At 39.6% G+C, this 144,179-nt stretch overlaps 8 protein-coding genes across 9 annotated transcripts in view; 6 read left to right on the forward strand and 2 right to left on the reverse strand.

Moving 5' to 3' along the window:
* Positions 1-4,413: 4,413 nt before the first annotated feature.
* On the reverse strand, positions 4,414-18,244 carry rnf150 (ring finger protein 150). Its single transcript, XM_022770087.1, has 7 exons — positions 17,719-18,244; positions 9,912-10,162; positions 8,795-8,866; positions 8,522-8,604; positions 8,181-8,277; positions 7,821-8,031; positions 4,414-5,447 (listed from the first exon to the last, which is right to left on the reverse strand). Exons 1-7 carry the CDS (start codon positions 18,170-18,172, stop codon positions 5,329-5,331), a joined length of 1,287 nt encoding a protein of 428 aa, XP_022625808.1. The 5' UTR covers positions 18,173-18,244; the 3' UTR covers positions 4,414-5,328.
* Positions 18,245-22,429: 4,185 nt separating this feature from the next.
* Positions 22,430-29,833, forward strand: LOC111240105 (aminoacyl tRNA synthase complex-interacting multifunctional protein 1-like). Its single transcript, XM_022770080.1, has 4 exons — positions 22,430-22,802; positions 25,284-25,492; positions 27,182-27,350; positions 28,595-29,833. Exons 1-4 carry the CDS (start codon positions 22,430-22,432, stop codon positions 28,759-28,761), a joined length of 918 nt encoding a protein of 305 aa, XP_022625801.1. The 3' UTR covers positions 28,762-29,833.
* Positions 29,834-32,162: 2,329 nt separating this feature from the next.
* On the forward strand, positions 32,163-57,499 carry tbc1d9 (TBC1 domain family member 9). The gene is made up of 21 exons (XM_022770084.1): positions 32,163-32,826; positions 39,726-39,836; positions 42,064-42,182; positions 42,910-43,138; positions 44,278-44,539; positions 45,163-45,370; positions 46,647-46,853; positions 47,018-47,182; positions 47,618-47,768; positions 50,087-50,301; positions 50,404-50,521; positions 50,752-51,037; positions 51,218-51,347; positions 51,731-51,829; positions 52,127-52,195; positions 52,515-52,755; positions 52,960-53,025; positions 53,366-53,452; positions 54,748-54,816; positions 55,311-55,414; positions 55,516-57,499. Exons 1-21 carry the CDS (start codon positions 32,706-32,708, stop codon positions 56,326-56,328), a joined length of 3,870 nt encoding a protein of 1,289 aa, XP_022625805.1. The 5' UTR covers positions 32,163-32,705; the 3' UTR covers positions 56,329-57,499.
* Positions 57,500-61,246: 3,747 nt separating this feature from the next.
* Positions 61,247-64,215, forward strand: LOC111240106 (mitochondrial uncoupling protein 2-like). Of its 2 annotated transcripts, none has more exons than XM_022770082.1 (7): positions 61,247-61,399; positions 61,595-61,731; positions 62,000-62,198; positions 62,484-62,681; positions 62,809-62,910; positions 63,329-63,509; positions 63,663-64,215. In XM_022770082.1, exons 2-7 carry the CDS (start codon positions 61,606-61,608, stop codon positions 63,775-63,777), a joined length of 921 nt encoding a protein of 306 aa, XP_022625803.1. In that variant the 5' UTR covers positions 61,247-61,399; positions 61,595-61,605; the 3' UTR covers positions 63,778-64,215. The 2 variants fall into 2 exon arrangements, with proteins under 2 accessions (XP_022625803.1, XP_022625802.1); XM_022770081.1 differs by having other exon boundaries at positions 61,248-61,399; positions 61,598-61,731.
* An 821-nt stretch (positions 64,216-65,036) lies between these two features.
* Positions 65,037-71,427, reverse strand: elmod2 (ELMO domain containing 2). Its single transcript, XM_022770083.1, has 9 exons — positions 71,305-71,427; positions 69,769-69,916; positions 69,648-69,676; positions 68,273-68,370; positions 68,039-68,168; positions 66,596-66,729; positions 65,598-65,666; positions 65,349-65,482; positions 65,037-65,221 (listed from the first exon to the last, which is right to left on the reverse strand). Exons 2-9 carry the CDS (start codon positions 69,911-69,913, stop codon positions 65,064-65,066), a joined length of 897 nt encoding a protein of 298 aa, XP_022625804.1. The 5' UTR covers positions 69,914-69,916; positions 71,305-71,427; the 3' UTR covers positions 65,037-65,063.
* A 6,387-nt stretch (positions 71,428-77,814) lies between these two features.
* On the forward strand, positions 77,815-80,561 carry gprin3 (GPRIN family member 3). Its single transcript, XM_022770110.1, has 2 exons — positions 77,815-78,052; positions 78,089-80,561. The coding sequence occupies exons 1-2, from the start codon at positions 77,815-77,817 to the stop codon at positions 80,035-80,037; spliced, it is 2,187 nt and encodes a 728-aa protein (XP_022625831.1). The 3' UTR covers positions 80,038-80,561.
* A 10,537-nt stretch (positions 80,562-91,098) lies between these two features.
* Positions 91,099-110,619, forward strand: LOC111240124 (ovochymase-2-like). Its single transcript, XM_022770111.1, has 25 exons — positions 91,099-91,249; positions 93,649-93,779; positions 94,749-94,842; positions 95,586-95,726; positions 95,985-96,082; positions 97,507-97,633; positions 98,393-98,611; positions 98,879-99,094; positions 100,820-100,960; positions 101,853-102,098; positions 102,311-102,496; positions 104,072-104,201; positions 104,434-104,520; positions 105,111-105,388; positions 105,680-105,843; positions 106,013-106,196; positions 106,301-106,519; positions 107,077-107,211; positions 107,350-107,571; positions 107,732-107,914; positions 108,177-108,289; positions 108,381-108,475; positions 109,024-109,313; positions 109,543-109,703; positions 110,258-110,619. Exons 1-25 carry the CDS (start codon positions 91,099-91,101, stop codon positions 110,453-110,455), a joined length of 4,209 nt encoding a protein of 1,402 aa, XP_022625832.1. The 3' UTR covers positions 110,456-110,619.
* Positions 110,620-111,405: 786 nt separating this feature from the next.
* fam13a (family with sequence similarity 13 member A) overlaps positions 111,406-144,179 on the forward strand; it is a 53,387-nt gene continuing 20,613 nt past the window's right edge. The window contains exons 1-13 of the mRNA XM_022770112.1: positions 111,406-111,579; positions 116,232-116,427; positions 118,955-119,164; positions 121,120-121,297; positions 123,955-124,102; positions 125,883-125,966; positions 126,796-126,882; positions 131,070-131,317; positions 133,027-133,153; positions 137,423-137,499; positions 137,595-137,636; positions 143,259-143,300; positions 143,478-143,672. Of these exons, the coding sequence (XP_022625833.1) occupies positions 111,553-111,579; positions 116,232-116,427; positions 118,955-119,164; positions 121,120-121,297; positions 123,955-124,102; positions 125,883-125,966; positions 126,796-126,882; positions 131,070-131,317; positions 133,027-133,153; positions 137,423-137,499; positions 137,595-137,636; positions 143,259-143,300; positions 143,478-143,672 (1,661 nt within the window). The 5' untranslated portion in view covers positions 111,406-111,552. The remainder of the gene's footprint in view (positions 111,580-116,231; positions 116,428-118,954; positions 119,165-121,119; positions 121,298-123,954; positions 124,103-125,882; positions 125,967-126,795; positions 126,883-131,069; positions 131,318-133,026; positions 133,154-137,422; positions 137,500-137,594; positions 137,637-143,258; positions 143,301-143,477; positions 143,673-144,179) is intronic.

Genomic DNA, 144,179 nt, shown 5'->3' on the forward strand with positions numbered 1-144,179 from the left:
AGATCAAAAACAATACTGTACAATAATATTACAGTACATGTCAATGTTTCGTGTGGAAAACATTTGAGGATCGTAAAATATTTTTGCACAGATAGAATCAGGAGACTTAGAGCTTTCAAAAACATTTATCATTTGTAAAGATTGTGTGAAGATTGAGTCCAGTGCAGACTAAAAACACACCTATATAGCACTACCAAGACCAAACCATGGGACAGTGTATTTTAAAAAGGTTAAAACTGAAGGGGGGTCCACTGGCCCACTTATGTGCAGAATGAACATTTTTGTGCTACTCCACACTCAACACAACAAAAAAACCTTAAAGAAACATGAGTTCACCCCTCTCCTCCTGTGAAATCTGAAGGGACATGAGACACCACTTTTTGCCATTTTGTCAAAGATGTTCCAAGGCACATAAAAATGTCAGTCATCAGTAAAACTCTAGCAATCCTAGATCACCTTACAACCAGAATTAAGAACACATTGACTACACAAATAAAACAGTGACTTAAAAAACAACAAAGATGTAATCGCTGAATAGCCTTTGATTGGATTTGATTGACAAAGAATATACAGTATGTACTTGCACTCATTCGTTTGGCAGTTGTAATCTAGATTTAAAAGCCTAACCACACACGAGGAGCACACTTACTTCAGGTAAACACCATATATATATCTGTTGCATTGCTTATCTTTATGTATGTTACAATCTGTGTGGTCCCTGTAAAATAAACAAACAAACAAAAAAAAAAAAATTGCTCATAAAGTAGTAAAGCTCAGACCTGTATATCAGTGTGTATGATGCATATTGCCAGATCTCTATATAGTTGATGGGGGAATTGTTTCTTTTACCCAGACTACACTGGTGACTTTATTCTGGTATTTCACAGATGCAATCAGTAAAATGCATACAGTATACCACATTTTCATTACCAGTGTTCTTATGTAGAAAAACATACTTTTTATTGAGTAAATATAAAACAAAACAGGTTTACCAAAGTTGGAAAAACCTGATTCAAATTTATTATAAGTCACAGACATTCCTACACGTGCATCATGGTACAAGAAAATGACAGACATCACTGATCCTACTTACAGTTGTTTTTATATTTCAAAATAGCAATGCTGTTATTTCTGCTGGGTAACTGGGTATAGTGTACAATATATTGGCATCCCCACCCCCCAACACACAAACATAATAGTACAGATAAAAGATCATAACATTATACATAAAGCAACAGCTGACTCATGTGCCATGTTTAATACTGTAGCCCTCTTCTTAAAAGCTCTACATAAAAAAGCCGCTCCTCATTCACTGGAGGGATAAAGTGCAATACACAAGGAGAAGAAAAGTGACAAGAACAAAAACAAAACAAAACAAAAACAGAATAAAAATCTATTGACTACCTATAGTAAAATAATTTTGGGTAATGCTGAATTTTGCAGGTCCATAATGTCTGAATATTTTTCTAATATTTAGAAATAAATAAAAAAATAAGACATTTCCTGGAAGGAACTATATAATTTAGTACTAGTTATAGGTACAATTTAGACTGTGTTTAATTCGTTCATTAATCAATCCCAATTAATTGTAAAATTTGTCTACAAGCAGGCATACAATTCAATTGTCCATTTTAGGCTAACTCTGTTGATGAATGAGCACTGCCTCTGTCAGATAATACATTACATAAATAGAAAATAAAATTTACAGTTAAGGAGACTGAAGTCTCCAGTAATATATGAATAATGTATACATTTAAATGGAGGTTTTCTTTTGAGGATATTTCTGTTTTCCCGAAAATTTGTAGAAATGATAAAGTTCTTTCCAGGAAACTTGTTCAAAATGATTAGGAAATTATGGAACACATAAAATAAAGTCTTATGAAATGTTGCAGGTGCAATTAGGGAGAACAATCTTCTTTTCTTTCAAGTGCATTGAATATTATTATATGGAGTACACTCAAGTCTTTTTTCTTAAAACTCTGTTAATTCAACTTATTCCTAAGAGAGAGTTGTTATTGAAACACTGTAAACTGACAAAACTGAGAGAACCTTATAGCTCAACCACATCATTTTTAGGGTGGTCTGTAAAAAGAAGGCCTTAATCCACCTTCAGACAAACTCGTTTCATTAGGCAGTACAGCCAGAACTGAGCGATCTGGCACTGAAAACGAGTGTGCTTTGCTTTACCTTGTTGCTTGGCCGACCAAACAAATGATCAGATTGAGACAATGCTTGTTATGTTTGCGTGTAAATGTGAGAAGAAGTCAAGGTGACAGAAGAAAGAGCCATGAATTTGTAGCGTGAGAGGGAGAGAACAAGCAAGAGAGACGGGGAGAGCAGCAGGTATTGATGCTGTTGGGTGCTTGTAGGTTGTCTTATGTATTGTGCTATCTCATCATCATGTGAGCTGATGTAACATGCAGAGGCTTAAAAGGTCCAGATTAGGCTGGCTGAGACTTAAGCATCTGCATCTGTACTGAGCTGGTAAGAATCTCACTCTTTCTTTACCTTCATATCCACAAAAAAAGATGTACAGCTCGAGATAAACCAGGCTTTTTATCAAACGGATGACTACAGTACCACTGCATTGTTTAGAAGTATACAAAAATCTACATTCATCAATTCTTTCATAATGCTACCACACATTTCAGGCATGTTGAAATTGTAGGTTACATGTTGAACTGGTCAGTTTGTGCTAGTAACTGAATATAAAGTGAGGTAATCTGAAACCTGTCTCGCTTTTTCCTGTGTGTGTGTATCTGTGCAGCTAGAGCTAAGAACATACAGTCTCAAAAAACAGAAATAAAAAATTACAATGCACCCCTCTTAATACCAAAGCTTTCTTGAAAAACAGAAACATTTGCCCACATATCCACTGATGTTTCAATGATTAACCCAAACACAGGGAGTGTGTGTTACATAACAGAGTCCCAGGTGGCTCCCGGACATAATGAAAATAGTGACAGGAGGAGAAAACCACCAGTTCAATTCCACTGGCTCCATCGACTGAGTCAGTGTGTGTGCGCGTCTTTAGTGTGCAAGTCTACAAGAATGTGAGAGGAAACAGGTCCAACCGAGTCTTAGATTCTGCTGATCGTGTTCAGCGTGACATTATTGGAAAAGTATTGACAAGACTATTGACAGGACAATAACAGAACAATGAGAGCAGAAGAATTATTTCTTCAGTAGACTGAATCTTAATTAACAGTCAGCATCACCTTGGGAGTCTGAAGCTGTGTCCCAATGCCATACTACACACTAACTGTACATGGTATGTACTGCATGCTTATCAATATAATACAGTTTGTAGTAAGCAAGAAATTAAGATACTTTATAAATCTATAACAAGAACTGGTGCAATTCATATCCTGATAGTCATCATACAGTGACAAAGATTTCCACTGCCAATTAAACTCCACAAAGAAAAAACAAAACATCTTTCTACCCATTTAGTACTTATTTTTTGGTTTTCCAAGACTTTTTTGAAGTTGTTTCATCACCACTCACAAACCACTGTTTTCAGCTGTGAGTAGGCCTCTCAGTTCTTTTGTGCAATCAATGAGGGAAAACAGGGTCCATCAAGACACTCAAAATCAAGTGGTTTTTAGTCTGCAATATGACTTTCATACTTGACACTGTTACTTTTCCAGTGTAAACACACTACATACTAAAACCTGCTTAGAACTATAGTATGAAATTGGGACAGAACTTTAGAGTAGGTCAACACCGAGTTTTTTTTAAACTCAGAAAATGCAGAACAGCTTTACTAAATGAGTGCGTGTATGTGTGTGTCATTTTCCAAAATCTGCCATCTTGTTATAAACGTAGTCCAAAGAAAACTTTTTAACTGTCCATAATTGTAAACATTTTCCATGCTGTGAGCTTTTCGTGCAATAAAAAAAAAAAAAAACCCATGCTTGGAGCACCAAATCCCTCAAATGAATACCCTGACCATTTCAAATGAAAACATTTCCCCTTTTCTTACCAAGCAGAGCATGTGTCCTCATGTTATTTCTTCAGTTTCATGTCATGAACAGATTTAGTGCCATTCGAGCTTGACTGACAGCCAAGGGAATCAGCGTGAACAACAGCAATGTTTAAAATACTACTGATAAACTTGGCACAAAGACTTGCTGACATGTTTATATTGGCTGGCTTGACAAGAGGCGGAATTTTGTCCACAGTATGTACACACTGCCAGAATTTGGTAGTGACAGCAGCTATAGCCAGCTGTACTTACCAGCAGTGTGAACACTCACACTCCCTTCCTCACAGACGGGGGGGGGGGGGGGGGGGGGGGGGGGGGGGGGGGGGGGGGGGCAACATCATGTGTCGTGATAACTTGTAAATCAGCAGCAGCAGTATCAGTAGGGCAGTGGGTGACATCACTTCGAACTGCTTTTGGCAAGCTATGATTGTCAAATGTGTGGAGAGAAGTATCTACCTTGTGTTTGGTTATTTCCTCTCAACAGGAATATTCAGTTGGTAAGATAGTATTCAAAAATGAAGGTCTCCACACAATAGTAACAGTAACACTTAGAAATTACAGCATAATGTGTGCATACATGTTTCAACTCCTTAATGCCAGAGGGCTGCATGAACTTAATGACCTATGCTTCAAGTTTTCAGGGGATAATAACACGTTACCAAAGTCTGAAGTTGAAAAATTGCTGGTGGGTATTCACACCAACTGTTAGGGACTCCTAAGAAATTGCTGACATAGGCTCTATACATCCTGTGTATCCATCACATCAGTAAAACTTACTTCTGGAATACGTTGGCAGTGATCTCATACCACGAAATCAAACAATCTGCACATATTTTTTATATAATTAAAGCTGCAATCAGGTGTTGAAGAGGCCCCGATGCTCCTGTGCTCATATTGTGTCCAGCGGCAGGTTTAGGTTGCCAGAGTGAGGAAAACATTATTTAGCCTTCTCAGTACAGTGAAGGCCACTAACATCTCAGTTACTGTGTGTGTATTTCAGATGCTAAGTTTAAGAATGTGAAAAAAATTACGTGGACAGGGACCGGACCACCACAATATGAGAGCTGTGTTCACCAACAAAATGGTGAAGTGTGACTGCAAGAAAACGAGCAAGCGACATGTCCACAGACACGGGGACAAGTCTGTTTTTCAGGTAGTACAGACAGAACAGGGTGTTTTGTGCTGCTATGGGTTGTATTGCTCATTTGCCCATCTTCTATGAGGTCATTTCCTCCAGGGGACGAAGACGTAGCGAATTTCTGGGAGTCCCCCAATCACTCTGTCCTGTTCTCATCCTCCTTTTCCTGGTGATTCAAGCTTTTTCTTCAGTTCTGACTGGCTCAGGATTTGGCCCCGTCACATTCCTGCTCTGTGGACAGGTCTATTTCAGACATGCCTACCTCCACGCCCATGATAATAGAAGTGTCTGAATCACTGCTGAGCGGAGGCTGGTGCTCACCTGAGGGGGGAGAGAGGGAGGCGATTCATTATTTGACGGATCATTGTGGGATGCAGTCACACCAATACCTCCGGGCAGGGACGAATGAAGTCCAGTGAGGAAGGTTAACTCTTAGTGCCATTGTCACTTAAAGGACAGGATGACTATTTGTTCATTAAAAATTGCTGGTTGCTGTAATCGTTCCTCCTGTCTACGCTACTGCACCGTATGTGACAATGGTTCACAGTGTTATTCTGTGCAAATGTATTCTGAAGTTAATCTGAAGCTAAGTAGTTCCCTGTTTGTACTACATTTCTCTGTTGCAGCTCAACAAGTCTGGAAAAAACAAAAGAGCAAACTTTTGAAAATACCCATCTGACTTAAAGCGAGTGTGAGGTGGTTATCTATAGCCCATGTATTACCTGCAGTAGATTCGGATCAGCTCGCTGCAAGTTTAGAGAAGCAGCCGGGAGCCACTTTTAAAAAAATGCCCACAGAAAAAAAACAAGATCAGTTTAAGTGTTCACTTCATTCTTTTAATATTTTAACCGCTTTATCTTGCCGTCAAACAGCCCATTCCTTTGGAACTACATTTTTTCAACCGTTGAACTACTGTAGTCCCACGCACAGTTGCACCTACACTTAGCTCTGTCACACTCAAACAGCTGATCTGCGGAGTAATACAGTATGTGAGGTAGATAGATAGATAGCTGGATAGATGGATAGATGGATGGATGGATGGATGGATGGATGGATGAATGGATGGATAGACGGATAGACGGACAGACAGACAGACAGACAGACATGTACTGAGTGTGCGTTGTAGTCAAAGTCCCAGACAATCTGAGTGTGACAGAATGATAGCTGCAGTACCATTAATGGCAGTGCTCATTATTCAGGGAAAAGATGTAACAGAAGCTGCTCTCCACCACTGCCTGACAGATCAGCTCATGCTTTCTGCCTGTCGGTGACATTGTCTCTGTCAGCTCATTAGTGTGCGACAAAACGACAAATCACGTCTAATTTACATTCTAATTAGTCGTGAGGAGAACACCAACATGTGGTGAGCTGATCTACAGCTTGTCAAGCGCACAAAAAACATAGCTCTTTGCTCCAGCAGCTTCAGAGTGCCTTGGAGGAGAGTCCCTTTAAGGGAAATTGGAAAGTACATGATATAAGGACATTTTTTTCATGTTCAGTGTTTATCTCAACAAATACTAGACTTATCTTTTGCCTCTAAGTAGAACCAACATATAAAACAGGAATCCATTCCTGTGCTCTGGAAGCAGTATGGAGCACAACGTTCACATAATGCTGAAGCTAAAACCTAATACTCATAGGTGTCTCTATTTTTTTTTTGTCCACCCCTTTTTTATCAATGAGGGTAGGCTAAATAACATAAATTCCTCTCTGTATAATGTAACACAGTTCAACAGCACCAAAAACTAAAGCCTCTGTGGTGATGATTAAGTTGAATCAACACCTCTTTAACACAGTTTCAGTAAAAACTGAACAGATACATTTTAAACCATCATGTAGGAGAAATCTGAAACACAGCTACTTATATTACTAATATACTTCATAACAAATAATAACATTTACAGAAACTCAAAACTCTATATCCCTGTTCTGGGGATATGAGGCCAAACACCAAACACATGTATAAGCATATGCATATACTCATACACATGAACACATAAAGTGGTGATAGCTAGCAGGTGTTTAGCAGTCATTAGTTAAAGCAATAACCGTTAGTCATTTGCACAAGGTGCTAGAATGTACAACTTCAACAAACACGGTATTTGAGTGTATGTGGGTTAGGTTGTGACTTTGTGGAAAGGGAACACTGTTGTTTTCCTCCTGCATCACCCAAGAGGATATAAATTGGGGAACACTGACCAGGTGGCTGCTGGCCTAGTTCAAGCCTCAGAACAGGAAGCAGTAAATAACAGCACTGACACGCTGTTTCCTAATTCCCATCAACTGATGAATATGTTTATGTGTGAATTAACATTGAACCAACTGCCCAGTTTAAGATCCCTCCACAGAGGTGGAAGAAGTATTCAGATCCTTTACTTGAGTAGAAGTACCAATACCATAGTGAAGATATTATATTATAAGTTAAAAAAAAAATTGTAGAATTTCTTTTTCGAAATATTGGATAATTTTACCTCTTTGAGCCTTGAGTAGTTTTTTTTTTAAATGAAACCATCTGAGTAGTTTAAAGGGGAAATCTCTCTTTGGTGAAACTGCTAACAACTCAGACACCTCAAACATGACAAGGGGCTCCAACTACTTTTTTGTAAGCACTCATAATCCACTAGTTGAATTTTGCAGGAACTATAAACACTCTAATGTACAAGTACCTTTAAATGTCACTTGTATTGTACTTACTGCTGGCTATGATGTGGCTCTCCCCGGCCTGATGCACCATCTCTGAATCAGGATAGAGTTGCTGCAGACCCACCTCTGTCCCTGCTGGGTCCAGCACTACAGAGCTCTCGTTGACTGTGATTTCACTTGCCCCACTGATGGGGTTGGTGGGTGGACCGCCGACAGACATCTCATAGTCGGGAGGATTCTCATCTGAGCAGTCAGCGTTGAGCTGGACAGGCCAAAGATATGTTTAGAGTTGCTCTCATGCATAATGATGTGTCTTCTTCACTTTCATATTTTGCACTTTAAAGTTAGATTAGCTTTAATAGGAGGAATGAGAACAGTGAAAAGATCCAAATAAGTTGAAACGGAACTTACTGGGACTCCTAAGGCTTTGAGGATGTTCATTTTACACATGGGACACGTGCGGTGGTCTTGTAGCCATGGGTCTACACAGTGTTTATGGAAGACATGCCTGACAAAATAAAGTGGCAACACACAAATGATTAATTCAACCACAAATGATTGTTAAAAAGGCGGTGCACAGTAAACGGAGTATTAAACAGGATACAGAGATACCGGCAGTTATGGAACATGATATTTTTTGATGGCCAAAGGTATTTTTATTAAGTTGGAGTAACAAGTAAGCCTAAATCTAACAGACAAATGGAGATTCCTAATTTTTAACTTATGTACAACATTGATCAAACAAACCTTACCTGCATGGTAATATCCTTACAACATCATTAGGCTTATAACCTTCAATACAAACTGCACAGTTGTCAAAGTCAGACTCAGTCTCCTAAAGCACAGAACAAAAAGGCACAGAAATGGAAAGTGATGTAAAATGACAGACCAGCGAATTCTCAAATATATATGCATACCAAATAAAATAAGTACAGTATAATTCATTGATATTGCCCTCCATGTGGATAATCACATTTAAAACATGCTTTCAAGTGTCTGTTTGCTGTGTGGGGAACATCATTTACCTTGTCTCCTTTCTTAATGGTGCGTACTTGAAGCTTGCTGATGGCTTTTTTGGCAGCATCTCCAAGACGTCTCTGTAAGACATAAAAGAAAAAATCGTATTTATTACTGACAAGATGAGTAGGTTTTTTAATTTTAATGCAATGTGGCTTTAATAATAAGACACAATAATATTATATATAAATAAATAAAAGTATCCATCTTCTGATTGTATTTTCTGAATGCTGACAGCCAACTGTCAGACAAAATGCCTGAAAATGTTTTGCGGAGACACTGATTTCCTGGAGAGTAACTGATGATTTAAGGTAGTGCATACAGTGTTTCCCATGAATTTCAAGAAGAAACAGCAATAAGCTCAGGAGATATTTGTGCTGGTGGAATGTGTTTAAGGAGCATTTTCCAGACTTTGACATGGATGTGGTCATAACATCTGTTTCAGATCATACTCTCCAGTTCTTTTGCATAAAACAAAATGAGGGTAATAAAAATACAAAGACAATATGGAAATATTGACAGGACGGAAAAACCTAGAAGATGGCGACAGACTCACAGAACTGACAGGCAAGTGGTGTCAGTAATAGAGTCTTACAATAGTTAGATATCACACACATCATGACATAACTGTTCAAAGTCTGTTTTACCTTACTGGGCTGCCTTGGAAATAGATTGAAAGCAGATTTGTTCAGTATGGCTGAATTCTTTGTACAACATAAATCAACATAATTTAAAGTGAAAAAGCAAACAGTGGTTGTCATGGCCCCGGCTCCTATCACAACAGGCACGTTGATGTACCGTCATTACAGGCGTCACAAGAACGTCAGAGACGGCCATTCATAATAAAGAGATGGCAAAAGCAAGTATTTGCACTGTCAGCTCAAAGGGCCAGAAAGCTGAGCGGGTTGATGGTTCACTGGTTTGTCACATCTCTGTTCGGCCAGCTGTCAGGCTAATTCTGGCCTCTCCTTACGGCCTTGCAGGTCTCACACCAGATGACAAAAGGCACAGACCATTGTTAAGGGCGAGACCAAAGCACAGATGCACCGTGAGTATCCATTTTAGGCAGATACACACCATCTCACAGAGTTATACTTTGATTTAACAAAGAACACAGTCTGGTACCTGGTTGCGGTCTCGTGCATTTGCGTAGCGGAACCTCTGGATGTAGTAGAAGACGAGCCAAGCGAGGGAGATGATCATGAGCACGATGAAGGAGATGGAGACAAACACTACCGATGTTCTGCTCACGTACTTCTGCAGGTTGCGGGTTCCAATAGTGATGTGCAACATGACCACGATGTTCTGCTCCAGCAAGGCCACAATCTCACGACCTTTAGGCTCTGGGATCATGATGGCCACAACATCACCTGTACCTGCACACGCACACCACAAAATATGAAATGAAATTAAAACATAATAAAGGAATATAGTTGTTGATATGTTTATTCTTTCCATGGTTTATATCCTGATAGTGTCCAGAATATTATATATGTGTGTATATATATATATATATATATATATATATATACAAATATTTTATAGAAAATATAATGAAACAGTTGAGTGAGTAAAATGGAAAAAATAAATGAATGCAAGTTTGTATTGTATTGTATATATCTGAAATGATTAGATCGTCAGCATGAAATCAATAAAAAGCTGTTTTGATAAATAATTGTGTAAGTCATCTTCTCTATGTGAGGATTATTAGTGAACTGAATATCTTTGGGTTTTGGATGGTTAGTCAGACAAAACAAGACATTTAAAGACATCACCATGGACTTGATGCAACATATTTTCTTATTACTTACTTGTTACTCCAACCCTTCTTACAATACATTACATTATATATCGCAATAACGATACTACTTCTTACTATCTGGCATCAAAAGTAACCAAAAGCTAATTATCTTTTCCTTACTACTGCCAAAAATACCATTAATTGATGCAGCCTTGCTTCCTGTACAATTACAGCAATCTGCAAATGCAAATGCGTTCAGGAATCTGCTCTACTTTTACAAGTAAGTAGCCTGAGGTCAAAATCCTGGTATATAAGTAACTGCAATTAAAGCACAGCAGGTGTGAAAACTCAGGTGCTAGTTCAGACTCAGGTGAACAGCACTGAGGAAACGTGTGTAGGTTGCCGGGAGCTTAGACAGGACACAACTAAAGCCTCACTCTCAGTGTCAGAGGCTTCCTGCCAGCAACCATCTGTTGCTCTGCTTGATGTGCACAATAAAGGAGTTTGTACTACAGAGTCACCAAGCATCTGCACCTGAAAGATGTCCATGTTTTATAGTATAAGATTGAGAATTTTCCTCCTCTCGGCTACTGCCTCTCCTCAGCTCAGTGACAGATAAGCTTTGCCTCTGGGGCTTACAGAAATCCAGCTCTTGATACAAACACTACTACTTTCTATTTCACTTTTGAAGAAGTTTAAAAAATCCTTTTACACTGTGGCACAATACTCAGTAACACATGATATGTTTACCAGTGAGCTTAAGAAAGTAAACCCATAACAAGTAATACCTGAGGATGTTTTTTCCCCAAGTAAAAATGTATATTTAAAACCAAAGTTTCAGGGGCTTTTAAAACTCTCAAAAAGTGGTAGCAGTCTCTAAAATCCAGTATCAGACAGGCTCTACTTTATGATGTTTATTTAAAGTCATATATGATGAGGGAATGACACATGGGACATGAAACTTAAATATGCCAACAGTTTTTAGACGCAATAAGGAAATAACAAGGCTGTACTCTCATCTGTACAGGCAATGGTTGATGATTCCCAGAATGGCATCAACAGCCTGAGCACTGTTACATCATATTCCCTCTGCTGCCTGTTTATGGCTGCGGCTGCTTGGAGTCAGGGTGGCTCCCTGCGGTGCTTTGCTCCCGCTATCAACCGCCATAAAGAGTGGCTTTATTCAACCTGCCATCAACCAACAGCAGCTCCTGTACAGCCTGTCAGACACACAGTGCTGTGACAAATCCTCATGCACTGCACAGAGCTATTTTAACATCATAGACTGGGGTAATTCTGTCAGAGGTAGCCTACTAACACTGACAGAAAAGATGGTGTTTTCCAGAGGAGTTAAAGGCTTTGAATCAGACAGATATGGTACATTTTCAGAGTGTAGTTGCAATGCATTATTGCCGTCAGGCTCATAAATCCCTTTATATAACAGGTCTGTTGTAAAATCTGCACAGCTGCTGTTTTATACGACCAAAGTCTAAAGCCAGACCAAAATTATGTCTTTTAAACTGTTTCATTTTCATGCATATTCAAGAATCAGCACAGACAAAGTTTTCTGGCTAAAAATGGAAAAGATTTTAATTCTTCAAGAAATGGGATCCAAGCATAAGATGTTTTTTTAATTTTTTTTTTTTTTTTTTTTTTTTTTTTTTAAATAATACCTCAATACAGCAAGTATTTTGAGACAAAAGCAGCCCTTTAAACAATTAAACACCTCAATTAGCGGTAGCAATGCATTGTGGGTTAGGTAGAATTGGGTAAAAAAGCTCTTGTGTACCGTCTTCTGCAACAACAAAAAAAATAACCCCCAAAAAAACAGATCCCTACGCACAAACAGTTATCCATTTAGCAGTATTTCCATGTTAGAGCCTTTAAGACAAACCCTGCTACAAACAGTGAGAAAACAAAAGCTTGTGTTTGGACAGCAAACAGATGGTAATACACTGCTGAACACAACATCTATTTGGACCCTCAGGCCATCAGCTGTCATATGTCGTCATTCCAGTTCTGGCCTATGTTTGTAATTAAATTGTTGCATCCAGACTCCAAATTGCCCATGTATGTCCAGCCTCGGCTTCACAGCCAACAGAAATAAGGAAAGGTACAATGAGGTATGTAAGATTTCCCTAAGCCTTGACTCTTATCTCCTTCTGTTCACAGTGACGCAGTCACAGTGGACAAAAATAGCTGCTTCTAAAACAGGAGGGCAATGTCAGAGACTGAGGCTGATCTTGTGAAGAGATTCATGTCCTCCAGACCCACTAGGCCAAAATGTGGAGGCAAGGAGGAATAAATACTGAGCGGGGTAATTTAGTAGACAACAGCCTGTTCAATCTCAAGTGTCAGTCAGTTTCACTGTCTGTCACACTGTGGCACAGATTACCAAAGAATTAACTGGTAACCACATTATTAACAACTGTACCTGACAGCTACACAAAGCCGACTACACTGTGGTTTAATCATGGGAGTTTTAAAGCTACAGAGTATTTCATTAAAGGAACAGTTTGGGAAATATGCTTAATTGCTTTCTTGTCGAGAGTTAGATAAGCAGCTTGATACCACTCTTATGTCAGTAAGTAAATACAAAGATGAAGCAATCAGCAAAATATCTTAGAATAAAGAATGGAAAGAGGGGTAAACAGCTAGCCTGTGGTAACAAAACTCATCCACCAGCACCTCTAAAGCTCACTGATTAACACGTTACATTTCATTTGATTAAACCACACAAAAAGTTAAGTGGGGGTTGTGTGCTGGATTTTCTCTTGGCACTGAACAGTTACTGCTCTATGGCTATGAAAGTGCAGTGCATAGATCCCCTCAAAACAGCAACATTTTACACTTTAGTTTCTGTGTGGATTAAACAAACTAACAAGAATTGCTGATGGATGATGTATTTTTGTTTTTCCTTTAGACATAGCCAGGCTAGCCGTTTCCCCGTTTCTAGTCTGTATGCTAAGCTACTCTAACTGGCTGCTGTATATGATATGAGAGTGGAATCTATCTTCTTGGAGTTTTGACAGGAAGAGGGGTTTTGCTGTTTAAAGCTTCATCGAGACCAACAGGGTGATTGGATAAACCCACACACTTTAAGAACTGAAAAACCCAAATTTATCTGAGCTGGCTTTATGGAAACACGAGTTTGACACCGCTCGGCCAAGGGAAGGAAGGATTAAATAAAGACAGGCCATGAGAGGTTTCTGACTCTGGCAACTGTGGATTTTACAGTCCAGCTGTGTTGCTTCTGGAAAGTGAATGCTCCCCTCACATTCAATCTACACATTGAGACATGTTCCTTTGTCACTGCACTCTCTGTTACCTGCCTCCTATTTACTAGCTTTGTCATCACAGCTCTCCTGGCTGCCTTCTCTGTCTCTTTAACTGTCTCAGTTTATATTTATGTCATGGCTCGAAGCTGGGACGGTCTGGTGTCTTTGATCTTTTGCTGCAGGTAAACCAGGGCTCCTCTCTGAAGCCTTTGTTTGCTGCTTCAAGAGCAGAGGAATAGAGGAGGATTATTGGTCAAATACTGTAGATCCCCTGCACAGGCACATTGGCAGACCATTTACTCAAGTAAAAATAGCATTACATTAATGGAAAAATATTAAATCTTATATAACAGACCTGCATAAAAAAATGCTTAGGAAAACTACAGGCGTATTAACAGCAAGCTGCACCTAAACTTGCATTAGCTGATGATTTTTTTTAGCCACACGGGGGAAGTCCATCAGGGAATGAACACAACAGTGACATACAGTGTTACCACTTTATATAGCTGTTGTGCCAAACAAGTTAGCACACAGTTGCCTATTGAAACATCCAGCCGACACAGGGCAACGTTAGAATTCAGCTGAAGTCATGTTTTGGACAACCTTATGTATGAAAATCCATCATTCACTCTCCTTTTGGATCAGTGTTCATCTCCACCAACTCCTGAGAAGCTGCTTTAGCTGCTAAATGTTCCAGTATTTTTACCAGCTAGTCACTAACTTTGTCAAGCCTGCTGTTGATTCTGTTTTGTTAATTAACGTAAATTGGGTTTTAAAGAACTTGTCTGCTGTAAACAGCTGCCTGGTTGGTGTAAGCTGCAGGAGCAACAACAGAGTCTGGTGATGATAAGTGAGTTTGTCACTACGATCAGCACCTCTCGCATTACACACAGTCATTCGATGAATTGTTGAAATAAAAACATTTACTAGTACAGCTGTAAGTATCCACTGTATGAAGAGAGTAAGTCGAATTGTAGCTTGTCCACGTGATGCTACCAGGACCAGGACATGTGGCCTCCAGCCCATCCACACCTGTTCTTGACCTGTCATGTTACAAGGTAAATATTTCCATTCACCTACATCACATGAGAGATGACAGAACACTATCTTTAAAAAAAAATGTTAGGTTAATGTTTGATCTGAAGTGTCAGGCAAGTTACTGAATTTGAGTGACAGCTTTAGAGGCTCTGAATAGGATTTTAAATCTACGTATCTTGACAAGTGACACTATTGTACAAAAGAACCCTTTCAGTTAAAAATGACTCAACTATTATGTCTCCAGGTGTTGTATACTTTTTGTTTGAACATCTGTTTTTGTAAAGATCCTTTTGTCCAATAGACTTCATGCATTGTGCTGTTGTCCGCCACAGGTGTGTTGGTGAGGTCAGCCACACCTTTATGAAAACTAGCAACAGCAACAGAGAGCACATTTCCAATGGAAATAAAAGTCAAGTGGAAAAGCGGGCACTGCTTATAACTACTGCAGAAGGTCTAAGTGTCAACTTTTATTCTCAAAAAATAACAAAAAGTGTGCTTACAATAGAAATAAGAGGTGAAACATGACAGGTTAAACTTTAAACTAAGAAAGTATTTTATACTGTAACTGCTTAGCAGGCTCGAAAGAAAAAGGTTTGTTCCAAATAGGAGAGCTGTGGAGTTACTTTTTTCCTACTTTAACAGACAAAGCACTTTACAATTTGTCTCTCTCACACACACACACACACACACACACACACACACACACACACACACACACACACACACACACACACACACAGTGGCAGAGCTGTCATGCAAGTTGCTGGCAATATGAAAAGGCAGAACACCTTACACAGCGGAACAGGTATTCAAGCTCCTGTGTCAGTGAGTACCTGCGCTGATGAAGAGCATATGAACAAAAAAAATGATTATCTGAGCTCCAGGCTCAATAAGAAACCCACAAATATCAATAAGGCATCACATCATCACATAGAAACACCTTCAACATCTTGTAGCAGAGCCGTGGATGTGTACACTGTACATCCCTCTAGCTACACGGGCACTACAATTCATTTGAAGAGGAATCTCCACTGTGATTTATGCAATCTCTGAACAGCCTATTTATGAGCCCTCTAGTTAAACTACACCCCGTCTTTGTCTATGGCCGATTTTACGTACGATTTCTAGAGCACATCAAAACATGACCATGCTTTTACATAGTTGTCATAAACATCTAGCAAGCAAAATACTCAACCTGGTGCTATTTAAACAGTCAAGTGTTTGTCCAATTATCTATGCATCAGCCTGCCCTGCCTCCAGCAAACAAGCAAAGCGACTTTCCTTGGAAGAACCTGAAGTTGAAACTCGTGTCTGTGTTTTCAAGGTATTTTGCATTGGATTATCTCCAAAGGTTTGTTGGGTGTGTTGTTTACATAGTGATTATTTACTCATTTCAGTTCTGAAAACAGGTTTTGTTGTTGTTCTTCCTCTTAAGCTTTGTCTTGAGGAGTCATTTACCTGTGAGTCTTCAGCCCGTGCTTATCTGCAAAACTTTAAATTGTGTGTTTACATGTTGATTACAGTGGTTCCTTTCTTCAAGCATAAATTCAGTAAAGAAAACTTGTGTGCAGACTTTTGGTTTTACTCACACTATACTATCTGGGCTACTTGGCACATATAACAAGCATTTACCTTGTGTGTTTTGATTAGAGACAACACCTCTATCATTTCAAAGAATCATATACTGAAAAACCATTACCCCTTTAAATTTAAATTATAATGTTCATGCTCTTTAATCATTAAAGTAATATGTTCTCACCTTCTTCAGCAACTGCAAACACTTCGAAATAATCACAATAATAATAAGACATCAGGACATGTATCAACAGTCACAGAATAACAGCTAAACCCCACCAGTGAACACTAAACACATGGTGAGACTGCAATGAAATGAAAACATTTTCTTATTTTTCGCTTACTGGGAAGATTGACATTGTGCATAACTGTCAGCATTTGTGAGTCAAATTTATTCACACAAATTCTGAATGAGTGTATAATGTACAAAGTGTTTATTCCACTGTGTTATTAGAGGTAATATTTTGGGTCATCAAACAGATGCAGTGAAGGCATGGGAAAGATGTCTGTTGATTGATGTGTAGTTTTAAGTAATTATTAGAAAATGCATATACACAGTATATACACAAGGATACATTATCTAATGCATCCATGTGTGTATACTATAGGGCTGGATGACAAACTTCAGTATGTTTGTTGTACCAACCAATGTGTGTCTGAAGCAACAAGTATCCAACAGTGTCAAGTAACAGAAGCTGAAGGAGACCATTTGTGGTCAAAACATTCTCACGCCCATGCACATTAAAAGAAGAATATGGAATGAGGTAACAGTGTACAGGTATTGTTTTAATACTAATACTACAGATAATTGTTGGATGGGTATGGATGTGCATGTATGTGTACCTGAACTTTAAAAGACTTTATCCAACCCTAGTTGTACATAATTACATAGCCTATATAGGTTTCATCTACAGCCACACTTCAACAAAGATCTGCAACCAATCATAAAACCAATTAGCAGATGCACCAGATCTATCCAGTGGATATTAGTAATCTGCTTGGGGAGCCAGTTTGTTTTCTGCTTTACCAATAAACAAACTGATTATTCAGCTGATTACAGGGATGCAGAACAATGAAAACCATTCATCTGGGCCAGAGGTGTCCAACTCACTGATTGATGACATTAGTACTCTAAGGCCTCTATGTCACGACTGGACAACTGTAGTGAGGTGAATGTTCTGCTTGCAAGAATGAACACAGCCAGTGAACTATTTTGAGAGAGACTTGGAATAAAAATAGATAAGAATAATAAAAATAATAATGATAGACTCAACTTGAAGGTTGACAGGTTGTTTCTTACCTGGATGGGGCATTGTTATGGTGTCGTTGGCACTGCTTGAGCCCACATTGTATATGACAACTGCAGAGGCGTTGAGATTTGCAACGTTACGGATTTTCTCTCTGTATGTACAATTTCCCGCAGCCACTAACGCCACCCAGGCGATGTTGTGAGAGACAGGAGGGAACCTGACGTGGGGGTCGCACACCTGTCTGTCCTGCGGGAGGGACGGCACCAGAACCAGACCTCTGGCTTCCTTCTTGGGCGAGTGCTCTCCGTACCGACCGCACTCGGTTTTCTCTGTCTTGACCTCCGAAGTGACGGGGTCCAGGTAGGTGATGTTGACAAAAGCTGTGTACCATTCCTCCTTCTCTGCGACCGTGAAGTCCAGGCACAGCAAGTGGACGAAGCAAAACGACAGCAGCCACGTCGAGAGAGCCAGACTGCGGCAAGCTCGGATGAGGGACGGTGCCATTGTGCGGCTGGCTGGGGATGAATGACGAGCTCCGGGCGTCCTCCTCACTGGGAAAGCTCGCAGCACGTCCCTCCTTTAAAAGGAGCTGCACGTTACAAATGCATTAATCTTTGTGAAAAGCCAGGGCCAGACACCAGAACCTCATAGATGAGGCGCCAAAAGAGTTCGTGAGCTACGTGCACAGAAGTCCACTACACGCCACTACCTGCAGGAAAAGACGACACCGTGTGTTGTTGTCCACCGTCAGCTGTTTCCCGTGCTCGCTAAGGATTGGCTCCACGCTCATTGACACGTGACCGGGGCGTGGACAAGGTGCCTCTGTCGCCCTGTGGCATGTGGACAAACTAAAACAGTCATAAATCATATAAACCACTGGCACAGAAATACAAACACGATGAAAATAAATTATAGCACGTGCTAGATGCCATAAAACTGTCTGCTGGATGTTTGTCAGAGACCAGACATAGCAAACATTCGGGGGCTTAGCCCCAGCTTCAGTCTATATTAAGGGGACATGCTCCCCCAGGGGAAAACATGATAGTTGCCCAGGAAAAAATCATCCTGAGCCTGCATCATTTTTTTTATCTAATTGTTCTCTGTCTCCATCATTCTGAAACCACAACACAACTAATTTTGACAATGACTAATATTTACTACTGCCACAAAAAAAAGGGGCAAAATTGTCTGATGTTACTATTTTGTATTTACATGACCCTGGGAATGAATTTGGCATAAACAGCATCACAAATCTTGAAACCTATTTTTGTTACACTATGCTGGAGTAGAATTCACAGATTTAATGTTTAGATGACAAACCTACATTTAAATCCAGACAATAATAGTATGTGCTGTTCTTTCTGACCAGACATGGATCCACAACAAGGCCAACTAAATGTCTTCACTACTCTGAACTGGATATTAGGCCAACAGAACATTTACACTAATTATATTAAATTTCTTTAAGGAATAGCATCATAGCATAAACAACATAAACATGTACTGTAATATTATCATACAGTATTTTATTTGATCTACTCCTGATCTCTCATTTCCTCCTCTTTTCTTCTTCTTTCACTCTCAACTCCACTCATATATCCCTGGAAATATCCCTCCACTCAAAGAAAATATGAAACAAAAAGTTTTAATAACTTAATTAATTTAATTTCTGATCATAAAATGAAGATTTTAAAATTTGAAATGCATCTTATTCTCTTACATCTGCTCCACCTCTGCTCTCCTTTCTTCCTCTTTTCTTCAATCCTGTCTTATCAAAAACATTTTCATCTCCTGTCTATGCAGGTAGATTTGTCTCCATGATATTTGTGTGAACAGATTGACAATCATTGAGTAAATGTGTAATCTGTAAATATAAAACACCTTTCACAAATACAATTTTGCATAAATAAACTCACAAAAATATCTTGCAAATATAAGACAGATCTGCAAATAAACAAATTCCTATTCCTAATAAATCTGGCCAGGGGATGGGTGTACATATGGGACCTGGTGGGCGTGGTAGTTTATGTCTTGCCCCACATGTGTATGAGGTTTGGTCCCCCTGGTGGTCTTCCTTCATATTGCAATTTGAATTTTAAAAATTCAAACTTGAATAATTCCACCCCACAAGTGCGTGTCCATAGCTCAGTCAGTGGGCTAAATTTTTGCTGGATCCACAGCCACTCCACTGCCATTTATGTGTCCCAGAAACTTGTCTGACGATCTCATTAAGTGGCATTTCTTGGGGCTCAGTTGGTTGTGAAATCTGAGTCGCTGGAAAACAATCTCCAACCTCTTCAAAGCCTCCTCTTCAGTTGCAGCAAACACAAGCAGATCATCAAGGCAGCGCAACAAACAGCTCAAGTTTAGATGACCAAATATACTGAGCATCAGACAGAAATGGTCTCTCACCTGTGAGCCGAATGCGGTGCACGAAACCTTTTGCTTCACCTCAGTCCAGTGCATGTTCGGAGAAATTGTCACTGTACTTTTCAAGCAGCTCAACCAACTTCTCCTTCCCCTCTTGGCCAGTGTAGCACTGGTAAATATTAATGTCAGCCAGCCCAACCTGTTGTAGTGGCTGTTTGAGATCTGTTGGCTTGGTGTTATTTTCTCTCCTGTTTGGCTTTTTCAGGCTGGCTTGTACCCTGAAAAACCTCAAAATCCTCCACACCTAGACAGGGAGAAACATCTGCCAGCTTGCTGTTTTTCTTCAGGGTGATGGGCCTGTCTGACATGTAGATGGACTGCTTCTCAGAGTTATCCTTACAACTGCTTTAGCCTTGCCCATTAACTTTGACATTATTTCAGAATGCTAATCAGTGGTGTGGCGTGTTTCCTAAAGAACACTTCCATTAACTCTTCCCACTCATAGACGGTGTTCTTGTCAGACCCATCTCCTCTGATGACTGGAGGCTCTCTCAAATCTGACTGTAGGACTAACTTTGCACCAGTCAAGTTGAGGTACGTTTCACTGGGTAACTGGCTTACATTGCTCTGAGCTTGTGTGCACCTAACATCCCTTTCTTCGTATTCACCTCTTAACTGGTCTCTTATAGTCTGGCCCACTTGCTGAGCAATGTGGGTTTTCAGATTATTTAAAGCTGGGTCAGATGTGGCTGAGAGACCTGAAAGTGCATCTCTCTGACTAGGACCAGAAGCTGCATGACCAAGTATGCAAGTGGAACTGAAAGCTGGTATCTACATTATTTGCAGCTCAAACAGGAATACAAGGTAATTCACCAATAAATTTCCCCCTTCCAACAGCAAAATTAAAAGCTAAGACCTCGACCACCTTGTCCTCATCCATTTATCCCTTATGTCATTTTTAAACTGCACACAATAAAAAGCACTGAAATAGCTATACCCTCAAAACAGGAAATAAAAAAATGACTAAACAAAAAAAAAAGTTCATTGACGTGAATATGTGATATGTGGCAACCTCTGGTGACTAAGCTGATGTTGATCCACAGCTCCAGGAACAATGATGAACCAGTCTGAAGCAGTGTGGATCAGGGTCAAGGCACCACTGTAGCTGGCCCAGTCTGGTGCTCCATCTTGCCATGAACTCTGCGTTGTGTCCATGTATGTCAAAAGATGCAAGGAGGACAACTGTTGTCTTGCCAGCCAGGGGGACGATTTATTCTTGCAGGCTGTGTAACACAACAAATCAGTACAGCAACTTCTCATGACCAGGCTTCGACATGCATACCTCTCCTCAGTGCAGCCTGATGCCAACTGAGCGCGCACAGAGGGCAGCTCATACCACTACATTTACTACTTTCTCTTATATCAGCAAAATACATCACATTTGATCAAAGTTACAGTTTACGATATTCCGCAAAAAAATATCCTCTCACTCACCAGCGGCAATTTTAAAATATGTTAGAAAAATATTAACATACATTAAAATATACACTATATTATCACTAAATTGTCAATATAAATCAAATTTCCAAAATATAATAACAAAGGGGGATGTCACATACCTGTGTGTAACACAATAATATCAGTACAGCCACTTCTCATGACCACGTTTCTTCATGCACACCTTTAAAAGGAGAGAGCGGCGAACCGCATGAGAAACTATCTCCGAACACCATTAGCCTAGCTTGAGAAACTAGCATGCTACAAAAAAATTGCTGTACATAATAAAACTACATAAACACACTTAAACAGCCGATATAACAACAGGGAACAATGTTTGTGACCTATACACAATGAAATTCATGTCTGTTTTTATATATTAGATATTGACAGGGGCACTCGTATACTCTTACCTCTCCTCAGCGAAGCTTGATGCCAACAAACGCGAACGACGCGAATCGACAGGAAGTGACACGGTCAAAATGTCAAAGGTCACACAACAAAAATACAATTAACAAAATAAAAGCTCCCAAAAATAAATACACATAAAAAGAAATATATACAAGTACAAGGAAAATAATAAATTCTGCACAGAAATGGGTTTTTGATTAACTATAAACCTATGATATAAATACATGGGTTGCAATTATAATCATCATTACTATTATTATTGTTGTTGTTGTTGTTGTTGTTGTTGTTGTTGTTGTTGTTGTTGTTATATAAGAACCAACAGCTGATATGTATTCAATGAATTGTTATTGTTGTAATATTCTTTTCCTGTGGGGGGCAGTAATATGCCTTGTAGCATTTAAACAGCCAAAAACCAAAGAAGAAAAGGAAAACGAGGAGGACAGAAATCAATGCAGTATGCAATCTCCAAACACTGCTGAGAGAATGGGTCGTAGTGAGGAGCTCAGTGACTTTCAGCGGGGCACTGTTGTCGGATGCCACCTGTGTAAAAAGTCGGTGCGTGAGATATCCGCGCTGTTGAACCTGCCTCGCTCCACTGTGAGCTCCGTGATTCTGAAGTGGAAACGCGGAGGGATAACGACGGCTCTGCCCCGGAGCGGCCGACCGCACAAGCTCAAAGAGGAGGACCGCCAAATGCTGGAGAGAGTCGCGCTGGAGAAGTGTTTGCCCTCGGTGGAAGCTCTCACCACCGAGTTTCAAACTGCCTCTGGGGCCAGTGTGAGCTCCAGGACTGTCCGCCGGGAGCTCCATGAGATGGGTTTCCGCGGCCGAGTGTCCACATACAATAAGCCTAAAGGTACGTTCAGGAGGTGTGGGAAGGAGAGGTTCAGCAGTCACGTACGTGTGTGAGGGTGTCCGCGTACTTTTGGCCATATACCAATGTTACACATATATGTGAATGCTGAACGCTGACACTCCCTCCCTCCATTTCCTCGTGTGAAACTTTCTTCTGCATTTTGGGACCTGGCTGCAAGGATTTACTCCCTTTCAGCCTCAAGAGCCTTGGTGAGGTTTAGAGCTGATCCAGTTCTTCTCAGCTGAAACTCAAAAGTCAAACCAAACTTCTTCAAATCACAATATGCATTAAGGGAGACTATCAAAGTAGATTTTCATTTCATGGTCAATTTGTATTAATGTTTACTGGCTGGGCTGCAAGGACAGATTCCTGAGGGTTTCCAGGTAAAGAATGTGTTGTTGGGCCCTAACTGACCCCCACAGACACCCACAAACCAACTAGTAGCCTTCTGAAGAGCTGAAATGTCCAGTTGATTAATTAGTTATTAATTAATAGGTAATTTAGACTGCTGGTCTGACAAATCAAGTAATTTTAATATGTTAATATGTTGTTTTTCACTATTTTCCCATATTTTATTTACTGAACAATCACTGAAGATGTTGGCTGCAGCCTTACAGTACTTCTATGATGGAATTATAATACTGCCTTTCCCCAGCTTTTCTGTTTGTTAATTACTCGTCCCACACAGAAAAATGGAAGTAATTTGATAAAAACGTGCTTTACATCAATTGAGTTCAGAATAAATTTAAACAATTCAGGTCTTAAAATTATATTTTGCTGCTCTACAACACCAGTTAAACAAGATGAAGAATGGATGACCTGTCACAGTTCTCATAGTAAACCACTAGGCCTACTAGAGCCAGGCTCCAAATAATAATTTCTAGTGTTTTAATTCTAGTTATGTGATCATGTTGAACTTGCTTCGTAATATAGGCCTCAGAACATTAGCAGTTGTATTTTGTACTTTAATGGTGCTAATTCCTCAACAAATCTAACATGCAATGAACTTGGGACTTTTGGGCAATTACCCACTTTGCCTGTCTGGTAGCTCTGAACCCAGGGCACTGGTTTGAGAGGACCTGTACTGGTTGTTGTGTGTCATTTTTTTCTTCTCTACACAGCTACCTCATGATACGAGGATATAATATGTTTGGTTTTCCAAAGCTGCAATTTCTCCTTGTTTGCAAACAAGCGGTTTTGATCTGAAGTGTGACGCAACTTGTTCACATTCTTAATTTCAACGAAAAACTCACTGCACTTACAGCAACACCAGATTTTCTGTAGTTGGAGAAAAGAGGTTAAGTAGAGGGAGGACAAACTTTTCTTTCAATCCTTGCTTTCCATTACATCTACAGTACCTCAGAAATCTCAGTCTCATGCCAAAACCATGCACATTAATATACTGCCGCCACTCTCTTGGAAGGTTTTCCACAGGATTTTGGAGGCTAGCTTCAGGGATTTGCTCCCATTCAGCCACAAAAGCTGTAGTGAGGTCCAACATTGATTTTTGGGTGATAAGTCCTGGCTCACATTCTGCATTCCAGTTCACCACTAATGTGTAGGATGGGGTCTTGGCTCTCTGCAGACCAGTCAAGCTCTTCCGCACCAGACTAAGAAGACCGTTTGTTTGTGCATGGAGGCACTGTCACATTGAAACAGGAAAGGGACATCCCTAAAATGTTTACACAAAGTTGAAAGCACACTTTTATCTAAAATTTCATTGTACTGTATGCTGCAGATTATGCTGCATTTGTGAATCAGTCTGACTGAAATATCTAAAAAACAAGTTCTAAGGATTGCCATGAAATTTTGTACAGACATTCATGGTGCCCAGAGGATTAATCCTACGACTGTGGTGGCATCATCAACAGGTTCACCACTGTGGTTTTAAGTGAAATATCTCAACAGTAAAACACTCAAATTTCTCTCAGGATTAGTAGTGATACCTTCTCCTTTAGCTCCAGCGTCTTGGCAAATTAATGATTTTTTCCAATAATTTTCTTTATGAGCAAATTCAGTCTCAACAGTACTTAGTGTTTAGACCTAATTAACTATTGTTAGCATGATAGCATGCTAATCTAAGATGAACATGGTAAACATCACACATGCAAAACATCAAAATGTTAGCATTATCAATGAGAGCATGTTTGCATGCTGATGTTAGCATGTTAACAAGTGCAGCCTCACAGAGGTGCTAGCGTGGTTCAAGACTCTGTCTTGTTTTTATAATTCCCCTGGAAGATATGAGTTAGTTGAAATATTCTCAGTGCCATTTCCTACAATACACATTTTTTTCAGTAACATGAAAGTTTACAGATCCCTGTTGTCAGCAAAACTGTCTGACTTTCTGTGCTGAGAAAACAACAGACTCACATTCCATGGAGGAAAATGATTGCAAACAAACACTATAGCACAATATAAGTGATTTAGTGTGTTTATGTTCCCAACTGATTTGACGGTTATTTGTCTTTTTTATGCCAGGAGGGGAAAAGGTGGAAAAGAAGCAGACTTCCTCCAGCCAAGAGGATCCTAAAGTGGACGTGTCACGTCTGGATTTACGTGTTGGACGTATCATCACAGCCATGCAGCTTCCAGAGACTGATAGCCTGTACATGGAGCACGTGGATGTGGGAGAGGCTTCTCACAGGACAGTGGTCAGTGAACTGGCTAAGCACATACCAGTGGACCAGGTACATTATTATACCATTGTATAATTTGTGAAGTGGGATTAAAGATATAATTATAACGGCTTCAACTAACTATTATTTTAACTTGGGGAGTCCACATATTTATTTGACCATGTACCAACATTACACCTAGTGTGTATGTGAGTTCTGAACATTGACACCCCCCCCTCCCTCCATTTGCTCTTACGAAAGGTTTTCCACATGATTTTGAAAGCTGGCTGCAGGGATTTGCTTCCATCTAGCCGCAAGAGCTTTGGTGAGGTCAGTCACCGATTTTAAGTGATGAGGCCTGGCTTGCAGTCAGTGTTCCAGTCCGTCCCAAATGTGTTGGATGGGATTGGGGTCAGGGCTCTGTGCAGGCAGGCTCTTTGTGCACAGGGAATTGTCATGTTGAAGCAGGAAAGGGCCTTCCCTAAACTGTTGCCTCAAAGCTGGAAGCACACTATTGTGTAAAATGTCATGGTATAGTGTAGCAGTAATATTTCCCTTCATTTCAACTATGTGCTGAGCCCAAACAATGAAAAAAAATGTGGACAGATAGTGTATCATTTAAATGGAAACATATGTCTGTCGAAGTCATGTATGCAAAACATTGTCCATCTTTGCCAAAAAAGCATTTGGCATTTAAAATAGGGAACCTGTCCACACACAAAGACAAATATTAGACATTGGTGGGCTTCATTGGTGGTGTTGCAGTGATGGAATTTTATAGCACAGCTTTATTAAGTGCTTTCTAACTGCAGCTGGAAAGACAACGCATGCTGCCTTTTCACTGGTTTATTAATCCACACACCTTTTTGCACTTTTGGTCTGAGCTTGCCTTACATGCTTTGGGATACTTCGTTTTTTTCAGCATATAATGGCATTTATCATTATATTCTGTAACATTAAGTTTCTCCTGTCTAAAGTTTGCACAATAGTGTATTTGAAACTTCTCAGCAACAGTTTTGGGTCAGCCCTTTCCTGTTTCAACATGCACAAAGCAAGGTCCATAAAAAGAACTCGGCTTGTACAGAGTTTTGATTTACAGAGCCAATAGATATAAAATGTAATTCTGCTTTGACTGTCATATTTATAGTTTTGTCAAGCAAATAGAAGTGAAATATTTGAGGAAAATACTCTATTATATGAGAATAAATATTAGGCATTATTAGGAAATAATACATAATAAGATAAAGTATTACATAAAATAGTGTTACACTGTTAAGACAAGTGTCTACAATGCACGTACAGTAAGATATTACCTAGGTCAAGTGGTGTGTTTTGTAAATACTGATTAAAAAACATTCATATACTATCAACAACATGAGTGATTTTAGATTTATACAGCAAATGCATATAATAACAGAAGGATGTGAAGGATCTCCTTGCATCTGACAGCCATCGTCTCGGGAAATGCTGAATTTCTTCTTCTGAGTTTTGGGCAGAAACTGCCACCAATCTTTATAAATTTTGGTCAGCCACAGAGGTCTCCAGGCACAAGAGGCACACAAACCATAAATCCCCAGACACAGTAATCATGTATTAAGACATTAGAATTAGAACTAATGTTTATATTGGATTGGTCCTGAAACAAAATAGACCACATCAATCGAAGGTGTCTTTTTTTAATGTTAACTGGGCATAAATTTGGTTTTATTCTCCATTGTGTAAGACATGTGGGCTGTACGTAATCTTCTGTCTCCCATGCAGATGCAGAACCGCATGGCAGTCCTGCTGTGTAACCAGAAGCCAGCCAAGATGAGAGGGGTGGTGTCCCAGGCTATGGTCATGTGTGCTAGCTCACCAGACAAAGTCGAAATCCTTGATCCTCCAGTTGGAGCACTACCAGGGGACAGAGTAACTTTTCAGGGCTGCCCAGGTACCATTATCCGATTACTGTACCCCCATAAACACATAAGTCATTATCTTAAATGTTACGATCATTCTCAACCAAACAGACAATAGAGATACAGTACATGCTCACCAGAGAGTGACTTGTTGATGACTTGTCACTGTGTTGAGCCTCCTGAAAGAGTTTTCCACAAAATGCTGTCTTAAGGAAATGAAGAACCTTCTTGCTGCTAGAGACAACAGTGGTGTTAAGCATTCATTCCTCTGAAGACACCGAACATGATACTTTCTCAGAACGTCATGAGAGAAACACGGTGAGTCAGAAACGGTGGTCCTACAACACACCATGAGACACCTGATTTAGGCCTTCAGTGACCAAAGACAGACTGCATCCAAATGCTAACTGTGTCGGAAAATTGAGTGTCAAAATCCCACAAAGTGCCTGCTGCTACAACCCACAAGCCGACCCATCAAATTATGACGTGAAATGGGACGAGGTACACTGGTGTGCTAGTTTAATCAAGCTCACTTTGCAAAACGGATATTATATGTAGCTCTCTTTCCCCCCTGGATGCATGGAGGTGTCAGCTTGTTTATTGCTTTGCTATATTTTCAGAACATGAGAGTGGTGAGTATGGATGCCTCTGCTCATGTCTTCTTCTATTTACATTGTAGCACCACAGTTCATCAGGCATTTATCGCACATCTGCCTCAATGTTTATATCGTACTGTCTGACACAGAGACTTTATGAGACCCATCCCATACTTGCACTGTTTATGGACACCTTTAATTCCAGTTGAGGGAAATCTTAGTGGTACAGCATCCACAGTTTTAGACAGTAGTGTCCTTCCAACTTTGTGGCAATCGTTTAGGAGAGGTTCCTTCCTCTTTCAACATGACATTCCCCCCATGCACATAGAAATGATTTTCCTCAACTCAATCAAACACCTTTGAGATGAATTCAGATGCACACTGTGAGCAGGCCTCATCGCCAAACCCCACTGCTGGCCTCACTGGTTTTCTCGTGGCTGAATGGGAGTAAAACCCTGCAGCCAGTTTCCATAATCTTGTGGAAGCCTTTTTAAACGGGTGGAGGCTATTACAGGAGCACATGACAACCCATGGTTTCAAGTATGTTCTGCAAGGGCATTACACGGCACTAAAAAAATATATATAGAAGAGTCCCGAAATCATAAATCCTGCATGTGTGATGGTGTAGTAGAGAAGAGAAGAATTTCCTCTAATGTATCAAAATAACTTCTCAATTGCAGGTGAACCAGATAAAGAGTTGAACCCCAAAAAGAAGATTTGGGAGCAGATTCAGCCAGACCTTCGCACGGATGCCCAGTGTGTTGCAACTTACAAGGGAGCTGCCTTTGAAGTCGTCGGCAAGGGAGTTTGCAAATCCCAAACCTTGAGCGACAGTGAAATCAAATAAACTAACAGCACTGCTCGAAATAGCTCGGAGCAAATCCCTGCAGCCAAAATGTTGTGGAAAGCCTTCCCAGAAGCATTGGAGGTTGTTGTAGCAACACAGTAATGCCAATGATTGTGGAATTAGATGTTCGACAATCACATGGGTGTTATATTCGAGTGTCCACTGTGATACTTTTGTAGTGAAAGCCAAGGTAAATGATTGTGAGGAGTATGTTTCCCTCTGTTGGACAGATATGAGCATTACGGTTACATTTTTTTTAAATTATGAAAATGTGTAGTTTTGAATTTTACCAACGGGGGGCACTACAGTACCCATGATAATGCACAGTATGTGTGTGGGGATTTGTTGAAGTGAGACATGAGGACATGCAGCACATAGTCATACCGAGCGTGGTAAGAAGAAACGGGGAAATTCCTCAGCAGAATCCCATTTAGTTGGGAAGTATCTGCTAAGATATAGAAGCTTTCCCCTGACGCCAAAGTGGCTGTTTCCACTGAACTGCAAAAATCCCACTGAAGAAGGGGACAGTTGTAGTTAGTTTTGAAAGTAATGAGCTCAGAAGGACTTAATTCACTTCTTGTATAAGGTCAGTTGTTTGTTCTGCTGGAAATGAGTCGGCGTGTTCTGTATCAGTACATAGCCTGTGGAAAGTTTGTTTGACGGATGTGTCCTACCTAATACAGTGTTATACCAGAGATCCAGACAGTGTTCTCTTCACGGATCCTGCTTTTGTTTCCCAGGAAACTGAATACAGACACTTCTGAATCTGAGATTTGGATGTAAAAATTTATATTAATTTACTGTTTCTTCACCCAGTAACTTTTGAAACCATCCTGCTATTTCATATTGTTACTCTGTTCTTTAGATGTTGTAACAGGTTAGTTAAACTTTAACTTTTATATATCCTACTTCATGGAACACGGTTCTGTTTCTTCTGCTTCCACCATGATTTATGATAAGCCTGCTTATCCCCTAAGAGAAAATGGGGAAATGTCTTTTGAAGAGCAAAAATAAACCAACATATTTTGGTTTTAAAAGAAGCTCTCTTTGTGTTTTTTTTCCCCCCTCGGGAGGAGAGAGAAAACCAACTCCATAAAATGCGCAAAAAAAGAAAAACACAAACACACAAAGTTTTTCTTCCCGTATTTTAAAGGAAGAACTGAGTACATGCACATAAAGAATGGGGATGTGATTCAGGAACTAAGAAGTGGAACAGACTGTACGAGACTTGATGTTACTGTTAATTGTTTGACAGGACTGGAGGGCTGTAAGGGAATGGTATCACCCTTTCATATACAATGAATACCATTCATTGTCACTGAAGAAGCTATAAATCTTGTGTCCTAGAAGCCAGAGGAGCCGAGGAGTAATGGCTGTATGGCTTCTTAATGTTTCTTCATTAATCCTTTTGGTCATTATGTATTACACTAGACATGACATTTTCCTTTGTTTCTAATGGTTGTAATAAGGAAACTAAAGTTGTTTTTGTAAGCAGTAGAAAGAAAGATGGAGGCATTTTTCATCTCAAGCTGATGTGTGTGTGTTGACTAACACCCCAGGCTGACATTAGTAAAATCGCTTGAATATAAAAAGATAATTAAGTGGTGATATTAATGTCATGTCACCTGCCCACCTACCCACCCATTCACTTTCATTACAATATACTCATGTACAAAACCCATAGACGAAACCATACTGTAAAGGGTAGTCACTAATTTCTGTCCCTGCATCTGCAATAACAACTGAGGTGGAGGAGTCAATCCTGTAAATGTGCAGCCTGTCATGTCGGTGCGGTTTCCCGGAGGGGAAAGTTGTTAAACAACCACCTGAAGCTTCGTTTCAGCTGAGCTGAGTCAAACTATGAATAAAGTGCTGCACCCCCTTGTTCTGCATCCTGTTTTTGAAAGACCACAAAGGGCAGGAAACCCAGCAAAACTCACAGATGTGTGTGTCATAATTTGTTTCATTTGTGTGATATTTAATAGTCATATGTTTGTCACCACCTAATCTCATATATTATAAGTTTTCTCATCTAATAATAAAATGATATATGTATATTTTTTGATGGCTGTCAAGGATAGATTACCAACTAGGCAAAGTGGAACAGGTTAAAGGGCCACTGGTTATCTGTCAGTTACTGTGTTGATTAATTATAAATTTGTTTGATAATATGCATCACTTAATCACAATTAAAAACTGAAATGTTAAGGACCGTAAGATGGCTCCTACACTTGTGGAGGCCTTTTTAACAGCAGACATTTTGACTCGTCATGGCAGGAAAAGCATAGGTGTTACCAATAACATTAACGATGGCTCTGTTCTATTCAAGTGTGCCAGTGAGCTAGCATGCACAATACCAAGAACCTGAATTTAAAGCAGCTAACTGGAATTCAGCCATCGTTTATTTCGTTATTCACACCTGTGCTATACTCTTGTGAAATGTGAGAGTATCATCTATGAAAAAGACCAATCTAATACCTTTTTATACTTTAAGTGATTTTATGCTTAGATGGTGCATGTCCTTAGCTCCTCAATATCCAGTTTCCCACTGAGAGGTTTTGGAAAAATCATTAATACATTAATACAGTTAATACATCTTACTTCTTACATATCCTGTAAAATATTTAAACCCCTTTATTGATTCATGGCTGCATCATCAAAACTCAGCCTGACATACTGTATTTTGTATCTTTGGAGTAGGAGTGGGCAAAATTGATAAAGTCCCATATATAAAAATCATAGCCTATAAAAATTCAATGCCGACTATTGACCATCTCTACAGTGGAAGCTCTAGGGTTTCCACTAGAATTTAAAATAAAGCAGTGGACTGAATATGGCTGCACAGCATAAATTTGCATTGATTGTCCTGTTACAGATTTATGTTAAATTTTCACAAACTGACTGATGTACTACACCAGGGATTCCAGCATAGGAATGGGTGAAAAGACTTGGGAAAATGTGTGTATGTGGGAGTCAATAGCGGCCCTCGGCTCATTTTTGTCCCATGGCCAGCTGCAGCAACTTAATCTGGCCCTGATGTGATTTGAAAGACTAGAATAGAAATATATGTATACACCTGAACATGCACCTGAATGTTTCCATCACGCCATGTTTACAGACACCACCATAATGTGGGTGGGCGTTATCGGCGGCTCATCAACAAAAAGTCCGGCCATGTTTGTGAACTAGACGCATCCTAACTTACTATAAAAGACGAGATTAATGTTAAAATAAAATAAAAAAAAATGTTAACTAATTCATTCATTATTTCCTCGCATGTCTCCGCCTCCTGCTCGTTGACGTCTCGCGATGGCCAGCCAGTGACGCTCGGCAGCGGAGGAGGAGGAGGAGGAGGAGAGGACCGCAGCGTTATTGTTGGCTTAACATCAGAGGTACCGTCTTTGTGCTTCACTACGCGGAGGGATTTCGCACCCAGGAGACCCTAGAGACTATTTACTGTTCATTTTGATAATAACGCGATCTGCTCCGTGAAGAAACAACACGAACGTGGACAATGGCTGGATCGCACCTGCAGCGGAGCATGGACAACAAAGGCTGATCCCAGCACTGCGCTGCGCTGTGCGGCAGCAAACCCCGAGCCTGGCTGCCCACGAAACCTCGAAGAAATTGATTTTATGTAAAAACCTGTGCTGCACACAAGGGGGCTGGTGCTGCAAGACAGGGTTTGCGTGCAGGAGAATTTGCTGTTTGGACCTCTTAACCGATCCGTTGCTGGCAGGTTTAATTATAGCAACACTTGCATGCGCGTCTTACTTCCAGTAGACGATATTTTTAAGTGTCGAGACATCGCTCAGGAGAATATCAGGCCCACATCAGTGTTTAGGTAATTTAATAATCCTTTCTGAACACAACCACACCAGTTTGATGGTCGCCGACAGCAGTCCTGTGTGTTCAATGTCCCCTTAAAAAAAAACAGGAGAATTATGTGGGTCAGTCCCGAAGATGTGTTACTGGCGGGCGCATTATGGATCACCGAGAGAGCAAATCCATATTTCATCCTGCAGAAACGGAAGGGCCACGGGGATGGAGGCGGAGGACTGGCCGGTGAGTCCTGTGTTCATACTGTAACGGATCAATTCAGTTCACATCTGATCGAAAGGTGATGATCGGTTGCACTGTGACAGTTGATAGATGATTCAGTGTCAGCACAAGATGTCAGGTGAAGTGTGTGCTGATAATGTGAGGAGGGTCACATGACCAATCAGCTGTCACGGGTGGTCTTTCACCTGAATATGTCTGTTAGTACAGAGGGCTTTCCTTTACAAATTGATTTACAGTCTGCTGAAATAAAAGGGGCTCAACCTTTGACCAAGTGTGTTGACATCAAACAAAACCACTTAGGAGGCAAAGTGCAGCAAAATTCCTCCAGAAATTTAGGTCATATGGTTAAAAAAATTGTCTGAGGCTATTCCTGCCTGCAAGGGAAATTAGATTTCAGCCATTACAACAATACAAACATTAGCAACTGTTGTTTCAGTTGTGCAGCTGTGGAGCCTGTGAATCTATCTGACCACCAACCAGCGACATTGGCTGTTTGCTTGTTCATGCTGAATCATTCTCCTTCTTCCTTCTCTCTCTCCTCCTCCCTCTTGCTTATTGCATCCAAAATGGGTCAAACAGCAGCAGGAAGAGGAGGAGGAGGGACAGGTTTTGAAAATGACTGGCCAGGATTCACAGTTGCATGCTGTCCTGTGTTTTGGGGGGGTTTTTTCTCTCAGAATTGTGAAATTTGGTTCATTCTTTGACCTGAATTCAGCTGGTTGCAGTTCATCACAAAGTCTGGCACTTTGTCAAGTTTAACAGATGAGAAGGTTAGATAAAGGAGTGTCACTTATAGTTTGGTACATGTAAATGTAAGTCGACAAGATTGTTGGGGTCCTTATTATTACGTTTATAAATGAAACAGCCATGGCCTGATTACCGTCCTTGGGTGGTCTGCAAAAATGAACTGCTGGGCCCCTATATACTCTCCATTACTCCCCCTATCTCTACATATTGTACAGTAAGCCCATGGTGGCAACAAATTCACTGTGTGGTAATTTGTTTACACACAAATACATTTTGAAAAATGCTTCATATAAGATCGGTATCAGTTTAAATAGTAAAGGCTTTACTTGAACTATCACAGATCAATTGCAACACAGTTACTCTGCGGCTTTCGGCTGGTTGTCGTCGGAAGTTGCTCATCCAGCCTTAGTTATAGCCATTCTTGTTGACATGTTTTAGCCTACATGCAGATATCAGAAATTATAGCAGTGAAAAATTATGTCTCTATCATTAATCGATCAGTGTTGAACAGCTCAGTTTCTGTTCCCTGCTGATCATTTCTCACTTTCTATCAGTCAGTGTCACTGCTCATTGAGCGTTAACTTTAACAAGAGTAAAATCTCTGCCTCAGGAGACCAGTTTGACTCAGGAGTGGGTGGATCACAGCAGTCTTCCAATTTCATGCCTCAATATAGACAGACTGTACAAGACGATATAGTGCAGTGGTTCCCAACCTTTTTTGCTTGTGACCCCATAATACAAAGCAATGCTTATTTGTAAACCCTCATCATAGGCTGCATGTCATGTGTCAACTATTCTCCTGTGTGTGAAGAGTGATTTTCCTCCTTCCTGAGTCCTGGATAAAACTATTAAGTATTTCACAAGATAAAGCAAAAATAATTTTAGAAAAAACAAAACAAAAACATCCTTTTGTGTTTCAGAATCTTATTTTCTATTGTTTTTCACCCCTGTAATTATCTGGCAACCCCATACATTCATCTCTCTACTTATTTTCCCAAAACACAATTGAGAAACCATTTGTTGACAAAATAACCAGGTGGGAATATCGGATTTCTGAATAGTCCAGTGAACTAAAACCCAAACCTACTCTGACTGATAAAGACATAAAATAAACATTAAGTTTTTGGTCAATTTCAGATTCGACATACAACATGTTGGTCATTTGACCCTCTTTGATATGAATAATTAACAATTAGACCAGCAGATGCCTTTTCTCAGCCCGTGGCGTGTTCTTGCTATGGCAACACAAAGTGTGCTAAGTGGTGCTAGGGGATGATGTCATTGTTATGTAAATGCTGATCTTGCTGACTTGTAATGTGTGCCAGTTGGCACTCAGCACCCATTGACACTGGCACTGTCCACAAGCAGTTCTTCCAGCACCAAGACAGAGTGTCTTACAGAGCTTCATACATAGCTGCATATCGTCAGCTGCGTGTCTGCCATCGGGAAAACATCAGTACAATGGCTGCATGAGCAGAGGTGGACAGAGTAGAATTTATAGAAATGCTTACAGAGAGAAACTGTCAAGTGAGGAAAGGCTGAAGGATCCGATGTGCCGCTCTTTGGTTTCTCAACAAATCATGAATGAAGGCTGGTTGGCCATCCATCCCTAGTTCCTCCAAAACCTCCATGTCAAACAGGATATCCTCTGTAGAGTTATATCAGTTTATTATTAACTCCAGTCAAATCATCTATCTTTATAAACTTTATAGAGGGCTTTATACTTTAACTTGCTTACTGCTGTAGTTTTCCTTTAAGACTCAAAGACCTGTAAGACAACATAAATAGAAGTTAGATGAATGAATGTCATTAACATTGCTCGTATCAGTTAAGACTATTATACAGTCAAAACATAGTTGCAAGTAGTATGCAACTGTCAGCGGTTCCCAATCAAAGGACCAGGATCCTCTAAGGGGTTGCAAAGGGAGTCACAAAATTTTTTACAAGATACGAATTAAGAAAAATAAATAAATGATTTTTTTTCTTTAATCTTTGCTTGGATCATTTTAACCTCTGTATGATTCCAAAACCAGTAAAAATGAAACATTTGAAGAAGGGACTTCACATCACATTGGTCAGACTGCCCTGCAACTCAGACATAGGCACCCTGTGGCGAGGGGTCCGGAGTTGACGGTGCATCAGAGGCCACAAAGATTGAAAGAACCACTGAACGATGCATAAAAATACTGGTTTACCTAACAGCTGGCAACTAGCAAATACAGGTGTGCAAGATGGGATGTTCCTGCTCAGCTGTGTGTTCAATGCCATTTGCATGAAGCCTTAATCCTGATAGGTTCACAGTTTCTAACAGTCACTCACAGTCTTATCTTATAACCGAGTGTTATACACTGCAGGCACACAACTGGAGGGACATATATCTTATGTCATCAATGTCTTTCAGAGAGGAAGCAAAATGGAAAAATGCACAACAAAACCTGTTTTCATCAGACGATATAAATAAACTCAGAATCAGGCCATCGTGTCATGCAGCTTGACACATTGGTGCTTGTAGCATGAAATTACACAAAGATTTGAGTCAGAGTACAGCACACTATTTCACAATCTATATGCTAATTACTGTTTGTCTGGAAGTGTATCATGTCAAACAGATAGCAACCCTGTTCTTTGTAGGCCAGACAGTTATCTGGCACTTTATGACCAGTGTTTTATGTCACTCAGATGTACACCTAGAAATGGTGGAAAAGCAGCGAAAAACATATACGCGGAATCAGTGAAACGTGATGATGGTGATGATCCAGGCTTGTCTCAGGTTTCTGTTATCTGATACAGTATTGATTTTAAGTCTGAGGGAGATTTTCTTTTGTGTGCTCAATGCAAACATCCTACACCGGCAACCCTCCCCCTAAGCTGTTTTTCTTTTGGCACAGAGAGGATATAAACAATAGAAAACAAGTAGCTTTTTTTTCTCAAGCTGTTGGTTTGGCTTCCTATTCTTCCACTGAGTGAAAAACACCAATGTTTCAGAGGAGGTGATTTGTTCTGCTCTAACAAAAGGGAGCTCTGCTTGTGTCCCTGTTTCTGAGCAGAGAGGCATCACATGATTTTATAGCTCTTGCTCTGTTTAGGAGGAGATTGCTCACTTTGAGGAGTTTTCCAGCCACCCAGAAATGATAATAATAAACGGAACAAGTACCGTTACAGCTGTGTGTTGTCTTGGTTTTGTAGGTTGTGCACCCACACACTCAGCATGTGGAAGGAAATTATCTGTGTAAAAGCAGAGGTGTGAGTTGGAAGAAGCAGTCACATGGCCTTTGGTTTGACAAGCTGATGCTGCACAGGCATGTGATGTTAGGGGTTGTATGTTATGTTATATAAAGAACAAAGTTCACCTTCACTCCAGTGTTAGTGTCGCATATTAAAAGACAAATAAAAATGTTGTCAAAACACTATAAAAACAACTGAATATACAAAGACATGAACAAAAACTGTCTTTTTCTTCTGTCTGTTTTGGATTTCACTCGTATCAGTCTGAGAGGGGGGAAAGGGTGGGATGTTAAGTGGTCTTGCACCTTCACTGATCTCCTTCCTTGACATAACCCCCGAGTTTCCTGCGTCAAACCTCAACTCCCACGTCGAGGTCCGACTAAGGTCAAAACTAGTTGATTTTCAGGAATTTTTACCACAACACTGCAAGAAAAAACAGTGGATTCTCACATTTGCTGTATCACTTATGTTCCTCATCGCTACGTTTTGTGGGTAAAATGCTAACAGGGTAACACGTTACAGCCTTCCTTGAGGTCAATGTGTGAGCAACTGTTGCACTTTTTGGTTAGGGACTGTTTTTTAACCTTGAGATTTTCTTTTGTCAAAGAGGAAGTTGTCTTCCCACACTCAACAGTTGTTTGTTTGTCTCACAAAGGGACTAAACCAAACTGTCAGGCTGCATTACCTCATTAGTTTCAGAGTTATTAAACCTCTAATAAGCTACAGCTGATCACCTTTTTAAATTGACTTCTTCAGCCCTGTTGAAAAGGTTGAAGTGGTTTACAAGTATAAGTGAATATTTTTGAAGCTTATTCATGATTGCATAGTAGTCCCCATGACATTCTTCTGACACAACAGGAAGACAATAACATTTGGCCCAGGAACCACCATCTAACTATGTCAATATTACTGACATCTGTCAGATCTGCCAGTTAATTATGGCTTCAAGCTTTAAAGCACTGAGAGATACTGATAAGGAGGAAAATAAGAAGGAAAATGGAAGATATATCGGTGAAGGAAGAGAGGGATTGACATGAGGAAATAGAGTAGAAGGCAGCCAAGGACTCTTAACTGTAGTCCGAATGATGGAAGGGCAGTGAGTCAAAGTAACACAGATGTACTTCTCGTATTATTTCTGTCTTTCCTCAGACTAAGAAACAAGAAAACTGTTCAATTTCCCTCGCTTGTCTTGTCTTCTCTCTCTCTCTCCCCCCGCCTCCCCCTCATCTCTCTCTCTCTCTGTGTGACTCATACTGTGTTTGCCCTGATGAGCTGCTGAACAAAAATAACCTGTCTCTCATGGCAGTTGAACGTATTACTCCTCTGAACAAGGGGAGAATATTCACATCTACCAACAGTCGCACAATTGCTTGGAAAAATAGTATCAAAATTGCTATATTGCCGACGGCATAGTCATTAATAAAGGGTTCTTGCTATAACCCACCAAATCTGCAATTGTAATGGTTAATAACACAGTGTGCGTGTAGCCTGTTGAATGTTTTTCCTTTCCCATACAACATTTGCAGAGTTTATAATTATTATGATTATTATTCATTTTAAAACTTGCATTATTTAGATGCATATTTTTACTTGCTAGCCAATTTACGCTTTGTGGGGACATGAGAGAGATGTTAACGAGAGAATCATCAAAAGCAGAGCAGCAGAGGTCAAGATATCCTGACTTTTAATTTTGTAGTATGGGCCAGTCACCAAAAACAGTGGATCCTACATTTCCCGTGATGCAGACAGTAGCACCCACTTCTTTAAACTCTACTCCTCTGGTTTGTAAGGAAGGCTTTCGTTAAAAAAAATAAACAAAAAAAAAAACATGGTTTCTGAGCCCAAGCTGAGATAACTCCAATGGCATCTCCTGGATTATTTTCTCAGACTAGACACAGCTCCTACAGATCTACAGAAGACATTATACAAGTGTTTTCTCATGCTGAGTGGTTTGCTCCCCCTTTCTTTGAGGGGGAGTTCCCCTTTAAAGAGCATTAGAAGTTCAAAAGACAAAGCTGGAGCAGGGTAAATACAAAACAAAGACATTTTGTACAACTTTGCAAAGCAAATAGGTTCATACTAAAGGGTTACAGCTGATCTTTAAAGTATTAAGTGATTTACTCACCATGAATAAGTCCATTAGTTACAACTCAAACGCTTTATGCAGGGTGACTTATTTATTCGAAAGCGTTACTGGTCTGAAACATAAAGCTGCAATGTATCTGGTGCCGATGCATGACAAACTAGTTTTTCTATTGCGTTACATATGGCCTCATTCATTGTAGCCGATGCAAACAACCGTCATTTTCTATACTGAGAAACGCTGACATCTCTTAAACCTTTAGATGCATCATTACATTAGCCCATTCATCCTTGTTTTTCTGGTGACTTTTATCGTTTATCACCTTCTCAGCCTGTTTTAGTTTCATGCTGGTGGTTGTCTGTCTACGTTTATTGTGCGGCTTAAAATGTCAAAATCACATTTTGTTATCAAGTCCACAAATACAACACTACCACAGTAGCAATCTAACCCGGAGTCATGTATATTGTATGCAGCTCATGCCTAACAGGTCTAACCAATAAACAAATGCATTTAATGTAAAGCACTGACATTCAAGTCTCAGGATGTTTTTCATACACTCAAATCTTAAACCACAAGACCTCATGTGTTTCCCCTTCGCTTAGGCACAACAAAACCATCTGAAAGTTAATGCCCTTCATTTGTCATGCCTCTCACATGGTCGTTGTCTGTAAGGGCTGTTGTTTCACAGCTGAACGAATGTATAAGTTTAATGTGTTGTTTTTGGACCAACACAATGAGATCTCTTTGTATCCATTTGTGGAAAGACTGTCTGAAGACTGAAGTTTACTGGTGTGTTTCCTATTGTTTGCTTCTCAGAATTTAATAATAGTTTTCTTGGTTCTTATAGGGTTGCTGGTTGGGACCTTGGATGTCGTCCTGGATTCAAGTGCTCGAATGGCTCCATATAGGATCCTCTACCAGACACCTGACTCTTTAGTTTACTGGATCATTGCTCATGGTATGTGAATTTTAACTCCTGGATCAAAAGTGCAGGTATTTGGAGGAAACAAAGCCACTAACCTCAGGTGTACTTGAATTTAAATGGTTGATTTACACCACTTTAGGTTTTAGATTTTAGATTTTATCAGCTCATAATACCTCTGTAATTGTACCCCCTGCACATCCCTCCCCCCAGTCTCCACACAACACATGATGTTCTAACATCCTGCCTTTTCCCATGTTAGCTGCTGAATGCCAAGCATTACATCATGCCCCGGTGGTTTTAAAGAGCAGGATTACGGGAACGGGTGCCGAAAGCGCTGCTCAAACATGAGTGGATGTGATGTTTCAGCTAATCACTTGATGAAGTTTCAGTACGATTTCTTGTCATCTGCTGGTGTTTACCTTTACTTGTTGTCTCCAGTTTTTATGTGTAAGAGTGCTTCGTACAGTCTGTGGCAGTAAATCATGCAAATTAGCAGGTACACTCTAAACTGATTGGAAGCTGCGCTCTTTTTTTTACCATCACTTGTATTGTGCCATTCATATGAAATTATCCCATCTATTTATTAGGAAAAGCTGTGACACTCCCAACCATTATTTCCATTATCGATTAATCAGACATACAGTCCAAGACCTCAGAGGTATTCAGTTTACTATCAAAGAAAACCAGTCAATTATCACATTCGAGAGGCTGGAATCATTCAGTCTGGGGCATATCTGCTTACAAAAAACAACCCAATTCACATTCCCTGATTATGAGAATTGTTGCTGATTCATTTCAGTCTGACTTATCAGTAAATCGACTAATTTCAGCTCTATCCAAAACATTTAGGTGAAAAATAACTAAGCAGGTGCTCTGCATTAGGTCATCCTGAAAATAGAATAACAGTTCAGATCTGCTGCTTCAACTGCAGACTAAAAAGAGAGGAATCTGAGGCACATTTGAAGACATAAATAAATTAAAAAGCCATTATTGGAGGCCTGTTTCTTGTTCTTTTCTGCCGTTGTACTGCTTCAATCTTGTCTGTGTTACATTTTGGTATGAACTCCTACACATTTACAGTGGTACACTAGAGTATTTTTTGCAAAGAAATGAAACAGTATGAGGCTTTATAAGATTCTGGTATTAGAAAGGGAAGGTTCAAACTGCTGTAATTTAATTGAATGAAGAACCAACTCTAATGAAACACAAGAAAATATGAATTTGTTTTAGGGAATATGTGTAACCATGAATTTAATTCAGCACTCCCCTAGTAAATGCACAAATAAAAAAGAGTAATATTTGTGTTCCCTATCTGAAATGGAGGCCTGCTAAAGACTAGCCTGGCTTTGAAATGGCATTGGCTCCCCTCTTCGCCTCTCTCCCCACCCCTCCCGGTTCTTAATTCTGCAACCCAGAGATAGCAGGAGAGTGAAGCAGTCTGGCAGACGTGGCTAATGCAGTGTATGTACACTCACTGAAGGGCTGTTTGCAGCACTGTTGAGGGATAATGGTCCACAATGGCAGCCATTATGGCAATGAATTTCTCCTATGGCCACAAAAAAATCTATTTTAGCCCTACTGACAGTAGCAAGATGGTCATCGTAGATTTGCTGTGCAAACATAAAACAGAAGATATGCATTTCATTTTACTCTTTGTTCTTGACATACGACTTGAAGTGATCCTTTTGTCATCATTAGCTTGAACCTTGGTGCTGTCCTGCAGCTAAAGAGGAACTCCCAGCTCACTCTGTTGTTCTGCTATAAGGTTGCAACTAATTCTGCCAATGATTCTCTCGCTTAATTGATCATTTATCTGGCCTTCACATGTCAGAAAATAGGGAAATCTGCCGTCTTCATATTGCTTATTTTCTCTGATCAAAAGCTTAAATTCCAAAGATATTCAATTTGCTATCATAGAAAACAAATACCAATAAATATTCACCTTTTGAGAAGCTGAAACCAGTGACTTGTTGGCATTTATTTGCTTAAAAAATGACTTAAACGAAAAATCAATCATCAAAATTGTTGCTGATCAGTTTTCTGTCTGTCTACTAATTGACTAATTGTTTCAGGTTTAATCTGCTTGTCACAATTCAAGGGTTTTAATATAACAATATTTGAATATTCCATTTGTTGTTGCATTAAGTGACTTGTGGTGTCATGGCACAATAGTCATCGTTTCTGAAACATTAGACCTCCGTGCTCCTACTGTGAACTCACTGCCTGAGTGCTCTGACTTCCCCTCCTCCCTCCTCTGCAGGAACCTCCCGGAAAGAGATCACAGAGCACTGGGAGTGGCTGGAGCATAACCTGCTGCAGACACTCTCCATCTTTGAGAACGAGAACGATATTACCACCTTTGTCAAAGGAAAGGTCCAGGTAACTAAAACTTTAATGTTTGGACTTCAAGTTCTCCAAGTAATTATTGTACAAAAAACAAACTGAAGGCAGATCAACTATCTTCCCTCTGTACTGAGAGCTTCTAACAAATTTAATTTAACAGAGTCACATTTCAATCCAACAGACATCTATGTCCATTATTGCCAGGTAAACACACAGAGGAGAACAAGTATTATACAGTAAATAAACATAAATACATCATCCATCACCCAGGCAGATGATTAATAGTCAGTCAGCTTGTTGCCCAGTCGTATAAAAGTTTCAGTGGTATGCTTTAGCTTAGCTTTTAGCTGAGTTTAATGTGTGCCATAACATCCTCCAGCAAGCATTTATGAGAGGATGGTGGTCTTTTTTTTTTTTTTGTGAAGACAATAGTTTGTCAAGCAAGCAGTGCAGAGAAGGCCACAGCTGCAGCTTGGATCTTTAATTTCTGGACCACACTGAAAATGGCCTTCAGAGGGTCAGGTTTAAGAACTGTTCCACATATATTAAACATCGGCATCCAAAAACCCTCGAGCAGCTGATCTGTATCTTTAAACAATTCAGATCTACTCCTGTTTTGCCAAATAACTGCTGGTTTATCAGAGCATATGAAGTACTCTAAACTGTACGAGCCCATGCCTGATCTGATGCTTCTTACTTAACAATCCCTATTTTTCACGTCTCCGCTCATTACGTCATTCTTTTGCTTTGCATCTCGCTGCAGGGCATCATCGCAGAGTACAACAAGAACCACGATGTCAAAGAGGATGACGACACAGACAAGTTCAAAGAGGCCAGCGCCAAGTTTCGTAAGCTGTTTGGGATGCCAGAGGAGGAGAAGCTGGTCAACTATTATTCCTGCAGCTACTGGAAGGGCAAGGTGCCCCGGCAGGGATGGCTCTACCTCAGCATCAACCACCTCTGCTTCTACTCCTACTTACTGGGAAAAGAAGGTTGGATGTTGACCATTTTTATATCCACAGGAAACATTTTATATGTCTATCCTTATCTTTATACATTACCTATGCTGATATTTGCTTTTATTAATATTTCCAATGCAAATGGGTGGTTTCATACAATAATTGCACAGGAAATGATATATAAGATAGGTTAGATCTTATAAGCACATACAGTGTATATGGTTGATTGTTTGGTATTTTCCCCCCAGTATTTTATTTATCACTCCTATCAGGCATTAAGGTAAAGGATCTGCAGGCATTCATCATATTTCTCAAGTTTATCGGGATTTGAACCTTAACTTTAACTTGAAAATTGTCTTGCAGCCACGTAAAACTGACAAACTTATGAGTTTTGAGCACAAACTTGAACTTAAAACAAAATACATTAAACATTTATCAATCCTAAATCTCATTACTCAAACCCACGTAAACCAATGTACAAAGAACCATGACAACAAACCTGCTGCCAACATTTTCATTATCTCTTTGGCAATCCTGCCACTAGGATAAGATTAAAAGTTAAAATATGAAGATTATCAGGCACAGAGCCACAGAGCCGCCACCAACCAGCACTGATTTTGTGTCTGAGAAATATTTTTTAAATAATAAAATTCAGGTATGAAGTCACAAAATATTAGATTATGCTTCTCAAGCAGAACTCCTCTTAGTCTGTCTTGCCCAAATATTGTCATCTATAGGTCTGCTTGTCTCTTCTTTCTTTCGGATCATTAGTTTAATTCTTGGATTTTGAGTTTCTGTTGTATATTGTCATATTAGTTTGTTGTTTTGTCTGTATGCCTATATTAATAATTACTTCAAATAGATTGAAAAGTTGACTGTCCTCCAAGTGTTTATTAAAGGGATATCTGTAGAAAACTGTATGTACTCAAGACTATGATTATATATTATAGTCCAGTAGTCCATTACACCTCTCTTTACTGTATCCCTGAGCCGCATATCAGAACCAGAGGGCCTAAACTGCATCGTACACCATCCATATTCTTGTATGCTTCTTAAGGTGAAGCCTTTTGCAAGTCTTCAGCCATATCCTGAGGGCTATCTGAGTGCATTGATCTTCTCTTTTTAATGTATACTGATATATCAATCTTAATGTCTCTCTCTTTCTCTATCAGCCAAACTGGTGGTGCGTTGGGCAGATATGACCCAGCTGGAGAAGAGCGCCACCCTCCTGCTGCCTGATGTGATTAAGGTGAGCACCCGCACCAACGAGCACGTCTTCTCTGTCTTCCTCAACATCAACGAGACGTTCAAACTGGCCGAGCAGCTGGCCAACATCGCCATGCGTCAGCTCCTGGACAACAAAGGCTTCGAACAGGACCGCTCACTGCCCAAGCTCAAGAAGAAGTCACCCAAGAAAGTGTCGGCACTCAAGAGGTAAGGACGGACTGATGCAGAGCAGGAACACTTATGTTCATCAATAATAAATGCAGTTTATACATGTTTACGACATTTATTGATTGAACATTAATGTGTTATGGTTGGTAAAGTAGTTGGTTATCCAGATTCTTCAGGACGGAGGGTAATAATCTAAAACTGTGTTGCATAAGTTGTATAACACCTATGTGTGAGGAAATAAAAGGGTGTTGTATTTTTGAACTCTAGTAGATGTCTGTGAGATCTCAATGACCTCAAGCATGTAAGCATGACTTTATTTCACTGCAGGTTTTTTTTATACTCATCAATTTGCTGCTTTGGGATGTTTTTTCTCTTGTAAGGCTTCATTATATCTACACAGACAATGAAATGTCTGTGTAGATTCATCCAAATTGTATAACATCAGGAAATGAAACTACTGTGTCTACTGAACTGTAATTTAACTGTACTGGTCAGGTCTTACATTGCAGTAAAGTAATGTAAATTCATTTTTGAGATATCACCTTTTTGCCTTCTAACCATTATAACGATGTTAATGCATCTATGACTGCGACTATTTCAGCCTCGAGCTGTGACGTTATATATTTACAAAAGTCATCTAATAGGACTCTGCGTCCTTTTAGGGATCTGGATGCAAGAGCGAAGAGTGAACGTTACCGGGCACTCTTCCGTCTGCCCAAAGATGAAAAACTGGACGGACACACAGACTGCACCTTGTGGACCCCCTTTAACAAGATGCACATCCTGGGACAGATGTTTGTTTCCACCAACTACATCTGCTTCACCAGCAAGGAAGAGACGCTGTGTAGTCTCATCATCCCCCTGCGTGAGGTGAGTCAGCCTTTTTAAATATGTCTCTTTGTTTATTGGCATTTTGCTTTTGGAAAAAGTATTTTACTTGCAGCACTGTTATCAAAACAGCAGTCAGTCACTAGTAGCTGAAGTAAATCATGAAGACGTGAATGTGTTTGATAGTGTTGTGTGGTAGGGGGTTGACACTGCCTATCTGCTCTAGAAAGAGAGACACACACCCATAAACACACACAATGCAGCATTGCCTGTCATGCTGCATCACATTCATCCATTTTTGGTTGCTTTGTGTTGCGCCAGCTATTTGAAAATTCATTGCGAAGTTCCTCCTCAATTCTCGTTTTTAAATTAAATAGTTTCATATTAGAGATTTTCTAAATCATGTTGAACCGTTAAAACTTAAAAGTCAGTACCACTTTCTGATAAGACACCATTTATATAAAGGCTTTTTAAGTGGTAATTAATGACTTTAGGTCAATAAATCCTTTAATAATTCTTTACAGATAAGTTATAAGATATACCAACAAATTCTGGGTTGCCCGGTAGTGGAAAGTCCTCCTCCAGAAGGTAAGTTTTCAAAAGGTCTTCCTAATGAATAAGATTGCTAAAAAGAGAAAAGGACAAAAGTGTCATGGTGGAGGAAGATTTTCCACAACCTGGCAACACAAATGTTGTTCTTAATAATGGCTTAAACTGATTTATAAAGCATTTGTAAATGAGTAATAAAGCCAATAATTTCAGGTTATAAACCCTTTTATAAATGGGCTCTTACAGTATTAGAAAATGGTACAGTAATGTTATTGCTATTATAAACTGTAATGTGAGAATAGTAAAAAGATTAGTAGGAAACATCAGCAGTGCCATCTGATCACATTTGTATATGCACAGGTACATGGACAGTGTTTCAGTTAGCAATATTCATCCAGTTTAGCATGAGTTAAATAATAACCAAATATGCTAACCTAGCCAACATTATTTTATCATTTGGTCTAGTATTATTATGTTTTGTAACTTCAGGCACATTATGTTAATTTTGTGAAGGAATTGAGTCATTTCATTAAGTGTCAGGGGAAAAGTGTGGCTCGCACACCATATTAGTTTCCTCTTTTATTTAGTTATTTGTCAATCTTCACTTAGTGAGTATGATATTGGAACTTATAAACAGCAACAACAACCAACACCTATTATACAGTCCTATTATCTTATTACAGACACATTCGGTTTCCATGGTTATGGCTGCTTGTCATTGTTTATTTCATGGCGAATGAGATTGTGAATGTTCCCTGACGTCTTCCAGGTGACCATTGTGGAGAAAGCAGACAGCTCCAACGTGCTGCCCAGCCCACTCTCCATCAGTACCAAGAACCGCATGACCTTTCTATTTGCAAACCTGAAGGACAGAGACTTCCTTGTGCAGAGGATCTCTGACTTTCTGCAGCAGACCACCTCCAAGATCTGCCTGGAGAGGGAACTTACTGGCAGCCTTAACAGCTCAGATGATGAGGTAGGAAAGGAAACCTACATTTTATTGTTTATTATTTTATATCTAATATATGTAGTTTTGTATATTATACATAAATATATATATATATATATATATACGTATATATATATATAGACTATATCAGTTTCAGTCAGAAATAACTTGATGCCATGTGTCCCCTCCAGGTGTACTCCCAGCAAGGATCCCTGCTTTCCAGCAGCCCACAGCACAGTCTGGGTTCAGAGGGTGAGCGAACATTTAACCTCAATGACAGCAGTGTGCCCACAGCTACACAAGCCCTCATGACCATGTACCGCCGGCGTTCGCCTGAGGAGTTCAACCCCAAGCTGGTGAGTTCAATTACACTTTGTCAAATACAATCAAAAGCATTTAATTTTGTTAAGTATGGCACAGCCGGAGTAATGCCTTATCTAATACTACTCTGTTCTGATAATAGATTCTGTTTCCGTTAAAGCTATTCCTAGTCTTGGATAATGAATTATTAAGATGGACTTTTTTTTCTTGACCTTGAATTGCTGTTAGCAGCAACTTGGAAAGATGTATTTTTCTGTAAGACTTAAAGACTTAACCCTGTACCTCTTGTAATCCTCAATTCAATGGGACTTTGACTCTGTATTATAGAATATTACAGTATTCATGCTTTGTGGAGTGTGCAAAAATGAAATATTGAAACTGCATGTCAGTGATTTAAGTCCAAACTGCTGGTTACTGTAATTGTACTTGAGTTACAGCCTCTCATGAAATTTTTTCCCCCCTTTGCTCAGGCGAAGGAGTTCATGAAGGAGCAGGCGTGGAAGAACCACTTTACCGAGTACGGACAGGGAGTGTGTATGTACCGCACTGAGAAGACGAAGGAGCTGGTCCTCAAGGGGATTCCTGAGAGCATGAGAGGGGAGCTCTGGCTGCTTTTCTCTGGTGAGGAAATGTTCAGGGAGGGGAGGCCTCTAACAAACATGGGCTCAGCACACTCTGAGCATACAGTACTGCATTTGATTCAGTGATGCATTGTACCGAGTGAGACCACACCCTGCTTTCTGCCGCTTACACTTGATCACATGATACAAATTTTCTGCAGGTGTAATTTATCTACAGATGTCCTGTTGACAAATGTGCGATGCACGAACAACCAGTGTGCAACTGGAATACTCAGAAATATAGCTCAGAAATGTGTAGTTACATGTATTATTTCCTCCAATATAAGCTCTTCTTGTGTAGGACTGTATAAAACACATGATAAAGACATATTCACCACTTTATTAATGGCACAGTGTTGCTAACGATTTGGATTATTCAAGAGTGAAATTGTTTTTCAAACGCTGGCTTGAGTCTAGGTCGCCCTCAGGCAAGATCTGCAAATGGCTCTTGTCAGATTCAACTATTTTTAGACTTCTGAGGTCCCACAGTATGCAGTATTTCACAAGAAAATGCAAGAAATTAGAGAAGAGTCCGAAAAAAAAAACCTTCTTACACCTACAATCATCTGTGCCTGCCTCATATTTTAGTGACTCTTTTAGAGGGTGACAGCACCCAGGTTAGGAGCCAAGAGAAGATTTCAAGACGGTACCCCAAAGATCTATACGATGCAGTTTATTTGCAATGTAATTTTATTATAGTTATTATACTTAACTTCAAACATTAATATACAGGGTGTCTATGCACAAAGTTTTTGAAAACAACTACAAAAGGTTGTGTTCAGTCAGTTATATCAGGGCACATTTCCATGTGCACAATAATGTCACAAGTGTAAATGCTCAGAGAAAATCTGGGCATGCTCTAACATAAACAGAGAAGTCTGTAATGATCCTGCTGACATGACAGAATTTATTTTGATTATCCAGAAGAAATGAGGTTTGAAGATTTTCATGAAGCAAAAGTAAATGAACTCACTTGGTCCTCTGTGTGAATCAGCTCATGCTAATATATGTACATATAAATGCATCATGTTCCATCACTGCTTGAACATTAGCTGAATGGAAAATGTATGTCAACTATTCAAAGCACCGGTGGCTTTCACTCTGTTACAACATGCTACATATTCAGGTATGCACAGGCTCCACACTTCCCCGTTTACAAGCACAGTCATGTGTTACGCACCAGCAGCAGCTTTTACTCATCCTCACCTGAGCAGAGCCGGGTTACAAGCAGCTCCTCCCGCTCTCCTGTGACCCACGTCTGGCTCTCTCTGCTTGTTGTCATAGCTGCATTGTGTTGACACACTCACCTGCGTCTTCTGAAAACGAGGCCATCTCTAATAGGAAATATATTTACAAAGCAATTTACGACTTTCAGGTGTTGCCTAATTGGTGTCTCCTGTCAGCGCAAAGGGTGTAAAAACTAGTTTGGTGAGCTTCTGTACTGGAGCGTGCTCCAATAAGCACGTGTACTATATGTGTGTGGATAACTGTGCTCAGTAAAACCTGGAGCAGAGACTAATGTAAAAAGGTCAGCTGCAGGTTGTTACTCTGCAGAGCCTCTGATAACCTGCTAAACCTGCACACAGACCTCTAAGGCATTTGAAAACCAAATACCAGTGTAATTCAAGTTACAGCCCATTTACTACTGTCTATGGTATGTTTACAGTTATTTTGCTTTTTTTTTTTTACCTTTGTAACACTTATTATTTTAAGATACAAACTTAATAGTTTTAAAGTAAGCTCAAAGTCAGAGCTCCGATGAATGGATTTAGAAGACATTAATGTGACAATAAGGATTGTAAAGGCAACTGTTTAGGGAGGTGGAGTGTCTACACTGACTCATACATTTCAAAATACACAGTAAAATAATAATAAAACTAAAAGTTAGATCGAATCAGTTTAAGGTTTTGTGTTTGAATTGATTGGTTTCGTATTTTATCACACCGTGAAACAAGCATCCATTCAAGGCAGAAAACAAACCATTAAGAAATGTGCAACTTAACTGACGTGAGATACAGAAACTATTGTATCACAGTTTAGATGCTATGATGGTTATGTAACCTTTTGGAATATGCCATAAAGTGTTTATTGCCTTTTTGTTTGTTCTTGTACTTCAGCTGCTGTGACACTTGAATTTCCTTTTGCCTGAGAACAATAAAGTTTATCTTATCTTATACTTGGTGGTTTAAATATTCAATCAAACCTTTGCCTGTAATGGACCTCATCACAGACATTGTTACCATAGATTTTGTGGGTTTTGGAGGAGATTTTACGCAGAATCTACTTTCAACCTTTTAATTCTCATGTGTTTTTTCACAGGGGCAATCAACGAGATGGCCACTCACCCTGGATACTACGAAGACCTGGTGGAGAAGTCGATGGGCAAGTACAACCTGGCAACAGAGGAGATCGAGAGGGACCTGCACCGCTCTCTGCCCGAGCACCCGGCCTTTCAGAATGAGATGGGCATCGCTGCTCTCCGCAGGGTCCTTACCGCCTATGCATTCAGAAATCCCAACATTGGATACTGTCAGGTACACGCTCCGTTGTTTGCGTTTCCACATGAGCTGGCAGAAACCTGCCAGCGCTTGACAATACTTGATATTTTTGTTCTTCTCTTTACCTCAACTCCACAGGCCATGAACATTGTGACATCTGTGCTGCTGCTCTACGCCAAAGAAGAGGAGGCTTTTTGGCTGCTCGTGGCGCTCTGTGAGAGGATGCTCCCCGACTACTACAACACTCGAGTTGTCGGTCAGTATTTGCGTTTTCTTCTGTATTCATGTGCGTTTGTTTGATTCACATTCAAATGTATGGTTCTGTTACATTTAAATACATGTATTTGTCTTTTGTGTAGTGTTTTCGCTTTTATAGTATTTATTTTCATAACGCCCTCTTTATGCTGCCTTCTTGGCCCAGGGTGGTCCTGGAAAAAAAAAAGTTTTATTCTCACTGAGACATTAACATCTACCCCTCTTCCCCAGGAGCCCTAGTCGATCAGGGCGTGTTCGAGGAACTCGCGCGGGAGTACGTCCCACAGCTGTACGACTGCATGCAGGACCTCGGGGTCATCTCCACAATTTCTCTCTCCTGGTTCCTCACCCTCTTCCTGTCTGTCATGCCGTTCGAGAGTGCAGTGGTGGTGGTGGACTGCTTCTTCTATGATGGCATCAAGGTCATCTTTCAGTTGGCGCTCTCTGTGCTGCACGCCAACATCCACCAGCTGCTGGGCTGCAAGGACGACGGCGAAGCTATGACCGTACTGGGCAGGTAAGGAGAGGCAGAGGGCGCTTTATTTGGTTTGTCAAGTCTAGGATATTCCTCCTGTAACTTAACACCCTAAAACTATTTCACCATTTATGAGATCATTTCTTCCGCGATCTCAACAGATGTTTTGATAATTTTGGTACTATACTGCCTCTTCTCTGGCTAATTGTTTGTGTGCTGCAGGTACTTGGACAGTGTGACCAATAAAGACAGCACTTTACCTCCCATCCCCCACCTGCACTCCTTACTAACAGACAATGGAGAGCCGCATCCAGAGGTTGACATCTTCAAACTGGTCCGCAGCTCCTACGAGGTATTTAACACTGATGCTGTACAAATGTCATATTTAGTTCAACATGTTAGTTGGAATTGTTAAAGACAGTTTTATGATTATGAGTGTGTGACTCTTTGTTTGTTTCTTCATTCATCTGTTCATTTGTTGAACATTTGTTTCTCAAGGAAGCTGTGATGTTAGAGCTTTGGATGAAGTGCAGTATGGTTTCAGTTTATATGATTTGAACTTGAATTTAATTTAATTTAACTTGTATCTCATTGACAAACCCAGCTGTCTCAGAGCCTCACAATCGTACTGTTGTCTCCAGCCGTCCTCATTATTTCCACTTTGTTAACGGTCTTTCAGTTACAGCAGAGTTAGACTGATCCATGTCTCCGTTTCTACTTCTCCTTTCACGTCAGAAATTTGGCTCGATCCGTGCAGATGTGATTGAACAGATGCGTTTCAAACAGAGACTGAGGGTCATCCAAACCATCGAAGATACAACTAAACGCAACGTGGTAAGGACGTATAAATGTATAAATACTGGAATTAGTCAGTCAGTCAGTCAGTCAGTCAGTCAGTTTCAGTTGCATTTTCTGGAATACTCTTGCTCAACTCTGTCGTGCAAATAGCAGAACAGTAAACAGGCAACACGCCAACTCTGTAAGTCTCTTAGTTCTGCAGGTCAAATTAGATTTGAACTTAGAAGCAAAAAGAACCACATTCAGGTCATTATTGGTTACTCTGCTCTTTACACTTAATGTTATTTTCTAATGTCTTGTATTTTTACTTCATGTAATTCTATTTTGTCACAGGTCAGAACTATTGTAACAGAGACCGCCTTCAGTATTGATGAGCTGGAGGAGCTCTACGTGCTCTTCAAGGTGAGGTATAGTTCACATATTTATGTTGTGGGACTAAAAGAACCTTTTCACCTTTTTGTGTTCGTCCATCTGGCACAGTGTTCATAATGATTCAGATTAGTCAAGAGTGAAATTGTTTTCCAGACACACTGTCAAAGCCTCTTTTGTACTTCACAAACATGACAGAATGTGACTATGCTAATAGTTGTTGTTTACTAGTCAAGCCCCATTGATCTTTTAATTCAAACTCAGCAAGAAGCAGCTTGTGTTCTTTTATAGCTCTTTTTTTCATTTTCACATTCAGTCTCATTCAGTTTTAACCCTCTCCTCCTCTCTGCAGGCGGAGCACCTGACCAGCTGCTACTGGGGCGGCAGCAGCAACCCCACAGAGCGTCATGACCCCAGCCTGCCCTACCTGGAGCAGTACCGCATCGACATGGAGCAGTTTAAGGGTCTGTTCAACCTGCTGTTCCCCTGGGCCAACGGAGCCCACTCAGACCCTCTGGCCGTGCGCTTCTTCCGTCTCCTTGACCAAAACGGAGATGCCCTCATCAACTTCAGGGAGTTCATCAGCGGCCTGGGTAAGTCCACAAAGATTGTGTGTGTGTGTGTGTGTGTGTGTGTGTCCTTGGGAATGTTCTTTGGAAGTAATGGCTCATAACGTACTGACTGTACAGTTGACAAATGGGTGTTTTACACTGTGATGACTTTAATTTAAGATGATGAATCACATTTGGAAACAGTTCAGATATGTTCAGTCTCTAAAGCTTGTTGTTATGTTGTAGGCGTTTTGTGTCACGGGGACCTAACCGAGAAGCTGAAGCTCCTCTACAAGATGCACGTTTTACCCGGTGAGTGCGCATCGATGCAGTTCAGTGACCTTGGAGGGTCATCTTTAGGGAACCACAGAAAGTGTTTCGTTTCAGTGGGGCAGGATTATTAGCTGAACAGAAAAGAGGTGACTCAATGGAAAGTTTCGGTGAGAGAGAAAATGCTACGCTTTGTGCTCCTTGTCTCACGTCACTGGGTAAATAACTTTCTCAGGTCTCCCTTTGTCAGCATGTTTTTTATGAGAGAACTGACAAAAATTAAAACCTTCAACTATTCACTGTGTCAGGTCTTAACCTCAGGTCTTTGGTAATTGTTCACATTATGTTTTTATAATCCGAGGTGAATATTCTTTTCTCCTAGAAATCACTCATGAACAGGAGGAGCCTGACTCTGCCTTTGAAGCCACTCAGTACTTCTTTGAGGAAATTATTTCAGAAACGTCAGTCGGTAAGGACCTAAGATAAACTTCTTTTTTTCCCCTTTTGTTGTGGTGATCAAATTTGTATTAACATCCTTTTCATATACACACTGTGGAGGTGAAGCACAATTATGTAATAAAACCATATACCCGAATTCTTCAACCCCTCTACTTGTCATGGCGACATTTCATAACCATCGTACCCCACACACACACACACACACACACACACACACACACACACACACACACACACACACACACACACACACACACACACACAACACACACACACACACATACACACACACACACCCCATCCAATAACCTGATCCTAGTTTACAGATAGATAGATACATACATGTGAGTAACAAATCTAAAAAAAAAAAAAAAAAAGGTGGAGGGGGTTCGTGACAAATTATCACATAAATTATTTTGCAGAAAAGATTTCACCTCATTAACAACAGAAGTCTGCATACATTTGACATCAACTACTGTATTTTATTTAGGTCATTCTCAGGAGTAGAATATCACAATTACATCTCACACTGCACAGTTTCAATATGTTTGAGGGAACTCATCCTTGGTTTTCTCATCACACACTGTTTTTATTCTCTACTCTTACTTGACCACTGCCACATGTCCACTTGTTTGTTAGCGCAGTTTTTGCCTGTGTGGAAGGCAAACGTTGACATTCACAGTGTAGAGGACTTGAGATTGTCCTGACAAGGTTTGCATGACTGTAATCTGTTGTTGTGGTTGTGGGCACGATATGTGATTTGCAGGGGGAAAGTGTGGTTGTATTAACCTTGAAACCACAGACATTGCATGCAGCCTGTATTGTGCGCACTGACAGTCATGAAAGCACAAGCACAATAACAACACAAGTTAAATTATGTATGTGAGGCAGGGGCCTGCAGGAGGATCCTGTGTTGAATATGCAGAGGAGAGAGAAACGGCTTCAAACGCCCTTGTTGATCTGACAGCTGCTGTTTTAGATAATTAAACCTGTGCAGTGATCAAATGTGATCCCAGAGACAGAGTGGTAGTTTTCCTATGCATGTATTTCATTAACATTAGGAGGGACTGATGATAGTTTGATATATTACGTTGGGCGGTAAACCATAGAATTGGAACAGGAGCCTGTGTATAGTGTATGATCAAAAACCTTAAGTATGTATGAAGTATGTAATTTGTGTATATATGCAGTATAATCTGCTTTTCTTCATGATATAGAAATTTATAATCGAAACAATCTTTTTACAGAAAATGTGCATATTGATTGAACAGATGTTGATCTCGGTCACCCTCCGTCTTCCCTTAGGTCATGACTCAAAGTGCAGAAGTGAGAAGGATGATGGTTTTGTCAGAGTTACATTTAAGACTGAAAAAGGTAAGAAACAAAAAGTATGTACAGCTCTACAATACAATAGACGATACAGTCCTGCTCACTTAAGATGAGCAACTAGATATTTAAGCTAATTGATAAATGCTGACTGAACATAACTGAATGTAGCTGTATGCTCTTATCATCCATCAAAGTATACAGTATATGTATACAGTATATTCCCATTATAGTATTAATAATGATAATGATAATAATGATAATAATATTATGCTATCATCTTATAGCAAAGTACTTATTTTGAAAAACAGGCCAAGATTTCTATTCACCATTGAAAAGGAAAAAAAATATGTTTCAGTCTTAGAATTATTTGTATGACATTTATATAATTATATTATATAATAGATCATTTCTTTAATTGCTGCCAAGACACAGGCAGACACTGGTGGCACTGTTATGCTGTTTTTATATAAAAAAAAAAAATAGAACATCATTTAACCTTGTGACTAAAATACATAACACATTCTTTTTACATATTACAGTGAAGAAACTGAACACTCCTGATTACCGCCATTACCTGAAACTGTGGAACCAGGAGACCAAACCCAAACTGGAAAACACAAAAGACCTCCCCAGGCTGAATCAGGTGAGATCTCACCCTCTCTACTGAATCGAACATACAGTATGTGTCTAAGAAACTCAGTGTTCAAGAGAAGAGTATACCTGACGTTATCCTCTTTCCTTCAGAGCCAGTTCATCGAGCTTTGTAAGACCCTCTACAGCATGTTCAGTGAGGATGTTGCAGAACAGGAGCTCTATCATGCCACAGCCACAGTCACCAGTTTGCTGCTGGAAATGGGAGAGGTCGGAAAGCTCTTCTCATCCTCCTCTAGTAGGAAGGACCACAACATGGAGGGTAAATCAGAGCCAAGCATTTGTATGAGAGACACCACAGATCCCAAAAGCACCCAGGAGTCTGGGTCTGATGACGTGTTCCAGCAGGGGGACCAGGGAGACGCTTTTGTCCATGCAGGTCTGGAGAACAAGCCGAGCCCCTGTGAGGAGGGGAAAGGGGACGAAGGGAACGAGCAGCTGCCACCTATGCAAGACATCAAGCTGGAGGACTCGTCCCCCAAAGACACTGGCACATCCTCTGCCATGCTCATCTCGGATGATGAAACCAAAGATGACACGTCAATGTCATCTTACTCGGTGCTCAGCGCGGGCTCCCATGAGCTGGATGAAAAGCTGCAGTGTGAGGACATTGCAGACGACACGGTGCTTGTGCGCAGTGAGAACGGTGGCAACGGTGAAAGAAATAACCAGCCTCATGGCGGTGGTCCCCTCGACAGAGGGCTGCCTCACAGCACTAGCATTGACAAAGACTGGGCCATCACGTTTGAGCAGTTCCTGGCCTCTGTGCTCACCGAGCAGGCTCTGGTGCATTATTTTGAGAAGCCAGTGGAGGTAGCAGCTCGTATAACTAATGCCAAGAATGTGCGTAAAGTTGGGCGCCCCCTGCTTTCAACAAGTGACTATGAGATCTCATTATCTGGCTGAAGTCTCACAGGAGATTTCACACAAAGACTTTTGCTGTTTTAAAAGGGAAACATGATTATCAGTCGGTGGTATAAAAATGTCTCGGTGAGTTTTAGAGAATGAAGGTAAAAGTAAAATGTATGTGTATGATAGTTGAATGAATGTGACCAAAAATTGCTCTTAGCAATGTATTTTACCAGATGTGAAAGACTTTTATTATAACAATCACTAGATTCTGTCCAGCTAAGAGGGAACAGGACGTTGATATTAAGGTTTGCTCAGATGAAATCAGTGTGTACATGTAGTAGCTGTACTTTATAAGACATTATGCATAGGTGTTATCTATGTAATCTCTAGTACTCTTAGGCTATGTAGCTGTAAATGTCCACAGATACAGTCCAGGTCTAAACTGGGATGTTGATAGTCTACAGTACGTACGATCACCTAACATTATATCTGGTCAAACTATTGCTCCCTTACTTTATGATTCCATTTGCTGCTAATCAAGACTTTTTTTTCTCTCATTTTAATGACAGTATGGAAAAATACAAAACAAAGCTGTGAAAATTCAATCATAGAGTGAATTTTCATGTGTTATCGTGTAAGCTCTCTTCAGCTCCACATCACTTTAATGCAATGTGTCACTTTGGTAGAAACTGTTCTCTTTTTCACACACGTACCTACGACTTCCTGGATATTCACTTCCCAAAATAATGTTCGCTATAATTGCTCTAGTTTATTTTCTAATAATTATAACGATGATGGAAACAGCACAAAAAATGACACGACCACAATTTTGTCAAAAATCCCATAGGAAGGTATGTGTTCTAAGTGAAGATGATTACACTAAGAAAATGCTGTTGAATGAAGAGGCTGCACTTTTCTTTATGTTTACAATAATGTGATCCACTAACATGTGTTCGCTTGCCTTTTGCCTAACGACTGTCGTCTTCACTCCTAACTAAAATGTTCCCCCTTTTCCTTTTTTCTTTTTTTTTTTTAAAAACATGTTTTTACCGTTTTGCTCTGTAAATTTTTTTTTTTTTTTTTTTTTTTACTTTGCTGTTTACAAATTTTTGTGAATATGTTTTATTTTAAATATGTCCAGGTGTTATCACTCTGGACTCTGATGCATTGTGTATCACTCCATCTAATTAAATTTACAGTTTGATTGATTCAATGCTGCACAGTCCATTGCCTCAGGCCTTATTTATTGACCTTATCAGATTCAGTGCCACTATAAACAAGGGCGGAGCAGAGCGTTGCTGCCATCTGGTGGAAAATCATTTAGGCTACCAATCCCCATTTCTTAAAGACATGCGTTTTAGCCACAATGAAATATGATTTTACAGAAACTAGCATAATCATTTGTACTTTTTCGGCTAGTTTTAAACTGTCTGTTATTTAATTAAAACTAAATCACAGTTTGTATTTTATGCTTATTGTTTAGATTTAGATTCTAGCCTGAGAATTAATCAAATATACCTGGATTCACAGCTTTTGGAGGTAGAGCTTAGCTGTCTAGTGTGAATCTAGTATGTTTACTCAAGTACTGTACTCAGATACAATTTTGACATACTTGTACTTGACTATTTCTACCTCATGTTACTTTATAATTATAATCCACTGCATTTCAGAGGGAAATATTGTACTTTTTTTCTCAAATACATGTATTTGACATTTAAATTAGTAGTTACATTTCAGATTAAGATTTTATATGAAACACATGAACAAACAGCTTATGAAATACAACTACTGTACAGTAGTTTAACATTTCTCCACATCTATCTGCTTGCTTATATGTTAGAATATTGGCGGCAAAAATTTAAAAATATTACACTGACAAAGGCCATTCTGCTGCATAAGTATTTAAGCTTTTGACACTTTTTAGATGACATTTTGCTGATAATACCTCAGCTCTTAGATAAGATTTTGAATTATTACGTCTTAAGTAAAGGATCTGATTACTTCTTTCTACTTCTTCCTTGGAGACAACTGTATTTAACCTCAGTTGGTTACAAAGCCTCTGTTTCTCCCTCTCTGTGAACCAAACACACTGGGGTTGTGGCTCAGGTTGACCAATCACAGCTCAGTGAGCTCATTCACAACTGGACTCTCAGCAGATTAAACAGAGGCATCCCCTCTCAGATGCATGGAAAACTAGCAATGATTAATCAGTCAGGAACAATGTGAGTTAAACAAGGATTTATTAAATATTACTCACATCTCTCATCTCACACCCTGCTTTCCAGAAATCCTCATCTTTCAGCTCAAATCAAAGAGTCTGTTGTTCGTAATGAAGCTCTTGTCAGTTTTGATCATGACATTATCTCATAACAACATGACAATATTAAGAAAATGTCACTCATCTAATTTTTACTCAATTGACTGATGTGGCTCCATGATAACACTAATGCTGCTTCCTGCTGAGTCATGTAGGTCCTGCCACCGTGGTAAACTGCCTGGCGTATCCTGGCATCTTTGTCCTTGCCTATCTCTTTGTAGACACATTATAATAGTTATACACTGAACAAAAATTTAATGCAACACTTTTGTTTTTGCTCCCATTTTTCATGAGATGAACTCAAAGATCTAAAACATTTTCTATATCCACAAAATAACCATTTCTCTCAAATATTGTTCACAAATCTGTCTAAATCTGTGATGTGATAGTGAGCACTTCTCCTTTGCAGAGATAATCCATCCCACCTCACAGGTGTGGCATATCAAGATGCTGATTATTGCACAGGTGTGCCTTAGGCTGGCCACAATAAAAGGCCACTCTAAAAATGTTCAGTTTTATCACACAGCACAATGCCACAGATGTCGCAAGTTTTGAGGGAGCGTGCAATTGGCATGCTGACAGCAGGAATGTCCACCAGAGCTGTTGCCCGTGAATTGAATGTTCATTTCTCTACCATAAGCCGTCTCCAAAGGCGTTTCAGAGAATTTGGCAGTACATCCAACCGGCCTCACAACCGCAGACCACGTGTAACCACACCAGCCCAGGACCTCCACATCCAGCATGTTCACCTCCAAGATCGTCTGAGACCAGCCACTCGGACAGCTGCTGCAACAATCGGTTTGCATAACCAATGTCTTTCTGCACAAACTGGCAGAAACCGTCTCAGGGAAGCTCATCTGCATGCTCGTCGTCCTCATCGGGGTCTCGACCTGACTGGCACGTTGGAGAGGTTTTCTCTTCACGGATGAATCCCGGTTTTCACTGTTCAGGCTGGCTTTATTGTGGCCAGCCTAAGGCACACCTGTGCAATACTCATGCTGTCTAATCAGCATCTTGGTATGCCACACCTGTCTCTGCAAAGGAGAAGTGCTCACTATCACAGATTTAGACAGATTTGTGAATAATATTTGAGAGAAATGGTTATTTTGTGGATATAGAAAATGTTTTAGATCTTTGAGTTCATCTCATGAAAAATGGGAGCAAAAACAAAAGTGTTGCATTTATATTTTTGTTCAGTGTAATCATAGTAATAATCATAATAATAATAATAATAATAGCCGAAACATCCCTCTCATGCCATAGAATCCTCCAACAAAGTAAATAATAAGCAGTAATACATTTATGAGAATATTAGTATATAATTAAATATAAATGAAAATAAATCATGGGACACTGAGGAGCTCTGGAGCTACTTCATTGGTGCTTTAATTTTGTCTAGCACAAAATCCATTTTGTTTATTATTGTCATTAAAAAATGAGAGCTATATAGACAGATAACAAGATACACCTAGATAAACTAATTCAGTCTAAATAACAACTGCAATAAATCCTACCTTCACACAGGTTATACTGAGAGGTGTTTCTAATATTTAAAAAATCCACATTGCTTGTATCAAACAGACAACTACTAGAAGTGACTGCCAGTACAATTCAACAGCACCACAAACGGTTGAATCTGTTACAGTCGAATCAAAATTTTCAAAATATTTCGGGACTGTTGCATTACACTACATTAGTTTTAGCTAGGTACCTTACAAAGTGTATTTAGGAATGAGGGCAAATTTCCACGTTACATTTCTTCTTCTCTTTTTCTTCTTCCCAAAGTAAAATTTTCCCATAATCCCCGCAAAGTATAACATTAGATTTAGGGCAAGATATTATGAAATAGGCACCAGAACAGCCAAACTGCTGAGAGGCCAAACATGGTGTGATGCAAAGTTCTTATCTGCTCCATAATGACCTTTGGTCACCAGCTCACGTCACAACTCTCCCACCTTTATTCCCCCCGCAAATCTGTTTGCACTTTCACAAACATGCAAAAAGTGTCTGACTGTGACCACTCATTAGAAACCATAAATGGACAATAGTATATAACTGGGATTATATGAACATATGGGCACTTACTGCATGATACAACAACTCTACTGCAAAAGTGAAAGGGCAATGTGAGGTTTGGCTGTAAAGTCTGACATAACAGACTGTCAGCTCCAAACACTTTCCCCGTCATTCACACACCTGTTCTGTCATTGGCTCAGAGCAAATGCAAGCCTCCCATTCATCTGACTGATAGTGTTTTATCATGACTGTTGTCAAGCGCAGACACTTGGTCTAATCAAGTAAATAATTACTTAATATTAAGTCAGTGGCAGACGGAAAAATGTGCTGATATTTCTAAAGTCTGCTTAATGTACTGAATGTGAATGTGAATATTGATATAGTGTTGATTATATTTGAAGACAAGAAAATGACGTTTAGAAATATTAATAATAGTTTATAGAAACTTGGAAATATTCCACAATTTGGATGAAAAGATACTGAAGTTAGAGTCACAGAAAGGGGAAGTAAAACAGTTGTTTTTGTGAAAGGTGCCTGCACTGTGGGGTAAATTGAACATTGACTTTCTGACAGTCAGTGGACTTTGGTTTGACCCCGGCGCACAGGAGTATATAGTAACGCCTCTCTGTGGATGTCATAAAGAAGCCAGCCGGAAAATATATAAATACAGAGCAAAGGATGCTTCTTTCCTTTTTGTGAAGTGGGGCCCTTTATGGATTATAATCTGGTCTATCAAATACCGCCCGGTAACAAACAACCAAGGATCAAAAGGAACCTTAAATTTTAGAAAGTGTAAGTATCTGTTACATTTTTATCATTAATCTCCTCTTTCACTGTTGACTCATAAACCGTATCTTTATTCACTGACACTGCAGTTTAAAAAATGAAGGATTGGTATGCGCGGTTAAAGTTTATAGTGTGGTTTTCTACAAGAGAGTCTGACACTGATTTGACTTTCCACGTGTCCCTGTGTGTGTCTGTAACCAGCAGCAGTAACCATGGTTGGATTTAAACCTTCAGATGTTCCCCCTCCGCTGGGGGTGAAGATGGCGAGTGCTGGAGCAGCAGCATGTATAGCTGACATTATCACATTTCCACTGGACACAGCCAAAGTCAGACTACAGGTATCTGTTCAGTAATACTCACAAATAAAAAAAGCAACCATTCATCTTTGGTATTTATCTACTCCAGTTTTGCTATAAACTACTTAGGAACACAGTGTGATGCTGGCTACTATAGACTGACCAGCTTGACTTTCAGCTTTGTCCACCTAGACACCCCTAAATCAATTCTGCTCATTGACACTTGCATAGCTACACGTTGCACCATTTAGGTTATCTACTTTTCTTCTGGAAAGCTGGTTTTAGCCTTGAGTACAATGTGTGACCCCAGATCCAGGGAGAGCAGAAAGCAGTGGAAGGCATCCGTTACAGAGGGGTGTTTGGGACAATCACCACCATGATCCGAACAGAAGGGCCCAAGTCTTTGTACAACGGGCTGGTAGCCGGTCTGCAGAGACAAGTGTGCTTCGCCTCCATCAGAATCGGCCTCTATGACAATGTCAAAAACTTCTACACAGGTGGAAAAGACAGTAAGTGATTACAGTACTTTTAAAGTACATGCAAGGTCCTTTATGATATACTGTAACATGTAATCAACATTCTATTGTTGTAAACAATTTTATATATTGTTGGGTCATTTAATACATCTTCATTGTATAATCTGATCATATGTTGTACATATAAAATCTTGATACAAAAAGTAACTGGCAGTTAAATCTGTGAAAGTAAAGTGCATCAAAATTGTACTTAATTACAGAACTTGAGTAAACACACTTACAGTCTACCAATGGTTGTTCCTGTCTATTCTTCTCCAGACGCGGGTGTATTGGTTCGTATCCTGGCCGGCTGCACCACAGGTGCCATGGCAGTGTCCTTTGCACAACCCACTGATGTAGTCAAGGTTCGATTCCAAGCCCAGATGAACCTGAACGGTGTGGCTCGTCGCTACAACGGCACCATGCAGGCCTACAAACACATCTTCCAAAATGAGGGCTTACGTGGACTCTGGAAAGGTGTCATTTAGAAAGCATGCTTCAAAATGTGTTGCTCTTTTTTGGTTCTAACCGGTCATGAAAATGAGACCCAGAGTTCCCTTGTGACTGATTAGTAAAGTATCAATGTCTTTTCTGGCTTCTTTAGGCACGCTGCCCAACATCACAAGAAATGCACTGGTCAACTGCACAGAGCTGGTGACATACGATCTGATCAAGGAGGCCATCCTTAAACATAACCTGTTGTCAGGTCAGAAAGAGCACTCATGCATGGGTCTGAGCTGCAGTAACACACACACACACACACACACACACACACACACACACACACACACACACACACACACACACACACACACACACACACACACCATCGCCAGAGAGACAGCTCATTGGGCAGAAATACACACACCCTCTCACCCCTTCAGCTACTCCACAGCTGATAACAGTACACATGCTGGTACAGAACATCATGTATTTTCCCTCCAGAGTGCTGTAAATATAGTAGTTAATAAGACATTTATCTCTATTATTTATATTGCCCCTTTCACATGATTACATAATGTGCTGACACCAATTTTTATACTGTTCAGCTAAGAACAAAAGAGCATTGGTTGTTGTCTTTTTTCACTTGTTTGGTTAACAATCTTTTCCAACTCTCTCCACAGACAATCTGCCGTGCCACTTTGTATCTGCGTTTGGCGCCGGCTTTGTTACCACAGTGATTGCTTCCCCAGTGGATGTGGTGAAGACCAGGTACATGAACTCACCACCAGGCCAGTACAAGAGCGCTATCAACTGTGCCTGGACCATGTTGACAAAAGAGGGGCCAACAGCTTTCTACAAGGGGTAAGCTCTCTCTGTCTGACCCCAGCACTCACTTGTTTGTTTAAGGAGTATCTGTAGTTGAGGTCAATCCATAAAGACAAATAGAGCTATTTAAGCAACACCTTCGTTTTTCCCCACAAGCCTCTAACCTCTTGTCTTTTTTTTTTGTTGTAGATTTGTACCCTCATTTCTGAGGTTGGGATCATGGAATGTTGTGATGTTTGTCTCATTCGAGCAAATCAAGAGGGCCATGATGGTCACAAAGAAGAGGATCGAGGCCCCAAACTGAGTTTAGTGTTTCGAAGTTTGACTGAAAAAACATTGGATGAAGAAACCTAACGAATATCAATTCTCATTTTAGCTTTATTCAACAACCTTCTTGTCCTGTGGTGTCAAAGAAGACGGTCCTTTGCTGGAAACGGAGTATTGGACTATCTACTCTATTGAACTTGTGTATAAAAAGACATAAAGTTCTCCTTTTATATTTATAATTTACCATAATGAGCCCATTCCACATTGTGGGAGTGAACGATATGAAAACAAGCTGGTAATAACCTCCTTTGGGAAGTTGAGTTTGCACTTTAAGACCTGTACATCTAAATCTGCCAGTTCTACATTTCAGGCAGCTTAAACCTGTACACCTTTATATTCAAAATAATACTGGTGCTACAATAAAATGTAAAACATGTTTATGTAAATCCTAAATATATTTGCCGTGTTTTACAGACACTGTGTTTGCTTCTTTAACTTGCCCTTTGACACATGGACACCAAACACATTTCAAAACATCAAAATGTGTATTTATTAACTTCGAGCAAGATGTGTTAATCATTACATAACTTCCTCAAAAGCAAATCACAGAATAAAAATAGCAGGTAATGAAAATGCAACATCAGTCTTCAGACATACAAATTTATGAAAAGAGAGGCAAAACAACTATTTTGAGTTCCACATCATTATCATTACATAATACAGATGGCATTAATGGAATCATTTGGGACATTATACCATGCACAACTTTTAAGATGAGAACACCACAATGGAATTCATTCCATACATTGAGTTTTAGTCATGGTCTGTGGACATAAATATCAAATTCCTGAGCAGGACAAGTGTGAAAACAAATACAAACAAGACAAAATAAAAAGTGGTGGTTCATCACCATTTTTCAATAACTGTCTGTAAACTGCAACAATTTGGCTGCTTGCTTACTGAAAGTGCTTCAATGCTCACAAAAGATAGAGCTATTATTATCACTACAGTCCTCTGCAGCAGCTCTCATTTCCCCTTTATGAAGGACAATCAACCACTGGAATGGTCATTTCTGAGGTATAGGGTGGTCAGATTTGTGCTCTACTTTAAAACAATTTAGTATGACTAAAACAAGAGCAGAACACGACTGATGAATCACAAAACCAAACATAAGAGAATTAATTTGTTTGAATGTTTGAGGAATATTTTTAATTTTCAGCTGTTATGCTGAACCTTCGTGGCTTCCTATGCCTGATCAAACAATGTCAGGGGCTGTGGAGAATTCAGGGGGTCGTGTTAATCCTTTATCATCCTTTATTTATGTTAGTTTTTAGAACGGACAGTCAATGTGAGGGACACATCAGGGTCCTGTAGATGTGTCTGGACTATATTATGGAATTTTTCTCTGTACTGATTGAACTGCATGATGCTCTCTGGTTCCTCTGCCACCCAGAACTTATCAAATTCATACGCCAGGTAACCTAGAAGAGAAGACACATGCATTTAAAACATAATTTCAGTCTCTTAGGAAATGTTGGTTTGTATTTGTATAATAATAATAATGAATCAGAGGTGGATATAATAAAGACTGATGTTGGATCTACTCACAGTACAGCTGATGAAAGTGCTGGAGCTCAGGAGTGCTCTGGACTGCATTGTAGAGATGTGGTTTCAAAGCACCACTCTTCAGGAGGCTGTAGGCCATCTCTGTCAAGTTGATCCCAACTATGGCATATGAATACCTAGACAGGTAGTACTCAGAATTAGTAGAAAGTCGATGCTAGTGATTTCAAAAAGATTAAACTCAAACAACACCAATGGAAAATACAGTGATGCTCATATATGAATGTCTCTTACCCCAGTTTAGGATGGTTTGCATGTGACAACACCTGACGAGCCTCTTCTGTGTAGTTTTCACTGAAGAAACTGCAGACAGCAAACAGTATGGTATAACTATTACTCACTGTGGATGAGACCGTATTAACCAGTAAACATGTACTCACTGGTGATAATCGCAAACATTTACAAAGAAAGATCTACTAGTTTTTATAAGGATATCATTGTTGAGGTGTCATTTTATTAAGTACAACCTTTGTTGACTAAATCATGTTCATCCGTTCTTTTGTCAGAGTTTAATGAGAGCAAACATGTCTGACACAATTATCACCTGTTATTTTATGTATGTAGTCTACCTGTACCCTACATACTCATCACTGTTTTTCCATAGTCATAGCTATGACCACTTTTTTAGTATTATTCAAAAGTAGTTATCTGTAATGAAAAGTGAAAAGTTTTGGAAAATGACAGAAAGTTACAATATAGGCTACATGTGAGGTGAAAGGCAAGACGTAAACACAAATGCAAGACTCCACAGATAAATTATTGACAAGGATCTGTGACGCTTCACGTATGTGTCCTGTTTAATGTCCAGTTTAATTTTTAGACACTGATCGTAAAAGGTTTGAAAATGCAGCTTTTTTCCAGTAAGAGGAAGAAGAGTTTCTTTTTTTTCTCATCAATGAGCCTGTGAAATAGCGATAAGTAACCTTTGCTGCAATTTCACTGGGCTGTAAGTATGTAAGTAAGGTGCAAGTATGTACAGGTCCAGTTGACTGTGGATTCTCTTGCAATTTCAGGATTGTGTTTTCAGGCTCCTAATGGCACACAGCTGGGGAATAAGATTGGCTTGCTTGGTCAGATTTGTTTATGTGTGCTGTCTCACTCTTTAATGGTATAGTTTTCGAGCTGCTTCCCATCTGAGATCAGAGTAAAAGCCTTTTGTAATGGACAGTACAGATATGAACTATGCTTTCTTATTTTACTGTATGTCTCATTATCATTTATTGGGTACTCACACAAGGTTGATTAGTCCCAGCAAGCCCATCCCTCTGAAGTCAGTCTTGGGGTCATCCCCTTGGAATCCAATATCGCCCCACTGTTTGGTTATCCTCGATTCCAGTTTGACTGTTGGCATCAACAGGTCCCACAGCTGACGGCACAAATATTTTTAGTGTCACACATTTTGATTGTATTGAAAAACAGGCACAATGATTCAAAATGTGATTTTGTGCACTACATTTGGGATTCATAATCAATACTTTCAATACTGTCATGTCTTTTCTATTTTATTGTGCTGGTGAACCAAAATCAAGTTAATACATTTCTCAAATTTCACAAAAATTATAAACCTGATTTTAGTAATCATGTAGCCCCCAAGACTCACAAAGGATTGACCAAAAGAACAAAGGCACAGACATAAACTAAGCAAACACTTTATTAGGAACACCATACTAATACAGGGTAGTTCACCCCTTTGTTCTCAGACCAACCTCAGTTCTTCGTGGCATGGATTCCACGAGATGTTGGAAACTTTGAGATTCTGCTCCATGTTGACGTGACTGCATCACTTCATTTCCGCAGATATGTCAACTGCACGTTCATGCTACCAATCTCCTTTTCTACCACATCCCAAAGGTGTTCTACTGGATTCAGGATTTGGTGACTGGGGAGGCCAGGAGATGTTAAACTGTGGCCACAGAGGGATGCACGTGGTCAGCACTACACTCAGATAGGCTGTGGCATTCAGACCATGATTGACGGGTATTAAGGGGCCCAAAGCGCTAAAAAAAACATTCCCTACACCATTACACTACCACCACCAGCCAGACTGTTGACACAAGGCAGGTTGGGTTCATGGATTCATGCTGCTGATGACATATGTCTGTGCATTTGTTCTTTTGGTCATCTGTGTGCCTCAGCAGAAATTTGTGTTCATGGCCAACAAGAGTGGAACCTGATGTCGTCTTCTGCTGTTGTAGCCCATCCACCTCATGCTTTTCTGCTTACCACAGTTGTATAAAAAAAAAGTGGTTATCCGAGTTACTGTAGCCATTCTATCACCTTTAAACGGTCTGGCTTTCTGTCTGTAGAACTGCTGCTCAATGGATGTTTCTTGTTTTTGGCACCATTCCAAGTTAACCCTAGAAACTGTTGCATGTGAAACCCCCAGGCGATCAGTAGTTTCATAAATAATCAAACCATGCTCAAATCATGCCAAATCAAAATCACTGATATCACATTTTTTCCCCCATTCTGGTGTTTAATGATGACGCCACATGATGGTCTGATAGGATTGCATGAATAAGCAGGTGTACAGGTGTTTGGTGAGTGTATGTATACCTTGGACATATGTATCCTTATTTGTTTTGGGGAATAGCATCAATGTAGCTAAAACATAAACAGCAACTGCTTTATTCTTTTTCTAATGTATGGATCCAAAAGCAGGAACACATACGTACCTTCAAAAGCATGGCCTCATGTTCTGCGTTCTCCGAGCTGAAGACTTCCTTCCTCAAGTCTTCCACAGTTATATACAGACTGCTGTATCCTGTTATTTGTAGCAGACAGACGTGCAGGCTCTCCTTGAACCTTGAAAAGTAGGGAGACTGGGCTGAATACACTGAACTGAATATGATTACAATGAAAGAGCTGCAGGTGTCAAATTCAAACTAGCAGATATGATGTACCCTTACAGGGGATCTTTCTGGGGCTTGACATTCTTCTCTTTCATAATTTGATCCACACGTTGTTCTAATTTATCCTTGCTGGTTTCCAAAGCTCCTCTTAAAATCTACAGGGGAAGAAAGCACAGGAGAGTGAGGAGGTAGCCGCAGAGAAATAATGATACCAGACAGAAAACTGGCACAGTGGCTGCTATATAATCTATGCTGTCAACCACAGTGAAAAAATGTTTCTCAATGTCAAGCTCAGTGACAATGAAAAACATGACCAAGCACTTCAGTTTCCACACTGAACTGGACTGTTGATTAGAAAATGCTTACCTAGCTGTAACCATAAATTACAAGTGGAGTCAATTCATCTAAGCTTGGCAAGTGTAGTGAAAGATAAAGACTGATTAAGATCACAGGATATGTCTTTACTGGGCTTCACACATTCAACTGCCTAAAAGATAATGAAGAGGTCAGTAGCACAGCAAATGGTGTCTCCTTTAGACTTCTCTGTGAGCCCACAAAGTTTGAAAATTACCTCCAATTAATCAGGCTTCCACCTCCAAAGTCTGACCCTCTTAACATAGTTAAGGCCCTGAGATCCACCCAACAAAGACTGCTGGCCGTCTTACGGTCTTTTTTCATTGCAGCCATCATAGCGAGACTGTGGTGAAAGAAAAGACTCTGGTGTGTGTTTTCAGAACTCATGACTATTTCCCATTTTGATCAAACAACCTGTGTTATCACTTACTACATTATTTATACTGAATATGATATTTCTTTATTCATTTAACTACAAAGTGTCTTGAGAAACATCATCTCCTTTATAAGAGAGACCTGCCAAAATGGCAACAATAATAAGTTTCACATAATTACATAAGAACACACATCATTAATTTACAACAATCACATTTAACACAACAAAATAAGACCCAAGGGACATGTGAGAGATAAAACTTGACTATTTAAAACAATAACATTCATCATGCAACATTTTTAATGTGATGTTTGAGTGTCTGATATGAAGGCAGCATTTCCAGACAGAGTTTATCTTGTAATTTTATCCAATCCCAGCATGCACAATAAGAAATTGTAGTTATGACTGTGTTGCCTCTTTTGGGGATTTATGCTTGTGCTTGATTGTGTGTCTATATGTTGCAGCCTAGAACTATATTTTACTTCATTTATGTAATCTGTTCCATTCTTTTTTCTTGCATTGTAAGAGCAATGTACTTCTGTACATATGCAACTCACAATTATTTCCATTACCAATAAATATATCAAATTATTTTGAAAGCTATTCTTAAAACACAACCACTGAAGTCTAAAAACTAAACCTAAAAGGTAAGTAAATTATGTACCAAAAAACTGACAGCTAACAATGGTAACATTTTCTTACCTTGTTCTTAGATGACCGAATGGAGTATTCTACAATAGGACACAGGAGGGAGATGAATATAATTGAAAAACATGAATACTAGGTAGCAAAAGTAGACCAGATTTAGGTTGATTTAATTCACCTGCTTTTGTTGTCCTTGTTGCCCCTTGCTTGTATCCAGAGCATATTCTCTGTAGTTCACATTTCCCTGTCACCTGTCTGACGAGCCACTTCAGCCAGTATCTCAGAAAGGATGTGTAGACGTACTGCCAGATATACCCAAACATTTTCTGAAACACAAAAAATTAAGACATCAAACACTGGAAGGAATCCAAGAAAACAAATCTGACAGTCCAATAAGCAATCTAATACATATTTTAACATTTGTCTGGTAAGTCACTTTGTTAACATGCTTGAAATGGGTGAATAACTAAGACAGCCTCACTGATAAATGGTCCTACATCAGAGGTACATGGCACATGGAAATGGCCAGCCAAGCAATGGATCAGAGACTACTCAGCAGTATAAAGTATAAGTTAATACCTGACCAAAACTAATGAATATTTCTGAATATTCTGCTTACATACTGGTTACTGGTTGAACATCCATGTAAAACGCTGTTACAAATACTTACAGACAGTGGAACAAGCACTTTGCAAAGTGTACCACTTTGTAGAAATACTCTGTAGATGTAAAAGTCCTGGTGTCAAATTTTAAATAATTAATCAAACTTAAAAAATCCAAATAGGCTTTATTAGTAAAACCATATTCAGACACAGTATTGTCAGTACCATTATCCAATGTATTTAAAGAATCCAAAGTACTCATTATTTGTGTATGAACACATAGAATTTAATTAACGCCTAAAAAACCTGAAACTTGTAGGTATCATAAAAGTAGACTTTATTTAAGAGAAGCTGGGCACTTGGTAATTTACATTTCTCAGTGAGTTATTTATTTACTGCAAATGTAGGACTGTATATCTAGATGCTATAGTAACTATGCTGTTGAATCATACAGTGGAGTAAAAACAAAGAAAAACTACACTTTCCTCTTAAATGTAATGGAACAGAAATACAAAGTACGTTCTGGTGTCTCTAAACTTTATTTAGGTGCAGTGCTTGAGTAAATGTACTTCTACACTTTCCACCACTGTCACCATTATGAATAAGACCGATACTAGTCTGTCTGTGTTATAAAGACAATGGCCACAGTTTGGAGCAGTTGAGACTATTATAATACAGTTGGTCACCATTAAAATACAAACACAAAGCCTACTCTAAGAGAGCATAATGTTAACGTATAAAAGGAGAAAGCTAGCGATCATTCAGACAGCCAAAACAATAGCATTGTTACAGCTAGCATTAACGCTAATGCTAACTTCAGACAAACGTAACCATTCAGTTTACAAAGATTTGGTGAGTTTCGTGGAGCCTTAGGAAGCAATTTAACCACAACATATTACTGAAAGCTACTAGCTGGTCACCCCTGGTTTTAATAAACTATTCCAGGTAACTAGCTTCAAAACTCCGAGCTGACAGTTAACCGGTTCAAACAACAGGTTGTCATTGTATCCGTCTAACTGTTAGCTAGCCACATTACGTTAACCTAGATTAGGTTACGTCGAAAGTATCGGTGTGCTTTATGGAATTTAGCGAGAATATTAAGTTAATCTTACCGTACTGTCGCAGAGACAATACTGCCAGACAAAGATAAACCCAAACTTAGCTTCACTTTGAAGCTACAAGCCGTGTGTGGAGATTAGCAACGTTTCTCTTGACAACAGTCTGGCTCTGATGCGTTCATGGTCACACCGGACAAATAGCAGTTACAATCCTAGCATTTTCTTGCATCGGAATGACATGTATCCCTACATTTAAAAATTGGATGTGGATTGCTGATAGTTTTTTGATGAGTGGGGAGTTTACAATTTCTGCCAAAATGTTGACATTGCTTACTTCGAGAAACTTGGGTTGAATTTATTGTGACCGCAGAATGACATGACGTCTTTGAACTGAGCACACGACAGCGATTTCAAAGACAGTATGTTTTGAACGCTTTTACTGCGCCATCTACTGTCTACCCAACGTACAGCAGTCTGTACACGTCTGCACAAAAGGAGGCCAATCTAGCCCTCAAACTATAATGCTGAAATCCCCAACAAAATGTGAAATTTTCTCTTTTATAGTTTGCATCAAAACCCTTTTACAAATCTAATTCTTGTAAAGAGGTAAGTCCCAATAAAGAGATACCACAACATCTAATAATAATCAATGATTTGTATCTCAAACACAAATGAGTGGCTGTCTAACAGAAAGGGTGTACTGATAAGTATGAAACACGTCACTGCTAATATGTGTGGTTAACCTGTCAATTACATTTCATGTCTTGTAATTCAACACAAAGCATATATTTGTGTATAAGAGCTATAATATATATAACATTATCTGCTGTAACCCTCACTGTAACCCTTAGCCCTCACTAACTGATAGAAAAAGGTAATATGTCACCAGATACAAGTTAGTATATTTATAGAGCACAATTGAAAATAACAAATGTTGACCAAAAGGCTTTAGTGATAGATGAAATTGTGAGATTATTTTATTGATGATAACAATCAAATAAAAACTCGACATAATTAAGAGGATATAAGTAAATTGATAAAAACAAAGAATATCTGGATAAAATCATAAACAACAACAGCATTGCACAGAACAAAACACAAATAAGAAACAGTATGACCAGTCAGGTATTCTTGATGATGGCTTAAAGGCTAAAGAAACTAGATGGCTCTTTATGGGCTTTAAAGACTTCAGTGGAGGGGGGACTCTAACAGTGTGTGGCAACCTATTCCACAATTTAGGGCCAACAAGAGAAAATGCTCAGTCAGCCCTGGATTTTAACTGGGGGTGTGGAATGGAAAGCAGTGATTGGTCAGCAGAGGTGAGGGGTATGGTGGGATAGGAGATGAGCAGTTCAGACTTGTAACCTGGTACTTGGCCATGGGCAGATACAGTTTTTCTTCTTGGTACCAGTGAGGAGTCTCACTGCTGCAGTTTGAACCAGCTATAGGCAATATAAGTCTGTCTGACTGAAGATGGAATTGATGAGGCCAGGGGAAATAAAAACATGACTTATAGTTTCCAAAATCCCCAACAGACCTCCATCTGGGCACAGCACCTGTACAACTATGTTGGTGCCCCCTTGAACAAAGCTGAAAAAACTGGCTCACGGTTGAACCTAATTGCTGACTCCTGGTATATGGCATGCTTCACAGCTGCAGATGTATACACACAGCTTATGGTTCACAAAATGTGTAGGCTTATATTAAGCATTAGCTAGATAGATCCAAATTGTGAACCCACTGACTCATCCTGACTTAAGTACTCATTACAGAAAAACTGAAACTGACAGTATCTTTGTATAAAGTGATTATTGTCTGTGGATCAGATTGATTTCAGCTAACTGAACTGGGACCAGCAAAGTCTTTGCTTTTCCCAAATGAACCACAAGATGATGCCAGATCCACAATATGACTGCGTGTGCATTAGATTAAACTGAATTCAAAATCTATTTTTAAAACAGACAAATCATATTATGACACTTATACTTGGCATTAGGTTTCCAATATTCCATAGATACCATTAAATTAACTTATACTTTCTGTGTTACTGCGTCTGGCCACAGTTTAAAATGGTGGCGACAGACCACCTATCTTTATTATTAAATAATATTTATTTTCTCCCACCGTGTCCTTACCACCTTTCCAAACTGGCAACCAGCCACCACCCTGAAGCACAAGTCTGGCGTATCAGCACATGAGCAATGCATGCAGCCCATGTGGAGCTGCTCACCAGTGGTGCACTCGCCTGTAATTAAGTCGCAGTCTTCTTTCTCACCTAATCAGTCCCTCTGGGCTTTTTAAGGCAGGAGGTTTATCCCATACAGTGACTGCATTCCAAGAGGAGCTCCTGTCTCAGAACCAGGCTATATTTGAAAACTGAGTCCCCAAAGTAACCACTGAGATTATAATAACAGTGAGAGATTATTTTAGAATGAGCTAGGAAATAGACTATAAAGCTGATATTACTGAAGACCCTGAATGTTGTGTTGTTGTCTCTCTTCCAGCTTTTCTACCTATAGAGGTCGAGAGTCCATGGGGTGGCCAGAGTTGGTAAGGGCTGATAGGACCATCACACCACCACATTTTTAAGAGAAAACCAAAGCAAGGATCCTTGTTGTCACTACCTAAAGTGACCAATACAAGCTTTTTTCTGATCCTGCACCCTTGTCCGCTCGATGTCATCATGTCAGCTCCTTCCAAAATGCTTATGAGTTTTACAAAAATGATATGACTGTTGTCTGAGGTTAGGTTTAGATACAAACATGATAGGATAATATGGTGTAGGCTGAAAAGCCATGCCCAGAATTACATACTTTCTTGAGATTGTGGCTCGTTGGCCACTGTTTCCAGAACAGTTTGTGTCAGTAAATCAAGGCTTTTTGGGTTCTTAAGCAAGGCAAACAAACCAATCATCACAGTGTGTGCACGTCTGTGAGCTTCAGTCACTTCAAACTGAGCGATTGCTTCCCCTCAGATTGTTTTTTTTTTTTTTTTATCATTTCTGGGGCAGAACTTCATGAGTAAAAAACAAAGATTAGAGAATAGTCTGAAATATAAACAGAATACTTTTTGCAGAGTATGATTTTTTTTTCATATTATCTCCTTTTTCATCATGTGATCCCTCAGATTTATCTTGTAGCCCCTTGGGCATCTCTTCACCTCCAGTTTTGGAGCCACTTATCCACCTATGCCACTGCTCATACAAAGAAAATGCACGTTGTCTGCAGTGGTAAAGCAGAAAGTGCATATTAACGATTCACCGAAACGTATTGTGCCATTTTATCTGTTTTGAAAAATAAATGACATTACATTAGATTCCCCACTGCAACCTTTTTGTCCACATAACACATTTTTATAACAACTTTTTTGACGCTCTAAAGGGAGAATTCAAAATCTGTTAATTATAAAGATCATTTATTCAGCAGACCTCTTCAAACCACAGAGGAACATCTCTTCATATTCAGATTCCAGATTCATGTGATAAAAGTAACTGATCCTATTTGGAAACATGATGTACCTTAATACAGCCCTGTAAACAGACACAACACACAGGGACACAGGCTTGGGTCTGCTCATAAATCCATCCCTGAAAAAATGCCATAGCAAAATAAACTATCCATCTTCTTGGAATATTGGTTTTCCTCTAGTAGTCAAAGACCATTTGACTAGGATTTAAAAGTAATCAATTTCAAGTGCAAGTGACCCTCCTGTAGCTGCCTGCGGCTGATACAGCACCTCCTCCATTCTCATCCTCTCAGCGATTCATCCATTCATCTGGTTCACTCTGCTGCACCACGTTGCCTGTGCTGCCTGGACCAGTTCAGCCTGGGATGGCACGCACCATGAGAGGTCCATTTTGTGCAAAAGGTTCACTTTTTCAAAGCATGAGGCAGCGCTGATAAAGAGCCGGGGGACAGCATCCATCGGTCGGACAGCGATGACTCATTGCGCACGTTCAGTCACTCAGGGTGCTTGAATTTTGCGCTTTGCTGTGGAGGATCGATACCTCCAAGACCCATATTGTGGTGGAAGGCGTGGCTTGGTGTCACCGACACAGGGCTGATTTTCCATATTCATTCCCAGGATTTAGCCTCATCTCACTGACACGGACGCGCCAACGGCACCCCACGGTACGGGACATAAAGCGTCTCTCAAGGTAAGCCTCCCTCCTCTTTTCACCAGACGGTGCTTTCCTTCGTGTCAGATGTTGAATTCGTTCGCAAGGTCAAAGCAAATCAGCAAACATCAGTGGCCTCTGAGATGCTGGGGTGGGACAGGACTGCAAATGCAGGCTATGACACATGACAAAGATTTTAATTGGTCGTGTGCATCAGTTTAATGTATGTTATCTTTGCCGTTTTGCATCAATTCAAATTCTGCATGCACTCCTCTTGTTATTTTCTAAAACTGCTGCAGGGGTAAAAGCCCCAGACACCAGGGTGGTTTAATTGTATAATATCTAAATATGGTCAGGGCATGCTATCCATAAATATTTGCACTTTGATAACAGACAGGCAGACGCATAGAGGGAGAGCACACACAAATGGGCAACCCCTGTCCATGACTGGTAACAGTAACCTACTATTGTTCAAGTCTCTTCCAAAAACTATGCTTTGAGGTGACCAAGTACAGTAAGATATTGATTTCTGTCGTTTAAATTGGTGATAGGAAGGACTTATTTTTTGAGTAATGCAGACATAAGTGTGACCTGATTAGTATAAAATCAATTATGCTTGTTGTTTCCCTCCTAAAGAGAAGCAATGTGGAGACTTGTCGTGAGAAAGGGAATTAACCCAAAGGACGAGGCTGAGTTTAACATTAGTTTCACTGAGATGAACTGCACATTATGCCGAATGGATTATCATCAATACTGTCACTGCAATGGACATGGCCAACTCTCCGGGGACCACTAAACTATACACTGATGTCTCTGCTTCCTCTTCATACGTGTAGGCTGTTATGTGTAATGAAAAGTCTCGCTCACGGAACAATTCATTTTGTCTGACTCCAAAGGATCAGATATTTCAGACGTCTGCTGAGTGCTGGCACATTACTTGCCGAATTGGCCCAGATGCTTTAACACATTTAGGAGACAGACTGAGATGGAGTCATTCATCAGGCCTGGGATAAAGAGATTTGTGAAACTGTAGGTCACTGCCTAGATTTTAGACTAGATTGATCTCAGGATGAAAAAGGATCTAAAGACACATCGTGCAAGATTCTCTGTTTATTCTTCACAATAAAGCCAATGACAAAGAAAAGATGGTTCAACTTTAAATGAGAGATTGTGGTTGTTTTCAGGATGCACTTTCATCTCATCTGGCATTTTGCAGGAGTATCCTTTTTTTTTCTCTCTTTTTTTTAAGGAATGAAAATAATATTGGTTTGTCTGAAATAATTATGCCGAGATACTTTATATTTCAATTCAATTATATCATTTTTTTAGACAAGATTTGAATAACAGTGTCTTAGGTTGTCTAGTATGCCATTTATCAGAGAACAGTAAGTTCACTGACACATCACCAAAAATGATATGGTTCAGCCTCTTCATGAGCAATAAGAGAAGGATTCATCAGGTATCTCTTTATATACTGTAACACTCATTATTCTTGGCATTTAAGATGACTTCAGATGAGATTTGGATGATGAGGTGTTCTGAAACCAGCCAAGACTGGTAGGTAAGATGAAACTCCACTAAATGAGGAACATCCACAGTTTTTAAATTAAAAAATGTCATCCTTTATCTGTAAGCACTTTAAGCCTACATATGTCAAAGTCTTGTTTCTGTGCTTTGCTTACTTTGCTTCATAAACCTTGCTTTGATGTGATGCAGCATTTTTGCATACTCTTTAGGGATTACCTTCAGTTATTTATTTATTTATTTATTTTACTACTCATACAATTCGACCAAGCATTTTTAAATATATTTAAATTCTCTAATCAAGGTTTAGAAAATAAGAAGATGACATGTGTTCAGAATTGGTTGAATCCTGCTCTAACTGTCAGTTTATTTATTTCTGTAGGCTTTTATCACAAGCATGTTTCAAAGAGCATTACAGAGGCAGGCATTCATTACAAAGAAACACAGCTTTTTAAAAAGTGTAGTTCCATACGCTCCACATTACCATGATTTAGACATACAGCGTTGTTATTAAGACCGTATGTTAAGATCAATTTGAAAATTAGACTTTGAATTACATATATTAATCTTATCCAAAGCAATGATTAAATTAGGCAAAAACACATCACTGATTGTTCTTGTGCTTGGCTCTTTAATCTAACAATGATTATTTAAATGCATGTTAATAACTAATCAAAGATACTATGTTGAACGCTGGATGCAACTTATATAATGATCACCTCGCCCTGGAGCACTACTATATGTGTGTGTTCTGATTATTTTGGTCTTAATTATGAAAAGTGACATTCAATAATTTTAAATAAACTAAATCTATTTCTGTTTTCCTCTTTTAGGAACTTGCGCCAAAGCAACTGGTAGCATATTCTGTTTTCATCTTGATCTGGATTACGACGATATTTAAAGACTGAAACTGTGAATCCAACATGGGAACTAACCCAAAAAGGACAGTGACAGTCCAGATGGTGCCTCAGCTGGCTGTGGTGGACACGCTGGGCAATAAGGAGTCTAATGCCAACTGGACTAAAGAGCCCAACCTCAAACTCTCACAGGTTTGTCCAAAACCCACCCTCACATCTCCGGACCACAAACAGGATAACTTATCCCTGACTGCTGCTCCCACTAACACCATCCCACATACCCAAAAAACAGCTTCCAAGGGAGGTGAACCAGTTAGCAGCACCTTGTCAGACAAACCAGTTCCGGCCAATGGAAACCAGACAAAATCTGAGCTTGTGACAGGTGGAGACCAACAGATGCCAGACCTGTCTCTAACAGGCCAAGGTGTGGGTGAGGCAGGAGGTGACCAGAGGGATTCTAACGCTAATATGAAAATGTTAAGCCTGCCTGATGAAAAGGAAATGTGTAAGGACGGCTTATCATCTGCTGCTACAGTGTCAAAGGTCGACATGCGAACCAATGACTGCAGAATAAAAGGGCCAAGTGCAGCAGAGGAAGAGTGTGCAAAGCTGACATCCTCAGCCAAAGCCACTGCAGCAGAGTGCAGTAATAAACATGTTTCTCCAAGTAATAAAAATCTTAACAATGCTTGTGAATTAAGGCAAACAGCATCTGCACCCCAACAGGAGAATAAAGGGGGTATATCAACTCCCCAAAACAAGGACACTGCCACAGCACAGGAATCTAAAGAGCCTGATCATACACAAAGTTCCTCACAAAGCTCCGTCAGTCTGCAGGAGACTCCCAAACCTCAAAAAAGCGTGGAAACTACAACCCAACGTAGCTCTACTACACCTCCATCTAACATCAAAGAAGCAGAAGCCGCATCTATAAATAAGAATCTGAGTTCAACTTTTCCAGAGAAGGATTTACAACCAGCAAAGAAACAACAAGTCTCCTCAGATAAACATCAGCCAGTGTCTTCACAGAAGGACTCCTCCACTCAGCCCCAGGCCATACAAAACAAGCCGGCATACGGGCAGGTGAGTGAGGAAACCAGCCAGACTGACACAGCTGTCACTGAAGAGCTGCAGCAGCAGCAGCAGCACTGCAAGCTCTACAAGGAGGCTTCGACTATGACCTCATCCCTGTCATCCACCCCAGTCAAGCAGTGTCATGATATGGAGGTTCAAGCTGTTGCTAACACGGCCAGTAAGGCTGTGGCCACAAGTCCGAGCTTACTGCCCTTTGCTGTGACTCGCAGGCCGAGTGGTGGTGCAGTCCCCAGGGAGGAGGCGCATAGCCTGGCTGTAGTCTGTCAGGTGGATGGGGGTGTGGGTCTCCATCAGATAAGCATGACTTCTCTATCCACCTCTACTGATCCAAGGTCAGAGAAACTCACAGTCGAGGCGGAGATGTGCCACAACCAAAATGCAGGCATGGTTTTAAACTCTCTGTCCCAGCAGCAAGATGCCAGGCTAGGGGCTAAGCCTAAAGAACCGGGGCCAGCTTTATGCAACATCCAGCCAGTTTATCAAATCAATATTGAACACAGCAACCACAAGGACCAAGGAGAGACAGGTAACTCCCAGCATAAAACTGCAGCTCAGACATCTGCAGCTAAAACAACCACTGCTGAAGCTCCCGCTTTCAAATCAGGAACACCCCCAGAGACAGCCGGTGCTTCCAAGTCTGGATCTGCTGACAGTAACAATGCTGCACTGTGTCAGGCTGCTGTTACAACCAAGGCCGAAAAGGCCCTGCCAACAACAACAGCAGCAAACACCACATCCAAGTCAGGTCTAACTAAAAACAAAGCTCAGAGTTCAAAAGAAAAGAGCAAGGAAGCTGGAGGCAAAGCCCTGACGAAGGAGACAAATTCTGGCAAAAAGAAGATAGAACCAGAGAGGAACAAAGAAGAGGATAACCAGTCAGGGAAGCAGAAAGGAACGAGCGTCCATGATGTCGTCTGGGATGAACAAGGGATGACTTGGGAGGTTTACGGGGCTTCTGTGGACCCAGAATCCCTTGGTTTTGCCATTCAGAGCCACCTGCAGTGTAAAATCAAGGAGCAAGAGAGGAAACTGATGGTCCAGACCTCCTTCCGAAAGTCGATCTCTGGTGTCGACTCGCCGGGACAGGGCAGGAAGAACAAAAGGAGGCAGCAGAACATTTTCAGGTCAATGCTGCAAAATGTCAGACGGCCCAACTGCTGCGTGCGTCCCCCTCCCTCCTCCGTCCTCGAGTAGCACAGCACAGAGGTGGCCAATGTCAGACTCCTCCCTTTTTTCCTAGAGGTCAAAATGTTTGTCCTCTCCTCGTCATGACTGCAATGCCAAGTGAAACATTAGTGGGGTGACGATCCCTGTAAGTAAGTAAGTATACTGGAATGTTGTAGCATAAAGAGGAAAACTACTTGTGATGTTTGTGATCAAAGAAGGTAGGACATAGAATTATAAAAATGAACAACTCAAGAGTTATTTTCTAGAAATAGATATTATAAAAAAAGAGAGAAGACTTCTAACAGTTTTTAAATAACAAAGGCAATAATAGTGAAACGCATGTATATTAGTTGCAATGGCAGTTGTATGACCTAAAATGAAGTCCAGACCCTCACAGTACATGGCACTGATCATGGGATAGACATATTACTTACTGTCAGAATATTTGTGCAAATATATTAAACCAACATCTCATTACATTCGGTGCATTTGGTATCTGTATTTGAGATGTTTTAGGGCCCTATATTTATAAGATTGCTGTATTTTTTTCTTTCATGCACATTTATTTTCAGTGAGTGAATACGTTGTGCAAAAAAAAAAAGGGACCGTATGCATACATGCACTGTTTAATCTATGTTCTTCTTTGGTTTTCTATTAAAATAACAAAAAAAACAAACTAAGTTGAGCTTTACACAGTCTTCATTTCTGGCGCACTGACAGACTTTAAGCATCACTTTTTTTTTTTTGGTCATTTTAAGAATATTTCATGTGTTATTACAAAGTTTATTTCTAGACAAAAAGGTTGATGGCCCAGGGGCTGTAGAGAAATTAAAGGCGAGGAAAAGAAAATCAATCCGTATATCAGAAAGACAGATCAAACGCATCAGTAACTCAAGGAGAGATACTGTCTGTGGATGTGTCTAAGCCGAGTGCACCAGGATGTGAGAGCAGCAGGCAACATCAGGGCTGTCCACAGGAGATGTAAGGGAGTGACAGACTGCTGCTGAGAGTAAAGGTACAGTAGGTTGTAGACGGTGCTGGATAAATTAGTTTCAAGCCTAATGAGGCAGTTTCTGAACCCTAACGAGGGTGAAAAGTTTGTACAGAGGCAAAGACCTTGCTCCCAACTAGTTCTTTTTGTTTGACAGACAGATGAACAACCGTGCATTTGATGTTTTCAGGTGAGCCTTGTCAGTAATGCTTAGTTTTACATGAATCCAGTAGTCAGCATTGCTTAGTTTTGTGTGAACGTAAGATCTACAGTAACAGGGTTGTGTCAGCCAGACAGAGAGAGAGAAAAAAATCAATGCATTTCTGTGAGTTTTATAGGCCAGTGAAAGACAGGAGAGATCCAGTCTTGTGGATATTTCCAAGAACAAGATGTACAGTTTTGGGCGTTGTTTTGCTGTGGTGTTAGTCTGAATTAAAGATAAGATTTTGAACAAGTCATTTGCAGTAAGTGCAGAGTCATAGAAGAGAAGGATGGATATTGGTTATTTGCAGTTTAGGGCCTGAAATGGGCAGTTCTAGTTTTATCTGCATCCAACGTACAATTGTCAATCTGTCTGTTTATTATATTGTCTGTGAGATTTCAGCTACACACAGCGGTGAGGTATCATTGCTAGGATTTATTGTTATATAAAGGTGTGCACCATGTGGATAAGAGACCAGAATAAGAGAGTGCTGGAACTACATCTCATTTAAGCATTTTGAAGAAGGTAGAGAGAAAACAGGAGAGCATCTGGACCTGAGGGACACTAAACAGACCCTGTCATATGCAGCCATGATAGCAGTTAATATTCAAAAATACTCGTGAGTGTGAGAGCAATGTTGGGGATACCATGACTGTCTAAAGATGCCATCTGTCCTGACCTTTGCATTATTCCGTATTTTTTACAAACTTAAAGGTCCTACACACTCACACAAGTGTTTTCAATTACTGCTGTTGATTATGCTGCATTCACGTACCATCACAGTTATTGTAATTATGAGATTCCAATATGTCATTTTTTTATGTTGTTCATTTTGCAAGCAAAACTGACAAATGTTTTCTGGTTCCAGCTCTCCAGATATGAAGCTTTGATGCTTGTTTTGCATCATGGTTGAATAAAATAAGCATTTTAAGGAAACTCTTTGGACACACTTTGAGCTGTGGGAAGTCGTTATAGACTTAGTTTTTGACTTTTAATAGACTAAATGATTAATCAAGAAAATAATTGGTTGATTAATCAATAATCTTTAGTTCCATCCCTAATTAAGACAGGAAATGTCCGACTTTTCGATCTTTTCCGAAAGATACAGTATGTCTGACTTGGCAGTAATACAGGGGTGCCTGAAAACCAATCAAAACATGAAAGTCCATAGTTCAATGCAGTTAAACCCAAATTCAATGGATAAATTGTTACATCATCAATGCACGGTATTTTTAACCCTCACACAACCAAAAGTTGTCCAATATCGTAAACACTTGCATGTCTTTAAAAAATATGATATGTCACCAAAGTGTTTAAAGATTTGTAAAGTTTTATAGCCTCCTGTGTTATTTTTCTGACAGCTTTACACACTACACAAAAGGATCCAGAGTTTGAGACCATGCATGTGGAGTATGAATAGTTGAGAACATTAACCCTGACTCCAGAGGGTTAATATACTGTAATAATAAAAATGATAACAAAGCCAACAAGACACCGAGGGAAATGTCAGTGAAGCACTGTTTGTACACAGCCTGAACAGAAGTCTAACCAGGCGACGAGAGTCAAGTGTGAGTGAAGGCCATGGGTGTGTATTGGCTTTCAGCTGTAAAGCAGGGCTGGGAAAACTATATATTAGTTTTCTGTAACTGTTCTGTCATTTCATGCCTCTGACTGGATTAAAACAATTAGAGATGCCACGATTAGCCAACTGATCAATTATTTAATCAAGAGAAAAGTAATTGGCAGAAGATCAATAAATGTTCAGGCAAATATACCAAACAGTCGATGGTTCCAGCTTCTGACATATGAGGGTATGTTGTCTTTCCTTGTCTTTCATTACATAGCAAATATTTTTGGACTTTGAACTATTGTTTGGACAAAACAAGACTAATGACTTAAAATCATGATGGGTACTTTTTACTGTAATCTGATGTCGTATAGACCAAATGATTAATTGATAGAAAATAACTATTAGCTGCTGCAAATCTATAGGCGCCATACAGTGCTTTAAATTTATGTAATTCAGCAGAATCTCAGTGTAAGACTGTCTGCTCATCTAATTTAATTAAAGTTTTGAAGGTTAATTGCAGTGCTCTTCTGTCTGAGTTACGACCAGTTCTGCCTTTTAATATTCCTCTCATGTGACTTCCAGGTGTCAGTGTCCAGCGTAATAACAAGATAATAACTAATTTCCCACAAGCTTTAACTAAAACACTACTACACAAGGGAATATTCTCAGCATCCACTATATGATGGTGAACACTTCCTTTCAGTGTGAATTTACTGTCCGGACGGGTGTAACACTGATTCCAGGCGACTGCTGTTATTGTCTTAACAAGCATGTCACTTTCTGTTAATGTCAGGACGCGATAACGGGGGAAGAAAGTCCTCCATACTCGTAGTCTCTGTGCTGTGAAATGTCACAACCTGTAAAGAACAACACAGACTGAAACACCTAATCCTTTTTTTTTTTTTTTTTGAGCCACTGGGATCAGAGGACGCAGGTACTAAGTCGGTCTTATATCTATCTCATCCTACCTGCCCAGATTTGTGTAAGAACACAAGCCTGCGAATGTTCCTGGAGGCAGTGGTGCCTCTTTACATACATATTCTGCCTCAGGTAAAATAATGTGTTTCTCCTCCCTTCTCCCAATGTAGGTCAGTTTCTCCCTTACACAGCGGCTCTGTCTGTTTCTGTAGGCCCGATCACCAGCCTTAATTTTGATTCTTTCATCCTAGCTTTAATCAGCTGTGTTTTGATTTTTAATAACTCCTTACTCACTGTGTCGTTATGACTGGTTCCCATTTGGAAGTGCAAACTAGATTGGACCAGAGGCAGTGGCTAGCACAGAGGGAGACTAAGTCCGATCACAAGACACTTGGAGATGGATTTCATAGGCACATGGACAAATACCACCCACTGTTATAGTTACCAGAGGACAGCATTCAGCTTGCTTTCTGTGTGCTCCATGCCCTCCATGGGTATTTCAATGAAAACATGTCTCAGGCACATAGCTGCATGCGTTCTGTATTCTAGGAAACAAAACAGTGACAGTACAGCACTGAGACCTAGCTTGAGAGTGAAATAATGATCTCTCAAGTGTTACCACTTAACAAGGAATCTCCCTGGCTGTGTCAGAAGCTAAAATTAAAGACTGATAGTCCATGAGAGGAAGCAGGAGCCCCCTGTTACAGGCCAAGGGCCTCCCCGACTCACGCTGGGATGCTGAAACTAATGGTGCTGACACTCTGGGTAAGCAGACGGGCTATAAGGGAAATTGTGATGTAATGCATATTTCTTTTAAAAACAACAACAACAAAAAACATGTATTTTAGTGTGGTGTGAAAAATTTACTGGATTTTGTTATTTACAGAAGGAGAAACCATATTCATATAGTTTTTCTCTTTTTCTGTTTCTCAATTAATTTCTAAATTCAGTTTATGAGATGCTATGTGTACCTACAGTTGGGTAATTAATAATAATCTAAAAATCTTAATGTTTGAGGTTATTGAAATAACAAAGTACGTATTGTTGAGTGGAAAAGATCAGACATTCTCTTGCTCTGACTTATTTATTTTAGCCTTATTTGAATGTCACCACAGATATGTATAAATATATATTTTTTTACATTTCCAAGTGTAAACACCACCACATGTAACTCAATAACAGCATCCTCAGATTCTAGGGGAATTCAGGGCAACGGCAACATTTTTGAGCTATAATTGAAGTCCTATGATAAGTTGCTGTCCTGGTGTTGGGATTTGAGATCTGCTTGCAGTGACCCAGTTAGCTTCATAAAAACTATTGGCTTGTTCAGCTCATATAGAAACCTTTATGGAAAGCCCTACAGATGCTACAGCACTTGGAGAGAAGCCATTACAATTATCCAGATCATCGTCAGGACAAAATTTATCAACTCATAGATCCTTTGTGGCATATTAGATACACGTTTATCATGGGAATGAGTGTTAATTACTATTTACAGATCATATTTTGAGATTGTGGAATGGGTTATTAGAGGTGGCTGGCGATCAGTGTTGCCATTTATTTCTACAGAACCCAGGCTCTGAAACTGCTCTGGAGATTTCATCTTCTATGTCCATCTCTTTTCCTCTTTTTCTCATTGTGCCTTCCCCCTCAACCACATCTCCCCATTGTCTCCCTAAGCCTCCATTTCTCTCTGTCCCAGACACTCCTTTCTCTGTTCGATGATGATATCATAATGAAACATAAGCCAGTAACAGTGAGGTGATTAAAGCTTTCACTGGCCTCCACTCTTCAGAATATTTCCCATAAAACGCTCTACTACGGCTTCTTTATCCTTGTATTGTATTAGCCAGATAGCTGGAAGTGAAGCTTGTCCTCCTGATGGCCATTCCATTCCCAGTGGAATACGTGGCCTACATTTGTTTGTGGTGTAACATTGGGTTGTGTGAGAGTATTCCTTCATCAAACACTTCCAGTTTTCTGCAACATACCTCTTTTGTCTCCTCTAACATTCACTACACACTATCTTTTCATTTGTGTGTTTTTTTTTTGCGCTCTGTGTTCTCATACATACGTGCATTTATCCAGCATTTTAGAGCTCATCATTGATTACTTACCATTCAGCTCACAAGCACATGCCTTCATAACCTTTGTAACAGAGCATACATGTGCAAAGATGCACTTCTGGAAAAAAAAGCACACACAAACATACACACATATATACACAAAGGTCACCTTCCCTGGCTTCATTAGAGACTGCTTTATTATGGCTGACAGATGTGCCCATAAATCATAGGTCCCCTGGTGGAGCAAGAAGATCCAAAACAAACTGAGCACTGATAAAGGTGAAACGCAGAGAAAGACACAAGGGGAGAGAGAGAGAGAGAGAGAGAGAGAGAGAGAGAGAGAGAGAGAGATAAATAGACAGAGTAGATAGACACAGAAGCATGCATACACAGATATCAATATACTATATTTATTGACAGTTTCTTAAAAAATAGGTTTCTACCATCATACTGATTTGATTTTTCTTCTCATTCCTGTAGGGAGATAAGCAGCTTTTGTTACATAACTGCCTTTTGTCACAGACAGAAAATGGAAGGAAAGCGGTGTTGACTCCCTATCTTTGAAGCGGTTGTGAAGTCTGATTGTCTGTCCATTCCTCGGTTATTTATATTCCTATAGTCCATAAGGGTCCACAGATATAAAAAAAAAATCATAAAGGTATTCCAAGTTATGAATATTGTCATGTGAATTCCACTGCACACTGTCAAGTCTTTATTCACAGCACTGTCTGTGGATACACTTGTTTTCCTGCTCTAGTCCAGCTTGCAAGGGTGGATTGGGTTTATCATCTTGTTCAAACTCAAACTCTGGCTCAAACTGACAAGGCAGAATCAATTTTAATCAATATTGTGAGCTTTGTGTTTTCAGTAAATCGAGCATGTTTAATGAGACAAAACATCCTCACAGGGTAGGTGCAGAATAGGAATCTCAAAAATAGAGCAATCAGTGAGAAGAATTTCTTTTACATTTTTGGCGACAAGGATGTGATGGATGCACTACAGCTCGACATCTTGGTCTAGACTGAAGCTTAACCCCCGGCAGGTGTCTCAAGAAAATTCAGGGAAAGTCTCACATTGACAAACGGAGGACAGGATCCCACCAGATGTCACCCATGTGGTGGCAGACAGAGGACAGGACAGAAAGGCTCCTTCAGTTCTAGCTGGCTAGTGGGGAGAATTGAAGAAACCTTTCGGATGAGAGGTGAAGCATCTTCAAGAACCTCTATTGACTATTGAGTCTATGCAATTCTATTAGTAGTATAGACTCCAGTAAAAGAAAAAAAAACACAAGAGGTTGTTGTAACATAACAAGTGAGAAACGTGTGGGAGGGATTATATGGTTAGAAATTGCAATAGGGTGAAGAATTACAGATAAGTTGGAAACAGAAATGTTTGTTACAAACTCTCAGAATAGTATGTCTTGACACAAGCATTTGATTTCCAATCTGTCCACACCAACACACCCACACCATTTTAGTTGCATACATTTATTCCAGTGGCCTACAGAGCTCTATAGAGCAGCAATGCCTATAGTGGAAAACAGGAAAGTGTCTGTATTTGCTCCTTCGACTATTCAATTTCTTTTTGATTGGATCCTCAAAGGAAAGAAAAATGTTAATGGATTTCAACTGGATTACGTGAACTGTGAATATGACTGTCGTTCTGGTGAGCCTCAGCAGCACTACACCTGTGATTCAGATAAAACCATAAAACCCAATCAAGTATTTTTGCACAGAGATTCAGCCCCAGACAAAGGTCCTTTTTGTGAAACTCATTCCTTCTAACCTTGGTGCTTTTGTTTCAAACACTGCCCGTGTGTCTCTGCATTGTCTGCAACACTGCAGAGGAAATTAATCTTCCTTTTTTACCTGTTCATATCTGTGTGAGATCCAGAAATTAACTCTTTCAGCCCTATAAAAGAAAAATTTCGATAGACATTACAATTATGAATATGAATCATTTTGGTTTGTGTGCAGAGCAAAGAATGAGCAGAACTTTTATATTCTTCTTACCCATTTCACTCTGTTCCACAGTTTCTCAAGAGTACCTATGGCAGGACTGTGGTTAACCTTTTGCGTCAAGTATATTACTAGCTTTAACAACCAGCTGGTGATCAGCACTTGGTAGCTAAGAGCCAGATATTTCCTTAACGATTTGGTAGAAACCAAAAACCGAGCTAAATGAAAATTAATATAGGATCTGTTCATCATGTGGACATACCAGAATGATAAATGAAGGTGTTGATTCACAACAGCTGGGTGTGTTCACTAAACCAACTTCCAAGGTGATGACAATGTCCATCTTGTTACTGGAGCCCCCAGGTAGACCAAAAATGCAGGTTTATTGCAGGTTTAAAGCATGTCATTGCCCCATGCCAGCCTCCTGATGAAAACAGGGCAGCTATGGTACCAGTCTTTCAGTTGTTTCAAAGAACAGGATAAAAACTTTTGGTGAGACAACTTCGCAGTCTGCCTGAGAATCTTTAAACTGAGACATTTGATTTCAAGGGCGTAGGTTTGCATATGGACAGTAGGGACATGTCCCTGCCAATATTTTGGGAGGACAGAATTGTCCCTACCGATATTTGAGTGAACTTGTTCGCACTAAGTTTGGAGTGAATGAGAAATGCAGGCTCGGCTCTAGGCATGGGCATGGTATCCTTATTTTTTAAACCAATAATCGATAAAAAATAAATTAATTTTAAAATGCGCTACTTTGGCTCTGATGCACCTGCCTGACTCTGATCTGTACTTTCCAATCTGTGATCTGGAGCAATGTCCCGCCCACAGCGCCATCTGATTGGTTAGACGTAACGAGTAATAGCCTATCACACTGAAGGCTGCTGTGTACACAGGGTCACAGACGAGGGTAGCTCCGGTTAACGAATGGATCTGTGTTGAAGGTAAGACAGCAGACATCACTGAAGATGTAATAAACATCACAATCCTCCACAATGAAGTTACAACAACACCATACTCTGATGAACAAGTTCATCTGTTGGTTCAAGACACACCGAGCGAGAGAGAGAGAGAAGCTAGCGCTAGCTGCTAAGCTACATTAACTAGCATCTGAATAGCATGTAAACAACTGCTGAATTAGTGAAAGTCGCCACCAGGAGCAGAGAGCTCGGCGTGCTGGAGCAGAACTAGTTTAAGTTTAAATGTACAGCAGGCAGTTAGTCACTATGATAAAGAAAACAGCAGCGATAACTGTGTTCAGACAGAGCAGCATCAAACTCTACCAGTAACAAACTCCAGAGAGCGGACATGAGACACTACACTGACGTCAGCACGTGAATGGCCACCAAACTTCTGTTGCTGAAAAGACATTTTACCACGTAAGTAAATAAAATCACTCTGTGAAAATGTTCTCAGATAAAAGTACAAAGTAAGTGTCTCTGAGTGAATGCGTTAAGTGAAATTTTAAGGGGAGGGGTAAAACATGTTATATGGTGATAATAATATATGATAAAACTATTAAGTTAAAGAGCATCTTTAGGCTGCCAGGTGAATCAGTGCACAGATGAGAACAGCACTGAAATCAACCAATTAATCCCAGTCAGGCACTTTGCAGCCAGTGCAAACTAACAATTACTAATATATACTCAGTTGGAAATTTATTAGAAACGTCCAGCTAAAACTGATGTAGTCTAATACAACAGTCCTGCAGTAAATCCTCCTTCATGAAGATAATAATGTTCCGTTTTTATTAAAATTGTTTTAGACAGTTGTTGATTCAACTATATGATCATTTTTGAGGAATTATTTTGTATGCTGGAACAGCAGCAGACCAGAGAAGTAGAGGAGGCTGATGAGGAAGCAGGTGCATTGTCAGGGTTTTAGGTGAGATTTTAAAATGATAGTGTGATAAAAATATACACTATTATATTTAACGTAATCATAGTCCATCTAGTCTGATGTCAACTTGTAAGTTATTAAACACATGATAATATCCTAAAGTTTTAGTCTTGATACTGTCTAGTTTTAAATTTCAGTTTATTAAACTCACATTTTTTATTTCTTCTTATTTTTCCATCCTATTTCTTCTATTTTATTTGTCATTGTCTTGAATCTATTTTACTGCTTTTAATACATTTTAATGGTTTTATTTTATTTTTATATCATTTATTTTCTGTCTGCATTACTCTCATGTTGATTTATTCTTTTAGTTTAGTCTTATTATCAACTTGCCAGTGATCTATAAGTAATCAGTACTTCGAATTGCACTAAGGTTCTATACAAATAAACTTTGATTGATAGACGGTGTTTTAAAGCTTTCTCCACACTGCCAGATTTTCTAGGTGAAAGTTTCTGAGGGAAGAAATTTTGAAACCTGTATTTATTTCATTATTTTGTTGTCACAAAATAGTCAAATTTAAACATTTAGTTTAAAAACACTGTAATCATCTTATGATATACCCACCACCTGTAAGTTTTTAATGGGAAAATTTAAACCCCAGGTTGCTATGCTATGCCCTGATAATCACTGGTCAAGGCCTTTCGTTGATTTGAGTCTGTTATTAAAAAATTTCATGCTGAGCATTGTTTATGGAAGTGCTATAAATAAAACAGTTCCTTAAGATAATGATTTTGCTACTTAAACCTGAGAAAAAACCGATTTTCAGTTGTAGTGAACAACTAGAGTAAAAGACACAAATTTCCAGTCTGTCCAAAGTGTAAAAGTCACTGCAATGTGATTTCACAAAACCTTATTAAAAAAGTCTCATAATTTATTGGTCACAAGTACATGCAAAAATTTCTTCTAACTGTAAAATGTTTTGTTTTCAATTTATTGTGACTGTCTCACCTTTTTATAAAAAAAAAAAAAAAGAGAGAGGGAGAGATTAAATGAATAGAAATAAGTAGTGCTGCTTATTTTTATTTGTTTAAACTCTCTATTTTATTTCCCACACTGTTTTTTAATAGGATCAACTCCTGTCACCCTGAAATGATATTTTTCTTGATGCCTGTACCAACCTGTAAACATTAAACAAAAGAAACGTTGTTGCATTTGACATTTAAAACAAGTTGTTCTGTGGGACAGGTCAGGGGTTTTACCTTCTGTATCGTTCCGTTCCCTGGAAAGATATTCTAATGACCCTTTGATTGGGACACGAGCAGCATCAATACTCATTAACTTTTCTTTATGATACTGTATGATTTATGGCTCAGTCATATCCATCCTACCCAGGCTGGCATACTGCAATACCACATCTTAGTGAGCTCAAGGTTCATCAGTGCTGTCAAAGTTCAGAGGTACCCCTGGCGCTATTGGGTCGGTGATAAGCTTGTGAATTGTTGGACGAGGCCCAGTCTGGTGCATCTCCTCCACTGTGAAGGAAATGGATTTGGAGAAGGGTCGTCGTAAGTCCAGGGGTCTGAGCACCCTGGAGAAGATTTTGATATGTCTGTTTGTGGCCATGACCGGCGTCTGCATCAGCATTGTGGTCATCTACGTCACGGACAAAGCTGACTCTTCCACTCATGCAGAAGGTGATACTTAGAAAATGCATTGTAATCTATTTTAATACCAACATGTGTTTCTGGTACAGTGGTTAACACACTGAAATACTGTACTGATGGCGATTTGACATCTCTTATGTTAATTTGCCTGCTTCCAATTGCATAGTATTTCTTAGATAAAATATTCTAAGATAAAAAATCAGCTAAACTCAGCTGCAGCTGAGCAATAATCTTTACCATCGCAGTAATGTAACTATTACAGAATAATGTAATGGTGAATATTTCACAGGAAAACGTAGCTGTAGGAAACAAGTAAAGATGAGGAATGTCTATAGAAAGTCTTTCTGAGGCCACATCAGTGACTGAGCAACATTGAAAAGCATTTGGTCAAATTGAAGCTCCAGTCTATTTTAATCAGTGAGTAATGTCACTGTCAGTGGTTTTTCACTGTCAGTTATACTGAGTGCAGAATGTGATTTATTATGACTTTACTAGAAGGCAAATGATGATCTGCATGGAGATCTTCAGTTAGAAAAATTATTTATTTTTTTCTTTATTTTAAGAGTCCAACTTACTGCAACTTATCACAAATGTTCCTGCAAAGGTTTCTGGAAAGACCATCCATTATTCACTCATTATTACCAGAGAGGTCTGTTTGCTTGCTGTTTTGTTTGTTTGTTTGTTAGCAGGATTACACAAAAAGTACTGAACCGCTTTGCGCCAAACTTGGTTGAGTGATGGGGCATGGGCCAGGAACGAACCCATGGCATTATCAGGCAGATCCAGATCATTTACTCTGAATTAGATTTTTTGTTTTTTCTCTGTGGTCTGGAGTACGTTGTTTGACATTGGCAGGTGTCTGCACTCTCTGAGTTCTTTTAGTTAGAAAGTTTAATCTTCATCTATGATCTATGATGATTCTCAGAAGGATTTATTTCCTATTGCCCCCTTCTCTTTCTTGTCCCACAGAAATCAAAACAGCAGATAATAGAAGATAAGAAGTAAGCAACAGTACCATGATTTACACACCTGACCGCTGTACTGTCCCAGCAATTTCATAGTAATAATGTATGTGTCATCGCTGAGTGTTTAATGTATTGCCTTACAACAAATACTTCCTCCTCCACTTCTTCATCTCTGTCCAATTTTTCATTTAGGAACCTGTTGCTTATTCTTGCTTTATGCAGGAAAAAAAAATATTCAGCGTGAAATGTCAGACTGCTTTATTTGATAAGAGACATTTCTGCTGCCCTGAAAACTGAAGTGGGAAACTTCTTTGCGTTTGCTTGAGAGGAGTGAAGTGGAGAAATTAACATTACAACTCATCAGAGTCTCCTTCACACCCGAATGAAAGTCTTTGTGATAAGAGAGCTGGCAGATATGAGGAGTTAGGACTTGCACACTGTTTCCACTTGTTCCATACAATTTAGTCATATACTTATTTCAGTGTTGGATCTTCATCACTTGAAAAAAAGCAGTCTTTATGTAATGCACTACAAGGATCGCTGCCCCAAAAACAAGATGCCTTGTTTTTTTACATAACAATATGATTATGTTCACAGTAATGTTCTGCCTAAATGACAAAATATATTTCAGCTTTTTGTTGTTAACCACAGCTGCGCTCCAGACTCACAAACAGAAGCTGCTCCAGCCACAAGGGAAAACATGCTACTGTGGATAATGACACTCTGTATAATCAATGCTGTTTCCAAGGCATTGCAATTGATTTTGATTTTCACTTCAGATACAATAAGGTCTTTTTTAATCACTTGAATTTTATGCTTTGTGCATCAATTGAAATACAATCATCCATGGTCCCCAGAAGATAAATCCTACTGATCCTCTAGCACCTCTAAGTCAAAGTTTTCATGTATCTCAACTATTAGGTTGAAATTTGTGAATGGATTTCCATGAAATTTGGTACAGACATTCATGTTCCTCTCAGGATGAACTGGTGATCCCTTCACTTTTCCTCTAGCGCCACCATCAGGTCAAAATTTCAATTTGTCTGTTACTTTAAATAGCTGCAAAGCTAATGACATTTCCCATTAACCTTAGCTGTTCTTTATGTTTAATGCTAACTAGCAAATACTGACTATGCTGGAATACTGACAATAGCATTTAGCTTAAAATGCCACTGTACCTAAGTAAATCTCACAGAGCCGCTAGCATGGCTGACTCTTGGTCTTGTTTTTGGTCTTGGAGAAATTAAAACAGACATTGTAGGATTCTGTAACTGATCTGGTGGTACTGAGTAAGTTTTGACATTGTAATCTGTTGTAATGTTGTTGTATGATGTAACCAGCATATTAGTTGAGCAAGTTTTTGTCTTTTGGTCACCATTATGGTTGTAAAACAGGGTTTATTTTGCTATGATTCCTTTAAAAATGACAAAATAACAAGTGTCTTTCTTTGTCATATATTTCCAGGGTCAAACTCGGGTTGTGGTGGTCCTCAGGAGCTGTCAGCAGAGTCAGGCACCTTGACCAGCTGGAACTACCCCAGCAGCTATGACAACGGCAAGAGCTGCACCTGGCATATCACTGTGGACCCTGACAAGGTGACAAGGATCATCATCACTGCTCTTACAAACCTCAACCAGTGAACTACTTACTGTCTGTAGAGTTACAGTCCCCATTTTAAACTGCCCCACACCCTTCATGTGAGATCAGAAAGAATATTTAATGAACTGACTGACTAGATTTAAATATTAGGCTACTCAAAGAGAAGTAACTCCAAAAAACATTACCTTATGTGGACCAGCCCGACATAACCCTTTCAGTATGGAATCGCCTACTTGTTACTGTAATTTACATCTTCATCTTCAAAGCAGCTTCACTGGCGGTCTCAGTTTTTGGTAAGGTGAGCAATAGAGTGGTAATCAATAGATTTTAATTGATATGACACAGGAAGAAACTGACTGCTAAAGATACATGATTATTCTATAAATGGTCAGAAATAATTTTCGTCTTGAAACCATTTTCAACAAACCATCTTATATCTCTTGTAAGACTGTGCAGATCAAAATGATTCAGTCATGTCTCTGTTTCAGACAGGGTCTTTCACAGTGTTTGTGCCTGTGGTGTCTAATCAGTAGAGTTTGTTAACTTATTGTTGGGGAAACTGTCTTATGTGCGGCCAAGCAGTGGAGGACAGCTGGGATGAAGGCAGTGGCAGCGCTGTGGACAGATGGCCGTCTTGTCTCCTTCATTTTCCTCAGCTCTCCTCCCCACACCCACAGGAGAAAAACAAAAATCCTTGATGTTTCTTTCTTTGTTAGCATTCCTGCCTTCCTGCCTTCCTGATGCAGTGGATGCTTTCCCTCTCTGTCTCTCTCCTCTATCCTAATTTGCTATCTTTAAACACACATAAACACACACACAGAGGCACGAGCATACATACAGGCTCTCACACATGTGCACGCACACACACACATACTCGCTGAGCACTCTAGCCTTCCCTGTCAGCGACCTGTCTGCCTTCTCAGGTTTAAAAAAGAGAGACGAAACACCTCTTGTTTCTGTTGCAGGTGATCCATCTGTGGTTTGAGGAGTTTGCTTTGGAGGACACCAAGCTCTGCACGGCTGATTTCATCACAGTACGAGACCCTCTGGGAATCATTGGTAAAAAATCTCACATTAATTCAAACCTTCAAAAGGGGGAAGAAGAAATTGTATAAAAAAACATAGATAGATAGATTAGATAGATAGATAGATAGATAGATAGTAAACATACTGTATATAAGCACATATACACATTTAAAATGCACATAAATACACCAACTCCCTCCGCCTGCAGAGCTATGCACTCCGTCCAAAGCTAAGGGGATTGAGCTTTGATGTCATGCCTAAATCAGCCCATCCGTCCATGGGCAGACTCAGCTAGTGAGCCACGCAGTCCTGCTGGTCCACTGCACACTGCTCTAGTTAGCAACACAAACTTCAGCAGTAGTTCTCCAGCCAGCCTGCAGAGTTTAAGGCGGGGTACTTAGTTCACAAACATGTCGGTTTTCATTTTGTTTGTAGTGATTTTTTATCACGTAGCCCCCATTTTGTGTTCTGTCTTAGTAATTTAGAGGCAAATGAACCTGTGACGGGCCTGACTGAGGTACAAATAAATTTAAAGGTCTGGTTCTCCTACATAGGAGCAAGACACCCAGACTGAAAGATATGCAAAATGATATGGTCACATAATATTATGTCTCTTTGTGGTCGTATCTTGTCTCTTTAGTTGTTTTCTGTCCCTTTGTGCTTGTTTTTGTCTCTTTGTGGTTGTTTATGACTCTGTATGTTCATTTCCATTTCTTTGTAGTTGTTTTGTGTCTCTTTGAGGTTGTTTTTGTGCATAATTTCTGTGTTACTTGTAGGTAAATACTGTGGCTACACCAAACCGAAGCCAGTGGTGTCACTGTCAAACCATCTGACCATCTACTTTGACACTAATGAGAGAAAAACAGACCAAGGATTCAAGGCTCATTACAAAGCTGTGGCACCAGAGAACACACCAGGTAAGATGGTAACTGTAAACCCATTTTAGCAGGAAAATTGCCTCGACTCTGACATAATGTTGGACGTCTGTCTTATCGTATATGATTGACCTACAAATTGAATGTTGTAGGGTCGGGTGCTGGATGAAGAGAGGGATAGAAAAAGGGGAATGAAAATGGGGTGGGGGGGTGGAAGTGGAGGGAGAGGGGATATACTGTATAATGCGGGTATCCTTGAGTTGACTGTGGAGCTGAAGTGTCTTCCATCCCTGCTGCCAGAAATAGCCGGAGCTGGTGGCTTTCTCCAAGGTGACCAGGGGGATCTGATGACCCCTGGCTTCCCTGAGCAGAATTACCTGAATGGAGCATTATACCAGGTACTGCCACACACATTACTGTAACAGCTCATGGGAACATTTACTTACAATGAGGATTTACAAATCTGAGGGAGCAAGTACATTATACGCAGTGTGAACTGTGCCACATGAAATTAATGTTTTACTCAGCATTAACGTTACTAGGTACATTTATTCTCTTACACCAATGGAACCATTCTGTTACCAATATTTATCAATCGTTGTGACGAACCCACAGAGAATTATCACCCACTCTGCAGTTCCCCTCGGTTTTGTGGCCAGCATCTTTCAGCTCATTGTTTTGGTTTTTACAGGCTTTGGTTCTCTCTCTCTCTGCTCACATTAGCGTAATTTCCACACATAGCAGGCAGCTGTTTTCAGCACAGTTCAGTTTACAACCGAGAATGTTTCTATTTTTGTATATTTCCTAACAGAAATCTCTCATTTGAAATAACTTGTATAGCTCCAACATGGTATTGATATCATTATTTCACCTTGCCTTTCAGCTATTCATGCTTATTTTAGCAAGCCATTTGTATTTGTTTGTTTACCGCATGTAAAAACATTACATAGATTTAGCTGTTGTTGTCTGCTGCAGTTAACAGTTGAAACGTTGTGTTTTTAGAGTAGTTCTAGAGTAGAAGCTACGTTTTTGTTTTCATTTGGATTTTACTTTTAATGAAGTACATTGATGTTGATGCTGCCACTTATTATGTAAATCTATGCCAATTAAATCCACTGATCACAAAACAGGATATGCTTAGAGAAGCAGAAGACCTACAGAGGTTTCTTCTTCTTTTTTTTTTTATTCCAAGAGAGCTATGTTGTGAATGTACAAATTAACTGCAACATTATGCCACACCTTATTACAGTTACCATATTGTTGCACACAGTGTGTTAGTATTGATTAGCATGTGGTTCTAAACAAACCTAAACATTTCAGATTAGCATCTCAAAGTAAATCCAGCAGCTATGGATATCAACGTCATGTTGACAGCGTTTGTGGTCTCGCTCTGTGATTAATGCATCTAATTAAATCAGAGTCCGTTTGGACGTAAAGTTGCATGGTATCATTTGGCTGTCGTCATGAGTTCACCTTGCTGTGCTTTAGCGTGACAGGTCACCGTCTGTACAAACGGTGGCAGAATCATCGATAAAATTATTCATGAGTTACTGTATGTCAAACTGCAGTTCATGTTGTAAGCATGAGAGTAGAAGTAGGAAAATACGAAGAGTGATGCAGATAACGGTTTGCTACATCAACAAGTCTTCACTGCTACAAACCCTTCAAAACTTTATCTGTTATAAACTTGTGGTGGGTGTAGCCACTTGCATTGTTTTCGCTGTTTAAAATGAATTGTGATTAGTAGAAAAATTATTGGTGGAAATCTGTCTATAGTAGAAGTAATTGTTTGTGTCTGAACTGTGCTTGTTTGTTGGATCAGTGGAGAATCACAGTCCCTGAACGCGAGAGGGTCCGACTGACATTTACTTCCTTTGACCTGGTCCCCGAGGTCTGTGGAGACTTTGTTCAGGTCTACGATGGCCACAAGGCCGGCTCCTCTTCAATGGGTAAGCATGACATTCTACATGTTTCCAGTATGCAGTGCAGAAGATGAAGGGCAACAGAAACTAATTTTAAATAAACTTCATCCACTGAGCATGATGATGAGCAGGGATTTTATAACATACCACAATGTTTTCAGTCATCAGTGCAGTTTATTTCAAAGCTGGGTGTGTGATTAAATGCCAAAGTGATGTGTTAGAATTCAGAGTAGATTTTGGGCTTTGTTCAACATTAACAATGTCAACTTTGTGGATCCATGAATAAAAGATGAGCTCAATTAAAAGTTTGAGAAGTTGTACAATGGGCCGAGCTTCTGGAGTCTATTTTAAACTTAATGAATTTAAATCTGTCTGCATAGACATAATTGTTAAAGCAGCTTAGAGGATCCAACAATGTATTACTGCCTGTCGTTTGTCTAAATAAAGGCATAGGTTTGGTTTTACAAGGTGGGCATATGTATAAAAAATTTAAAAACTCAGAACAAACAAAAAAAACCTGAAAATATCCAAATACTGTTTTCTGCAACATATATATATATATATATATATATATACAGATGAATGAAGAAATGAAAACGATAAAAATTTTATATTTAAACCAATGATAACGGTGGAATAAATAAAAGACAATAACAACTACAACAGATAAGAGGGTGTAAAACAGTAGGGTGGTGTCTAAAACTGAAATTTGAGTATGTGGCTCTTATTATGCATGCCTCTGTGAATGTTTGTCACCTTTTCACACTGACATTATGTCCATGAAAGGTAAATTCTGTGGGGGAACGATGCCAAAGCCAGTGGAGTCCAGTGGCAACACAATGGTGGTCCGCTTCAAATCTGACAGCAGTTTGACTTCAAAAGGATTCAAAGCTACTTACACAAAGTCCAGCCTTCCACCTGTTGTTGTTCCCACCACAACAAAACCCACACCCACATCTACAGCCAGACCCACCACACAAACACGTCCACCTCCTACATCTTCTGGTAAGTTTTCTCTCCAAATGTACGTTTCTGTTGAATTTTCCCTCATTCATATTTAGAGTAAACCAGGAAGCTGCGATCTATATTTACTCATAATCCCATAACACAGTTTGGCTCAATTGACTTTTTTGCCCCTGCATGTCTCTATTTTGATTTCCGTTAAAATATACCACATCAGATATATTTGACTGCCTCACTAACAAATGAACCAGCTTCACATGAGAAAAAAATATTGTTTTCAGCATTAGTTTCTCTATTGTCATCATGCAGGAAGTGGTGGTCCAGTAATCCTCAATGGGCGCAAAGGAGTGGTCCAGTCCTTGGGTTTTCCGAATCCATATCCCGCTCATTTGAACAGTTCTTGGAAGATATCTGTGCCCAAAGGATTCCTGGTTAAACTGCAGATCACTGACATGGCCATCACAGGAGAGACGGGACAATGCAAAGAGGACAAACTGGTCATTTCAGATAATTACAGCATCCTAGGTGAGCCATAAGATAATCTTTTATACTCTTGTACAATAATTATACTGATTAATTTTTGGTTGTTTTTTTATATACATTTCAGTCAAATTTGTTCATAAAGTCTGGCATTTTGTTTATTAGATTATTTAATTTACCGTTTGACCCCCAAATGCCCCGAGTGCTGTTTGTGCTCAGCCATGTCTGTCTTTGCAGAACCACAGTAGCAGCCAGTTTAGAGCAGAGGTTATAAACTCCCCTTCCTCTTTCATTTATAAGTTCAGTGATCAGGCACTAAGACAAACAAAGTAAACAAGCCCTCATTAAATCTGAGGACTTTGGCTTGTGTTTGTTGGATCGTCCTAGGCTAACAGCTCTAGTATTACATTATAGCTCAATATCCATCCACTGCTGTAAAAGTGTTGATTAGGATCTTCTTCACAAAGAGCCCAGCAAACTATAAATTACCTCTCCTTATTATTCACTTCAGTGCCTGCAGTGCAGCTGATACAGCTTTATCTACTGCTGAGTTCTCAAGGACTTAAGCGCTGAGGTGCAAGCACACGCTGTGTGAGAAACATACACAGATAGGTGATGAGAGTATTGTAAGGGTGCATCCTGTTAGTTGATGAGGTATGAGTTTGTGTGCAAAATGCAGAGAGGAATGAAAAGCAGAAATGAGAGGAAGCAGCTTAAGGTCTGTTTGAAAACCCAAACCAGAGAAGTCTGAAAAATCTGAAAAAATTAGGTATAACTTATTAAAGGGGGTGTCTCATATTTCTTCACATAAAAGGTGGCAACCCTAGTGGTCGATGTTCAAAAATTTCAAAACATCACTTTAAGCTTTAGTATATTTTTTTCAATTTAAAACAAATGAGTCCCTGTAATGGCAAAGGGCTATAATGCCACAGATAAACTGTTTAATATCACTGTTGAAAAATAAATCACTAACTCTGCTGTGCTGAGGTAAAGATTTGGTGAGGTTTAGGCACAAAAACAACTCGGCTAGGTTTAGGAAAAGATAGTGGTTTAGGTCAGAATAAGTACTTCCTTAATGTTAGAGGACCTTCGTCATCTTGGTTACAACAATGAACACATGGTCAAGGTTAGTGAACGATTGTGATCATGATTGAAAAAAACAATGTTGACTGTTGGTTTGAAGTAGGAAACAATGTTTTGTTGACCCATTCATAATAATGTCACACCTGAATTTAAATTATTACTTAGAAATTAAACATTAATGTGAAAGACAGGCAAATGGACATATGAACTAATTAGTCTTTACATGCAGTGTTTGTATTAATATTTATTATTATTTTCTCGTAGATCTTTAGGGTCATGTTAAATGTTACTGATTCCTAAAATGCAATCCTCTGTTGCACAAAAACACTGTATCTCTTCCTCAGAAGTTGATTTAGCTGCTTGACCTGCTGCATTAATGAGCAGCATTTCAATGAATGTCGGCTGACATTACCAGTTAGTGTTATCTTTTGAGTTTAAAGGCTCCTTGTAGGAACGGTGTTCATTTTTGCACATGATTTGTAGATGATAATCATGAGCGGATGAAGCCACACTCACAGTCAATATATCCACGCTCATTCGCTGGTGTTTCATCATCCTCATCCATCAATACACACACTTATGTAAACCCAGTAGTGTATATTTACTATTAAGCTGCATCCTTTGAACCATCCCTTCATCCCTCACTCAACTCTCTTCATCTCCCTCCATCCTCCCCCTCATTTTCAGGCACGCACTGTGGCTACATCCTTCCCCCAGTGGTGGTCAGTGCTGGGGACACAATATCTGTCACCTTCCAGTCCGACAGTCGCCTCACAGATCGAGGATTCTCTGCCAAGTGGGAGGCTGTGTATCCTGAGGATATCACAGGTACTGACGGCTGACACGCACATCCACACTCAGTCACGTTGGGCACACAGCGCACACATGCAGGAACACGCTCACACCTGAGGCACACGTTGCTCAAGCAACTCAGCACTTCGTTAAGACCAACCATAAAACATCTCGCCCCTCTGTCACATATTTATAAAAGCAGCAAAGTTGTTGGATAAGCAGTGTGAACTCTGTCAAAGCACAGGTCAGAGTACAGTGTGAAGTACAAAAATCAAGATAAAACTCCTTTATCATTTTCTTTATGGTGATTATCAAGCCAGAAAAGGCCTTGAGACCCTAGAAGTGGTGGTCGAAGTACTCTACTGAAGTAAAAGTATCAATGCAACTATGTAGAAATACTCTACTACAGGTAAAAGTCCTGATTTGAATTTAAATAGAATACATGAAGATTATCAGCAAAATGTATTTGTTATTATACAGAAGCTTTTATCATGTAAGCAACACTTTGTAGCTGGTCGAAGTGCAGCTGCGTTTCAAGTTGGATAGATAGAAATGATAGCTATCAAATAAAAAAAGTATAGTACAAAGTTATAATATATTCCTCCTAAATCTGCCTGAAATACCTGAAAACTATTTCCAAGTTCTTCAGTAAATGTAATTAGTTACTTTCCACCTTTGTTCATGTTAAAAATAGCACCCAGCCATGCTTATATCTCCAGCAAGTAAAGAAGTAAATGGAACAAAGGTTACCCTAAAAGATTAAGTGTCTACTTTAGCATAAACCCATGGTCGCATTTTATCATAATAAGATTGTAAATTTACTCCTCCAGACTCTCTCTTATCACAGGCAGGTACTGGAGCTTGTATACACTTAATTACAATCAAGCATCTCGTACAGTTTATCGATCACTCCCTCTTCCTGTTTCAGAAATCCAGGGCTGCGGCATTTCTTCCAAAGAGGAAACAGGGGTTATCAAGTCCCAGAACTGGCCTATGAACTACAAGGCTAACACTGAGTGCATGTGGAACATCGCTTTGCCTTTGGGGAAAAAAATCACACTGACATTCACCCACTTTGACCTAGAAGCCAAAGATATCCTAGCATCCAAATGCTATGACAACATAATGGTGTATGACATCAACAGTCTGACCAATGCACTGATACGAAAACACGGTAAGTTGGTTTGTGGATTTAAAAACTGATCCCAAAACCATTTGGATTTTTCATGATGGTCAATCAATTCAATTAACCCATATTAAGTTTTAATGAACACTGTATCTATACAGCCTTAAAGCACTGATCCCTGTTACAGAGAATTATACAGCTTCTCTGTCACTTCATTTATCATGTACAAATTATTCTTTCTTTCTTTCAATCAACTGCAGGTCCTTTCTGTGGGACTAAGCTGCCTCGGACCATTCAATCAAAGGGCAACAGGCTGCTGGTTCGTTTCCATACAGACTTGTTTACTGAGGCCAAAGGCTTCAGGGCCTACTGGACCACAAACCCCAGTCTGCCTGCTCCCACTGAGCCACCTGCTCAGCCCAACCCTTGGGACAACATCATCATAGGTGAAGTATCTGTGCCAGCCTGGTCCAGTTAGCAAACATCTCCATTACACTATAATGTTTAAAGTAAATTTAGAACTGCCCCAATCTATAGTTTTCATATTAACAATGGATCAATTAACGATGTGTAACGTGAAAGGGGTCGCTAATATTAATGAACCCACAGAGAATTAGCCCTAACCCTTCAGCTCTACAGAGCCTTTTAGCCTCTGTTAGTGCCAAACCCAGCATGCTGCTGTGAATATTGAACTTAAATAAGTCAAGAGTACAGAAACACACCTTCAAATGAATGCTGTTATGCTATGTGTTGCCTGGATGTGTAGATAAGCAACTTTATCAGGCAATAATGTATCAGTTGTTGTGTTTTCAGCTTGATCTCTTGCCCCCAGGAGGCCAAAAAATCCCGCCCAAAAGTTAAGGCAGCTTTAAGATTAAGCACTAAGATGATTAGTGAATTAATCAATTAGTTGATTGAAAGAAAGTTAACAGTATCAGTTAATAGAATCTTTTAAAAAGTGGAGAAAATAGTTCCCAAGCATGTCAGTAAAAGTACTCTCAATATAAAAATATAAATATGAAATATACATGAAATATTATGTGAATATATTTTTTTATTACATGTATGATGTTGACATTTTAGGTTTTAGGTTTTAGGTTTCTTACTTCACATATCTTTCCAGCTATATTATAACACCCTGTCATCAGGTTAGCAGAGCAGTATCGTCCTGTCACCAATGACCGTGACCAACATTTAGTTTCAGACAGCTCCTTAGAAACTGCACAGAGGCCTGTCCTATATTTATGTGATTCATGCTTCCTCCCATCCTCACCCCTTTCTTCACACTCACTTCCCCCATGTCTTCCTCGCTGCACCCAGATGTGCAGTAAAACAAGGTGATTTGGTGTGATGAGAATACAATGTGAAGTGGCCTAGTGCTTCACTTTCCTTCCTTGCCGGCTGTCACCCGATTCCCATTCTTCACCCTGCGATGAGCCCCAGGTGGCCCTGGCCCCTGCCAAGCCAATTGCTGAAATAGAGTTTTATAGATGGACTCAGCTGCCTCTGGGGGTTTTTTCCACCGAGGCTGTGACCAGAGGCGACACTATGTGTCAGTTTAAGGAAGGAAAAATAGACATGATGGAAGAAAATGTGGGATGTAAAAATGACTGAGACAATGTGTTGTCAACTCTTTCAATGAAATGTATATCTTTATACATACTGTGATGTCAAAGAATCTGATCGCAATTCAGGACCCACTGTTTGTGCGTCACAGGAGCTTGGTATTGTGTTTGCATGAAGATACACTGAACACATTAGCCAAAAACAATGGACACAGTTCACTGTAGCCAGCAGCGTCAAACTGCTGTGATTGGAAAATGATTTTAAAAATATAAATCAGAGCACCAGAGCCAATGATTAAAAGCCACTTTTCTTCAACACGAGAGCTTATCTTTCAGCTGCAGATACATACTGTATAATCAGGCTTTGTTTATACACACACAAACCACAAACAAATTCATACATGATCAGACAACCAGACCCAGGATATTTTACAGAGGTTTCCTCTCATTTCTTAGACTGGCCCAGTACATGTGGCAAACCAGCCATTCCTCCTACTGTTGGCGCACGCATTGTGAACGGAGAGCCAGCCAAGCCACACTCCTGGCCCTGGCAAGTGTCCATGCAGGTGAGAATCTCCACTCATGAGCACCGACACATTTAGATAGAAGTGATAATGTCATAATTAAGAGTATAGAATATCAGTGATTTCAAACAGGTAAATTTAGACACAGTTGAAGCTACAGTTATTGTTGTCCTCTCTATAAATCATAATTCATCAACTGACTACACCTAACCTTCAGAAACTGACATAATGACCAGTGCTGACTTCTTCTTCTTTGCTTGTCGGTGTGTGCTTGTTTCAGGTCTGGCCTGCCAGTCAAGAAGAACCCACATTCTTCCACACCTGTGGTGGTACCCTTATCCATAAGAACTGGGTACTTACAGCAGCCCACTGCTTCATAAAGTAAATATCCAATTTCACCATCTTCACATAAGTGCATGTAAAATGAAGCAAAGAAATGCTCAAATTGAAGAAAAAAGTGGAGCTATGTACAATAGTAAAGTAGTTTAGGTTTTAAAGGCCTTTTTAAAGGCTTTTTTTCCCACCTCCTAGAAGCCCATTTGTGTGATCTCAGGAGGCAGTTATTGGTGTCTGTGCTTTCACCTCAGGCTTCTTACAGTCCAAGTGCAACGCTCCGTTAGAGATGCCTCTATGCCTTGACTAATGGTCTACAGTGCCATGGAGAGAGAGAGGCAGAGATAGAAAGAGAGAAAGAGAGATGCTGGTGCACTGTGGAGCCTGTGCAGTTTATATAGTTTTCGAGTAGGGTGCGTACAAGGAAATTTGTGCTGCATCACAGAGGTGTGGAGCAGTTCAGGTCAGGAAATCTTCCATGTAGAACAAGTGGAAGTGGTTTACTTATAAAAATGTCAGCTTATACAGTATGATACAGTGACCCTGACATGTACCTCGAAGCTGGCCTGTATATTGTGTCCTTACTGTAACCTGTGAGGTATTATTATTATTGATTCATCTGCTGATTCCCTATCCAGTTATGCTGATGAGCTGCAGCGTTGGCGGATGTGCCTTGGCAAACACAACCTGACCTACACAGAGCCAAGCCAACACTGCTTCAATGTATCTGGTATCTATCGCCATGAGGGCTTTAAGTATCCCACAGTGCCCACGGTGGAGTTTGACATTGCCCTTGTCAGGCTGGACGGCGAGGTGATACCCGGTGATGAGATCGCTTATGCCTGCCTTCCGTCCGAGGAAGAAGTCCTAACTAAGGGAAAGATGTGCTACGCCACCGGCTGGGGAGATGAGACCGGTGAGGTTTGAGTTTCATGTTCACTAGTTGCAGTTGACATTTCTATGTTTATGCTCATATATACTCCAGTCTCATCTTTTAAAACTAGTTTATATTTTATTCAGTGAAATGATACAATAATGCACCACCTCAGGCAACACTCACATCTCATAATTTTTATGCTGTTACAATTTCACTGTTGCATAGTTTTCATGCCCTCTGCTGGATTTAATGTGTAAATCACCTCCTGTGTTTTTGCTCCTCGGGCTATCAAATTCATTTTTTTCAATGATTTATCTGTGTGTTTATCAGGTGATTCACTTAATGCTAAGGTTGCAGAGGCCCTTAACCAGGTCGCCCTGCCTGTTGTGCCGTATGATACCTGCAAGAGGATGGATTACTGGTGGTTCCAGGTCAAGACCTCCATGATCTGCTGTGGTTATACGCTGCCTGATGAGCTCAAGTCTGTCTGTCAGGTAAAAGAAGGCCGACAAGAGAACAGGACAAGTAGATTACAGTGGTTTTATATTTGTGCTGATTGTCAAGGAGATGAAAGTTTTTTTTTTTTTTCACACATCTAACTTTACACAGATGGTGGAAATGCTGATGGTGTTTTTGATGTTGTTCCATGACTTTAATTTACAGGGAGATTCAGGTGGTCCTCTGGTGTGCCAGGATACCCCCAGTGGCCCTTGGGAAGTTCATGGTATAACCAGTTTTGGCCCCATTGGATGCATAATGAATAAGAAGCCCTCCGTGTTCACTCGCTCCTCTGCCTACCTCCCCTGGATCAGAAATGTCATCCGCAGAGACATCTACAATGAGCACAGTATGAATCCAGCTGGTCTGAACTGACCCACTTTGCTCAAAAACTAAATATGGTACAAGTCAGATTTTTTTTGCTGGTTTTCACCCTCTGTCCTCCCTGTGTAGCATCTGGCTGTGGAGGAGCAAAGGACTTAACTGGCACAGGTGGCACCGTGTCCTCTATGGGATACCCTGCCAGCTACAGCAACAAAGCCCACTGCCAGTGGAACATCCGGGTGCCTGTCGGCAAAGTGGTCCACCTCCATTTCCACAATTTCTCCCTGGAGGAGAGTCAGTTGTGCATGAACGACAAAGTGAGCCTCACAGACAGAACAGGAAGTCTAGGTATGTGTATATTTGCTTTCTTTCTCTCTCCAGCTGATAGATCATTTTCTGAATGGCCCTTTGATATGATTGCTTACTGCAGTCTGTTGTTTTGTGTGAATGACATCTCACAATAAAGTTTTACACTCTTAACTGCAATGCCAAGTTTTTACAGGAGTTGACTGACAGTAGCCTGACAGCCATTTATACTAACAAGGGCAAGTGTTTCATGTCAGGTCAATCATCTTCAGAGGCCAGTCCAAGAAACACATCCACATATTAAGAAACCAACAAGCACAAACATTATAAAAATGGCCTGATGTCAAATTCTACATAAAGGACAAGAGGAATCCAAGTCAACCTTCTTAATCCTTATATATGGAAGAGAAGAGATTAAGTGATTGAGTTTCCATTCTCTTTTTCTTTTTTAAGTTTGCCTTCACCTCCCGAGAGTAGGTGTGCAGTTCCCCTCAGTTTTTTACTATACAATAAAGTGGCATATAAACACACTGATAAAGATGTTAATAGACTTCTCAGAGAAGTCAGGCTAACACTTCCTCATGTTCACCTTTCCTCAGGCACCTACTGCAGCCAGGTGCCGCCTAAAGACCTGGTGAGCGATGGAGATACACTTCACATCGCCTTCTCCTCCAATGACAAGGTGGTGGACACTGGCTTCACTGCCACCTGGAGAGCAGTGGACCCTACAGAGGGTAAGACAGAAGAAAGGTATACCTGACAACACACTGAGGAAATAGCCTCTGGGGAAAACTAATGTCCTTTTCTCTTTTCTTTTCCTTCACACACACACACACACACACACACACACACACACACACACACACACTCAGCTCCTTGTGGAGGAAGCTTCAGCGGTGATCAGGGTGAAATCACCTCTCCTAACTGGCCCAGTGACTACCATTCCCAGTCTGTGTGCACGTGGCGCATCACCGTTCCCTCAGGAAAAAGTATCCATGTAGCCTTCACTCACTTTGAGCTGCAAGCTGTAAACATGTTAGGAAAGTGTGTGGACTATGTGGAGATCTTCAACGGAGACACCATGGCATCACTAGGTTGGTTACAACAAATTCTATTGTGTCCATTTTGTGTTCTGTTTTTTTGGAAGTATTTCCTGTACAGGTCTGTGTTATCAGTGTCATTGTCTTGACAGATGCTGGTGTCACTTTGCCACACAATAATGAAAAAACTCTTAATTTCTCGTGTGTCGTGCAGGTCGATTCTGTGGCTTTGCCCCTCCATCCATCATCACCATTCCTAGCAACACGGCCGTCATTCGCTTCCTTAGTAACGGAGCCAATCAACAGCAAGGTTTTCGTGGTTACTGGACCACTGATACCAGTGTTATCCCAACTTTACCTCCTCCACCACCTAAACCATGGGACAATATTACTATCAGTAAGTGTAGTCTTAGTTTAACTGATAGCAGCCTTGTATTTCTGATGTGGGGTGATCTCATGTGGAGGTTCCCAGTTTCCCAGTTTATTTTTTAATATGAAATAAGCCGCAGTAGAATCTGAAACTGGATCCCCTGTTTTCTGCTTCTGAAGTTATAATTTAATCCTCCACTGACTACACATGTACCTGTTTCACATGTTTTTATCTCATACAGATGATGTCTTATTTATACACAACTGAATTGTACATTTTCTCCTCCCAGGCTGGCCAGAAAACTGTGGAAACCCAGAAGTGAAACCCAATACAGCAACCACAAGGGTGGTTAATGGAGTAGAGGCGATCCCCCACTCCTGGCCCTGGCAAGTCTCCATGCAGGTACTGTCTACACCTCTATCTCTGTGTGCCTGACTGGCCAAGAGTGATAGTGAAGTTAGTTATTTTATAAAAATGTATTTCTCTTTCCCAGGCTTCACCAATGTCTCCCATACCTTACATGCACGGCTGTGGAGGCTCTTTGATTCACGAAGAATGGATCCTGACGGCTGCTCATTGTTTCATGGTGTAAGAGATACAGTAACTACAGAAAGACCTACAGCACATACCATTTTAAAGTCCCATTGTTCTTTACAGTAACACTGTATCAGGACGTGAAATAAATGTGACAGTAAAAAGGGATCGCTCATAGTGATGAACTAATCTCTTGAATCTGCAGCTCAGCCTTTACAGAGGTCTCTCTCACCGCAGTCATGGTGATGTTTTTGTGTTTAACTATAGCAGCAGACCGTTTTGCAAAAGCAGCAAAAAAAAAAATTGTAAATGGATGAATGAAAAACAGAGCAAATAGATGTGAATAGTGGACGTAAATTTGCCAGGTGGCAAGAGACATTAATAAATTTGGATGTTGCTCTGTAACTGCCGGATGTATAAATAAGCAACTGTTTGCTTGTTACTTGTTTCTGCTGCCCCCAAGTGGCAAAACTGTCACTGAATGTTTAAAGTTCAGCTCTTTCTTCAAACACTTATGTTTCTTCATTTTATCGTGGCTTGCAGCTCACACAATAGCCAATGGGAAAAGTAAAACAAGTCCTGATTGTCTGCTTCACCTTCAGCCCGCTGAACAAACCCTCCTACTGGCGCATGTGTCTGGGGAAGCACCACATGAACTCCTCCATGGACGTTCCCTCAGCAGAGAAGTGCTACAAAGTGGATGGTATCATCCGCCACAAGGGGTTCGTGTACGAGCAGGATCGTACTGACATCACCAATGACATAGCACTGGTGCATTTGGCTGAGCCTGTCAATATGACGAGGGAGATCAGCCCCATCTGTCTGCCAAAACCTGGGGCTGTGATGCCTGCTGGGACACCCTGCTTTGTCACCGGATGGGGAGACGAGAAAGGTAGAAATGATTACAGGAACTTTAACTACTTGAACTTTTAGAACAGAGTGAATTGTAGTTGTAGATGTAGGTGCTGCCTTTGCTCCCAAAATAAAATCTGTACGGTGCCAGTATGGTGCCTTTGTGTAAATACGTGAATCCAGTTTTGTTACCCCTTTGTAGGCTTTGTTATACTGGACACATAGAGTTGGATGTTTATATATATTTTTCCTTTTCACTTCTGTTTTAGGTAATCTATTCCCCAAAGTGGCCGAGAAGCTAAATCAGGCAGCCCTTCCTGTTGTTGACTTTCAAACCTGCAGTAAACCCTCTTACTGGTGGGACACCCTCAGGCCCTCCATGATCTGTGCTGGATATGAGTCCCCAGATGAGCTTAAATCAGCCTGCCAGGTGAGGGAATGCATTCAAAAAAAAATGACAACTGTTTAAATTGACACAATGGATTACTTTTTTATAGAAGAGGATGGTACTTGTTTGTTGGAATTCCCTCCATGCTTTTTCTCAAACATTACATAAATATGCTGGCCTCTAACGATTAGGTTGTCCCTTATGTAACATCTTGTTAACTGTTTTGTTTGTGATCAGTCAGCCTTGATTTCGAATGGTTGCCCTGTTTTCACACATAATTGCACAATAGAACATAGGAACATTATTTGTTTGCCATGATGAGCAACCATGCAAGCAAGGAAATGGGAAGATTAGAAATTTTAGAGAAGTACTCCAGAAAAACACAGAAGGCTTCGAAATTTCAGTACAGCCTTATAAACACAACATTGACATTTTCCTCCAGAAAAACTCTTTCAGGGTTTTGATAAATATTGACATTTATTAATTGTATGGTGCAGAGATGATTTATAGAAGCCGTCAACATCAAATACTCGCTAGCACATCTTCTCACCTATACAGTAAATTGTTGCTGATTCCCTCCTCCTGTTCTCCTGCAGGGTGACTCTGGGGGTCCTTTCGCCTGCGCGGCTGCTGGACCCAAAACAACCTGGGAGGTTCACGGTATTGTAAGCTTCGGACCTCGGGGCTGCATCAAAGACAAGAAACCGTCTGTATTCACCCGTGTCTCTGCCTTCAGCGACTGGATCAACGACAATATCAAGAAGTTTATTTATGAAAGTGGCAAAACCAACTAAAGCTGATTTTGACGGTGTTTATTGCTAATTTCTGTTCTTTTCTATGCTTCTACGAACCAAGTCATTGTACCTTTTTATACAGGGTTAACCTTTAAGTGTTGCCGTCTGGTGAATTCTCAGTATTATGCTGAGTGATACTGTTATAAGCTATAAGGCATCTTTCTCCTGCTTCCCAGTGAGGAAATGATATCAGAACAACTTTTATTTAACATGGTGTAGTTTAGTCATCTAGAATTCTTCTATTTATCTCTTAAGTTAGAGAAATGCATTTGGCGATGAAATTCTGTGTATAATTGATTGAAACTATAAATATGACATTGATGTTAAGGCCTTTACTGTCCTTTCCCATATTCATAATGTGTAACTGTCAATTATTATGAATGCTATGAGTTTAAATGTGTATGTATAATAACATTATAATTAAATAATTATAAGTTATCATAAATTACAATGTTTTGACATTGTTCAAATTACATTAAATACAATGTGAAAACTGGCCCGAGTGATAAATCTATTGTGAGTATTGCAGCCATGTTTCAGTCTGTAAAACAGTTATATTTTCTTTTTCTGTGTGTTATTACAGCGCAGCTACAGTTTTAACAAAACATGAGTTTGTTTCTCTTCAGGCCGACCTTCCAGTTCTCACTGCTGAAGAAAGCTCCCTCCTCCTTTCTTCCCTTATTCACAGGCAGATGAATCCTGCAGGCACAGATTTAAAGTTTTGGGTTTTAACCCCTTAATCACATGACCAGGCAACTCAGCCAATGGGAGAGCTCGGCTCAGATTTCAGCCTAGGAGGAGAGAGGGGAATAAAGAGGGAGGAAGAGAAAGAGACAAGCACTAATCTGTGCTCATGGGTCGGACAGTATATACTCTGCCGGTAGTGACAGCACTTCTTTACACTCTCTCCCAGCGTGGATTATCTGTGTTGTGTTTTTGGATTATTTGGATGGAATATTTTAAGGTGAAAGGGATTCCCACCACTGGGGAAAATCCAAAAGTGTGTCCTGGCACAGAGTGAGGAGAAGAGGAGGAGGGAGGACAGCAACAAATTTTCCCCTCATCTTTGCCTCCGCAGGCGTTTCTTCTGTGGGAGAATGGGGGCAGGAGCTCTGACCATCTGTGTGAGTAGAAGCTACAAAGCCTGAATTGGCTCAAAGACTTCCCATTCAACCTGTGATTAAGGGCTAAAGAATGCATAACGGGTCTGTGTTATTTAGTGCCAGTCTATACACTCTTTTGTGGCGGTGTGGTGTTGGATGTTCTGGTGGACACTGGATGTCTTGTAAAAAGTTCAAGGAAGAACAAATCTCTTCTCCCTGCAGTGTAACTAACTCCCCCTCACTACATTAAAGTAACTTTTCTCAACAAATACTTGACTCCTGGCGTCAAGATGAATACTTTTCCTTGCAGTGTTAACAGAAAGCAGCTTTGTTGCCGGCAAGTATCTGCTTTTTACTCCCACATCCTTGTACAGCTGCACAAGAGAAAAAGCAGGGACAAAAAACACACTGTGAGCTTCACGTCTCCTGTCTGTACCTGTCATTTTTTCCAAGCAATGATCCAGCGGCACAATGAGGTCACTTTCCACAAAAATGGAAACAGTGCCTTTATAAGGATAAAAGTCTCATGTTCGTATACAGTTTTAAAACTCCATGTGTTTGGGAGGATAGTTTCTGTGGCCTGAACAGCTGTTGCTTCTTGTGCCTGTGGTGCTTTTGCTACCAGTTGCTTTACTGGCCACCCACAGAGAGAGAGAGAGGAAGAGAGAGGCAGGGGAGGAGGGCTTGGGGGGGGTGAGGGTTGGGAAAAGAGGGCACATGTTTGGGCTTGCTAGCCCCTTCATGAGGAAGTCAAAGACACAGGTTAAATGCAAAACACACTTGTTCACCCACTTCAGCTATCCAAAATGTTCAAGAAAAGTATTTCAACCTGACACTTGAAAACAAGCTCAATACTGAGACACTTTTATCAAGGAGAGAGGGGAAACTTCCAGCAGTCATTAGCTCACAGAGTCTCTCGGCAGTCCCTTGACAATAGGTTTCTTTCTCACTGTCAGAAGTTGTAATGTGAAAGCATTTTAAGAATGGGGGAGGGGAAGGGGTGAGGATTATTGGGCTAATCACAGCAGACTGTCCTGGTAAACAATAGAGGCAAATGGATACCCCTTGTATGTGTTTTCCTTTATTCATGGCTGCTTTACTTCACACAGGCTCTATTTTTGTGTGTGTGGCAGCTGTTTGAATGTGAAAAGGCCAACTTCATGAAAACCTTGAAATTGACAGCAAGCACTTTTTTTTTTTATTTTTCAATTGCAATTCACATACTTGCAGAGTATAAGTTGTTGCATTAATTTATCAGGTGACCAAATAAAGAAAAAGAAACCCTTGACAGTCAAGGCAGCCCTTTATTATTCCATCTGCCATGTTAAATCACTGTGCCAGTCACCCAGGAATCATTTACATTTATTTTTCAGGGTTTTCTAGAAGCCTCATGGTCTGCTGCCTTACCCCAAGCATTGTCTAATTTTATGAGTTTTTCCTATATTGTGTTGTGGATGTTCCCTGGATTATCGATCTAGTTATTGTCATCTTTGGAATTAATGCTTTCCATTGCTATTGCATGTTTATCATTGCATTGTGTTGTCTTTTGTCATTTTTAAGACTATTCTTATATAAGGCTTAAGGCTATTTTTTATGCAGTTTATTAATTATCAGTAAGAATTACCCCTGTACTTGTATGAAGTGCCTTTTGTTGTTCTTGAATATAGTGTTGAGGCCATTTGGGGTTTGTTGACAACATCACCTTTAAATCGTTTTGGGTATATTATTGGTATTTTACAACAAGTGACGACCAAGTATTTACTTGTAACGGACAGACTCACAGCAAGAGGTCAAATTTGTCTGGAAACCATGTTTAAAATCCCATATCATACATGTGGTTGGTCTATGAACAGGGAATATGTAGTATCCCCCTCAGGTCCCACTTTTGGATCACTGTCACAATCCTTAGACTTGTTTTTGTTTTTTAATGGTGAATGTACTGTAGGTCTGCATGTGCTCACAATAACATCCATCAATGTTAGCTGTCTGTTTAAGTGTAGAGCTCAATACCAAGGCTGTGTGTGTGTGTGTGTGTGTGTGTGTGTGTGAGTGTGTGTGTGTGTGAGTGTGTGTGTGTGTGAGTGTGTGTGTGTGTGAGTGTGTGTGTGTGTGAGTGTGTGTGTGTGTGAGTGTGTGTGTGTGTGAGTGTGTGTGTGTGTGAGTGTGTGTGTGTGTGAGTGTGTGTGTGTGTGGGTTTGTTTGTGTGTGTGTGTGTGTGTGTGTGCGTGCGTGCATGATAGTAAAGACAGATCTAGGAGACATCTGTTCAGTAAGGCCTATCAAAGTCACCCCAAGCTCAGACCGGCTTAACTCTTTAACACCTGCAGCAGTAGTAATACTATCGGAGCCAGTTTGCAGCCAAGAAAAGTTGCCCATTGCTACTTAAACTGTGCTGTGACCTATTAACATTATTACCAACAATAGACTGTTGTGCATGTACAATGTACAAAAAAAAGTGTACGATCAAGTAATCTAAAGGAAAATACTGACCGATAAAAATGCCATTAACTTTGAAAAGCTGTATTATCAACCCTCCTCATCATAAGACTTAAGATATAGACACCTTTATCTTTGTGTATCTTTCTTTTTTAATTTCTACTATCCAAGCCTTTTATTCATACTGACGGCTTACAGCTCCTCACACCTGAGGACCTGTCCACTCTATTACATTTAAATTCATCAGTGTTGTTTACCCCATTAAGTCTTGCTGCTCCTCAGGCAGCCATCAAGGCATGAAGCAGTCAGAGTCAAAATTTAAGTGATCCTAATTACATTGATCTAATTACATTTCACCCTCACCAGGAAGGTGCAAATGGCATATTTTTGTGCACCTGTCAGAGAGGAGTAGATGATTGAGCAGCATTGACGTGTATCTCCATGCCTGTAAAAGCTCCTCAGATGTTCATTTGAGTGTGAATGTATGTTGTATTAGAGCATCTGCCATGGTAAAGATTTTGTCTCCTTAGCCATCTTAGCGCCATCTGTGAGGTGGGTTTTTAATTAGCTGATCTGAGTGTGGCACATGCTTGTACCCATTCTGTCTACACAATTGGCCACATAGGGAATATATATCAGTCACAACTCTTCTTCACCACCCACTTCTAACTTCCTAATACAGTGAACTAACTGTGTCACTGTGGACCTTATTGCGACCAGATCATAGTCAGGGCCTCTCATTTCACTGTGTGGGTCAGTTCACTCATTTGAAGTGGTGAACTCTGGAACGACAAGATGTCACATGGTGCAGTTGTAGCTATGGTAACAAGAGTAAAACTTGCTCTGAGTCTGTGGTGCACTAAAGTACAGGAAGTCTTTTCTTCCTGCACCCTGTGTCCGAATGCTGCTTGGGTTTGCGTGTTTTCTCTCTTGCTCCTAACTAAACTAAACAAGGACAGAAATGTGTCATGCTGTAGGTAAATGTACAAATCAGTAATTTACCATCTTCTGTCAAATGTTGCCTCATTGAATGGGGATAATATCTCTGTACACTCAGAGAAAGACAGTAACCGCGTGTTGTACAGTCTGTGTACCTACAGGTAGGGACAACATGTGGCACTGTTTGCCTTAACAGTAGTTATCAGATAAGATGTACTTAACGGCTAGTGAATTAACACATTCAATTTGTGTTTAGACTGGTTGTGCCTGCTGAGAGGAATGAGCTCAGCCTGGAAAATAGAGCACAACAGTAGTAGAGGCACATTTACTCATCTGCTGTACTTAAATACAATTTCGAGATTTGTGTGCTTTACGTCGGTATTCCTATTTTCTTCTACTTTAAATTTGAACTCCACTAGATTTAAGAGGGAAATACTATACTTTTAATTCCACAACATGTAATGTACTATAGTTCTCTAATTACTTTGCAGTCGGGCTGCATCTAACAATTTAAATAAATTATTAATCTGCTCATTATTTTGACCAATTGATCTACATCAAACTACTAAGCAGTTGTTAAAATTAGTTCCACCTTAACCAGCTGCTACATTAAATCACTACATAACACTCACAGATGTGTCCCTTTACTTCACAAACACATACACGTACACACACACACACTTCACTAGCTTAAAAGACATTTCTGTTGAAGGAGCCAGCTCTTGCATGCTTTCCTCTCAGCTCATACATAAGCTCCATACACTGCTGAAAGGCACAGTGTTTAGTCAGAGAGCTCTCCAGTAAAAACTTTTTATCTTCCAACATTTCATGTCCAAATTTAGGCATTTAGACTGATTATTCTTCCAGCTCTCAGCACACACTCCTCTGATATGTTTTCCTTACAACGCATTCAAATTGTTAGTAACAGCTGGCCATTTCCTCCCCTGAACATGTATTTGTTTGTCTTCCTGTTCGTATGTATGTCTATTTGTGCAGGTGTGCGTGTCACTCTGGCAATTCCTTTAACCAAAGGTGTTGCATGGTAACCTGATATTTGTTGTAGCAACACATGCACGTCCAGCCCACCCCTTTCTCTTCCTCTCATCTCTCCTCACACACATAGAAACACCCCAACCAGCATCACCTCCCCACACACCTGTTAGCCTATGGAGCAGAGTGAGCCTCCCTCCTCCAGGACAGGTGTCTCAGTGGTGTCTAACCTGATGCCGGATCCAGCGCTGCCCTCTGTGCCCATAGTGTCAGTGGCTGACTGCTGCTCTCTGCTCTTCTTCCTGCAGCACAACAAGACAGCAGTGCAGGTTAAAGAAGACATGAAGAAGATTGTCCAGATACCTTTACTGAGACCCAGGACAGTGGCTGCGAAGCACACCAAGCTGTTTGGAGTGTCCCTGTTGGAGTTGCGAGAGAAGGGCCTGGTGGAGGATGGTGTGCCTCTGGTGGTGCGGAGGATGGTGGAGCATCTCCGCAAGCATGGTGAGGAAAAACAAACTTAGTGTCCCATTCTGAACTTCTCTTTTATTTAGTGTAGGCTTTGATTTAAAAAATAAAATAAGATAGCCTTATTATAGCAGTTCAAGAGGTAGTGATGGTTTCTTCCAAACAATATTATATATTATAAATTTAACATTTTTTAAACCAGATCAAATCCCATATTTACACAGTAACATAATAGGAGTTCAACTGATGTATCATGTGGCTTATTGTTTTATCACATTAATTTGGTAAATTAAGAGTTTTAATTATATAATATTTAAAGGCATCTGTTTTATTTTGTGCAAGAAAAAATAAAAATTCTCAGAAAGGCACAATTAAAGGACCATACACTGGTTTGGTTTTGCAAACACTAAATCTGCACTTCAACTTTAAGTGCTAAAACAAGGAAACACACTGGTATGACCTATTTTATTATTTTCTGCAGTTCTTCTGTTTAATCACTAGATGTCAGTCCCAGAAAGTGGAACTTGTTCCTTGTGGCTACTGAGACTTTGGGCCCTTTTCAGTTTAGTACAGTATTATTTTTGACATTATGAACCAGTCCTGAGTAGTGCATTAAGACTATAATAAGGGTGACTAATGTCTGTAAGACTAACAAGCTCTATCTTGGTGTTTCAGTGTGCAGATACATATACATCTTACTATTACTTTACACTACACAAATTATCCTCTAACAATTTGAGATGGACATTGGCTGGAATAACAAATTACCTCTCAGAGAAAAGTGAAAATGGTCCATGCAGATTTTGGATTTTATTTTAAGACCTCCATCTTTGAGGTGTCTGCCTTCACCACAGTACCATGGAGGTGAATGTCAGGCAGGGCCCACCTTTATTTCTGTCTAAATAATTTAATCAATTGCAGATAAATTAAAAATTTGTTCCACTGAAGCAGAATATCAGTTATGACAGGTCCTTCATCCTCCATCTGGTGGCCCTGGTCTTAAAGAGGGACTGTCGCAAAATCTAATTTTAAAACTTAAATTGTTTTAGTTTATATTGAACTAATTTGTTGTAAGGTTGTGTTTTATCGGACTGCTTTTTCCAGAGACCTATATAACACTGGAGATCTGTAGTACTTTTCCATCAGAACTGTAAGGCTGCAACCAGATTTCACCAGGGGGGCATAGGAGGCCATGATTTTAAAAGATTAGATTAAAAGATATTGCTTTAAATAATCCACAAGATACAATGTTAGTTGATTAATCGGGACTATTTCCTAGGTGGAAAGTAGTTCCAGACGTCCGCACAGAGAGTTAGTTAATTGCTCAGCCGTTAGTTTTTAAAATAACGGACATCTTAAAACGGACAGAGACAATCCGGAAACGTGTAAAAATTAAACAAAATCTAAAAATTTAAAGGTATTGATACCATGATAGTTAAATGAGAAGCTATTCGTGTCGTTGTAATTTTGGTGAACCGGCCTATTGAAAGCACGTTCCGTAAAATATGTATCTCTAGCAGCATGTAGTGGCTGCCGTGGAAACCTACAATAACAAATCTAGAAGGTAACTAGCTACTATTTTAACTGACACCTGAGTCACATACACATATTTCAAGATTAACTACCACTGTGCCAAAGGTAAGGCTACATCATAACTATTAGAATGGCTTCTGTTCATATTGTCATTTGTGTAACGTATCGTTACTTCAGCGCTGTTCAAACTGAAGAAAGGCAAAATAAAACGATTGTGGCTAACATTAGCTACATCATTTAACTACTTACCAGGACCAGGAGAAACGCCTTCTCCATATCACTTAAAATTAAATGCCATTGTTACATCACAGTGGGGCTAAAAATGCTCACTTTGTCCTGAAGACTAATAAGAATAAAAGCCATGTGATTGTTAAAATCATGGGTATTTGTTGATAACGTATTAGCTTAGTCGATTGACGAAAAATGAATCCGCAACTATTTTGACAATTATTTTGATAATCGACCGTCACTTCCATTACTTGATAAGACAAAAAGGCCAACTATTGTATGGTTTCAGGTTTTCAAATGTGAGGATTTGCCATTTTCTTTGACATAAGTGATAGTAATTTTTGGACAATATTTTATCATTTTACAGACTAAATAAATCAATCAATAAAAAACAATCTTAGTTGCACTCCCTATAGGATTTGGCTTTGGAGTAAAGGTCTCTGGGTCACCAAAAATGTAGGATCCATCTTATCATGGACTAAAAGGAAAATCCAGACTTGTTATTAGTGCTACAGTAAACTTCAAGTTTCAAATCATCATCTGTAGACAATAAATATCCACATCATATTTAATGGAAATCTTGCCTGCCTCCTGTCTGCTATCAAGAACCAACTAAACCTTAGATTTAGAATAAAATTACTTTGCAGCCTCCATCAAAAACATCATGGTAGATAGTCACACTTTTAAGGGCCCAGCCTACTTGTGTTCCAAATAACATCTCTTATTGAATAATTGATAGTCTGAATCTTAATCCCACATGAGTTAACTGTAACTGAAAAGTGATTCTCTGACTTTCCTCCAGCCCTGCAACAGGAGGGTCTGTTCAGAGTGAATGGGAATGTCCGGGCTGTGGAGACCTTGAAACAGCGGCTGGAGGGTGGCGAGGAGGTGGACCTTCTCTCTGAATCTGAGACATGTACGGTGGCCAGTTTGCTTAAACGGTATCTGAGGGACCTACCAGAGGGTCTGGTAGGCTCAACAGTCCAGCAGGCACTGATACAGCACTACCAAGGTAGGAGAAAATTTCTGCTTGTTTGCTTATTTGGCTTCTAGATTTTTTCTACCAGCGCAAGTAGACCAGTTTTAGATGTTTGCAAACATCATGTGATATCTATCCCGAACATTTTCCCAAATCCACAATGTGATATTTCATACCCTGACAAGCATAGTGAATATCTGGGTCATGACTGTGATTGGACGATAAGCAAAGCTATCTTTAGGTGGTGAAATTTACTGTTAGCACTGCAATCATCTACACCAGGCACTGCATATAAAGGCACTGCTGAGTTAAGTGTGTGTGAGTGGGAGAGAGAGAGAGAGAGTCTGTGATGAGAAGAATGATGGACCTCATATTTCTGTCAATAATCTTGGAGGTCATAAAGGGTAAAGTAAGTCATTTGGCAGGTGAAGTGTCTGTGCTCACTCTCTGCTCTCCTCCATCACAGGGTTTAATCTGTTTAATGGAGGAGGTATGTACATTTTGGCTGCAGTGTTCGTTTTGCCCTGATAGACTGCTTCAGTATCAGCCTGTTTTTCAGGGCCTGTTGCCAAAGGCTGCATTAGAAAACCACTCCTTGGTGCAGGACCTGGCCATAGCTACTGAATAAAATGACTTTTGTAATCTTTATAAATGGCCTTGGCCTCCTTGCCAGTATTAAAAACAGTTTATGATAGATGGATGGATTGTAATGTGCAAACTGATTGGTAGTATACACACTGACAGACAGTTCAGATTAGGTAAAATACTCATTGATCAATTATATTTGTACATGTCAAGGTCAAGATATACTTTATTTGTCTCCATTATGAATCAAATAAGTGATAAAGTATGCTGTCTTGCCTCATGTCATGAGGGTTGAAAAATTTGGAATGATTTACATTTTTTGGGTAACACTAACACTGGCTGTTAAGGGCTATGCTTAGGTCATATTGTGCAGTGATTCATTTATTAGTTGGTGGACAGATATTATTCAGTGATGATATTTTGGAATCAATTATTCATTTTCAGTAATATATCCAGTAAAAATCCCAAAAAATAGTAGTTTTCTCACTTTAAAGTCAATAGATTCTGCTGGTCCCTCTCTATGTGCACACAAAGCACATGTCATTCTCTGCAGTGATTTGCTCCTGTGATTGTCTGGCTTTGTGTTGGCTTGTCTTTTCATGTGCATCCTCTTTGTTTATACACATATACTGTGTATTTGCATGAAATTTTTTCATTTTTTCATCCCTCAAAGTGCGTTTGTCTGATGTACCAACCTGTAAGAACTTGATCAACTTAAAGAAAAAAAAAACACTTTATACACATGCACACGCACAATCTGAAGTTTACTCAGGGGCAACAATAGCAGCTGTGAATGCTGTTGCCATTATTATAAGCCATGATTCCCCTTCTCCCGCTCTACATATTCAGACAGACGCGCACACATACCTGTTTACGTGCTCACACTCACGTAGATGCACGCTCTCAATGTTTGCGTCACTCAGTCATTCAGGATCAGTAGCCATATCCGTTTATCCAACTCTGACCCAATTATGTATCCTGAGTAATAGCATCAACATATTTTAGGCTCTTTGCTCTAATGCTCATGTATTACTAGTCACCACAACTCAAGATTAGATATCACAGAGAGCAGGCGGATGGAGCGATCACTGCTTGCTGGAGACTGGCTGTAAAACTATTTACTAAACTTAGGATTTGAACATTATTCACTATAAGTCTATTTATGTTTTGCATATTGTGAAAAGCTCCAAATGAAATCCAGTCGGTCATGTCACTAATCACTGGCCATTTGTTTGAGTGTGAATAGATTTGAGCAGAATGCCAGTGTTGACAAAGGGCTGCTTCAAGCACTGTAGCATGTATTCACTTTTGTCCAAAAGTTTGATTCCCAGAAGTTTCCGTTTTTCTGAGTGAATACTATCCCAGCTTTTGACCTGTCCTGACATCTTGCTCTGTGTCTGTAGAGTGTGGTGAAGATGGCTCTTGGTTAGATGTGAGAGATCTGCTTCAGCAACTTCCAGATGTCCACCACAGCCTCCTCCGCTACCTCTGCCACTTCCTCACCCTTGTGGAGTGCAACCACAATGACAACCGCATGACTGCCCTCAACCTCGCCACTGTGTTTGGACCCAGTGTCTTCCAGTGAGTTTAAGCTTTTTTTGAGGGTACATGTGGTCAAGCATGCAAAATAAATACCGGTGGACCAATGTCACCATCACTGCAGCTTTCTCTTTTTGCTTTCTATCCATCATATACAGTAGTGTGCAAAAGCTTTAGGCATTTGAGATGTTTCAGCTCTAATCCATCACACAATACCTCCAGGGAGGTGTCTGATTGGCCCCAAATTTATTCTGCAGCATGACAACAACCCCAAACATACAATCAGAGTCTTTAAGAACTATCTTCAGCCTGAATCCACAGAAGAATTGTGACCAGTTCTCCAAGATGATTGGAACAACCTACTTGCCAAGTACCTTGAAAAACATATGTACATGTGAACCAAGGAGAACCGGTACAGCTTTAAAGGCAAAGGGTGTTAAAAGGGTGGACAAATACTAATCTGGTGATATTTTTGAGAGCATCCTCACTTTACTTTTAGTGTTAAAGCCTTTGAACAGTACTGTATAACCAAACAATGAAACTTCAATGAAACTTAAAGTACTTACATGTATTGAAGCTTTAATGCCTTTCACCCTGGATTAATCTTTTTAATTTTTTGGCCTCCTGGGGTCCATTGCAACAAGCTGTAAACAGAATGCTGCCACCTTTTATAGCGACCTGATGAAGTCAAGTCCAACATTCAATCTCCTTTTGATATTTTGGTCTCTACTAATTCTGAGGGAAGTATCTGGATCTTAAGCTGCTGAATGCTCCACTGGGTTCAATTAGCTAGCTGCTAATTTGTCTGTCCTTCATTTGGTGCTGAGTAGGCAGTGTAGCACTTTTTCCGCTGAAAACAGCTGCCTGCTGCGGCTGGAAATGAGGTTGATGGAAGTGAACCTAAACAGTCAATAGTGGTTATAGTAAAAGCATTGTATTGTTATTTTAAAATGGCAAAGGTGTACCAGTCAAAGTGTACCTGTATCATTATCACACAATCCAAATTCCATTTACTGGGTTAAGAGTCAATAAATACATCAGTCTGACATTGGTCTTAATGATTCACACTCAACAGCATAGGCTGACTAGACTGAACTTATTGTATTTATTACATTTTTCAGTCTTTCATACAGGCCTGCTTTAGTGTCTTCATATCCTTGAAAAAAATAACTGACATTCCTGAAGTTTAGTGTCTTGATCTCTGCAGACTGTTTGTTGCAGTCTTTAAATAACAAGAGACAGAAAGAAAAATAGTCAGACATACAGTCGGGATAATGGATGTTGAGAAATTGAATCATCCTCTCACTATTTCTGTTTTTTGAGTCAGATGTTAAACACTGGCTCCATATGCCAGAGCAGAAGGATGGGTAGAATGGTTCAGTACGTATAGAGTAAAATAATGAACCCCAAGTCAAGTTGTCAAGTCAAATTTGGTCCATAACTAAAGACTGGGAAAAAAGTGTTTAGTTAAAAGGACTACAAGTTTTGGTCTGTGTTTCAAAATGGAAACATTTTTTTAAAATTGTTAATATTGGGGAACCAATTAAGTACATAAATCAAAAAAAAAAAGGTAACTGTATAGTTCAAAATACAAAGGAATCTGAAAGTACTAACATAAAAGCTGTACTGCTGTACTTTGTTTCTGTCAAAATGTTTGGCCAGCAGATGGTGCTGTAGCTTATTTAGAGAAGCTAAAATCACAATATTTTTACAGTGCACAATGGCTGCACCTGATGTTCCTGAAATCCAGGGCTTGCTCATAAATCTCCCACTAACAAGCTTCTTTATATTTTGTCAGACACCTGAAGTCTGGTTTCCTCTGTGGGTCAAACATGAATCAAAAAAAATTTGGTCTGCAAAAAGTTCTGAAATCTGATGTTTTATTCTGTCATTATATAAATTAAAGGTCACACTCCACAAATACAAATTGAGTCTAGTGAACAATTTTGAAGTAAATGTCATATGAGATATAGAAAACAGTCCGACCTTAATGTGTTTTTAAATATTACTCTGATGTTCATAAATAAATGATGCAGTCATTGGCTTCATACGCCTCCCTGCAGCTGCTCAGCTAAGTAACTCTGTTCTCACTAGTATTTTTATGATGGGCTTACTGGACAGTGCGTTACAATTCATACCCCTACAGTTCCCATCATACAGCTGCACTGTTCTTCCAGACTGGTCACTCCAGACTGGTGACTGGTGAAGTAATAACCCTTTATTACTGGAGATGCCCACCATCTCAAGCTTGGGAACCCTGCATAGAAAATAGATCAAGTCTGACTAGAGAAAATGGAGAAGAAGAAACTGCACTGGATACTGTTTCATATGTACAACCTGTTCTCTTCATCACAGCCTGTGTGTTAATGTTATATAATTAGGCCTGCAGTGAGGCCTACAGCCAAGTGTATACCTCACACAGCTGTTCAGTAACAACTCAGTAGAATCAGACACTGTACTTACAGGGGCAGCTGAATTCTGCTGTGTTAATCAGGTCAGCTAACTGATGACTAAGTTTCAATTTCTGTGTCACTCTTGAACCAAAATCACTATTTTAGCATGTTTTTATTCAACACAGCAGATCAGTAAAATTACAACCAGAAAGTCATTCATTAACAAATTCTCAACTTAATTTCTACTCTGATAAAATCTCATTTTGTTTGCTTTTTTTTGTTTTGTCTCTTCTCTCTGTTTTCCAGTGTGGCTCCTGGTTTTGAAGCAATGAAGGACCAAAATATCTGCAACAAGATCATGGTCAAGCTCATCCAGAACTACAGCAATATATTTGAGACGGACAAAGAAAAAGAAGGCCTGACAGAGGAAATATCAACCCTTATCATTGTCAAGGTGTTGCATACTCGTTGAAACAGCAGCTGCTGATGTTTATATAGAATAGATCTGTGCTGGTGGTCAGAACAATGTGGTGCAGCTGGTAACTAATTGGCAATTAATTGTGAGTCACATGTTTTGCCCATGCACTTTAAAAAGTGTGAATTCCTCTGCCCTCTGCCCTCACCCTCTGCCCATCCACTTGGAGGAGGTTGGTGGTTTATAAATAAATATAGGATAACATGATGTCAAGCTAAACTGGATTTATGTATTGATCTTATATCACAGCCTCACAGGAAGGACTCCTCCACAGGTGGCTGTTTTGAGTCTCCGGTTGTTGATTTATATTTGCTGCTTCGATGGCTGATGTCATTATTGATCAGCTGGTTTGTCTGGTCTGCTGGTTTTCCTGGCAGCTTCTTGTTACATGAAGAAAGAACAAACCAAGCACAACACACCAAACCATCAAAGTAATTTAAGTCATTTGATGTCATATTCAGTCTACATTTCTTAAAATACAAAATAGAGTCTATAATTGGAATTAGTCATAAACTCCCTTCAAAAAATTCCTGTTGAAGAATCAAAACTGTGTGTTTTATGCCGAGAGAGTGCAAACAGACATGATCACCATCTCTCTTAGCATGACATATTTAATATCTTTAAAGACTTTGGACTTGTTTTTGTTCAAAATGCAATAAGAAAAGTATAGCATAAAATTACAATAAACTGAAGTTGGTTCCAGTTAAGTTAAAAAAGTGAAATGAGAAGAATGTTTACTGCTGCAACAGCTGCAATAAACAACAGACTTTTGCATCACAAGCAGAATGGCAAAACCTTGTCTGAATGTCCACTTTTGGAAAGACATCCCTCACCACAGTCTATAGACAACACCTTAATTGTTGATTGATGAGTGTGTTATTGGTGTGAAATGTGACATTGGCCATGTGATGCCACAGTGATGTGACCAGGCCATGATCAAGGTATTTAGCTCCCTGTGGGTTTGACCTCTCACCTCTCACGGGGTACATCGCCTACCAAACATAGTTCCCATGTGACACCATGCTTACCATGCCAAAAAGCACTGCTGAAGATGTTGATCATTTTAGAAATTAAGTGATTGCATGCAACCTGAAATCCAAAGGTCCAGATTTCTCGTAGCAATAAAATAAAATCTGGAAACACTTTGTAGTAGATGTAGATGAGTGTAATTATTTTGTAATAACATTTCCAGTCACAAATATCGGTGCTGTGTTGTGAATGCCTGTAAGGGCACTGCCACATGAGATCCCGCTGACCCATGGGAAACCCCTCAGTCAGATAAGATCCTCTTACACACAAACATGCACACATACACAAAAACACTTACACGTATGTGCATGCACACACAGTCTGTGGAGGCCCCTCGCCTCCTGACCTTCCTCTTAATGCCTTTGAACGCAATACATGTGATCACTGGTGTTGCCTTTACCTCCAGCCATAAAACCCTGACAAGCAGAGGGTGTACATGAAAGTGTTTATGTGAGTGTATGCGTTTGAGGATGCAAATTGTCAACCTGTTTAAATCTATTCTGGTCCCTGTTGTTAGAGCTCTCAGAAGAAAAGAAAAAGTAGAACACACATACCCAGGAGTCCTTCTAAAATGACTCCTTGATTATAAAAAGATATTTTATAGCTACTGCATATATGGCTGCAGTAGCTTCCTAGCTTCTGTTAAATGTGATTTGTTGTATTTGTTTGTAAGACATGGATTACAAATACAAAAAAATAACCATCTTCTTTGTCGTCTTCCTGATCCTAGGAGGCGCATGTGACAGATACAGACACAAAGACGTCACCCAGCAACCTCAATGCAAAGACACCGACACCAGTTCCCAGGAAGAAAGTGCGTGCTCGGCTTTTCAGTAGCACACCTGCATGTGTGCGTCTTTATTATGCGTTAATGCTCCTAGGTGTACATGTTATCGAAGCTTTGGTCGGAGTCTGCTGTGAAATGCAGTGTTGCTGTTTATGTGTGACATTCCCAGGTCAAACTTGCTTGAACCTTTCAAATTCCCTTACATAGTCCTTTTTAACACCAACCATGTGATCTGTGTGACGTGATTAACATAACATGGGCATGTTTTGGAAAAGCTGTTTTCCAACACCAAAGCCATTCCTGTGTGCGTCTGTGTTTTTTTGTTGTTGTGAGTTTTAAAGATGTTATGAGTGTCAGCTGACTTGTCCATACTGCCTGGAATGGTATCTGAGGTCACTCAGTGTGAATAGTTGATGGCCTTTTTAACCATATATAACAGACATTACTGATAACCTATCACTTATGTTTAAAAAAAGCACTGTTGAAACTAGCATTTCCTTGCACTTGCTGAAATTTTGAAAGAGGTTAGTGTGACTTAGAATTGACAGCAAGTATTAAAATTTTTATTTTCATACTTAATTGGTGGTACAATTTAGAAATGATAAAGCATTCCCTATTATTTTCCTACTGTAGCACAGTGTAGAACAGCTACTGTATCTACTTTTATAACAACATGCAGTAAATTGATCTGTATTATCTAGTAGCCTGACTGTATTTTATTCACTCACTTTTCCTGATTGTGTAAAATGCTCATGGCTGTCTCAATGAATGCAATCTTTATGCTACAATAATCATTTATATGTGTTTATTCTCCTTTTTTTTCTTACTCTCATTTTCTGTCTATGCATTTTCCAAGGTTGGACAAAACAACCTGACAGAAAATGCAGCACATCTGAACAAATCCTCCTCTGGCACTCCCAAGGCAAGACCACGGAAGAAGAAGGTACAGAAATAGAATAGTTTGTTACTGTCACTATGATCAATTGTTCTTGTTTAAGGGGCTGGCCTAATGGTTTACTACAGGTTTTTCTCACCCTTTCCAATAAATACTTCCCGCTTCTTTATCTGCTGTATTGCCTTAGTCCTGATTAGCCAGAGGTCATCTCTCAGACAGCCTCTGATGCCTGTGGCCTCGCTGCTCGGTCACATGATGTGATTTGATAAAGGCAATCTGCTGCAGGAAACAACACACTTATTTGCAGTGAGAGACAAAGATGGGCTATGTTATGCTCCTCCAACTACGTTCTGGTATTATTACAGATGAGCCCTGCCACAAAAACAGCATTTGGCCATAGATTTGAGTGGCATTAAAGCTTGGAAATTTCCTGTTTGTGTTCATGTTTTAGAAATTGTGCTCAGGATTCATTTATTTGAAATAAGAGAGCTACATTTTATACATTCAATTTTGTTAAGTTTTATCCTCTGCACCTTTTGATCTCACATGAATTCAAAATTAGCATACATTCATTTATATATGTGATAGAATTATGAGTAATTCCTCTGAGGTTGGCTTCAGTTTGCCGACAAAAACAGACTTAGATAATCCTTCTGTGGTTGTTTTGAATGCAGTTTTGAACAAAGATCTGACACCATAAATGTGGTCTACCTGTCAAGACCAGTGTCACTCTAGAGATAAAAGAAATGCTGACTGACAGCAGGATAATCTCAGGAGAGTAAAAACATCTGCTGATGAAGAATGTTTTCTTCCCTCCTTCCCTCCCTTTTAAATGCGTGAAGTTACTATAATTTTAAGAAGCCCCTCTGCTCTCATTATGCATGTACGTAGGTGCACAGATAGGCATCGAGCCAAACACACTTTCAGTAGAGGTGGATGACAGCCTTTGAGGTTCTATTGAAAGTGACAGTGAAACTGTTTCCATAAACCAGAGTAAGAGTAAAAATATTGCAAAAATGAATTAGCACATTGATAAGGAATGATCAACAATTAGTTCCTGTAAGTACAACGCATTAATTAATTTAGTACATGCACACGTAATTACAGTTAGCATTACTTAGTGTTGCATTAGCAGCACATTAGCTGCTCCAGAAAGCTAGTGTATTGGTTAGCTTGGTTAGCAATCCTAGAAAAACTGGCTGTGTCCAAAATCACCCCATTTTCATTCATTCACTGGGCTCCATAATCAATGGTAAATTGTTTACTCAATGGTAAGCAATAAATAGAGATTTCAGACACTCACTCGTTTATCCTCCTCATGAACACTAGAATTTTTTAGTGGATACATTTACACACCTAGATAAAAGGGCAGACAGTAAATGTAATTCTGGACTCAGACTAAAATCTACTAAATTACAAGTCAGAAATCACAAAACAGCTGTGGTAAAGGAGAACCTACAGTTAATGCTCCAACAAGGGCATTTGCAAATGGCTGATGTAACAATGTCAATTAAGCAGCAACTGCCATAGAGCTTTGCCAGTGGGGGTCGCTATAGCAACACAGTGTTCAAATGAAACATCAGGTGGCGGACCAATAGCCATTAGGGGTAAACTAATATGACAGTATCAACAGTCTGATGTTTAGGAGCCTCTGAAACACCAAACACATTAATTTGAATATCACTGCTGATTCCACAGACTCCTAGAAACCCCTCACTTCCTATGAAAATACTGTACTAAAATACTGTAAATAGCTTGACCTTCTTAATGATTAATCAAAGTGATTCATCACTATAAATATTAACTTTTTATAGCTACATTTCCCAAACACTCCCGTAGGATCTCTTCTATTAAAACTCTCAAGGCCAGACCCAACCCAAATTTGGCCTCAATGCTCGCTACTGCTAAAGACAAATACAGTTCAAAGTGTAATTTTTGTATTGGTCACCATTCACACATCACTACTGGAGCTACACCACATGGTTGGGTGCTGTGGCACTGTGAGGTGTGTTATTTGTTAAGTCTATCATTTATGCAGTATTTATGTGCCTAAGGTCATTGTTGGCTAATGGTGAGAAAAAAACACACAAACAAAACAAACACACCCACACACAATTCAGCTAGGGAGCCCTAAACTTGTCTGTTGTATCTGGTTGATTTATGATGCACCTGCCATTAAAACAGATGCATGTGTGATCAAAGGGGAATTTGATGAGATGTTTCAATACTTGAGCTTTGGACTCCAAAAGGCACACAGTCATTATTACTAAATGCTTGTTGTTAATGAATTAATATGATTAATGACACAGTTCTGTTGCTATGGTCAGACCACAGTACTTTTTCAAAATATGCAAATGTCAGCTTTCATCCTTTTAAGCAAAAATGCTCCTGCCAACAGCCAGTATTTAAAAAAAAAAAAAAAAAAAAAAAGTCTAGTGAAGGACTTGTGCTAGTGGTGAAAAGAAGGACAGGTGTAGATCACATTGCATTCTCACCTCTGAAAAACTAGACATCTGTCACCAGTCAGTGAATAGAGATCAGTTAACAGAGGTATAAGTTGTTATCAGGCCAGCAACAACTGCCTTTCCATTGTAGCAGATTACAGCAGAGAGAAAGCAAAGTAAAACATTAAGTTCTGAATATTTTATTTGGTTTTATTTACAGTCTTTTGAGATTCTTGTCACAAACTTCAAATTATAAGTTAATCCATGATTTAGAAACCAGGTCATATCCTCCTTCTGGTCTGTGAGGCTCCTTTGCCATCTGGCCTATTTAGCTCCTACTTGTTGTTGCTCTGTGCTTGTTTTTATGCATAGGCAGAAAGGCAGCATGGCGTTGTTGAAAGTGACCTGGAGTTCTATCGATCTACTGACTAACCTCCCATAACTACCATCATACATTGCAAAGAAAATGTATGACCTGTATGTATGTATGTATGTATGTATGCCACATGAAAGGAATGAAACAAGGAGCGTCCCTTTTTTTTTTTTGACTTTGCCATTTCAATTCTCTACACATAGTTTCCAGTAAAGTAATTAGTAAGTGAACAATTTCAGTTTCCATTTTTCAAAGAAAAACAACACAATACAAGTTTCTGTTTATTGATCTTATAAAGCAAAATAAGACATAAACAAAACAGTTAATGAGACAAACCTAACAACACAGAACTGCCAAGATGACAACACCATCTCACCAGCACTGTTGAAATCCTTTGTCAAAGCACCCGTTTCTATGGATTTGAAAATGGGGACTTGTACATGCTTTCTCTATGATGGCTGTATGGCAAAACAGGCTCCAACCCCCTGAAAAACAAGCTAATGTCCACATTCTTTCCCCCCTTTTTTTTTTACCCCTCTGTGGTTTTCTGTGAATGACAAATTTAGCTAAATCAATTACAAAACCCTGAGGGGCAAAATCCATACCTGGTCTAGTTAAAGAAGCTTGTGGAGCTAATTATGTTCCCAAAGATTCACCCATTAAGTGCACCAATGACTAAATGTCCAAATGGAGGCAGCATCCATAGATTTTAGAACAACCCATTAAGTTAAACCCCAAATGGAGATGTTCCACTGATTGCATTGGTGTAAAGAAAAAAAGTAAGCCTTTTAACTAAACCAACAGACATTTATCTAGAGCTAGGCCTCTTTCAGCATTGGGTGTTTTTGACAATTATCAATACTTCAGCTGCTGGCATCAGACCATACTCTGTTTACCACAGCCAGCTGGCTATTTGGCCTCAGTGTACACGGGCAACCGTAGGAGTGCTTTCCATATATACTAAGAGAAAGCTTCTTGACACATTCTTTAACACTTCTTTCAGGTCTCCTTGGTTGAAAATGCAGAAGGGTACTTTTCACAATGTGGCTGTAATTAGGTTAAGGTTCTTCTCCTACACTACAGTCGGTGGTTCACGCTGTTTATACCCACTCAGGGTCAGCACGGTAAGGCAAACATCAATCTAACCTTACAGTTTTATAGGCTAACCTGTTTTTTCTCCTTTTTTGTGGTTCTTTTATTGCTCTCTGCTTCACCTCAAAAGATCCTCAAATGCATGTTTTATTGTAACCTGAGTGAAGGCTGAAAGCTCTACCGTGTGTTTCTTTGTGTTTGTGGTTGTACGAGCTTGATTGAGCAGAAATATTAGCCATGTGTCATTTCCCTCCTGTGATATCTCATACTTCCTCTCACGAGACTCACCTGTTGTTGGCATCTCTCTCTCTCTCTCTTTAAAACAGGTGAGGAAAGGGAAGAGTGACGGCATGCCTGAGGACGCCCCTCAGCCCAACCGCTCCTCTCGGTTACCCCATGCACGGCCTCTCTCCATACCAATAGTTTTGCCCCTGGCCTCTGAGCTGAGGAGTCCCAGTCCAGAGGTGATGGAAACGACTCCCATACCTCTGGCTCGCCAAGACACCCCAGACACTGCCTCGCACCACGGCCATCTCGATGTCAGCCCCCCTGGCAGCATGGAGGCCCTCAGCAGGTCAGTGTGTGATGAAAGGAATGAATGAAATGAATACTGATTATTATTTACCAACCATAATTTTTAAATAAATAATTTAAACCTACCACCCGTGCAAAAATAAAGTTCACAGTCAAAAATGAAATTTACTTACACTGTGAAATGTAGCCAGCTACCCCCGCAGTTTTATGAGTTTATTACGATTACACTTTTATCTGTAAGCATGATCCTTTATGGCTGCTAATAAAACCTAAGGTCATATAATATAAAACAAAACTTCATTGCCACATACCTAACATTAAATATTATCCAATTTTTACTTTCATTTTGTGACGTTGTCTTGCTCTCAGTGTTTCCAGTTCCAATTTGGAGTTCAAGGGGGGATTCTAGCAGTGGTAAATAGGTTATGACCACTGTTTGCATAGGTGATGTGCTAGCAGCCGAGGGTAAGGGTGAAGAATCTTGAGTGTCTGACAGCAATCAGGGATCTAAAGCCAAGGCCCTGTGGCAATGTGCCTTTGGCATGCAAACAAGCCTATTATAAGAAGCTGAAACTGGAACCACTTGGTGTCAAGTGTCCCCAGTTCTGGAATAGCCAGGCTACAGCTGTGTCTGTTGTTGGGGCTCTTGCTGTTTTAACTTGCACCAAATCCAGTTTATCTTGAATCACAAATAACAAGATTAATATATAGGTCTTCCTGATGATAGACTATATGTAGAAGTCAGTGGAAAAACTACAAAATATAATGAGGAGCAAAACAATAAATGCTGTATGTGTGATGTTAAAACACCAAGATGAGAAATGATGACGCTGTTTTGGCTTCTACTACAGTTGTAGACCACACCTGTGACCTTTAGTATGACATTAATCAGTGCTTAAAACCGTGTCAGCACCAGATCCATTAACACATTAGTATGACACACCGTGGTTTGCTGTCAGGCATACTTCTATACTGTATTACAAATCTCACTCCAGCTTATACATATTTTTAAAAAATCATATAAATGTAATGTTTTTTTTATTTTTTTATCACAGTATAATATAATATATTACAAATCAAATATCAAATATTTTTTAACTTCTGTGTTTGACAAATTCAACCTCATTAAGTCCCCAAGGCAATAAACAGTATTGCTTGTGTGGCATAAAATTTGTTAAATCAACAAGGCCGACCATTGCCTGTTAATGGAAAAGATGTTCCTGTCTACATGAAGTGACAAATATAATACTTTAAAGGTGGCAAGAGCTGTCCTCACTATGTCATGATACCAGTAAATCTTCTGGTGGATTCCCTTCCCACACACGTAATTCTCCTTGCCAGGTCATATTGGGTGACTGATCTACAGACATTGTGACGGGATACCCCAATAATGTGCGTCACCAGTCTGAACTCACTGGTATTTACTAATAGACATCTGCAGCGGGCAAAAGACTAAAAGGAGTTCATTATCTTTACTGTAAGAAAGCTTTCGATGCTCACTAGTGTCTGACAAATTAGACACTGACAGCTGATTTTCAAACATTCAAAGACGAGACTTTTATGTGGAAATAGTTGAAAATAGAGAAAGTTTTTATGAGTTTCTATAAAAATGATTTAGTGGCCGTGATTTTTACACATGAACCAATAGCACACACCAATATATGATAATTTTCTGTCAATGGAAATCTGGGCTTTCATATCTGTAGCTCCTCTCATGCCTACTTGTCAGCTCGCTCTCACTTTCCATAGGTATGTGTCAGTCAAATCTGTGTCAGCAAAGTGCAGCACATCCAGTAGCACAGCAAAATGGGTTACAACTGAATTAAACATATCCAGAGTGGGGCGTCGAGTGCAGTACTTGCTGCAGTCAGCCCCGGTTCGAATCCCGCATCAGACGGCCCTTTACTGCATGTCATTCCCCCTCTCTCTCTGCCTCCCCATTTCATGTCTTTCTCTACTGTGCTATCATAAAAGCATAAAAAGTCCAAAAAAATATACTTTGAAAAAAAAAAAAAAAACATATCCAGAGTGACAAAGTCAAGGAACTGCTTTTGTGCAGCTTGTGATTGCCTTTTTTTCCTACATTTTATTCACAATCTTTAATTTTATAGGGTGTGAAATATGAAGTCAAGAATTTATGAAGTATGTTTACACCTTGTTGGTGGTAAAGAATCTATTTTTATTTGTATATTCACATGTGTTAGATTTGAAACCAGCACCCTTCATTACAGGGAGCACTCACTATCCTGAGTCACCCTGTTCACTCATTGAAAATCATCATCCTCTCGGTTTCCTATTTGTGGCTTCACTTTTAGATGTGTAGATGTACCCTCTGTACTGTATTAGAGAAGTCTTTCATCTTTAACATAACACTCTGGCTCCTCCTTATCAAATACATTAATGCAGTAATTTTGTATGGCACATTGCTCTCACCTGTAGTTGAAATATGACACCAGCCTCATTCACCACATAGGCCACATGAGCCAACATAGCAGAATCATGTGAACATATTTTGTCCTTAGCATTGCGTAGTTGCACATAGGGGATGCATGCTGGCTTTTGTGTGAAGTTGCCATGGTTCACTGAATCTTGTGATGTAACTATTAGGTTTCTTAGAAGAGCACTGGAAATAGGTGGGAGTGAGGAACGTTGCAGTGTGGTGTGAGTGCAGGTTCCCTGTGGGTTTAACAGTATTGTTGGCCGCCTGTCAGGAAGTCTCATCCATCAGCCTGAAAGCGTGACAGCTCATATTTACAGCAGGAACCTGGCTGGAACAGACTGGTTTTGCAGCACTTTTAATGTTACTGAAAAGCCTTTTTTTTCCAAATCACACACAGGTCTGTGGCCCTTAAATGTACTAAGATTTAATGTCAATAAAGATTCTCAGTCATTCAAGTCATAGAATATGAATAAGTAGGACATCAAAGCCAACTGGATTTGTTAGAAGATATTGGTAATTCATCCAATTCTTAATTTTCAAGTCAGGACAGCTGAAGCCTCAAGGAACCAAAAACCCAAGCCAGATGCAATTGATTTTGAACATATAGATGCTACGTTTGATGTTCAAGTTCAGTGACAGATGACTGGCTTGATACTGAGGTGAAAGGATGACTGCAGGTGCTCCCAAGTCAATGTTCAAAATCATTTATGTATATCAGTCTGTACTGAAAAGACTGTTGATTAATTGATTGGACGATTATCAGAAATGTAATCGTCAGTGATATTGATCGTCGACTAACTCCTCAAGCCATGCCAAACGTTCATATCTATCAGCGTCTGTGTGTGAGGATTTGCTGCTTTTTCCGGAGCACGTGTGGATGTGAAATAGATTAATTCACGTAATCATTATCCAGCCCTATAGTTTCAACAAGTATGTTGAGTTCTTTCAGCCACCGCTAATATCTTGGTGAAAGAGTCTACCCTTTCTCATGCAGTAAACTGCTTTGTCATATTTACAGATCCAAGTTAGGTGTTTAGACTATTCTCACTGGTATTCCCGCTAATAAAGCACAAATCTGGTGTTTTGCTGTGTCATTTTGCTTTCAATGTCAATAATGTTTAGCCAAGGTAATGGTCATAATAAAGAGACTTGAGAACCAGATGGATGTAAGCAGTGAGACAAAAATTTTCCATCTTTAAATTGTTACATTTATCTGCAGGTCTTCGGTGCCTCAGTTTAAAACCTAAAGCGTGATGGCTTCTGTTTTGCTTTAACACCGTTTCCTGGTGGAATGAGCATATACCAAGTATAGCTTAGCCAGGCTTATCCGACAAATACTCTGGATCTTGACCACCACACAGTTTGTGCTTGGAGGTATTCTAAGAATGTCCAGCACCGGTCTAAAAGCTGATGTTCTGGGGGTCCTGAACGGACTGGAGACTGAAGAGACTCATACGTGGGACTCTTTGCCTCTTATTAACAAAATGCAAAAATAACCTCACCATGGGGTTGAGGCATTTGGGATCTGCCATTGTTCTCCACATCAATCCCTCACTGCTGCTAGCTAAACAGCAAGTGTTTTTGTTACGTGTTGTCGAGGGATTTTGGAAAAGGTACGACAGGGCAAGGCGGAAGGAAAAAGACCCTGCCAAGAATCAAGTGACCAGCATCCGCTAAGCCAGACTACCTTTGTCTACTCATTTTTTTTATAAATGTTGAAAAAGTGGAGCGTGTCCAGATTGACCAACTTGTCATTGGTAGTTTTCCGTTGGCCCCGGAGGGATCAGGCCCCTTCCAAGTATCCCTACAAAGCTTTTTGTTATCCCCTCAGTAAGGTAGTGGGTAAGCAGGATTTCCGCTTTTGCAATTCACGGCGGCTGTGACGGCACACATTATTTTAATACGCCTGCCAGACTGTGTAACACCAGTTAAGAACATGGGTGTGGGGGAAAAAAAGCATTCAAATGTTGTGCGGTGAACTACACCTGCACCTCAAAGGCTGGAGGAACACATGCACATTTCCTGTACATTGTGTCATTAGAGACTTTTGAAGTTCAACAAACTTTGACCCATTTTGATTCCTGCCTGACGTGAAACCTAAATCCTTTGTTTTGAATTTGTTGAGGTGCAGCCTGGATGGTGAAAGTGGTTTCCCCTCCTCTCGGTACGCCTGCCCCTTACAGTAAGCCACATGAAGGCATGTCACGTACCAAAACACACCAGAGTAACAAACAATTTGCTCAATAACAACTCTTTCTTCTGTGCTTTAGAACATCTCAGACTCAACATGTTTACAGCTTACAATCATGACTGATTGTGGGTTAGGATTATTTCAATTTGATGTCATCTATTTTCTGTTTCCTTATCAAACAAAACCAGCAAGCCAGAATATTTAGACCATTCACTGGATGTCAGTAATATAGTGTGTTTTCTCCTTGTGGCATCTGTGGAGCTGTAAATAGTACAAAGGATCAGAAAGGACTAAAACAACACCAACTCCTGCTGAAGATATTCATGATTCAATCAGTCATTATTTAGAGGATTTTCTGTAAACCATTCAGAAATGAATAAGTAGGGCTGCAATCAATATAACTTTTTCTTATCAATTAAGCTGCCAATTATTTTCTCAATTATTCAGTTAATTGTTTGTTCTATAAACTGTTCTATAGAATGGTGATGTTTTCAAATTGACCACAAGTTTTAAATTTGTAATGACAATAAACAAAGATGCTCACCATTAAGAAGGTGGAACTAGGATTTTTATTTTTTTTTCATTTTTGGGTAAAAAAAATTACTTAAACGATCCATCAAGTATCAAACTAGTTACAAAATAGTTAATAGTTAATTGACAGATTATTCTTCTGTCAACTAAATATGACATACTTGTATTGAACCAATTAAGCTTCTTGTCATTCGCTGAATGATAGATAGTCAGATGAGCAGTTGAGAAATGTAAAAAAAAATGTCTGGAATGGATTTTGTGTGCATCTGCTGTACCTGGTTTGACAACATTTTCTTTAACCTGAACTTTTGTCCAAATCCTTTCTGTTGTGAATTTGTAAATTAAGAACATTGGTGGAGTTCACGTTGTCCTGAGAAGTGTTCCCTTCTCGCAGATTAACATCCATATAAAATCCCAGTTGGAGTAAAAAGTAATTAAAGGTTTAGGTATAGTGAAAATATTCCTCCTTGTGTCTTTCATGTTCATTTAAAATTAAAGAATCTAATAGCTAATAAAGCTTAGCTATCACAGTCAGCCGTTGTAGTAACACTGTATAGAATTTAATTGTGTAAAAATATCTCATGTTAAATTAAATAAACATATATAAAGTTAGCCTTATTGAGGTCATTCAGCACTTACTTATTTGTTAAATAGTTAGTGTATAACATTTTAGGTTTTGGTTGCAGTGTTTTTCTTCCTGCTTTGATTTTAGAGGAGATAATACAGTATTCAGCTCTGCTGAGGCAAACAAGACTTGGTGATTATGAAATTTTCAGCCTGCAAGTGCCAGGATATGAAAATGTTAAGCAACCTCAACATTCAGGGCCAAACACTGAGTTCCTCTTATTGTTGCATAATTTTATCATGTGTCACTGGCATACATCCAGTGGCAGTAACCAGCCTATATTCTAGAGCAGCAGCCATTTCTCTGTTGGATCATAATAATTACCCGAGACAAGTTGCACAAAGGCACTGATCTGTAGCACTGCATGGCTATTATTCTGCAGACAAAAGCCAGCCTTATGTTCCTATTTTCAGCCCAAGTAACATGTAGTGATGGGTGGGTGGGGTTTGGGGGGAGTGTTAATGTTTTTATGCCATAGGCAATACACACATTGTGGAAGCTAATTAATTATGTCTGTTTTCATATTTCAGTTCCCAAGAAGAAGAGCGGCCAATATCTCCTTTCTACATGAGGTAGGCTTCATGTCTCTGTTATAACACTGGCAGAACTGGGTAAGAGTATGTTGTTTTGGACTAGAGGTGTGGGGGAAGTGGCTGTGTGCTGCCTCACTGCATTATCATCGGAAACAATGGAACCACCAGTTAGAGGGAAAGCAGGGCAGCGTGCACATGCAACAGTTTGTTCTCTGCAGTTTGATTATTCTGGCGGAGGCAGCCAGAGGGCACGTTTCAGACACACCACCTAAACATAATGGCACGTCTGGGTGAAGACACTGTTTCAAAATTATGTGATGTTTAAGATTATTGAGCAGTGTGGGAGCAATGATATCTGGAGATTAGACAATTAATGAATAAATTGATCGACCAAATAATTTTCTACTGTATTTGCAACAATTTTGTTAATTGATTATGCAATTCAATAGTTTTTCAAGTGAAAATGATAAAAAAAAATTGTTTTTTTGTATCATCATAAACTAAATATATTTGGTTTTGCAATGTTGGTCAAACAAAACAAGATATTCAACATGTAATGTTGAATATCTTTTTTACTTTTTAAGGCTTAAGAATCAAGTGATTAATCAAAAAGATTAATCAATAATGAATCGACAAAACTACACCAGTGACCCAAATCAGACTCACAAGACGCCTCTAAAGTGAAGGGCTTATTTAACATAAATATGCAAAATGACCAGGACGCTAAATTAAGACAACAAAAGACACAAAAATCAGAACACAACAAAAACCCCAAGCTGAGAGGCAGCAACACCAGCACTCCCATACTAGAAACCTCTGCCCTTCTGATGCTGGCACCAGGGCTTTTAACCCCTTCTTCCCAGGCCAGGTGGATCTCATGGAGTATTCAGGAACAGCCTGGGTGGAGCTACAGGGGAGACAGGACAGGGAAAGGACAAAAGCATCAGAACACATGCGGCCGTAATGTGCTAATCCAAGTGCTGAAACAATGAGTCAATTAATCAATTTGTCAGTAGACGAACAATCAGTGTTGAGTCTTTTCAAATGTTTTTCCTTAGTTTTATAAAGTTAATAGCTGTGGGTTTTGAACAATTGTTCGTTTAAAATAAGCCTATTAAAATACCGTTAAACATTTGACATTTTATATACACCGTAATTAATCAAATTATAAAGTATTGAAAAATAACTGATATTGAAACCAAACCTTTAGTTGCAGCCCTAGTCTGCTTCTCTCTCTGACATCACTTAATGACTAAGACCAATACTTATCAATGCTTCCTCTCTCCCTTAACCTCTCTCTCATTCACTTCTCTTGCTCACGTTCATCGTTGACTAACTCCATGGCCTGCTTGCCCTTTGTCACATACACACACACATGCATTCCTTCACATACAGAGAATCTCAGGCTGCCACAAGGGAGCTTAACCTCAGTCCAGTCAAAATGGATTGTAGATCAACATAATTTTCTTGGGTGTGTGTTGACCAAAGACTCTAAAGGTCCTGGCTAATTTCTGACTGTGGTGTAATACTGGATTACCTGAATGAACGCCACTAGGTACACAGTGCGGGGGATTTAACTGGTATAAGCATCTGCTGTGTAAGCTTTGCAGTTGTTTCCTCTGCACTTTTTGTGCCTTAAAGACCACTTGACTTTAAATACACAGACACTAACTACAGAAACATATTATTTTGTTCTTACTTTCATTTCCAAGGCAGTTTTCTTAGTTAGTAGGTCCTGAATAAAGCAGCTATATTAAGCAAACTTTAAGCTCCTGTGACACAAAGACTTGCACTGCTGGCTTTTTAAAATCACATTCAGCAGGACAAAAATATCACAATAACACAATTAAAATGTCAGTCTCATTATAGACCTGACTTAACAGTTCAGCAAATCTTACAGGCATCATCAAAATGGAAACAAAAAAAAAAACAGCAGGCACTGCTGACTTGTTAGCGGACAAGGTAAATTGAAAAATTGTATTTTCAAACAAACCAGATTCATTATATTTCTTAAAGGAGTTGTTCAGTATTTTAGGAAATTGTTCTCTTGCCAAGAGTTCGATGAGAAAAATGAGAGCACTCTTATATATGTCCATTAAATACGAAGCTACAGCTAGAGCATTAAGGTTGATAGAATACCAGCACCTCTAAAGCTCACCAACTAAAATGATATATTTTAAACTACATTTTGTGATTTCATTACCTTTGAACACAACCAGGTCAGCTGTATCTGCCATTTTCCGGTCTTAGTGCTAAGCTAAGCTAAGCTAACCTGCTGCTGACTATAGCTTCATATTTTTTGGACATACTGAGAGGGTATCAGTGTTCTCCTCTCACTCTTGATAAGAAAGTTAATTTCCCAAAATGTCAAACTATGTCTTTAACAATAATAAGACTGTTGGTCCTCTCTAAGATCAAACACTCATGTTATGGTTGAACAATGAGAATAACATTACAAACTGGATGTTCTCTTCTTGCTGCAAAACAAATGTATCTACAGGTACAAATAAAGTAACATGAACCTGAACCTGATAGAAAGGCATGAGGTGACTCAGGAGGCGTTCAGTTTCTAAGACTTTATAGCTCACATAAAGTTTTTACAACTGGGGAGTGAAATTACACATTGTGTTACAAAGTCACCAGCTGATCTGTTCCTGATCAAACACTGGACTGGAGCTGGTGGTATAATTTCATATATTTAGAATGTGTGTGTTTAGGAAAGGATTACAGGCTTGGCTCACTCATATTCAGGTGGTGATGTTCCCGTTTCGTTTCTGATGCAGTGACTCATCCCTCTTTCCCATTGGTCTCCTTTCTCAGTTAGTTCATGACTCAGACACTGCTACACACCAGGCAACAATGTCCCTGAGTGGTTTCACACTGTTACATCTTTTATTATAATTAAGTCAGTGGCACAAAGTTCCTTCAGTGATGTCGCATCCTTTGGTGATTTACCAAACTGCCACACTTCTTCTATACTGTGCCAACGCGAGCACTATGTGGGACGATGATAGCTGCCAGAAGATATTTCATTACCAAATATTTTACACTTGACACTTACAGGCAGCAATGCTCAGCTGTTTATTTCATCAACAGCCTAAATGTGGCAAAAGCAGACATGTAAGAAAACTGATTTAACATCATGGACCAAATAAAGATTGTCTGTGTATTTCAGGATGTTATGAACATGAACTTCAGCATAGTACACTATATATTGTTTTTGTAAAAAAGACTTTCTGATAACTTTTAAATCTAGTTTTTAATATAGAAAAATGGTTGACATGCACAAAAATGATCCAAAGGCTCCATTTGATTTTGACTACTGTCATCAGTATCAAATGTGTAAGCCCATTATGTGGACACATATAAATAATTTGACTTTGGCTGTAATAAGCTCTCAATATAAATCTGGTTCTCTTATACAAGGTTACAAGATAATTTAAAGGTATAAGAAAGACAGAAACACATTTTACATAAAATTCTGTTCATGTTTAAGAATTCTCTCCAATTTCTGTGCCTTTCTCATCAAATATGAAACATTCACAACTTTCAACTAAAAAATCTAAAACTCTTTTCATCAGTGTTGAGAAGCACAGTCCTAAATATCACTCTTCAGTTGCTCAAACAGTCCACACCTATAGTTTGGGATGAGGAATCACAGGCACAGTGGATCATATTTTCTTTAAGGGGTTACCAGCCAAAAAGGTTGAGAATTACTGTCTGAAACCGTCATAGTATCAGGGTTAAACTGCAACATAGAGCACCATAAGCTTCATTTTTTTGGCAAGGTGCTATCAATAAACATTTGTCAAAGATTTCTTCCTCTGGCACTTATTGTAGTTATACTGTATAATTGACCCTCTCATCACCTTTATATCAAGTACAGCCTGCAGCATGGGGGACTGTCCTAGCACCAAAGTCAGATCTGGAAAGTTCTGTCATATTTCCATGTGTAATGTGCTCACTGCGCTTGATGAATGAATGCCTGTGACATTTACAGGCATTAAGGTCTGAGGTTAAGTCAACATTGGTAAGCCATTAAACCATTTTCTGTTGCTTTAACCTCCTGCATTCAGTGCCAGGTCTAATTTTAGGTAGCTGGCTAATATTTTTCCTGCTGTGCCCAGAGATAATCGATCAGATTAGTCTGCTGCCTCTGGAGCACCTGTGAGCCCAAGCTGACATCACTTTCACTTCTCTTTACTTTACAACTCTTACAGTCATGAGCACAGAAAAATAACCAAAGGACTGGATATTCACAGCTCAATGTTTATGATTTGAGTTGTTTACACCTATCAAAATGATCATCTGGTTATTATACAATAGGGCGCTCCCTTTTCATCTGATTCACTATCTTTGTTTTCAGCTTTGATAATGTCGATACACGTCCCCGCCATTTTACACGGGTTTACCACATTCACCTTCACAGTGTACAATCACGCCATTATTATCTCTCCCTGTATCAGTACTCCATATGGGGCCTCTGCCAAGTTCTGCTGTTACTGTCAACACCACTGTTTAGGAAGATTCTTTGAGGTCATCCCTATACACGTTGATGAAGCTGTAGTCCAGGAAAAGCACACATGACGGGCACCAGGTGGTTAAGGCAAAAGGGACTTTCTGAGATGCATATAATTGTTGTACCCTTTGTGTCAAAATGTTATGTCTTTTCACAGCAATAGTAAAATTTCAGCACCCCATCTTTTAGATAGATACTTTATTTATCCCCTAGGGGAAATTCATCTTTTAGCCAAGATTAAACAATTATCGGTTGTTGGCATATAGCTGTAACTAACTAAATTGTTTAATAATTAACATATTCAATAATAGCATTAATAATAAATTAGAAAATAATACAAAATGATCGTCACAATTTTCCAGACAGTGTCAGAGTGACAGCGCCACAGCTTAAAGATGTTTAATTTACATTGATACAATATAAATGCAGTGAATCCTCAGATTTTAAGCAACATTACAATTGTTTTGCTCAAAAATAAAATTGCTGAACCAATTAATCAGTTATCAAAACTGATGAATTCTCTGTCAGTTGGCTAATCAAGTAATTGATTTATTTCACAATTTCCAAGGGTTCAAGAGTGATTGATGAAACAAACATCATAAATTGAGAGAAGCTAAACTGGTACCTGGACTTTTTATTAATTAAAGAAGTGAACTGTATGTGACAGCAGGAGGAAGGCCTTCAGTTAAAATCCAAGCACTCTTGATCTGACAATAATAAACCAAACAGTTTAGTTAACATTTTACTTCTTGTCATCTAAATCTGTGTGTAATAAAAATTCAATAATCTATAACTATATCTAGATATAGATATAGCTTTAGACACACCTGTGCACACAAAATATAATCACCAACCTAAAGCTCATTACTCAATACAGGCCTGTGTGTATTTTGATATCAGGAGAGAATAAGAAAGAGAAAGAGGAGTATTGAATATAGAAAGTATTAACCACTAACTCTACTTTACTGGTAGTTCTCAGAGGACGTACTTCTGCTCTGAACACATCACTCATGAACACTAGATGCCTTGATCACCTAGGGCCAGAACCAAAGCCTGGGGGATTTTCAGCGTTGCTCAGTGACCTGTTGTGACCACCTGTTTCTGTAGCATTAACTCACTTTCCCCTCTTGTTTTTCTTTCAGTAACCACCTTTCCCCTGTCCACTGCAGACCAGATGTGGTGAAGTAAGTGGACTTTCCTATTGTCACATAATCCTATTGTATTTCTCTTGAAATTAATCAATTTACACTTTTTATGTAGAGAAAAATTCAATTCTGCCTCATATGAAAGCATTATTGGAGCTTAGAGTGGTAAATGTCTTAACCTTGTCTGTCTCTCATTTTATTTCCTACTCCCTGCAGTATTCTGGACAGGACGATACGTTCAGCCGTGGAGCAGCACCTCTTTGATATGAACCCTTTAGGGGATCAAAGTTCAGAGGACTGCGAGCTGACCCCGTGTCTGCTGTCTGCAAAGGTGACACCAACTGCGCGACAGAGACGTCGACACCACAGAGAGCAGCAGGAGGACGGTCTGAGGCACCGAGAAAGAAACAGGTATGATGGGTCTGGCGTCGTCATGAAGTTGGCAGTTGATAGTACCAGGATAAGATCAGTGGCACTTTGTAGCAGCACTAAAGTGCACTGCAAAAATCTTTTTGAAAAAATCTATTTTTTTTTTTTATCTGTGATTGTGGATCTTTTTCCGACAATTAAGATGAAGAAATGTTCTTGTATAAGATTAATTATTTTACTTTTTCCTGTTGTAAATCAAGGCCAATTTTAATTTCACTTCATTGTCGTCGTCATATTAGATGTTAAATGTTAAATGCAGCTGTATAAACACATGTTCTCTTCATTTTTTTCCTTTTTCACCCCTCAAGTGGGTGACCTCCTCACATGATAAATAAATAGATTAACACAGGTTACACATAACACTCAAGTCTGTTTACAGGTCTTGGGGCTCAACTATACCTCCATTGCTCGCTCCTCATCTCTGCTTGAGGCTAGTGCGTAATGCGAGCTGCTAATAGAAAAACATACCTCTGGCTGAACTTTCAGCAG

This window comes from Seriola dumerili, unplaced genomic scaffold (genome assembly GCF_002260705.1).
Source record: "Seriola dumerili isolate Sdu_G_001 unplaced genomic scaffold, Sdu_1.0 BDQW01012242.1, whole genome shotgun sequence".
Taxonomy (NCBI): domain Eukaryota; kingdom Metazoa; phylum Chordata; class Actinopteri; order Carangiformes; family Carangidae; genus Seriola; species Seriola dumerili.

Bases quoted from the DNA above. Each gene is read 5' to 3' on its own strand.
- tbc1d9 (XM_022770084.1), top strand. From the start codon at position 32,706: ATGTGGGTCAGTCCCGAAGATGTGTTACTGGCGGGCGCATTATGGATC. The intron at 50,522-50,751 runs GTCAGTATTTGC...CCTCTTCCCCAG, and splicing joins CTACAACACTCGAGTTGTCG to GAGCCCTAGTCGATCAGGGC. The intron at 51,038-51,217 runs GTAAGGAGAGGC...TGTGTGCTGCAG, and splicing joins GCTATGACCGTACTGGGCAG to GTACTTGGACAGTGTGACCA.
- LOC111240124 (XM_022770111.1), top strand. From the start codon at position 91,099: ATGGATTTGGAGAAGGGTCGTCGTAAGTCCAGGGGTCTGAGCACCCTG. The intron at 102,099-102,310 runs GTAAGTTGGTTT...AATCAACTGCAG, and splicing joins TGCACTGATACGAAAACACG to GTCCTTTCTGTGGGACTAAG. The intron at 109,704-110,257 runs GTGAGGGAATGC...GTTCTCCTGCAG, and splicing joins AGCTTAAATCAGCCTGCCAG to GGTGACTCTGGGGGTCCTTT.
- rnf150 (XM_022770087.1), bottom strand. From the start codon at position 18,172: ATGGCACCGTCCCTCATCCGAGCTTGCCGCAGTCTGGCTCTCTCGACG. The intron at 8,605-8,794 runs GTAAATGATGTT...TCTGTGCTTTAG, and splicing joins CCATTAAGAAAGGAGACAAG to GAGACTGAGTCTGACTTTGA. The intron at 8,032-8,180 runs GTAAGTTCCGTT...TGGCCTGTCCAG, and splicing joins TCAAAGCCTTAGGAGTCCCA to CTCAACGCTGACTGCTCAGA.
- LOC111240105 (XM_022770080.1), top strand. From the start codon at position 22,430: ATGGGTCGTAGTGAGGAGCTCAGTGACTTTCAGCGGGGCACTGTTGTC. The intron at 22,803-25,283 runs GTACGTTCAGGA...TTTTTATGCCAG, and splicing joins CACATACAATAAGCCTAAAG to GAGGGGAAAAGGTGGAAAAG. The intron at 27,351-28,594 runs GTACCATTATCC...TCTCAATTGCAG, and splicing joins AACTTTTCAGGGCTGCCCAG to GTGAACCAGATAAAGAGTTG.
- gprin3 (XM_022770110.1), top strand. From the start codon at position 77,815: ATGGGAACTAACCCAAAAAGGACAGTGACAGTCCAGATGGTGCCTCAG. The intron at 78,053-78,088 runs GTGAACCAGTTA...CAGACAAACCAG, and splicing joins AAAAACAGCTTCCAAGGGAG to TTCCGGCCAATGGAAACCAG.
- LOC111240106 (XM_022770082.1), top strand. From the start codon at position 61,606: ATGGTTGGATTTAAACCTTCAGATGTTCCCCCTCCGCTGGGGGTGAAG. The intron at 62,682-62,808 runs GTGTCATTTAGA...TGGCTTCTTTAG, and splicing joins CTTACGTGGACTCTGGAAAG to GCACGCTGCCCAACATCACA. The intron at 62,911-63,328 runs GTCAGAAAGAGC...CTCTCTCCACAG, and splicing joins TAAACATAACCTGTTGTCAG to ACAATCTGCCGTGCCACTTT.
- elmod2 (XM_022770083.1), bottom strand. From the start codon at position 69,913: ATGTTTGGGTATATCTGGCAGTACGTCTACACATCCTTTCTGAGATAC. The intron at 68,371-69,647 runs GTAAGAAAATGT...CTTCCCCTGTAG, and splicing joins TTCGGTCATCTAAGAACAAG to ATTTTAAGAGGAGCTTTGGA. The intron at 65,667-66,595 runs GTGAGTACCCAA...TGCTGTCTGCAG, and splicing joins CTGGGACTAATCAACCTTGT to TTTCTTCAGTGAAAACTACA.